A 100,991-nucleotide genomic window follows, 5' to 3' on the forward strand; every position below is an offset into this window, starting at 1 on the left:
TTATTCACACTGAACTGCAGTTGTTCCCCTTATCCGCGGCTTCGCTCTCTGGGGTTTCAGTTACCTGTGGTCCAATGCGGTCCGAAAATATTAAATGGGAAGCCCCAGGAATAAACAGTTCGTGTTTTAAATTGTGTGCTGTTCTAAGTAATATGATGAAATCTGGCTCCTTTCTCACTCACTCCCACCCTGGGTGTGGGTCATCTATTCCTGCCTGTCCATGCTTAGTAGCTATCTTGGTTACCAGATAGACTGTCAGGGCATAGCAGTGCTGGTATTCAAGTCACCCTTATTTTACTTAATAATGACACCAAAGCACAAGAGTAGTGATGCTGGCAACTCGGTTATGCCAAAGAGAAGCTGTAAAATGGGTGTCTGTATAGGATAAAACCATCTATGTGCCCAGTGCTTTCTGTGGCTTCAGGCATCCACTGGGGGCCTCGGAACATATCCCCTGTGGATACGGGGTGTGGAGGAAAAAGGGGTTCTCTGGAAAGTAACCTCACAGGGTGATCTGATCATAAATTCCCTAGGAAAAGGTTTATCTTTGCCTCGGCAAGCCTTGTCCATTGTTCTTACACATCTAGGTTACCACACCTGTGTAATACTCAGAGAAGTAACCACCTTCAAGAGATTAACTCGCCTGTAACCCAGTCCCCGCCTTACTTTCTCCCATGTTCATGTAATCTTTCTTAAATTCTATCCTTGAGTGTCGCCCTGCAGACTGAAGGGTTCCAGGTTCAATTCCAGTCCAGGACACATGCCTGGATTGTGGACCCGATCCCCAGTAGGGGGCGTGCAGGAGGCAGCCAAGCAATTATTCTCTCTCATCATTGATGTTTCTGTCTCTCCCTCTCCCTTCCATCTCTGAAATCAATAAAAATGTATATTTAAAAATTTATTAAATTCTCCTTAACTTCAAATCCCTAAAAGAAACTGCAAAACTGTTATTCTCCAGAGCATTTGAGGTCTTGCTTCCTAGTCATTGTCATCAGTTTTTGCTCAAATAAATTCATAAAAATTCACTACAGGTTTGGAAGTTCTTAGTCAACAGGGGGGACTACTGTATCTGTAGCATTTTGTAATGTATATTTTTTATTCATTTCAGAGGGGAAGGGAGAGAGAGATAGAAACATCAATGATGAGAGAGAATCATTGATTTACTGCCTCCTGCACAGATCGAGCCTGCAACCTGGGCAGGTCCCCTGACCAGAAATCGAACCATGACCTCCTGGTTCATAGGTTGACGCTCAACCAGAGCCATGCCTTTTTAAACCCCAGAGAAGTTCACTTTGCCGCAGAACACGGATCTGAGGCTTCACCCTCTACAAACCCAAGGAATGTACATAATTACATAATTCCTAATAATCAGGAAAAGAATCATGGCGATTTATTTCAATATCTCCAAAGCCCTTAGGCCAATGCAGCATTATCTGCATCACCCACAGGGGAAGCAAAGTCCATTCAGATGCAGTTCCTGCTCTCAAGGCACTGACAGGGTGTGGTGTCAAGAACTTGGAAGGACCTAAGATTTGACCCTACTTGCATGCCAGCAAGGAAGCCTGCCATGGTTTCACAGGCTCACAGATTCTGGCAGGAGGCATGAGACTGGGAGGTCAGAGACAAAGGACTGCATTACTAGTGGCACAGCAGAGAGCATAAGCTTCCTTTCCTGTTCAAATCAGCTCCCCTTGTCCTCTGTGTCCCACAGGGTGATGCAGGCCAGCCTGTGACTCAGAGGGAGGCAGTCGTATATTCGTCATGAAATAAAATCTGCCCTTTCCCCAGAGGAGACCTTGCCCCTAGCTCCTAAGACAGTTTGAGATCAAAACTGTCACAAGACCTGCAGAAACACCATGGAGAACTGTCCAACAGCAAAGGATGAGGAATTCAGGAGTTGCCAGTGCAACGCTAAATGTAAGCACACAGAACTGTGGGCACCATCAGAATGAGGAAACACTTGCGCTACCGTTTGAAAGCAGGACTTGTCAAAATGAAAAAGGCAATAGGTCAAGGATGGAAAGGCAACATTCTAGAAAAAGGCATGTGCAGCGCTTGAAGTGGCAAGAATCATTTGGAAACCACAAGTGATTAAGACGGAAAAACCTATAGAAAAAGTGGAGAGATTCGTCTAAAGATGTTGACTGGAGTCAAATCCTGAAGGTCCTGAAAATAGCAAGTGAGGAGGAGTCTGGGATGGCTGGGAGCAACATTTTCTCTTTTGTTTTTGGTTTGTTTATTTGTTTTTCTTTCTTTTTTTGTTTTTGTGTTTTACAACATTTTTAACTTGAGCAACTGGGAGGACAAAGGTTCCACTCATTGTGGGAAGGGCCACCGGAAGAGGAACAGGTGTGGGGGGCAAGAGGATGATTCAATTTCAGATACGTATGAGGAGCCAGGACCAAATCCAAATGGAGTTGTCCAATAGGCAGTTACAAAGCCCAAGATAAAGGTCTGGGTAGGAGACAGTGCCATAAAAATTTTAGTTTTAATTATGACGAATGGGTCTGATTAAAGTCGATGGAGATGGGGTAGGAAAACAATAGTAGAAGCCTTAGGAGCATTGGTGTCTTAGGGACAAGCAGCAGAGGCGCTAATGAAGAAAACTGCCGGACGGGTCCCAGGCTGAACGAAAGCTCAGGAGGAAGTACTTTCCTGGAAGCCAAAGGGGCAGCGCAGTGGGTGGAGGAGGGTGTCAACAGCGTCACATCCTGAGGAGCGGTCAAGGGAGGTCATGACAGTGTATTAGTCACTATTACTTAATAGCTTAAAACAACAAATATTTTATTATCTGAAAGTTCCTGTGGGTCAAAAAATTAGGGAGTGGCTTAGCTGGGTACCTCTGGCCCAGGGCCTCCCATGAGGCTGCAGTCCAGAGGTTGGCCGAGGTTGTAGTCTTCTGAAGGGTCACCTGTGCTAAAGGGTCCACTTCCAAGGTGGCTCCCCCACGTGGCTCCTGGCAAGAAGCTGCAGTTCCTCACCACGTGGCTCTCCCCAGAGGGCTGGCTGCTTGAGGGTCCTCAGGACATGGCAGCTGGCTTCTCCCAGACCAGGTGACCCAGGAGAGAGACTGAAGCCATAATGTCTCCTCTATGTTCCAGCCTCAGAAAGCATTTTTGCCTCATTCTACAGGTAAGAAGTGAGTTGCTAAAACCAGTCCACATTCAAGAGGAGAGGAATTAGGCTCTGCCTTTTGAAAGGAGTGTCAAAGAATTTGTGGATATATTTTAAATCACCACAGTCGATGCTCTCTAGTCACATTATTTACATTTCTCCATAAATACACTAACTCTCTCCCAAAACCTACGGCCTTTATAGCATTAGCAAGAGGCTTCTCAGGTGTAGTTCCTTAAAAAAAAAATTGATCTCAGAGATGAAGGGAGAGGGGGAGAGAGAGAGAAACATCAATGAGGAGAATCATCAATTGGCTGCCTCCTGCACAACATATATATAAAAGCCTAAGGACAGTAGCTATGACGCTCACTGACAACCAGGGGGCAGACGCTCAACACAAAGGCATGGAAACATGGAACAGACTGATGAATCTCAGAGGGAAGTGGGGAGGGCAGGAAGAGATTAACCAAAGATCTTATATGCGTACTAGAGGCCCGGTGCACGGATTCGTGCACCAGTGGGGTCCCTTGGCCTGGTCTGTGGGGATCAGGCTGAAACCAACTCTCAGACATCCCCCAAGGGGTCCCGGATTATGAGAGGGTGCAGGCCAGGCCGAGGGACCCCACCGGTGTACGAATCCATGCACCGGCCCTCTAGTATATATATAAGAACTGCTTCAGATCTTCTGTATCCAGATATGGAGAGGTGGGCATGGGCCTTGGAGTGTAGGTTCCCTTGGCCCTGCAGACTCCTCACCCTGTAGGAAGAGGCATAGTCTGAGAAGAGTTAGAGTGGGGCCCTCTAATTCTCCTGCCCAGGTCTAAGGGCAATACTGGATTTAGGGCCTGGGAATCTTCATGCAAATGAAACAAACATTCAGATGAGATGAGAGCGAGGGGAATGTAAGCCATGGTTATGGTTAGAATGTGGGATGCTGGGATGTAAGATTTAGCAGTGGAGCATTCTGGGTGGTGAGTAACCATGGGAGGGTGGGGGTGAAGTGAAGTTCACTGGAGTTGAAATGATCAAGGACGACAGGTGAGGCTGGGCGCTGGTGGGCTAGGCCCTGATTGTTTCCAGGGATACTGGAGTCACTAGGGTAACAGGTAGACAGGAAAACTGTGAGTCAGGTGCCAAAGTCCTCAGGGAATGGGAGTGACCAGGAAGCTAGTCATAAAGGAGGACAACAAGGAACGAGGAACCTTTTTTCTGCCAAGGACCATTTGGATATTTATAACATCATTCGGGGGCCACACAAAATAATCAACTTAAAAGTTAGCCTGCTATATGTGGTCAAACATTTAACAAATTCACCCCTAATGCCTGGGCAGGCCCAGACCAAATGATTTAGTGGGCTTTATACAGCCCGTGGGCCAGACATTCCCCACCCCTGAAGTAGAGGATGGTAGAACGGATGGCATGAACCTCAGAGGAAGTGATTTTCTAGGAGCATGGAGGAGTGAAGAAAGTGGCCCCCCTTCCCATCCCCAGGTCCAGCCTTGGTGTTGGGGAGGCCGTGGAGAATGACCAGTCTTCCCTGGGATCCCATATCCACAGGAGAAGGTAGTTTTTGCTAAGGTGAGGAGAGTGGAAGAACGTTCAGTGGTGAAACTCGGGATAGTTTGTTTACAATAGAACGAGGTTCTAGAGGCACCGTAGGACGGGGTGGCAGGAAGGGCGGCAGGGAGGACAATCCAGGGAGAAAGAAGCACAGACTATATAGGGGTGAAAGCTAAGAAGAGCACAGATGAATACAGGGACTTAAAATGTATTTTGGGGAGTTCGGACCCATGGCTGGGGGTGAGAAGCATCCTAGGATTAACTGGCTTCAAAAGTCAAGCCAGTACCAGTGAAAAATCCCTGAAATTATGCATAAAGGACAATGCGCCTGGCTCTGTGCGTGCAGCTTTGAGCTGGCGTTCTTCGGAACAGGAAGCATAAAGACCGCGGCTCTAGCCTGTCAAACCCCAGCGGTGACTAGGGAAAAGGAGGAGCATTTAAAGCTCTCCAGATCACATGCAGGGTGGACTCCGTTCTCATTTAGTATTTAATACAGGGTGTCCCCCAAAATGTATTAACACTTATTAATTCCAATGGGTTAAATCTGAAAAGGAAGAAACACCACTGGAGCGATCAGCTGTTAAAGTGTGTCTGCATTTTTTTGGGGGGACACCCTGTATGTGGTGATTAAAGCCTACAGTGGAGTTAAACTTCAACAGGACACAAATTAAGTGCAAGCTCCATGCAGTTCCTTTCGATTGCTAGTCCAGTGGAGCGATTCTGGGCTGATGCAGATTCTGAGATAAAGCTATTTATCATCTAGTCACCCATGACAACACTGGTGAAACGTGGTTTTGTTCCTTGAAGAAGCTCAGACCTCCCTCTATGGGAAAGCTTAGCCCAAAGTGATGGGGAGAATGCAGAGAAGCTCCTGCTCAAGAAACTTCAGTGGCTCCCATTTGCTCACAGGATAAGGTCTCTGATAAAAGGAAGATGGACCATGACCCTACCCTGCCTGCCATCTCAGCATGTTTCCCCCTTGCCACCTGTGCTATGTCAACTCCCAGACTAGTCCCAAACCACAGGCAGTTAGTGTCACTGCACCCACCTAGAATGCCCCCACTCCATCGTTTTGAGCTAAGCCCTCTGAATCCTTTTAAATCCCATCTGAAAGGTACTCCCACCACAATTAGTTCTGACTCACCAGCTACACAGTCATTCTACTGCCTCTGAACTTCTATGGCATTTGTTACTTTATGGCGTGTTTTTCATGTTTTCCCAATATTTTATTACAAAAATGTTCAAATATACAGAAAAGTTGAAAGACTTGTGTAATGAGCACTCATATACCTACTATCGAGATTCAACAATTACCATTTTGCTATATTTGCTTTATCCCATATTTATCTATGTATCCATTCATCAATCCATCTTACTTTTATGATGCATTTCAAAGCTAGTCACAGATATCAGTACACTTCGCCCATAAATACTTCAGCATGGTTATCATTAACTAAAGTTCAATATTTATCTATTTTAAAGTAAAATTTACATACATGTCATGTTTTTGTTTCTTACTGATTTGAGAGAGGGAGAAAGAGAAACATGTTTTTAAAAAAACCTTTCTACCTTCCCTATCAAACTTTCCTTTCTTCTTTTTTTAAAGATTTTTTTCATTGATTTTGAGAGAGAGAGAGAGGAAGGGAGAGGGAGAAACACCCACGTGAAAACAAAACACTGCATGCTCCCCACCAGGAATCCAGCCTGAAACCCAGGCATGTGCCCTGATGGGGCATTGAACTGGCAACCTCTCAGTGCACGGGACGATGCCCAACCAACTGAGCTACACCACAAATTCTTAATTGTGAGAACCATTTCTACCCCCATCCACCTACCCACACAGTGTCTAACAAGGATGCCACTAGTAATGACAAACACAATAAAAATAACCCTGGCTAACATACACCAGGCACTGCTCTACACGCTTCATCTGCTTTATTGAATCCTTATAACAACCCTATGAAACAGTTACTATAAAGACACCTGTTTTACCTGTTAGATAAGAAATTCGAGCCTACGAAGATTGGGTGACTGGCCCAGGATGCACAGCTAGCTCTTTAAATGGTGGAGAAAAAATTGAAACCCAGCTTTGTCTGAGTCTAGGCCACGTGCTCTTCCCCACATTCACATTGCCGCCCCATTGTCTAAGCCTTACCACTGAGGGTGACTCATCATATTTATGGACCATTCAAAGAGCCTCCTGCTTTGAACCATTCTTGTCATGGCCCATTAACAGAGAACTTCAGAACTTCTCCCGGTGAGCTTGTGGTGAGGGCCGGAGCCTCCACAATGCAGGTGAGTGAGGGGAGGGAAGCTGGCTTCTCCAGACTTGTCACCGGGTCACAGCGGAGAATGTCTCATGACGCACATCCCACGGCTGCCTGCGTCTGCGGTGTGGCCGCCCTGTCTCTGGGCTGGCGTGGGAGTCCGTGGGAGGCGGGTGCGGGAGAGTTCTGAGGCCTGGGAAATCACAAGGGCAGCTTGGCCGGCGGCCGCCTGGACACTCCGTACGGCGGGACGCTGATGAGGAAGCCGGAGGGACAACGGGCCATTGTTTCTGGCCACAGGAGGTTGGTCAGTTTGACACGGGGTGACCCACCGTCACTCCCCGCAATTTGAGTTCTCCTGGGCCTTAGTTGGAAGTAAAGCAGTTGGATTTCAAATGATTCATATGCAATATCTGGAGCTTGGGGGCAATCCGAGGGGTGATTATGGCTGCAAGTGATTAGTGATTAACTTTGAGGCACACACTCTTGCTCCAATCTCCACGCATCACTGCCAGAGAGCACAACTCGGGGTGCATGGCTCCCCTCTTCAGCACCTCCATAAAGCAACCCCCGCCCCGGGTTAAATACAGGTTAAAGCCCCCACAACAGGGCCTGAACCCAACTTTCTAAGCACAGCGTTCTACCGAGTACTGATTGCACAGGGCATTCATAGAATTCACATGTATAGAAGGAGCTCTATAATCAAACGGGTCTGGGAACTGTTGGGTTAAACCCAGGCCAACCCGTTCCTTTAAGGGGAACTTCTCAGAGCTTTGAATTATTGTGAGGATTCATCTCTGAGAGGAGAATGCAATATGTCCAATTTTTTCAAGATGGCTCTTGAGACTAGTGCTCCATAGAAAGTGTGCTGGCTCAGGTGTCAGTCTCAATAGGGCCCCCCTGAAATGTAACCAGTCCTTCTAAGCCCATTGTGGCAGCCAGGAAAATGCAATGCTCACATCCGCTGCCGTGCGGAGCACACCACACTCACCGCTCCGGCGGCTGCCCCTGGACCCAGGAAAGCCACACCGGCTGCTCCCAGCGGATGCTGAGCATGGCGGGGGGCCTCCTGCAGGCCCATCCCTGCAAAACGTGGGCTCCTTCAACAGGTGCCCTTGGCTTGAGGAAGCCCCTTGCACCTGGCTGACACTTTCTTAAACTGCATCTCATCTGAGACTCTCTGTACCCAATCTTTCCTCCTTCCTGTACCAAAATCTGAAGCTTCTCCTGCCTTTTCTCCTTTGCCCACCACAGGCATATCCTCAATCTCTCTTGCCTATTTAAGTCCATCTTGGCTTCCGCTGCTCAGAGGATGTACACACACCAGTGCACCTATCTCAAAGCCTTTCCTGATCCAGTGCCTCTAGGAGCCTCACGTCACGTCGATGGCATCTCCTTTCTGGTCTGCACTGGGAAGCCTCCGGGTACTGCAGGGAGGCTCATGGATTCTGGAAGAATCCCAAAGCTTGAAGCCCAACTCTGTCATAGCGGTATAACCCTAAGGAGGTTTCTCAACAAGCTATAAAATGGGGGATGATGCCACCATCTTGCAAGGCTTGTAAGAATTAAATGAAATATTATGTGTAAAGCACAGAGCATGTAATAGGTGCTCAATAAACATAACGACTATGAACATTTATAGTCATTTGTGTTCTTCTACTCCCCCATCATTACACACTCTTGAGGGTGGACAGTGTCATGGCCATTTGCAGAAGGAAAGGGGCATCTCAGAGAAGAGCGACAGAAGAGCCAGTCAGGAGAGTCAGCCAGTGGAACAGGAAGTGTGAGTATTTAAAATAGATATGTATAAAATAGAAAATGTTTATAAAATGTTATATGTGTGTGTGTGTGTGTGTGTGTGTGTATGTATATACATATACACATGCACACATACTACTTAAATGTATGAAAGAACCATGATTTCGAAAATAACTGCCCAGAGGCGGGCCAGGATTCCCAGAGGCGTGCCTCCGGCCCTTTGCAGAGGTGGCACTGTGTGCCCTGTCAACACAACTTGGAAGGACTATTTTCGTAGCGAAAGCCTAGACTCAAGCTCAGTCCAGGGGGTCAGGCCACCGTGGTTTTAGGGTTTTCCCATGGAGTCTGAGTCGGTGGGAGAAACGCAGCGCAGCAGTGGTCTTTGCAGGTGGAAGCTACAGGAATTCCTAGAGCTTCTGCCTACATGCCTAGCCCATGGCTCTGCCTCTGGGGAGGCTCAAGAAAGGACGACCTCTGTCCCAGGAGCCTGACCTCGCTCTCCGATGGGAGGACAGACTTTCACACGCACCTCGGCTCTTCCCAAAGCCTCATTAGTTCCTCGACACCCCAGCTCCAGGAAATGTTAGCGAACAGTAGAAGAATCGTCGCTGAAACAGATGCCCAAGGCCCTGGTTGGTGGCACAGACCGGCACACCGATAACCTCTTCGCTCGCCCAATAGGCAAGTGTGTTCGTGTTCAGCAGTGTCCTCCCAGGTAACACCCTTTCTTTCTACCAGGATGACCCTCCATGACCAGTCTGCGTTTTCCTTCATTTAAGGCCCTTATGCCACAGGAAAACTCCATGGGATATGATATGTGCGTAGAAGTGGGCTTTTTTTTGGGGGGGGGGGGAGTTTGGGAGGGGTGCCTGTTAAGAGTCAGGGCTGTTGCTACACACACTCCCCACCCCCCACCCCTCACCCAACACCCCAAGTAGAAAGAAAGCTACTAAGCTGATGAGGTTCAAATCTAAAGGCTAACCTGCACCAGGAACACCTCCTTCCTCTCCTCCAAAACAGCATCCGTTTTCTGTGAGTTTCCAGCAGTTTTATGAGACAAGCTACAAAGACACACCATTTAAATGAATCAGTTTGCTCTCTGCACTGCCGATGACTTCAAGTAGAGTTAATGCAGATGAACTAGATCCAACTGGCAAGAATTGGCTTGACCGAATCATAAAGCACATGAAAAGAAATCCAGCTTTATTACCTTCAGGAGTCTTGTGGAACTTACTAATAAATTGCTCCTCGGCAGAGGTCTTAAGGGAAATTTGTTTTAATGAGCAGATGAATTTGAATATTTTCAAATTCAGTCCATCAGTTGGTTATATGGGAAGGGTTGCTGGTCAGGTGCTTAGTTACTTGAAATGCTTACTCTTGTTTATATCACAGTATCTTCGTTGGACAAACCCTGTATTTATAAATGGCATTAAAAACTATCCAACTTGCCATTCCTTCAGAATGAGCAAAGTCCCAACGAATGCTGCAATAGCTCTGTTAGCATGAGATCCAGTCCCTGAACTCATCACCCAGAAGGAGCAATCAGGTTCCGCGTGGACTGTTCTTCCCGCCAGGGGCAATCCCATTCTTTCAGATTTTGTGACACACGTTGCTTCCGCTCTCACTTTCTTCAACAGATGTTTATTAAGCAGCTAGTATGTGTCAGACACTGACCTGGAGGCTAATCACATATCAACAATCTCCCTGTCTAGAAAGGGAGACAAACACAAACAGGTGTCGTAAAGTGCTGTTGGTGCAAGGATTGCTAAACCAGCAAAGGACGATGGAGTTTCGAGGAGTCAGTTCAACCTGAGAGCATCAGAAAGGCCTCAGAGTTCAACAGATTTTTAAAAACGGAGGAGGTGTTTGTGCAGCAGACAAGGAGCGCAAGGACAAGGGCAGCACATAGGAAAGATGCCAGGCGTCCTACAGCATGGCATGTTGAGCAAACTGCAAAGATGGCAAGAATGGAAATTACAACAGATGGATGTTAGGGGAGGAGGTAGCGGGGACAGGGTTACCCAGCAAGGCCAGGCTGGAGAGGTCACCTGAGGCCAGGTCACAACCTATCACAGACTGTACCTGCTCAGGTTCTACCTCCTTGAAATTACAAGCATGAAATGATAAACATATAGAGTCCAGGTCAAGGGGACCATGGACTGCCTGTCCTACATATACAACTGGAGTATATGTAGGATGATGGTGGCAAACTAGGGGGCATCAATGAAGTGGATGGGGGTGAGGTAAATTTGGTCCTTATTACTTCATTTTGGCCACAGGCACAAGGATAACTTTATGATCACTTAAAAAAATTACTCATTTTTTAAAACTGATTTTAGAGAGAGAGGAAGAGAGAGAAACATCAATTTGTTGTTCCACTTATGTATGCATTCACTGACCAGGGATTGAACCTTGGTGTATTGGGATGACACTCTAATCAACTGAGCCACCCGGCCAGGGCAGGTTGTGATTTCTTAACTGAAAAATGTTGAAAGCCTACATGTTGGTCCATTTAATTTTAGGCAAAGCCAAGTGAGAATGCACCAGTGAGACTGCATGTAAAATACAATAACCTCAGAGCCAAGACCAGCCTCATGGAAACAGACTTCAGGACAGTATGGAGCTGGATATTAGCCAAGAAGGCTGGAAAAACACACTCTGACCTCTTAAAGAAGTACAGCCAGGCCTTTCAAGATATATAGACCAATGGGAAGGGGTTTTAGAAATAAAAATGTGAGGTATATCAGTTACCTATTGCCACCTAACAAACCACACCAAAACTTAGTGGCTTAAAACAATTTATGTCTATGATTCTGCACATTGACCGGCCAGTTCTTTTCCTGGTCTTCCTTGGGCTTCTTCACACAGCTCTATCTGCTGGTGGGGCAGCTGGGGACCGGGCTCAGCTGGGATACCTTGATCAATGAGAACAAACTATTTCATCAGGGTAGCTAGGTCTCTCTCATCTTAGGGCCAATGGTCACTTAGGATTCAGAATATTGTCAATTGCTTTGTGAATTGGTGAGTTATCTAGATATTCTGGCCACCACAGAAGCAAGAGTTCAAGACGGAGTGGGGGAAGGGTAAAGCTGTCCCTAGTCACAGGTGATGAGATTATCTACAGCAATGTAAAAAATCCTGGGGTTGTCTACAACTATGTAGAAAATCCCAAGGAATCTACAAAAGAACTTCTAGAACTAATACATGAGTTTGGCAATGTCACAGGATAAAAGCTCGACGTCCAACTGTATTTCTGTATACTAGCTATGTACAATTGGAAACCAAAATTAAAAGATGAAATGGGGGGTATAAAAAAGCTAAGCAGGATACTTGGGTAATTATTTGTGTAAAGCTTCAATTTACAGAGTACTTCCCCAACCCCCTGCAGAAGCCAGGAGGGAACCAGGAAGCTTTCTCACTCCACCCCTTTCTGAAATGCCCTTAAGGGAGGTGCCTCAGACACGTTGAAAGGTTCTTCGGGTGGTTCTGATCACCTCCGGATAGAGAAGCAATCTGACGGGGTATCAGCATCACCCGGGAACCTGTTATAAATGAAAATTCCTCCTATCCGCAGACTCAAACGCAAGAGGTAGGGTCAGAGCTATGTTGGAACAGGCCAGGTGATTCTGATGTGCACACTATACTTTTTTCCTACCGGCAACTTGTGTAGTGTCCAAGTGCCCAAGGCGTGCGGGCTGCTGGAGGCTTATAGCACCCTCTGCTGGTGCCCATCTACAAAGGCCAACTTCGACCAAAAAAACTCGTATATAACTCTGGATTCCCAGCCTGTGGATTTCTTATTCAAGTGAATTAAAGTTAAGAAAAAAAATCCTGTTTCCTATTACATCCACTGCTGCCTCCCTCCACCACAGCATTTCTGAGATCATGGTGTTTTCTCTTTGGCTCTGAGGCAACTGTCATTTCCTTGTGCATCCTCCATTCCTCCAAGCTCCTAAATAAAGAACCCAGAAGAGCTTGATGAAGCGTTCAGGGATAACAGTCTCTAAGGCCAGGCCAGGTGCCCCACACAGGAGGTGAGTGGGTAAGGCCTTCTCTGCCTTAGCCTAACCATAATGTTCCTCTAGCTACAGCGGAGAGTCACAAAACCAAAGTCTCTCACTGGCTTCCTATGACAATTAAAGCAAAATCTCGTCCTTATCAGGACCTTTGAGGCCTGCATGATCGGAGGCTCGGCTACTTCTCTTTCACTTTCCAATCCCACTTTCCCTTGCTCACTTAAGCCAAAGTGGCTTCTTGTCTGTGGAACTTGCCAAACCGGTCCCAAAGGCCCGTGCCCTTGCTATTCCCTCCATCCCTAGATAGCCACATGGTTTCTCCCTCATTTCATTCAGGCCCCTGTTCAAATGTCACTTCTGCAGAAGGCCTTTTAGTACTGTCAGGTAGCAAGTGCTCCCTGTCACTCTCTATCCGTGTGTGTGTGTGTGTGTGTGTGTGTGTGTGTGTGTGAGAGAGAGAGAGAGAGAGAGAGAGAGAGAGAGAGAGAGAGAGAACACTTATGACTACCTAAAGCAGGCGTCCTCAAACTACGGCCCGCGGGCCACATGCGGGTGTTTTTGCCGTTTTGTTTTTTTTTTACTTCAAAATAAGACATGTGCAGTGTGCATAGGAATTTGTTCATAGTTTTTTTTTTTTTAAACTATGGTCCGGCCCTCCAACGGTCTGAGGGACAGTGAACTGACCCCCTGTTTTAAAAGTTTGAGGACCCCTGACCTAAAGAGTCAATTCCCACCAGCCAAAGATCACCAGGAGACATGGTTGTTGTGGCTCAAGTGGTTGGACATCATCCTGTGCACCAAAGGGTTGTGGTGCTATTCCAGTCAGGGCACATGCCCAGGTTGTTGGCTCAATCCCCGGTAGAGGGCATGCAGGAGGCATCAGATGGATGTTCTGCTCTCACGTTGATGTTTCTCTTTCTCTCTCCCTTCCTCTCTAAAAATCAATTTTAAAAAGTATTTTTAAAAGAAACACAAAGGAGCACACAGTAAGTTTTTTAAATTAAACTTTCTGCAGCAAGGAAAACTAAACACCAAGGAGAAGAGTGGGGAATCTCAGTATGAGGGTATTAGCATGGGCTTGTATAGGTCTTGGGCTTGTGTTAGGTGATTTTTATAGAGGGTTCAAGAAAACAAAGAAATGGGTGCTATTTTGATTGGGTATTTTCAGAAAGCTGTGGCAATTCAGTGTCTTAGTTCCATGTATTAATTGGTAGAGAGGGGTGTATGCTTATTTTTGTGTTGCAGTATCTGATTAGGCTGATTACACATGCCGATGGTCCCTCACAGTCATGTAGTCTTCTTCAGCTGATGTTGACATTCTAAAACGCTGATTATGTTCAGTAGGGGAACACCACTGTAATGAGGTCAACTACTCGATGCCTGTCAGGAATGCTTTTCCTTTCTTATGTTTATTGTCTAGAAAGTAAGCTTTCTCAGGGCAGGGACTTTGTTTTGCTTACCACTGATGCACCAATAGTGGCCTGGCATATAGTAGGTGCTCAATCAATGTTGGCTAAACCTTCTTTCAAAACACCTTCCAACTCAAGTCCTACACGTCTACAATGGAGCCCTATATCTGCGACAGGTAAATTAGGTCCTTGCACTGTTTCAGAGGTGATGGCAGAGCCAAGAGTGCTGGTGGGCAGACCTTGCATAGAACTTTAAAAAGTGGGAGCAACTGAGTCCTCCGGACTCTCCCTTAGACTCGACAGGACTTAGCTTCCTTCAAATGCCAGGGAAGACAATTAGAAAAAAACATAAACCACTACTCTCCTATGGCAAGGAATGGCCAAGTTAAAGATTATGCCACAAGTCAAATGGGAGAAACATTCTTGATCTGTTAAATTATCTTCCTTTTCCCATTCGACATCTTAGTCAGATGTGTTTTTAACAAAATGTATGACATACTAGCAGTCCACTATTCAGTTAAACCTCCCGAAACATTTACATACCAATAAAGTTGTAAATATTCCACTCACTTATGTAGAAAGGGAATTAAGACACCATTTAAAAACCTATCAGATTGGTCAAAATAAGAAAATTCATTAATACATTATTTTGACAGTGGTGTGGATTAACAGGAAAACTCATACATTACTAGTGAAAAAATAAATTGGTACAACTTCTATTGAAGTCAATCTGACAAAAAATTATTTTGTTTTAAATGTTATTGATTTGAGAGAGAGAGGGTAAGGGAGAGAACATCAATTTGTTGTTCCACTTATTTATGCATTCTTTGGTTGATTCTTGTATGTGCCTTGACTAGGGATCGAACCCACAATTTTGGTGTATCAGGACAAGGCTCTAATCAACTGAGCTATCCAGCCAGGGCTCTAACATAATTTTAAATGCACAAAGCCTTGGACCTAACAGCTTCACCTTTAACAATTTATTCTACAGATAAGCTTGCACACATGCAAAGTAACATGTTATTTAATTTATTGAAGCATTGTTTGAATAGTAAACGATCTAAATGTCCAAATTTCAGGGAATGATTAACAATGGAATATCATACTGTCATTAACAAGAATGAAGCAGCCCAACATGGCTCAGTGGTTGAGCATCAACCTATGAACCTGGAGGTCACGGTTCAATTCTGGTCAGGGTACATGCCTGGGTTGCGGGCTCAATCCCCAGAGGGGGTGTGCAGGAGGCAGCCGATGAATGATTCTCTCTCTTCATTGATGTTTCTATCTCTCTCTTCCTCTCTGAAATCAATAAAAAAATATTTTAAAAAAATTAACAATTTTTTAAAAAGAGTAATTATCATAGGCACCACTGTGGAATCAATAGAGAAGAAAATCCAGAATCCTGCCTGGACACTTAGGCTTATCAAATTTCTGCGTGTGAGATTTCAACCGTGTTGAAGTCCCTCAAATTTCACCACCACTGCCAGAATGCTCTCCAGCTAAGCCTCCAAAATCAGTCTTTGTGGAAAAATAGAATCAAATTCCATGCACTATGACGTCTTATTGATGAAGGCTGCTGATTAGTCTGTATCAAAAAGCCATTAGGTACAGGTAGTCTCCTTAGAGTGGGATCCAGGGCTCTTCAGGCTGGAAAATGAACAGGTCATGGTGGTTTGTATTCCTGGCTCTCACGGGGAGCTCTGTGAGCTGAGAGCACACAGCATGTAAATAGCACGCTACTCTAGCAGAGGCTTTCGGCTAGCATCTGGTCTTCTTCAAAATTAGAGCTGAGGGTGATAACTGAGCTCCTCTGAGGCATGATATTACCCCAACATCCTCCTCAAGTCTCCACCAGGGCCGGCTCCCATCCCACTGCATGCCTGGCAGCCCAGCACTCCAACAGGTGGGCTCGGTGCACAACCACAGAGACAGTGCTGGACACAATGTATGCTATCTGTCCTAGATTCCTATCACACCACCCAGTAGCAGGTGGCAGCTCATTTATGTTGTCTTGATCTTCCTTGACTCGGGGCAAAGGCCTCCTATAAGCTACTCCAAGTCCTGGTTCCTCGACCTACTAGCTTGGGGTCTCTAGCCTTCCCTTCATCTCCAGTGATCTTTTGTGTATGTTCCACTATCCTATCACTCTCTCTGACTTACGAGTCTGCCCTTTACCAATTCCTGTTTTATAGAACTACTTATACCTGTCTCTACAATTTAGATCCTGGCAACAGGCATTCCCAATGCTTCCATTTATAATATAATCAAACACATACCCCATCAACAGTTCCTTAATACATACACAAACCAAATTTTTGCATGAGAGTTAGAGCTCTCTAAGCTTTTCAGTGTCCTCAGGAATTATCCTTCAGGGAGGGCTCAGCTTAAGTTTCACGAGTTTAGTGAATTCTCCCTGGACCCTCAGTCCTCAGTGAGCCTCCCTTACTCTCTCCAGCTACCATGAAGACAATAAATTTGTCTATTGCCTCAGTTGTTTCCAAACATTTCCTTCCCCTACCCTCAATCTCCCCCCGCCCTGCCCCCACCCCAGCCCCAAAGGGAAAGCCTATTAGGAAAGCCAAATATGTCAAACACCAACTCTGGAAGCTCCACTTCCCTTCCCCTACCCCTGAAGATGTTCAACCAAGGAGTTTAAAAACTACTGGTCTAGCTCTAGCTGGTTTGGCTCAGTGGATAGAGCGGCAGCCTGTGGACTGAGGGTCCCAGGTTTGATTCCTGTTAAGGGCACATGCCCAAGTAGCAGGCTCTATCCCCAGTAGGGGGCGTGCAGGAGGTAGCCAATCAATGATTCTCTGTCATCATTGATATTTCTCTCTCTCCCCCTCTCTGAAATTAATAAAAAACAAACAAACAAAAAAAAACTACTGGTCTATTCCACCAATGAATGGTGTTAGCTATCTTTTTATGTCATCTTCCTGGTTAGATTATTAATTCCCTGGGGGCATAGGCACTATTTTATTGACCTAAATTTAACTACGATTTCAGCAACATGCACCAGGTACTGGGCCAGCAAGGCTACAGCACTTTCATAATTTGGCCCTTAATACAACCTCTGAGGTAGGCATCTCCGCTCCCCACCATTTCACACATAAGGCTAAGTGGGGCTGGAAGAAATGGCCCAATTTACTCAGTGGCAGAGATGTAACTCATACCCAGGTCCTCAAGAGTCAAAATCCAGTGCATTTTTTTGTTGTTGTTAATCCTCACCCAAGCATATTTTTTCCATTGATTTTTAGAGAGGGGAAGAGACAGAGGGGAAGAAACATTGATGTGAGAGAGACACATCGATTGGTTGCCTCCTGCATGCACCCTGACCACAAAGGCATGTGCCCTTGACTGGAATCGAACTCGGGACCCTTCAGTTTGAGGGCCGATGCTCTACCCACTGAGCCAAACCGGCTAAAGACTCCAGTGCATTTTCTATTCCACCAAACAGCCTCTAGGTCTGTTCTGGACTATTCTTTTCTAGGGATCCTGAGAGAAGACCAGCTGGGGCCAGCACCAGAGAGGCTACAGTTAGTAGTAATCATGAAGACAAGTTCAATTGTGGATTAAGCTCAGATGGTCCTGCACCTGAAACAATGCTTAGCGTTCCAACCACTCCATGATTCTGGGCACGGGGCTATCCCTAACAACTTTTCCCCTTGTCTTTCTAACGCTGACCTGAGGGGATGATGGTGTCCTCCTATATAATCTCATTTAAATCAAATACAAAACAAAAACTTTAATGTGTCCAGGAATAAGTAGTATTTGCTTCCCTTCCCTCCCTTCTCAACTTAATCTACAATTTTTCTAATACCCTCAGGATGATCACTTTTCTTTCCTAGTGTACAGAAAAGAAAGGGGAAAGGGAAAACAGCTTATCTAATGAACAACTAAGAATTAGAAAATGCCAGGGACTAGATACATTAGGATTTAAAGTTGCAGGGCCCAATCATTTGCAAAAATAAAAAGTCATTGTATAAAAATATAGGCCAGCTGCGTTAACAGTGCAAAGACAAATAAGAGACTGTAATCCAACTTTCAAATGTTTTATTTTTAGTGTTTTAAAACTTTTTAATAGAACAAAGATATAAAATAATATATATTAGTTATATCTGGATTTAATTTAGAATCAAGATATTTACTTATATACAATACTGTGCTTCAAGGTATGGCTACCACAGGAACTTTCACATCTTCAAGTAATACTAGTTTCTCTGTGGATAGGGTGACATTTAGGTAGAATTCTTGAAACAAAACATGCTAACTTCAATTCAAGCTAATTTTGTTCCCCCCATTATGTACCAGTTTCTACTTCCTTTTTTTCACATTAGAAATACTTTAATTGTCCTAACAATCCATAGATTCTCTGAATAAAAAATTATTAAAATTAAGCATTTTTAAAATGACATTACTGATAACATTGCTTGGTTATGTTCAGACAACTCAGTAGTTCAGCTTGAAACAGACCTGAAATAACAATGACATTAACAGAGTCCTCCTTCTCTCTCCATATGCTTAAACTTGGAGTGCACGGAATAAAAAAGTCCTTTGGTTAATTTAGGGTGGAACATACTCTAACAATCAACTTTTTTGGTAGCTGAATTATGGCTTATAAATTTCACAGATATTTTTATTGAACTTGATGCAAAGTAACGGCCATGTTTTAGTTACTTGAAATTAGTGGCATTTGCTGGGGGTGAGGGGTAGGCAAGAAGGGGACCAAAACCAATTTCCATAGTAATGTCAGCCATTCAAAGTCACTCAAAGACAGAGAGGGGGAAAAGAATCTCAACCTCTTTCCTTTCTCATTGGTCACCTGTAGCAGCCTGACTTTGATGTTACCAACAATTCTCCTCTATAGAAGTACAGGGGAAATCTGGGCTAACCTTTGTACAACTGCAAGCTGTCTTAACTGCCAAGGAAAGATGGCATGAAAACTGGCATGCCTTGTTGGCCTTGCAGCTATCTAAATGAAACAAACACTGTTTCAGAACGCTATTGAAGTGTTCTAAAAGAGAGCTTTCATGTCTCAAATGCCTGAAGACCTTAAAGAACTATTACTACAATTACCTTTGGCAAGGGATAACTTAAGTCTACAAAAAGACTATCAAAGAATTAAATTTATTAGATCAGAGTGTTTAAAACAAGAATATAGTTAATTTTCCCAAGCATGTTGGAATTAGAATCCTTAAAAAAAAGTTTACTATGCAACTAATGATGCAACTGCCTTTTGCTGAATCCAGTCGACGCAGGTTAGTGTTATGAATATGACTTTGAATACATAAACACTTTCCAAACAGATGTTCCTAAAACAGACTGTTTCCTATCAGCTATTAAAGCATTTGGCTCCTCTGCTCTCCATTTACAAATTACAGGATTTTGGAATTCTAACAACAACCAGACAGGTAGAGGGTAGAGAAGAATGCCACTTGCCGTGTTAGTTACACTACCAACAGGGCTCTTAGTCAATGGCTTCTTTCATGTGAGCAGTTCACATTTATCAACTGACTGGTTCTAAGGCTAAACTCAATGCTTTCTGGTTTAAAAGGATACTACTAATAAACCGACCCAGCATATGAAAGTTTTTTTTTACCCTAGCAATTCTGGCCACAGAGAACTATGGAGAGGATAGGCATATTGAGAGTTCTGCAGCATAGCAACAAAGGTTCCTCCCAAATTATTTGGTGATAACAGTAAACTTGCCTTCTTCAAAATATCCTACTCCCTATGAACTTCAATTACCTTTTCAGTAACACTGCCCAGTATAGACTTTAAAAAAAAGAAAGGTAGATCATGCTGTCCCAGGAACATAGAAAATGCATCGAAGACTTTGCATATACCTCCAGTTTGCACCCCAAACCAAAACTTTCTTGGTTCCTTCTACACTGAGGTCTCAAGTGTTTAATGATGTAAGCCTCTCACTAGTCTAAAACTGAAGAACCTAGTACAAGGTCAAAAAATATGTAGATCTAAAGCTTGTAGCTTCTCTACCTAGCCACATTCACAACTAACATGTAAATGTAAATACCACCTCAACTATAGTTTAGATTTTACCAAGAAAAAAAAAAAAAGACAAAAATCTGGAAATTTTTGGACAAACAAAAGTGACAAAAATATAGGTTTCATATTAAGAGGGAAAAAACACGGAAAATAATTTTGTCTCAAAGTTTTCCAAGAAAGAGAACTGGAGATGACTGATTTATGTAAACACTGCCTTGTAATAGTTATAGAAATAAATTATAAGTCTAGCTTACCTTTTCCTCAAAACAGATTTGATAAACACAAGGTCTAAAGTTATTTTACAATCCTTACTGCCGTCTGCTGTTAGGCACTCTCAATGTCTAGAGCTCTGCAAATTAGTTGCAATTTATTCTTTCTATTTTGTTCTAGAATAGAATCCCTATGAAGGAAATAAGACTGATGGTAGAAAATTTACCATTAAGTAGCTGCTTAACATTCTTGACTTAATGTTGCCACAGATTTTTTCCAAAGCCAACATCAGTCCCTCCAAAGCTAAAGAAAATATGACAGTACATCTTTTGACATGAAGGGTCAAATTCCCCTGACTGGAAAAGGACACATCCTTCACCCTTCATAATTATGCAATTTCCTTAGATGAAGTATTGGCATTTTTGTCCCTAGCATGTAATAGAATCAACAGTTTTAAGATATTATAAGACTCTCTTGTATGGGATTTAAAAGCATAATAAAATAAATTGCCTTGTGCCATTTCTCAAGTGAGAATAAAAAATAATGTTCAGAGCAGACTCAAAAGGGGATCATGCAGCACTGGCTAAAACTTGTTCACATAATATTCCTTTCCTGCCCAATCCATTTAGGATCCTCTGTAGCTTATACAATCCATTTAGGATCCTCTGTAGCTTATACAAGGTGGGAATATAACTCAAAGTGCAAAAATAAAACATTTCAACCAATAAGAACCAGGCTCCTGCTAAGTAGCCTAATTTTAGACCTCAATATGCCAGCACCTTTTCTAAATCCTTGTTTTAAAATGGAATGTAAAAACTACACAATTAATATTCTAAGTGGCTAAGCTCATCAGTTGGGGTTCAAATTCCAATCTCACAACCATCCTACTGTCATAACTACTCTATAAAATCATTAAAAGTGAAGTGACAGATGTTATTTGAGGTCAAATTATATAAGGTACTAAATTTCTAGTGTTGTAAATAGCAACTAAGTTATATCTCTTCCTAATTGCCAAATTAAGACTAAATAGAAAGAATGTATATACACAATTGTATTTAAAATATAAAAAAACAATAAAACCTTTCATATCCAAATATGTCTGTGGCCAAGAATGAGAAATTTCAAAGCCCAAAAAGTTATACTATGCTCACAACCTGTTATAAATTTCTTTTCAGAAAGAGAAAAAATATTTTTTGCATGCATATCTCCATACTCAAGGACATAAGAACTTTATCTAATGTCTGGTAAACACTCCACTGTTTTGCTCATTAAATAACATCATTAAAAAGCATAAAACTGGACTGCCATCTTACTAACTGCTATAACACAAAGTTATTCCAGGTACCTGCATCACTAAAATTCAGCCAATTTCATTTTTATGGATGCAGCTATTTTTCCTCATGCGTTTATGGTCATACTGAACCCTCAGAACAAAACAGGAACTGCATCTTTCATAGCATCTTTGGTGAAAAATGCCTGTATTATACTGTATTCTGTCATCTCATGTATGGCCCCTTTCTCTTCTTGTTTCAGGCATCCCGGTATGTTCAATATACTTTCCTTAAAGGCAAAAATTATGTTAGTAAAACCGATTACTTTCCAGAGTTGCATTTTTAAAAAGACACAGAGATTAATTCAGAGAACAAGTACTGTTCATTTGGTAGGGGATTTTCCTTGGAAAATAATAAGAAACTTCAAAAAATATTATTTCTTGACTAGAATCCAACTTGAAATTAAAAAAATAAAATCTTTCAACCAGCAAATTGCTTAAGTTGATTTGTTTAAGTTCAAAATGCAAATACTCAACAGGTAAGGGCAACACTTTGACTTCAATCACATTACTTCTGCCTAAAGAGAAAAGGCAAAAAACATCTACTTAAGCTTTCCATTCAAACAGATATGTAAAGACTCTTAATTGTTCCTTCATGCTTTTTATAATCACAGCCTTGCTCAGAACAGGAAACTTTACTTTGTCAACATAAAAGCAAAAAAAAAGCAAGGCATCCAGGAACAACCTAGGGGGAGAAAGCAAAGTTACTCACTTTCAAGAACTACTGTATATTTAATCACAAACCCATAACATAGATAGTCTTCATCCAATTAGTCTTTTCATTATTGCTGGCTTTGAAAATGGCCAACAATATTCATTAGGTACTGTACCATTAACATTACACTCAAAAAAAGAAAACATGGGAAACCAAATTCTTGCTCTCCTACTCTGCTGATATGCTCTGGTATTAGCTAGAGTATGGTAGTACAAAAAGAGTCTTGTTGTGATATAAAAGGCAATAAATACATCAATGGAATAGTGTTCATGGGCAGCCAAAATGAAGAAGATTCCAAAGAGGTTGAGAACCCAGGACAAAGTGTGCAAGAAATTCCAGCTTCTTGGTGTATCTGGGAAAAGGACAGAAAGATCATTTTAAAACCACATTCCTTCCAATGCTTCTTAGACATGTTTCTTAGGACAGTCTCCCATTCTTCATAGAACTTGACACCCCCCCCCCCCCCACTGCCTCCTCTGCAGTTAGTCATCTAATATGCATAATCAGATACTTACACTCAGTGACAAAGAAGTTCAGCATAGTTAGGACGACTGTGTGGCCACTGAACATGTAATCTCCACAAGTGTGAACACCGGTTAGGGTCATACCAAAGCCACTCCAAATGGCAAAGGCCCGGTGTAGTTTCTCCCATACACTGCCATATATCTATAAAGAAAACTATGAATTAGTGCTTCAAATGCTTAAGGAGGTAAGAGATCTGAACATCCATTCCCATTGAAATTCAAATGCTGCCTGGCTGGGTAACTCAGTTGGTTAGAGCGTGGTCCTGATACACCAAGGTTGCAGGTTTGATCTCCAGTCAGGGCACATACAAGAATCAACCAATGAATGCCTAATATGTGGACAATAAATCAATGTCTCTCTTTATTCCTCCCTCTTTCTAAAATCAATAAATTAAAAAAAAAAAGAAATTCAAATGCTGAATGACTTAGAAATAAGATCTAAGCAAAAGCAACCAGAAGACTCCAAGTCTAATGAACTCCAGATATCAAGAATGGGTGGTCAAAGCTTGGCAGTACTCAGAAATATTTTGGTAATTAAATAAATAAAATCAACATAATTTAAACTTTTCTACTAGGAGTTTCTTTATAAGAAAAAAAGGTGATCACAATACAAAAGTTATTCTTAAGTTTTTAATCCAATAATAAAGTAGTATTTATTTGGCTGTCCTTGCCAATAAGAAATAGGCTGTGACAAAGACAATGGCTATCAATCAATATCCATTCTCCCCTTCTTCACTGGTAACAAAATCTCAAATGTATTTGAAGTGGCAATGAACTCAACCGAACGAAACATTACATTTTCTATCCTCCCTTGCAGCTAGGTTAGGCTATGTGACTAAATTCTGTAAAAAAACATTATGAAAGTGTAAAAGGTTTCTTGGATAGCTATTCCCTCTCTCTTTGGTTGTCACATAGCTTTTAGTCAAAGATTAAGAAAATATGTTATCACTTATAGTCAAAGATTATAAAGTATGTTAGTCATGGCCTGAAGGCCTGCCTGAAAAGCAAGTTCCAGGAAAAAATGTTTCAAAGTACATTTTGCCTGAGATAATAGAAAAATGTTGCTAATTAAGCACAAAATAATGATAGCTTAAACAACAAAGGTCATGAGATGTTTAGTTTCTGCTTTTGCTCTAAAGATGTCACTGACATGCAATTATCAGATATTTTGCAGAATCTTGGTTCCTTAACCAGATAGATCACCCAATCACAGTGACAAAGGCACCAAATAAGATGTCAGGAACTGAATTAATCAGACTAAGGAAAACCACAAAAGCTTGCACAAGAACTAACCGATGTGCTTCATCCTCAGACCCTAACTCCCAACCTTCAATCTTTGCCTTTAAAAACCCTTGCTCAAAAGCCATCGGGGAGTTTCGGGAATAGCTTCCCATTCTCCTGCTTTGGCACCATGGCAATAAATGGCTTCAATTTCTCCACTGCAAAACTTAGTGTTCAGTGTTTGGCTTTGCTGCGTGTAGAGTGAGTGGTCTGATCCCCTGGTTTGGTAACAAAACATCTTCAATAGAAATCACAATTTCATTACAAAGTTCATCTGCTGATTATACACTACCCAGCTTTCCCTGCCTTAGTTGAGGGCAGGAGAGGAAGAAGAATTTATTAATAGAGAAAATAAAAAAGAAGATACTAAAGTACACAATTTGGTTCTTCCATGACTTCTAATGAGAATAGGGTTAGAGACGTTACTCTCATGAAAGTAAAAAATCAGGCAGCTCTAACCAGTTTGGCACAGTGGATAGAGCGTCAGCCTGTGGACTCAAGGGTCCCAGGTTCGATTCTGGTCATGGGCATGTACCTTGGTTGCAGGCACATCCCCAGGAGGGGGTGTGCAGGAGGCAGCTGATTGATGTTTCTCTCTCATTGATGTTTCTAACTCTCTATCCCTCTCTCTTCCTCTCTGTAAAAAAATCAATAAAATATATTTTAAAAATCAGGCAGTGACGGACTCGGAAAAAGTCTCAGCCATGGACAGGAAACAAGTAATGCCTGTCAAAAATTAAAAAAGAAAAGAAAGAAAGAAGGAAAGAAGGGAAGGAAGGAAGGAAGGAAGGAAGGAAGGAAGGAAGGAAGGAAAGAATTATTGCTCAATTACTCAAGTCTCCCTATCCTTTCCAATCTCAAATATCAGAAAAATTAAGTTGTAACCTCACAATAGAATGAGTAAGATGATTTGATGAGACAAGGTGTAAAAATTTGCTTTAAGAATTCCATTGATTAATTTAAAAACATTATGTTTACTATATTGATTTTAATATAGTAAACATAATATTAAAAACAGGCATCTTCTTGGTTCTGTCCCCAAACCTCTTACTTCTGAGAATGAGATTTTAAGCAATTAATTTATTATAATGAAAATGCCCTAAAGAGTTCACTGTAAAGGATTTGATTGCTAGTTAATATCACCTTAACTTTCTATTTTTAATGACTGTTGCAAATAATATAGGTCAATAAGTAGGTTATCTTATAATTCCAAGCAATTAACAGCATTTAGGACACAATTTGAATAGAAAGCTCCATATATAACTAACTGATCATGAAAAACAGTAATTATAGACAGTAAAAGGGCTGTCCAATACTGTAGAGGGATGGGGTCTAATTTATTTTTATAGCATACTAGAGGCCCAGTGCACAAAATTCGTGCACTGGTAGGGTCCCTAGCAGCTGCGGGCTGCTGCTCGGGTACTCCCTCCCTTCCCCTGGCTGCCTGCTGTAGCCGCCCCCTGGTCAAACTCCTGGAAGAACTCCAGTCCAGGGGACAATTTGCATACTACATTTTTATTATATAGGATGTTGCAGTCCAATGCACATATATTTAGTGGCTGATGCATAATTAAATCCTTTTGGCTACAGGAAATTATCTTTTCAGTATAATAAGTTTCCTTTAGATCTCTTTTAATCATTAGCATACTATTTGAGGAAAGTGTTCGACCCCTACTTCATATCATGTACAAAAATAAGTTCAATAGATTAAAGATTTAAATATAAAACAAGACCATAAAAGTTTCAGATATCATCTTTCATTAATCAGAATGGCAGTGACTCAAAAGATTAACAACAAATGGTGCTGGCACACAGAGGTGGGAAAACTGACATGCATACATTGTTGGTAATAGTGAAAACTTGTTTTTTCTAGCAGACATTTGAACAATACATCACAATTTTTAATGTGTGTGTTCTTTGATTTTATAATTCCACTTTCAAAAACTTGTCTTAAGGAGGTGATTAAATAGTGAAACAGCATAAATGTATATGTATGACAGCACTGATTATAAAGCATAGATTTGGAAACCACCTAAATGTGCACCACTTGGGAGACTGGTAAATCATGCAATGGAATACTCTGCAGCTATTGAAAAGATGAAGTATGGCTATTAGTATTTCTTCAGAAAAATAGTAAACATAATATTAAACAAAACATAAGGTAAAAAATTATGCCTGTAATATAATCCTATCTTTTGTTTTAAAAAAAGTATCTATCCAGATAAACTTATTTGAATGTATAAGCATGCTTAAAAATAGCCTATGTGACTACCCATGACGGTTAATAGCATCATTTATGGTGTAGGGTGAGAGGAATTGTGCACTTTTACTTTTTAACTTGTACATTTCTATAAAATTTGAATTTTTAAAATAAAGCATTTTATTATTTTTTAAATTTTATTGATTTTAGAGAGGAAGGGAGAGAGAGAAACACAGGCTTGTTGTTCCACTTATTTATGCATTCATTGGTTGATTCTTGTACATATCCTGACTGCAGATGGAACTCGCAACCTTGGTGTATTGGGATGACGCTCTAACCAACTGAGCTACCTGGCAAGGACTAAAATTTGAATTTTTATAATAAACTTATGTCACTCTGTAATTAGAAAATATTACTCTCCCTTTCTGGGACAACAACAGCTTTTACCTTAAAAATGAAACATTTCCTTTACACTGACTCCTAACTGTCATATAACCCTTCCACCTTTCTTACTGGCCAGTCTCCTAATACCTGGAGAAAGTTTGCCACCCTTCAGCTCAGGGCTTTACTTTTAGCTCTTGATCGCCTTTGGCTGCCTAATCTTCCCTTGTCAGCATTTCAGCTATTTATATTGTAGCAGAAGAAGTGACATTTAATTTGGTTTTACACTTTACAAACATGAAAATAAAAAAGGTGTTAATATATTCATTTGAATATTTTGGAACACAACTAAAGCATGGAGGCTTAGGGTAATAAATTCTTTTGGCCAAATTTAATGAGTCACAACAGCCAATTTTGTATATAAAGTGCAGGTGCTTTTCAGGATATTTTTATTTTTTAAAGCTGTTCATTACCCAGGTTTTTTGTTCCCAGCTGCATAATCTCTTCTCTCTCAATTTAAGCAGAAAAGATGTCTACAGTTTACCAAAAAAGCTACTAAGTATAAAACAAAAACAAAAAATCAGCCATTATTTAGTATATCCCAGAAAGAGTAAAGTTTATAGCAGTGGGTACTATTTTAAATGGAATATAATCAAACTGCAACTTTTAAAAAAGGAGAGATAAGAACAGTGAAGGGACCGTCATGTAATATGAAGAACTAAAGATGCTGAGGATAGTGGGGAAGGGAACATGATTAATCCAAAGAAACTTTCTATAGATAGAAACTTTCGATGGATAGAAGTGACAGAGAGGCAGATTCTGGCTTAAAATTTTTACCAAATCATTTCTAGAGGTTTATTACAGATACTGGAAATACTAAAAAGCACATTTTAATAGTAAAAGCAAAGCCTTAGCCCTACTGTATAAATGGTGCCATCAACCCGCCAACAAGAAGAGGAGAAAGAATGATAAAGAAGGTAGCAGGCTACCTTTCCAGTACACTGCAGGTGCTGTCCTGGCACGGAGAGGGAGGTCACAAACATGGTAAAGCAGCGAAGCAAGAATACAGTGCCCATCAGACTACAGAGCCTTCGCAGAAGTATTGACCTGTGGACAGAGCGACCAAAAAGGGAGAAAGATCAGAAGAAAACAAACCAAAATAACCCAGACATCAAATGTTCATTTAAAGGGAAAGCAAGCAGGAATACCGCTAGCCTCTTGGAAGAGGACAGAAATCTTAGAGACTATCATTGTCCAGTAGAACTTTCTGCAATGATGAAAATGTTATACAACTGCACTGTTCAACATCTGAAATGTAATTAGTACAACTGAGGAACTGAATATTAATTTTATTTCATTTTCACTAATTTTAATTTAAATGGTCACACGTGGCTACCACCTGCCATGTTGGACAGTATAGACCTAAGAGCATCATTTTATTGATAAGAAAATATGACTAAGAGAAAGCAAAAGAGTTATATAAAAGAAAAAACTAGTATCTAGCCTGACTCTTTGCTTGGTGTTAGTCCTATTACTCATATATTGCTCATAAATTATTTACTTAATGAGAGGTAAAGTTGAATATGTGGTTCTAGGGAAATTTTTTGCTCATTAATAGCATTGTAAATTTGTTAATGATAGTAGCTATCTACTAAACGTTATCTTCCCTAACTTAAACTTAGCTATCGGCTGACTCAGTGGTTGAGCATTGACCTATGAACCAGGAGATCACGGCTCAATTCCCAGTAGGGGCACATGCCTGGGTTGCGAGTTTGGTCCCCTGTGTGGGGTGTGTAGGAGGCAGCCAATAAATGATTCTCTCTCATCATTGATGTTTCTATCTCTCTCTCCCTCTCCCATTCTTCTCTGAAATCAATAAAGACATATTTGAAAAAAAATACTGTATTTTTTAAATACTAAGTTTTACATATATCTCTAACAAAAAATTTAAAGTGCATTGTGACACCACTTGTACTGTTATATTACTTTTTTAAATGTCTTAAAACCAAATCAGAGTATAAGATACTTAAATTCAGGGACTATGCTGTACAAATGGTACTCCCATCCTAAAAAGAAAGCACTGAACACAAGGTTGAGTATGTTTTAAACTTCAGTGTGTACACCTGGGATGGAGCCCAGGATTCTGCATTTTACCAAGAGCTCAGGTGATTCTAGTGAAAGTGGCACAAAGTCCACCTTTGAGAAACATTTTCTTTGATTTTGAAACATCAAAATTTGCATTTAACTGTCCATTGCTATGCTTTGTTAAGTCTACAAAGGTTTCTTAGAAAGAAAACTCTCTCTTGTTTTGAAGAGTTGATAAAATTAAAATCTACAGTGTCTTAGAAGACAAAGCTAAACCAGAGAGCAGTAGGGATACACATGTTTTTAAACCACCTCTGGTTTTAAGCAATATTGCTACAAACCAGGAGAAAATGAGGCACAATATGGCCTAAAAGTGTCACATAATTAGCAATCATCAACCTGTCTTTTCACCTTCAAAGCACTGAAATAATTGCTGCTTAGGAGCACTCCCCGGTGAGAAGGAGCAAACATTCAAGAAAGTGTTGCTATTCCTCTTCAGTGTCCAAAGACAATGAATAGGAGATCCACAACTTCCTGGTTCTTTAATTTTTTTCTTCACTATGCCTTATTTTTTACTTAAACCAAGTAATTTCCCCTCCTAAGGTATGATAGGAGTCTCCCTTTATCCTTCTCTTCTTTTTCTAACGAGAAAAAAATTTTTTCCACTTTATATTTCTTGGTGAAAGTGCCAAAGAAGCACTTTCCCTATTCAGCAATTTCCTCTGCCATCTAAAGTAAACCACACTGACTAGGCATGCACGGTATGTGCAAAACAATCTCTTTTTTCATAGGCCTCCTCCAAACAGAACCATTTCTTCACTCAAACGCCTTAGAGGAGTTTCTATCCTTCTACAGAAAGTGACATTGTTTATGTTTCCAAAGAAAGATAACGGCTAGATTGTCAATGGTTGGCCCGTGTCTGAACATCACTATTTCTGTTCTTTCCCTATAAAATACACTCAGAATATTACTAAATATGTAGGTATTGCCTCTGGCGGACTCTTTTGTTGATCAAAACCAAAACATTTTCCTATGCCAATAACTATAATGTCACAATGACTAGAGAAGGAAATTAATAAGGAAACTGCAAAGGGAGAAACAGGTTTGGTGACTTTTACACAAGACAGAACACTTTCGGTGTTTTAATGAAGTGAAGTACCTGTGTTTGTGAAGAAGAAGAACCAGGATCCAAATATAGCACAGAATCATGCCACATACTTCTGTCATAGCAAAGGCCCATGGGATTCTAGGAACGCTAGAACAGAAAAAATTAATTTTGGGCTGAAGTATATGCACATAAATGACACCACTCTTTTCAATAAGATACTCTTCTAATAATGACCTTAAAATTGCTTTCTATTAGTATAACTTTTATCTCTTTCAGGAGACGATATTTGGAGAACCTGGATGGGAAAATTATTTCATAAAGTACCCCACTTACCAGAATCTTTTTTTTGTCTGTGATTCCCAGGCATGTTTCCCTGTTAAGAAGTAACAACCCTGCCCTAGCTGGTTTGGCTCAGTGGATAGAGTGCTGGCCTGCGGACTGGAGGGTCCCAGGTTCGATTACCGGGCAGGGGCACATGCCCGGGTTACAGGCTCAATCCCCAGTAGGGAGCGTGCAGGGGATCTCTCCTAGAGCTCTTAACCTTCTTGTTTCATTCTAGAATGATTGCCATTTTCTAGTTCTCCTGCATAGCTTTGGTTGGAATAAAACTTAACCTTCATCTTGGGAATGCCTCTTTCCTAAGATGGATTCTCTGTTTCGTAGATCCCATGTCCTCTTCCTCCCCAGTTTACTTAGCTTTGATGGTGTGTATCCTCCAGTTGAGAAAGAGGGGCTAGAGGATAAACTTGTTTTAATGTTAGATTTATTTGAGGTTTAACTTACAAACTGAAAAACTTGCCCTTTTCAGCTCTACAGCTCAATGAGTTTTGACAAATATTCAGTCGTATAACCACCACTACAATAAAGGTATAGAACATTTCCATCAGTCTCTTGGGTAAATACCTAGGAGTGAAACTGTTAAGTGTATGTTTAACTTCTTAAGAAACTATCAGACTGTTTTCAAAGCAGTTGCATTATTTTGCATTTCTACCAGCAACGTATGACAGTATCAGTTGCTTTGAATTCTCACTAGGCCTTTTTTTTTAATCAATTTTTTTTTTCATTTTAGCAATTCTAGTAGGTGTGGGGTTGGAGAGTAAATATATTGAGGCTTGCAAATTTAAAAATATCCTTGGGTCTAGACTTATATCTAATTGGTAGTTTGCCTGGACCAAGAATTCTAGGTTAGACATTATTTTCCCTCAGAATGTTAAAGGCATTGCTCCATTGTCTTCTAGTTTCTACTGTTGATAAGAAGTTTGATGCTATTTGGATTTCCAATCTTTGCATGTGACCTGTTTTGTCTCTTAAGAAGCTTTTTAGGATCTCCTGGTATATTCAGTATTTTGAAATTTTTCATTTCTTATATTGGGTGCTCAATGGGCACTTTCAATCTAGAAAGTCATGTCCTTTGGCTCTGGGAAATTTCCTTGTATTATATCTTAGATAATATCTCTCCCTTCACTTTTTTTTTTAATAAGAAATCCTACTTGTTCACTGTGGGGCCACCTGGATTGATCTTACTTTTTTTCCTCTACTAAAAAAATTTTTTTGTGTTAATCATTACCTGAGGACATTTTTTTTCCCCATTGATTTTTTTTTAGAGAGTGGAAGGGAGTGGGGGAGAGAGAAAGAAACATCAATGTGAGATACATCAATTGGTTGCCTCTTGCACGTGCCCTGACCAGGGCTGGGGATTGAACCTGCAACACAGGTATGTGCCCTTCGGGAATCAAACCCAAGACCTTCGGTGCGTGGGTAACACTCTAACCACTAAACAACACTAGCCAGGGCTCTGCTACTTTTCATCTCTGTTCTACATGCTGGGCAATTTCAGCAAATCTATGTTCCAATTATCTTGCTAGGTTTTAAATTTCTACTTTCTTTTCTTCTTTTTTTTTAATTTTTATTTTTTGGTTGATCCTCACCCAAGGATACTTTTTCCATTGATTTTTTTTTTTTTAAGAAAGAGGAGGAGGAGGGAGAGAGACAGAGAAAGAAAAACATCAATGAGCGAGGGACACATCAACTGGTTGCCTCCTGCACATGCCCAGATGGGGCCAGGGATAGAGCTTGCAACGGAGGTATGTGCCCTTGACCAGAATAGAACTCATGACCCTTGGGTGTGTGAGCCAATGCTCTAAGCATGGAGCCAAACCAGCTAGGGCTACTTCCATTTTTTATTTTCCACAAACTTTTTATCTGAATTTTCCTTTTTTTTATAGGCTACTGTTACTATCTCATAGAATGCGACATCTCTTATCTGTGAGAACATGATTGTTTTGAAGTGTTCTTCTGTTCCCTATTTGCGTTCCCAGTTTGCTTTTTCTGTTTGCATTGGTCTGTTTTCCTCAAATAATTGGTGATTCTTTCTTCTTTTTTTTTTTTTAAATATATTTTATTGATTTTTCACAGAGAGGAAGAGAGAGGGATAGAGAGTTAGAAACATTGATGAGAGAGAAACATCAATCAGCTGCCTCCTGCACACCCCCCACTGGGGATGTGCCCACAACCAAGGCACATGCCCCTGACCGGAATCGAACCTGGGACCTTTCAGTCCGCAGGCCGATGCTCTATCCACTGAGCCAAACCAGTTTCGGCTAATTGGTGATTCTTGACTGACCATTTACATTTGATAGTGAAGTACTAAAAAACAACAACAAAAACCTGACGCTCTGTGTGCATGGACAGAGCTTGTCAAGCTGTAGATTTCACTGTAGAGTAATTGAGCAGAGGTCTGGTAAATGAGATAGGGGTATCTTCCTACCACCGTATCTACAGTTCTTTTCTCTCGCGTAGGTTTTCCAAGGAGAGGACTGTTCTCCTGCTTGGAGGACTGGGACTGGGTGGGAGCGGAGATGGGAAATAAGTCTGGCTACTTAAGGAAGTTAGAAGTCTCAGTGATCATTACATAGATTTACAGTTAACTCTCTTGAAAACATACCGAAAAATATGCACCTTTATTCTCATGTGGGCCTGGTGTCTCCAAGTCCAGAGTCCCTCACATTCAACTACTCTGGAGAATACACTACCTGTCTTCTATTGTAGTAGAGCAGGTCTAAAAAATTCTTAAATTTATTTTAACGAAATCTCCCATATTTAGTTCCTATTGATATCTGGTCTTGAGATATGCTTGGTGCCTCCTATTTTGAGTTTTCCTAGAGCTCTATAGTACAAATAAATTCATCTTTTGGGCACTGCTAGTCCCAATCTCACAATAGGCACTTAACTTTCACTTTCCCATTTTTCATTATTATCACGATTTTTTGCCTTCATGGGATTAAAGAGACCTCTTTCCCTTTTACTGTCATTTTAGTGGAGTGCTGTGAGAAAATTGTCAAATATGTATTCAGTAGCTTATACTTATAATACAAAGCTTTCTAAAATGCATTATACCTGTACTAGAGGCCCGGTGCACAAAATTCGTGCATGGGGTTGGGGGGTCCCCTCAGCCAAGCCTGCACCCTCTCCAATCTGGGACCCCTTGAGGGATGTTTGACTGCCCGTTTAGGCCCGATCCCAGTGGGTTCGGGCCTAAACGGGCAGTTGGACATCCCTCTCACAATCCAGGACTGCTTGCTCCCAACTGCTTGCCTTCCTGATTGCCCCTAACCGCTTCTGCCTGCCAGCCTGATCACCCCCTAACCACACCCCTGCCAGCCTGATTGATGCCTAACTGCTCCCCTGCCAGCCTGTTTGCCCCTAACTACCCTCCCTTGCAGGCCTGGTCACCCCTAACTGCCCTCCCCTGCAGGCCTGGTCCCCCCCAACTGCCCTCCCCTGCAGACCTGGTCACCCCTAACTGCCCTCCCCTGCAGGCCTGGTCCCCCCCAACTGCTCTCCCCTGCAGGCCTGGGTCCCCCCCCCCAACTTCCCTTCCCTGCAGGCCTGGTCGCCCCCAACTTCCCTCCTCTGTCAGCCTGGTCACCCCTAACTGCCCTCCCCTGCAGGCTTGATCGCCCACAACTGCCCTCCCTTGCAGGCTTGATCACCCACAACTGCCCTCCCTTGCAGGCCTGGTCCCTTCCAACTGCCCTCAACCTGCTGGCCTGATCGCCCACAACTGCCCTCCCCTGCTGGCCATCTTGTGTCCACATGGGGGCAGCCATCTTTGACCACATGGGGGAAGCAATCTTGTGTGTTGGAGTGATGGTCAATTTGCATATTACTCTTTTATTAGATAGGATAGAGGCCTGGTGCACAGGTGGGGGCCAGCTGGTTTGCCCTGAAGGGTGTCCCGGATCAGGGTGGGGGTTCCCTTGGGGCGTGGGGCGGCCTGGGCGAGGGGCCTGTGGTGGTTTGCAGGCCGGCCATGCCCCCTAGCGACCCAAGTGGAGGCCCTGGTATCTGGGATTTATTTATCTTCTATAATTGAAACTTTGTAGCCTGGAGCAGAGCCAAGCCTCCTGCTTGCTCCGTGGCCACAGCCATTTTTGTTGGGATTTATTTATCTTCTATAATTGAAACTTTGTAGCCTTGAGTGGAGGCCTAGGCCAGCCAGGGTGTGCGGAAAGCTTGGCTTCCTCCATCGCCAGGGGCAACTCAAGCCTCCTGCTCTCTCCAGCTCCGTGGCTGCGCCATTTTTGTTGGGATTTATTTATCTTCTATAATTGAAACTTTGTAGCCTTGAGTGGAGGCCTAGGCCGGCCAGGGTGAGTGGAAAGCTTGGCTTCCTCCATTACCGGGGAAACCCAAGCCTCCTGCTCGCTCCAAGGCCACAGCCATCTTGGTTGGGTTAATTTGCATACTCATTCCTGATTGGATGGTGGGCGTGGCTTGTGGGTATAGCAGGGGTATGGTCAATTTGCATATTACTCTTTTATTAGATAGGATATGCCTTTTTCCTGGATAGAATTTAATTTTCTTTGGTAATACAGAGTCATCACTGTGAACACTGATTATTACCTTGAACACAATAGAACACAATAATGATTTCAAGGACTACTGAGAAATAAAGGGCAGTTAAAACCCAGATTGATTTGTTTTTTCCATTATTTATGTTTTCTTTTTATAGTGCTTCTGTGTCCTCCCTTGCTGTTATGGTTATCAGCTGGTCCTTCTCATTGTTGTAAGTGGGCCTGCCGCTAGAAGCATTCCTATCTCCTTCTAATTTTGTTTATGTTGTGCTGAAGCTCTTGGAATTGTGTCAAATAAGCTTCAGAAGCAGATTCTGAAACAAAGATCTGTGTGAAAGTGATTAGGAGTGTTCCCAAGGGAAAACCATAGCAGTAGGGAAATGAGATCAGGAAGGCAAGGAAGCAAGGCAAATATGAGACATCAAGCACAATCCCAGGCAGAACTCAGGCAAACATAACTTTGGCTCAGTCTTGTAGGGCATTTGGGAGACAGTGTAGGTCCAACCGAAAAGTTGTCCCAATCAGGCCAAAGACAAATGAAATATTTATACCCTACCTCCCCAGTCATTGGTTAAGGGCTGCTGTTGGAGAGATGTACATTTCCAAGCACTTTTGGCTCTCTTTTAAAGCAGGCAAAGTGCACTCCAGCAGTCCAAGAGCGGCTCTCCAACAAAGACACATTTGCTGGATGTTGGGAATACCAGTGAGCAAGAAAATGGAAACCAGATCAGAGGATATAGGAAGAACACGGACAGCACCTGCTACCATTCTCCTATGAATAAAGTTTAGATACTTAAGAGCATGGAGCTTTGTAGTGGATGACACTAGAGAGTTAGGCAAAATTTAGTTTCAAATCCCCAATGCGACTTGAAAATATGTTCATACAAAAGTCTGTACACTAATGTTTATAGCAGCATTAATAGTAGGCAAAGATTAGATACATAACTCAAACATTCATCAACTGATGAATGGATAAACATGTTGTAGTATATCCATACAATGAAATATTATTCTGTAATAAAAAGAAATAAAATACCGACACATACTATTATGTGGATGAATCTTAAAAACACCATTGCCTAGCTCAGTGCTTGAGCATTGACCTATGAACCAGAAGGTCACAGTTCACTTTCCAGTCAAGGCACGTGCCCAGGTTGTGGGCTCGATCCTCATTGTGGGGCATGCAGGAAGCAGCCGATCAATGAGTCTCTCATCATTGATGTTTCTATCTCTCTCTACCTCTCCCTTCCTCTCTGAAATCAATAAAAATATTAAGAAAACATTAAAAAAAACACCATTATGTTAAATGAAAAGCCAAAAACACACAAAAAAGGCCACATACATGATTCTATTTATATGAAATGTTCAGAACGGGCAAATCTATGGAAACAGAAAGTGGTTGCCAGGGTCTGGAGAGAGAAAGAAATGGAGTATGACTGATAATAGATATGAGTTTCTTTTGGGGCCAAAGACAACGTTTTGGAATTAGTGGTGAAAGGTGCACAACTTTGTACATATACTAAAAATTACTGTATTGTACACTTTAAAGTCTTCATTACTCTTCCAGACTATTTTCTCCCATTATGCCTTGTTATAGTCATCTATAGACCACAGCATCCATTATATCATTTCCGTCATTCTCTCCAAAACTACACCTGTTATAATTTGTATTCTTCTCACTCACTTCTTTTTTAACTTCTCCTCCTATGACCTTTTCTTTTACTCTACTTCAGAGACCCACACCCAGGGTTATAACATGGATCTTGTCATTACCAAGATTATTCTTTATAATCTTAACTTCAAGAATCCTATACTAACCAAAACCTCTTATCTTTCCAGCTTATTCTTTCGGACTACAACTTCAATAACTCTGAGATCTAAAGTCCATTGATCTTATAACATTTTCACTGTCCTTTATCTACTTCACATCCTCACATCCCTCCTTACCCACCTGAGTCCATGGACAGTCATTATAATCACTCCCTTGCCTTTTTTCCTTCATTGTACTGCCTAACAAAATTTCAACCCTGCTTAAATCCAGTTCTCCACCTATTCCATGCCTGTATCAGTGGTAAAACACACAATGCCAACACAACTACTAACTAAAGGAGGCCCTTAGTGCTGCTATTATATCACACAAATCTATTCACTCTCCTAGATAACTATTTTACACATCATCCTTTCTCCTCAAACCAACAACCTTCTCTCCATTTTAACTCTCTGTTTGCAGAGAAAATAAAAACAATCAAATAATGGAACATTAGGAGAATAAACAGCAATCTTCTTCCTCTGTTTCATTCTTTTCTACGTTCCCCTCTATTATGGATGAACAGTCCATGTGCTACCACCAGCCTCTCCTATTCACTGGATCCCATCCCTTTTCAAGGACATGACTCCAAAAATAGTACCCTCTCTTTCCTCCAACATCATCCCCCACACCGAAATTGGGTCATTCCTGTAATATAGTCCATCCAAATCAAGCCCTGGTGATTCCATATCCTTTCCTCTTTCCCCCAAACTACAGCTTCATTTCTCTGCTACCCTTAAAAGAAAACTTACAAGACTCGATTGTTTCCAATTTCTTCCTTCCCATTCTCTTCCTCTCTTAACATTTATTTGCCCCAATTTTTTTTACTTTGAAAAATTCTGATCATACCGAAAGAGAAGTTGAAAGAATAGTTTATATTTTTCACTTAAATCTATCAATTGTTTATAATAATTAACATTTTTCTATATTTGCTCTATTCACTCTTTCTATAAATACCTATATAAATACACTCTTTTGGAGGAGACTGAACTCACCCCAAAGTAAGTTGCAGACATTATGACACTTCTCCCCTAAATACTTTAACATGCATCTCCTAAAGTCAAGGATATCCTTTTCATAGACCAATACACTACACCCACGAAACTGTAACACTGATTTAGTACTATACTACATCATTTAATATGAAGTTCATATTCAAGTTTTCCTAATTAACCCAAAATGCCCTTTACAGAAGTATTTTTTTTCTTGACATAGGATCTAATTAAAAAGTTCATGCATTGCTCTTGGTTGTGTCTCTTCAATTTCCCTTACAATTCCCACTGCCTGGCTTTAGTCTGCCACAACACTGACATTTTTGGAGAGTCTAAGTCAACTAGTTGTCTTATAGAATGTTACATGTTCTGGATTTGTCTAATTTTCTCAGGATTAGGTTTAGGATACATATTTTTGGGTGAAATTGTTACATAAGTGATTTGTGAACATCATATCCAATGCATATAATATCAGTTTGTCCCACTGTGAAGATACCTTTGATCACTTGGTTAAAATGACACATGCCAAGATCTTGCCATTGTAAAGGTATCTTATTACTATTGTAATCCTATATAATAAAAGGGTAATATGCAAATTAACCATCACTCCATCATAAAGATGGCAGCACCCATAGCCACAAAATGGCGGCACCCAGTCCTCTCAGCCCTGCTGGAGTCTCCCAGTCCCGGGGGGCGCTGGCCACAGAGAGCAGGAAGCGTGAGCGGTCTGGCGGAATTTTTGCTTCATCGCCATGGTGATGAGGCAAGCATTCTGCCTGGTCATGGATGGGCCTCTGGGCCGCGGGTGTGGAGCGGCCAGGCCCCGTAGAGAGCTACTGGTGCACGGATTCGTGTGCAGGGCTACTAGTTAAATAATATGTGAGATGATGCTTTCAGATCATGTCACTATCCTGCTCCCCAATGGCATTTTACTTAATGGATTTTAGCATCCACTTGCCTGAATAAATGGAAGTTGCAAAATAGGCCATCCACATTTATTTGCTGGTATTATTAAGAACTTTCCCTCGCACCCCACCATTTTTTGCTTGTTTTATTTATCACTATAGATTCATTGATTCTTTTTCTTACTCAATATAGGGGTTGGCAAAAGTAAGTTTACAGTTGTGAGTAGACAAAAGTTTATTCTTATAGTATTTATTAATTGTTGTATTACAACTGTAAACCTACTTTTCCACACTCCTGGATATTATAATTCATTACCATCACTATTCTTTTTGATGTTCCAACTGTCCTAATTTGATCAGTAGGAGCCCCTTCACACCAGCTCTTATGTTCTTTTGATATGTTTCCAGTGGTTTTGTGCAGTTCCTTGCTTTATGGCACAAGATCTGCTTCAGGCTCATTTTTCACTTTCCTTGCCCCAGACATAAAATCGGCCATTTCTCTAAAGAATCTTGGTCTGGGGTTCCATTTAGGAGGGATTGGTAGTTAGAAACCATGATCTGAATGCTCATGGTGCTTACTGCTACTGAGTTTTTCCTGTAAATCTTTTATATTAGTTCACAGAAATCGTCCTCATTTTTAATTAATTAATATATATGCAGATATATTTAAAATATATTGTTATTGATTTCAGAGATGAAGGGGGAGGGAGAGAGAGAGAGAGAGAGAGAGAGAGAGAGAGAGAGAGAGAGAGAGGTGTCAATGATGAGAGAGAATCATTGATCAGCTGCCTTCTGCATGTCCCCGTCAGGGATTGAACCTGAAACTTGGGCATGTGCCCTGACTAGGAATCAAACTGTGACCTCCTGGTTCTTAGGTCGATGCTCAACCACTGAGCTACACTGGCCAGGCACCTCATTCTTTTTTATGATTAAACAGTACTCTATTGTGTAGATGTACCATTCAACTAGTTTTTCATGGATAAGCATTTAGATTATTTCCAATATATATAATTATTACAAATAATGTCACAATGAATAACTTTGTGCATATGTTGTTTCATATTTGTGGAGACATACTTTTACATAAATTCCAGTAAGTCTCACATTCTCTCTTGAATCCATTAAAACCAGGCTTTTGCCCTTTTAACTTTTGTCAAGGTAACTGATGACCAACATGTTGCTAAATCCAACGGTCAATTACCCTCATCTTACTTGGCCCCTCAGCAGCACTTAACATGGCTAATTATTAATTATTCCTGCCTTCTCAAATTGTTTTTTTTTTTTAACTTGGCTTCCAGGATACATAACTCTCTCTCTTCCCTGACATTCTCAATCTTCTTTGCCAGTTACTTCTCTTACCTCCAAATGTTATAGTAATGTTCTTTGGCTCAGTTTTCAATTTTATTTTCCCTCTCACTCCCTAGGAGACCTTATCTAAGCATCATAGCTTTACCTATGCTGGTAACTCTCCCGAATCAGCCTAGATCTCTCTGGATTCTAACTCATCTTTCCATCTCTTACTTGATTTGGTATAAAAGATAGCTCAAACTTGACATGTCTAAAATCAGACCCTAAATCATCTCTCCAAGTCAGCTCCTTCTATAGTCTTCTCATTTCTGTAAAGGGCAATTCCATCCTTCCAGATTCTCAAGTCAAAAATCTTGGGATAATTCTTTTTTTGTTTTTGTTAATCCTCACCTGAGGATATCTTTCCATTGATTTTTAGAGAGAATGGAAGGGAGGGTGGGAGACAGAGAGAGAGAGAGAGAGAGAGAGAGACATCAGTTGTTTGCCTCCCACATAGGCCCCAATCAGGGCCAGGGACTGAGCCTGCAACTGAGGTACATGTCCTTGACCAGAATCAAACCCAGAGCCCTTCAGTCCACAGGCTGATACTCTATCCACTGAGCCAAACCTGCTAGGGCTTCTCTCTTCCACTCATACTTTACATGAAATTCATCAGCAAATTCTGTTGGTTATACCTTCTATATACTGTATATTTAGAGAGAGAGAGAGATTGACTCTTTCACACCATCTCTACCACTACTGTCTTCATCCAATCCACCTCATCTTTATCTAGATGAATTCAGTAATTTACCTAATCCCTGCTTTCTTACTCCCAGTCCCCCAGGTTATTCTTAATACAACAATTAGAAGGACCTTTTAAAATGGAAGTTAGTTCACTCTAAATACTTCTAAATACTTCCCAATGGCTTCCCTTTCACTCAAATGAAAGCTGAAGCTCTTACAACTGGTCCCTGCACAATCTGGATTCCTGTCTCCTCTTGGACCTCATCTGCAACTGTTCTCCCATCTCTCACTTGCTGTTCCTTACACATGCTAAAGCCACACCACCAATTTCAGATTTTTGCATGTTGCTGTTTCCTCTGCTTAGCATACTCATTCCCAGAGAGCCACATGCTTTCTTCCTTACTTCCTTGGGGGTCTTCCTTTTCAGCTGGGAAAACTGTATAGAACAGGGAAAGAGATATAGGGACCTAACAAGCTTCTTGAACAGCTTCCACTCAATTCTTATTTTAGTACCCACCACTCTTTCACCTCCAATATCCAGAGCTTTGAGAAATCTGAAACATAGATTGGGTTGGTTCTTAGTTTTCTTGACTACTTGTTTCACAATTAGGTTATTTTAGGTTTGCTAGATGCCACTGATCTGCTTTCAAACTTCCAAAAATGTATGACTGTTTTCTCCTCTTTTATCTGACCCATTCTTATGGGTGTACAACTTAAAGCAAACAAACATTAAAAACCTCTATACTATGCTTTTAGTAGGGGTTAGAGAGGGGACTAAATATAGATATATATGTCATTCTGCCATCAAAGTGGACATTTTAATACAGTTGATTAAAAAACATGAATTATTAGGCACCTTCAAAAGGGCAAAACATTTTATAAAAATAAACAAGAAAGCACTACAAACTTTTAAAATACTTTTTTAAAAATCACAAATATAGCCCTGGCTGGTGTGACTTGGTTGGGCATTGTCCTGTGCACCAAAAGATTGCCGGTTCAATTCCCAATCGGGGCACATGCCTGGGTTGCGGGCTCAATCCCCAGTAGGGGGCATGCAAGAGGAAGTCTATCGATGTGTTGCTCTCACATTGATGTTTTTCTCTCTCTCTCTCTCTCTCTCTCTCTCTCTCTCTCTCTCTCTCTCTCTCGTCATCCTCTCTCTCTAAAAATTAATTTAAAAATCTTTAAAAACAATAAAAATAAAAATATAGATGTGTGGACCCCCTTAGTTTAAATATAAAAATCACAAATATAAAAACCAACAGTTTTGAGGTTTGTTCTAGTCTTATTTTTCATACACACACATACACATATACATGTGTATGTGTGTGTGTGTGTGTGTGTATATACACACACACATATATATATATACACACACACTACATATTTTTATTTATTTGTAATTTCATAAAAACAACAGAATACTATGAATGAATCAGTTTGTACTATTTGTGATAATCCCAATTTATTTGGTGATACAGGAGAGCTCTCCATATTTTTGGAAAAGCAGAATCCTGATCATCATTTTTTTTAAAAAGTAACCAAATCTCATTTATTACAAACTTCTGGGAAACCCCTTTAAAATCTGAAGTGCCCAGGGATCTATAATATAGTTCCAGAAAAATAAATTAAATAGTGGTCTCTCCCACTCACCTAGGGTTAAGGTCTGGTTTACTCTAAGAGAAAAAGGCTATTTCAAAGCATATTGTTCTATATTATCAGATAAAGCAAATGAAAAGTATATATCAATCAAAAGAACAATAACAGTTATTATAAATATGTTTTTATCATTGCTGTTATAGCAATCTTCTACAAATTTGGCAACTAGAAACAAAACTTACCTGTCTAAGAATATATCTGGGAGTGGTGGGTAGGTCTGCATGTCAGGCACTCGCTCATGGACTATAACCATAATGAAAGATGTAAATCCGAATACTATAAAAACATATATACAACTCAATATGGTCTTCCAGTACTCTGGGTCCAATCTTCGAACAGAATGTTTGTTTTTACCATTCATGTATTGGTACTGATCAGAATTCAAATCAATGATGGGTCCATCACAGTCATGTGAAGGCTCCCCATTACAGAGCCACTCTGCACTCTGAAGAGCACTGATGAAAGGGGTCATGGAACTCATAGGACTGTCACTGTTGTATCCCATCTCTTCTAAAACATCAATATGTATTTTCTGCAATTTCCGGACGGAAAGCATTAATCTTTTAATGTCCCCTAAGACTTTGATTTCCAGAGGAGGAGACCGGAGATCATATTCAGTCAATGTTAGCAATGTGATTCCATCAAGTCGGTGCTTATTGCATAATATGTCCACATATTCAAAGAAGCCTTCATCCTTCAGCCAAACAGCCACATGCTTGGTTGTCCAGCGGCGAATGCAGAGTTGATTAGGACCAGCCATTTCCTCCTCGACTGTCTGTCAAGGGAAAATAGAAAAAACAAAACAAAAACTTCAGTGTGCTTAGCAACTCCTTTGAAGACCAAATACACATAAAAATACCAGAAACGGTAATTTACCTATACTGCCCTATTGGCTTCTAGAATGAAGAAACAAAGCCTATCGAATAAAGAGGGAATATGCTAATTGACCCTCACGCTGTCACAAAGATGCCCACAGCCAGTAAGGAGGGAATATGCTAATTGACTGTCCCGCCCTCAAAGATGGCGGCACCCACAGCCAATAAGAAGACAATATGTTAATTGAATGCCCCACCCTCAAAGATGGTGGTGCCCACAGCCACAAGATGGCAGCGCCCAGTCCCCTCAACCCCAACGGGGCGCCTGCCTCCGGAGTCCCCCAGTCCCCTCAGCCCCCCAGCTGCCCAAGGCCGGCCTGGGGCACAGGCAAGCCTTGGATGGAGGCTGCCTAGCCAATGCCTGAGGCACAGGCAAGCCTAGGATGGCAGCTGCTCAGCCGCCCAGTGCCGCTCAAGGCTCAGGTAACCAGGGCCTGCTAAAGCTTGCGCTGCTGGCAGTGGCAGCAGCAGAGGTGTGATGGGGGTGTCACCTTCCCCTGATCGCTGGGTCGCCTCCCGCCCCTGAGGACTCACGGACTATGAGAGGGGGCCGGCCGGGCTGAGGGACGCCCACTCCAGTGCATGAATTTTCATGCCCTGGGCCTCTAGTATTCAATAATGAGTGGTTTTCAATAGGTCAAAATTCTAATAATTTTATGCATATAACCTCATTAGCATAAAGAAGGCTAATGACCAAACATTTTTACAAAAACTTATTTTATAAATGGCTTTTCCACACCATAGCTGCCATAACTTAATTATATCAAGCCTACTATTTAAAGCAATGGAGAAAAATCCCATTTTAATACTTTTCATAAAATGAGATGTCAAGATTTATTATATGTAAAAAATAAATTTCAGAAATCTTCATGTTCATGGAATAAATATTTCCCCCCCTTCCAAAAACAAACAAACAAACAAACAAAAAAACACCCACACACACCACATTAAAGAAAAATCCCAGCCAGTGTGACTCAGTGGTTGAGCATCACCTATGAACCAAGAGGTCAGGGTTTGATTCCCAGTCAGGGAACATGCCCGTGTTGTAGGCTCAATCCCCAGTAGGGGGCATGCAGGAGGCAGCCAATCAATGATTCTCTCTTATCATTGATGTTTCTATCCCTCTCTCCCTCTCCCTTCCTCTGAAATCAATAAAAATATATTTAAAAACAAAACAAAACAGAACACCACAGGAGAACCGAGATGGCAGTGTAGGTAAACACTTGCACTTGCTGCCTCCTACAACTACATTAAAATTACAACTAAAATACAGAACAACCATCATCCAGAATGGCCTGAAGGCTGGCTGAATGGAAGTCCTACAATCAGAGAAGAAAAGAAGACAGCACATTGAGACTGGTAGGAGGGGCAGAGTCGCAGACAGGGCTGGATGAGCACTCACGTGTGCCACTTTTTAATCAGGAGAAAGATAATCTCTGTGGAGGCCCATGAGGAGCAAGGGGCCCAGCCCCACACCAGACCCCCAGCCCTGGCTCCCAGTGCTAGAAAAATGAGTCCCCATAACTATAGGCTGCAAAAACCAGCAGGGATTGGGGCTCAGTAACATGGAGACTGCTAGAGACCCAGCTGTTCCTCTTAACGGGCCAGTGCACAAACTGAACTTACAAAGCCCCGCTTCCTCTGAGCTCCAGCATCAGGGCAAGGCTCTGGGGGACACAGACACATATGAGGAGGAATTGGACTGCCTGGCATTAGGACAGCCCTCGGTAGGAGGGCTGACTGGCAGCCATTTCTGTTTACTCTGCCTGGTGATTCCCTGAGGCCCTACCCCATCCAATTTGCAACCCCCACCCAACCTGTGTGCAGCCGCTTTTGCATATGAATGACCTGTCCTTGCTCAGGCTTCAGACTTCGCTAAAATCTCTCAAACAAGCTGCAGCTGGGTCAGGAAGCCCCAAATCTATCAATAAGAGGCCCAAGACCCGGCACTAGCACCAGCCTGCCTTGCTTCACAGCTGGGCCTCGCCTGGGCACTTCCAAACTGGATACAAAGAGGAGGAATCTTCAGATCTCTCTGTAGTTCCTACTGGGTGGCCCCAGGCAGTGGCTGACTTTGCATCTCCCTGGAGACCCAAAAGCCAGTGCACCCAGTGGTCAGCATCAGACCATACCAGATTACAACTCTACACATCCATAAGTGACACACTGAGGGGCCGATTCAGTAAGCACCAAAGCCCCACTGAAACAAGTCCTGCTCCATAGGGGTGTCTCCTGCACAGCAGCTCTCCCACTGTAGTTGCAGCTGGTCCCCATAGCCATTGGCATGGAGGTCAATTCCTCCCAGTGATACCAATAGCAATCAAGACTCAACTGTAACAAGACTGTGCATACAGCCCACAAAAGGGTACACCTAGAGTGCTCAGCTCAGGTGAGGGAGGCTAAGCCACTGGGCCCTATAGGACACCTACTACACAACGCCATTCTACCAAATTAAGGAGACATAGCAGCTCTACCTAATACATAGAAACAAACACAGGGAAGCAGCCAAAATGCAGACACAAAGAAACATGTCACAAATGAAAGAAATGGATGGTTTTAGGCTCTACAGCAGCGGCTCTCAACCTGTGGGTCGCGACCCACAGGTTGAGAACCACTAGCAGGGTCGCCTAAGACCATGGGAAAACACAGATATTTACATTACAATTCATAACAGTAGCAAAATTACAGTTATGAAGTAGCAACGAAAATAATTTTATGGTTGGGGGTCACCACAACATGAGGAACTGTATTAAAGGGTCGCGGCATTAGAAAGGTTGAGAACCACTGCCTTAGATTAAGCATATTTCTATGTACTATACAAATAATAATTTCTATAACAGATATAGAGCTTTTAAACTAGATATAAATATTTATAAATATCTTATTAGCTCAGTTTTTTCTATACTTTTAATATTCCATTATAAAACTGAATAAAGAATTTCCTTCTTAAGCTATCGAGATTTTAGTGATAAAAATTTTAAACCAAAACTGTCATTTCAACAAATCCATAAATTTGAGGACCCAAACTTTATTTTATTTTTTAAAAAATATATTTTATTGATTTTTTACAGAGAGGAAGGGAGAGGGATAGAGAGCTAGAAACATCGATGAGAGAGAAACATCGATCAGCTGCCTCCTGCACACTTCCCACTGGGGATGTGCCCACAACTTGACCGGAATCGAACCTGGGACCTTTCAGTCCGCAGGCCGACGCTCTATCTACTGAGCCAAACCAGTCAGGGCAGGACCCAAACTTTATAATGCAAATTATAAATGGTTAAGAATGTATTATTCCACAAAGTACAAATAATTTTTATTACGTTGATCCCACATAGCACTGTTTATGTTCTTTTTCCATTTTAAAACTGCCAGTAACTTGGACCAATATCAGGTTTATAAACTTTATCAGGTACACGGGAGACAAAGGCCTACCTGGGAAAAACCTATTTCCCTAAAATACTTTCTCAACTACTAAGGCCTGTGGTTTTCTGACATTTTCCAGATCTCTCAAAACCGTATTTCCTTCTGAGATGATTTTTATAAAACATATTAGGCAAACTTTAAATTACTTAATAAAGAATAAAGAATGATACAACAAATACCCATGTGCCCACTACCCAGATCCAATACAAATGTTCTGTTTCTTAATATGAGTATTAGTTTACAGATATGTTCACTTTGTGAAAATTCATCAAGCTATATATATTTATGAGCTACATTTTTCTCTACATGTTTTTTGTGTGTTTTTTTTAACATGTTAAATTTTATTTAAAAAGTTTGCTTTCAAACAAAACAAAATATAAATACAAGTAAATGTCCTTTCCTGATGGCATCCCCTTCCTCTACTCCCAGATGTAATAAATAATTCCTGATTTTGGTGTTTACCATTCCCTTAGAACATGCATTTTTGGCTATGAAACAGCTTCTATGCTTCCTTATGCTGAGGAAAGTAAAAAGCTGCTACTGTTCTGAATTCTCTCCCTACCCACACACACTCTTGACATAATCACTTGAAAAAGGCAGATACTTAACTACATGAGCACCACTTACACCATCAAAAATATTCAGCAAACAAGAAATACTCTCATTAAATATTTACTTCTTAATTACTAAAAAGCAATCCTAGTTTTTGGAAGTCTTAAATCATATTTTGTTTCCAAACAGAGATTTTAATATTATCAATACACAATAGCTTTTCAGTCTTAGAAAATTAACAGCATATCCACCCATAAGTTATCTGCACATTTAAAAAGGCTGTCTAATTCTTATGTACTGGAGAGCTACAAAATACTTTCTCAACTCTTTTATCTTAGCATATAATCACCTGTCCCAAAGGCCAAAGAATTATGATTTATTCACTTTAACACATGGAATTTATACACATTGATGCATATCACTGAATACATAAATATACATAATATTCCATTAACGTATGATTTCACTATGTTTTATTTATATACATAGCCAGATGGTTTCATCCTACCCACTAAGGTACGTATATATCTTTTCCCCAATCGCTCTGAATAAATTACTCCATCCTTGAAAATCTAACAAGCACATGCTACAATTTCTGCAGCAGTTACAATGCAGCAAATTTGAGAAGCTCATTCCACAAAACAAGGATTGACTTCTGTTATTTTATTTCTATTTTGCTACCTTTCTCCTCTTTCCAACAGCTTACCATCAATGGGTTCCAAGTCACTCCCATCCTTGTAGCATTATTTTTCAGTATAGTTCTGTATCATAAACTGCTCAAAATGATCTTCTTTTTCATTGTTTTTTTTCTTCCTTACATCACCAGTTCTTCAGACCCTCAGTCAGGCTAACAGACCAAGCTTTGATGGTGGTGGTGTGTTAGCTACTAGAAAATATGAGTTATCATACAAGGAAGCCTCCTGGAAGTCTGTGAGCCTGCTGTGGCAAAGCCCTAAAAACATGACGCATTCCACTGTTGTGCTTCATCAGGTTGGGGCATGTCCTTTAATTGTATGCTACTACATATAGTTAGGGGCCCATATTTAGCTAACACTGTGAAAACCTGCATTGAAGAGGTATATTAAAAGATGATAGAAGGCTGAGGACCAATTTAATATTTATGTTGTGCTAAAAGAACTACAGGAAACAGGAGGCTTTAAAGGAAGAATATGACTGCTATAGATTTCATACAAATCCATAAAATGAAGAAATGAGGTTAGTAAATGTTTAAGAATACTTTCGGCTTTAACCAATAATTAATACAAATCAATTATCAGTTAAAGGGATTTCTGCTTCTGACTAAGAGGGACCAGATTTAACCTCCCACCTGAAAGAACCAAAAAGCAGACAAAATATATGAGGTAGGGGAAACAGTTTCAAGACACTGGGCGTCAGATGACAAAAGAGATCCCCAAGAGACAGGAACTAACTAGGTGAGCCCTACTGCCCCAGCTTACTGCCTTGAGTGTTTTTAGACAGAGTGGCACCGGACAGAAACTGGATGAGGTCTGGCAGACTTACAAAGTTGAGGAGATAGAGCTGAGAGTCTGAAGAGATCAAGGTGGCTAGTGTTCATGGGATAGAATACTGGAGAGCAGAAAGATGCACAGAGAATTTGTTATGGACTAAATAAGTCTGTGTCCCCCCAAAAATTCATAACCCCCAGTGGGATGGTATTAGGAGGTAATTAGGTCATAAGGGCAGAATCCTCATGAATGGAATTAGTGCCCTTGTACTAGTAAGAGATACCCCAGAGAGTTCTCTCATCCCTTCTGCCCTGTAAATACAGTTAGAAGAGGACCATTTATTAGCCAGGAAGTGGGACTTCACTAGACACAAAATCTGCTGGCACTTTGATCTTGGATTCAGCCTCCAGAGCTATGGGAAATAAATGTGTTGTTTAAGCAACCCCTGGTATTTTTGTTATAGCAGCCCAAACGGATTAAGATGGGATTCCAGAGATCTGCAGAGAGTCTCCCTTGAATGTGAAGTTGAATGCTGATCAGTGCATGTATGTGACGAAATAAAACAAGACTGAAAAAAACAACCATCCAAAACATCAGAGGGAACAGTGCCCAGTACTTACCCAAGGCCAATAACAGTGCCTATTACAAACAGCCAGACTGAAAAACAGTATCTCATGATTCATGGAACACTGGGTAGATTATACAGGAAGATCTTGTCAGAGTACTGAGGCAAAATTAATCCTAAAGCAGTAATTTTTAATGGAGGAGGACAGATTTTGTAAAAACATATGGCAATTTCTGGAGACATCTGGTTGTTACAATTGGGGGTCACCTAAAGAGGCTAGTTAGGGATGCTGTTAAACCTTCTGCAATGCACAGAACAGCCCCTCACAACAAAGAATTATCTGGCCCAAAATGTTATAGTGTTGATATTAAGAAACCATGCCCTGGACTCCCCACATCTCTGGTCCAGTTGAACAAATTTTAAAATCAAGACCCAAAAGGATCAAATTGTTTTTAAGTAATTAAACTATATTCCACAGCAAAGCTCAGGAATATTAGTAGAAATAGAAAAGTATTCAGGCCCGGCAGATGTGGCTCAGTGGTTGAGCATTGACCTATGAATCAAGAGGTCAGTTTGATTCCTGGTCAGGGCACGTGCCCGGGTTGCAGGCTCGATGCCCAGTAGGGAGCATGCAGGAGGCAGCCAATCAATGATTCTCTCTCATCATTGATGTTTCTATCTCTCTCTATCCCTCTCCCTACCTCTCTTAAATCAATAAAAGTATACTGAAATTTGCCGAAACCGGTTTGGCTCAGTGGATAGAACGTCGGCCTGCGGACTGAAAGGTCCCAGGTTCGATTCCGGTCAAGGGCATGTACATTGGTTGCGGGCACATCCCCAGTAGGGGCTGTGCAGGAGGCAGCTGGTCGATGTTTCTCTCTCATCGATGTTTCTAGCTCTCTATCCCTCTCCTTTCCTCTCTGTAAAAAATCAATAAAATATATTTTAAAAAAAAGTATACTGAAATTCATAATGTCTGATATTCAATCAAAGATGATCAGGCATGTAATAAAGTAGAAAAATTTATCTATAATGAAGAGAAAATCAATCAGTTGACCCAGATAACAGAGTTAGCAGACAAGGAAATTAACTGTTATGAAAAAGTGTATTATATATATTTAAAAGGTTAAGTAATGACATGGACACATAAAACGATCCAACTCAAAATTCTGCAGATTAAATGACAATATATGTAATGAAAAACACATGTAATAGGATTAATACCTGATTAGACATTGCAAAAGATAAAAATAATAAACCTGAAGACATAACAACAGTTCAAAATGAAACACAAGAAGAAAAGAGACTAAAAAAAAAATAGTTTGATTTTTAGAGAGGGAGAAGGAGATAGAAACATCGATGTAAGAGCCTGAAATCTGGGCATGTGCCCTTAACTAGGAATCGAACCAGCAACCTCCTGGGGCACAGGATGATGCCCACATGAGCCACACTGGCCAGTGCAAAAAGACTTTTGAAAAATGAAGATACTATTATTCTGCCTTTAAAAGGAACTTTGAAGACAGTGAGCTAATTTAAACAAGCCAGAGACTAAAAGACAAATATTGTATGATTCCACTTACATGAGATACCTAGAGTAGTCAAATTCATAGACACAGGAAGTAGAATGGTGGTTTCTAGGGACTGGGCATAGGAAACAATAAGGAGTTATTAAATAATGGGTACAGAGTTTCCATTTGGGACGATGAAAAAGTTCTAGAACAGGATGGTGGTGATAGTTGCACAACCATGTGAATGTATTTAATGCCACTGAACTTAAAAATGGTTAAAAAATGAAAAGAACATCAGTGAGAGGTGGGACAACTTCAAACAGCCTAAAGAGGTATAACTGTAGTCCCCAAAGGATAAGGAGAGGACAGAAAAATATTTGAAGTAACAATGGCCAAACATTTGCCAAATTTAGTGAAAACCATAAATACACATATCTAAAAAGTTTAATAAACTCCAAACATAAATACAAAGTAAACTAATCAAGGCATATCAAAATCAAATTGCCCCAAACCAGTGACAATGAGAAAATCTTAAAGGCAAAAAAGAGAAAATAGACACATTATGTATATAGGAACAAAGACAAAAATGATAGCAGATTTTTCAAAGGGAACAATGCAAGCTAGAAGACTGTGAAACAATGTCTTTAAATTACTAAAAGAAATAAAGCAGTCAATGGTTTCCTATGCCCAGTGAATATCATTCAAAAACAGAGGTAATATAAATATTTTTTTAGACACACTAAAGTCGAATTATTTCATTCTAGAAGGTTTAACAGACCTATCCTATCAGAAATGTTACAAGAAAGTCCTTCAGGCCGAACAAAAATGCTACCATGTGAAAACAGGAATATAGACAAAGCACTAAAGAACTCTAGAAATAGCAGTACTAGTAAATACATAAGTACAATACATGTCAATAATAGTACATAAGTTGAGAGAAATGGACTATTAAAATAACCTTCTTTCAGAAAAGGAGGGAATATATCTAAATTAATTCCATGAGGCCATATTACCTTGATATCAAAACCAGACAAAGATTACAAGAAAATAAAACTATGGCCTGATAGCCCCTCAAGAACATACTCAGCAAATCAAATCCAACAATATTTAAAAAGGATAATACATCATAACCAAGTGGTATTTATCTCATAAATGAAAAATTAGTATAACATTTGAAAATTACAATTCAAAAGCTAAAATTGGGAAAACACATGATCCTCTCAAAAGACACACAAAAAAGTATTTGACAAAATCAAGTATTAATTCTTGATAAAAACTCTCAGTAATCTAGGAATAGAGAAAAACTTCATCAACTTCATAAAAGTATCTTTGAAAGACTTACAGCTAACATCATACTTAGTTATGAAAGACTGAATATTTCCCCTCTAATATCAGAAATATGGTAAGATTTTATGCTCTCACCATTTCTATAAGTGCTGGATGTTCTAGGCAGTAGAATAAAGCAAGAAGAAATAAAAGACATATAGATTAAAAAGGAAGAAGTAAAACTGTATTTGCAGACACTATGATCATTTATGTAGAACTAGAGGCCTGGTGAATGAAATTCGTGCACTCAGGGGGTGAGGGGAGTCCCTCAGCCTAGATTGCAAGAGGGTGCAGGCCAGGCCGAGGGACCCCACCAGTGCACAATCAGGGTCGAGGAGGGATGCAGGAGATTGGCCAGCCAGGGAGGGACTGCGGGAGGGCTCCAGGGCATGTCTGGCTCATCTCATTCAGTCCTGATCGGCCGGACCCCAGCAGCAAGCTAACCTACCAGTCAGAGCGTCTGCCCCCGGTGGTCAGTGAACGTCATAGTGAGCAGTTGAGTGGCCTTAGCATATCATTAGCATATTATGCTTTGATTGGTTGAATGACTGACCGGACGACTGGACACTTAGCATATTAGGCTTTTATTATAAAGGATAGTCAATGAAATCTAAACAAAAACGTTATTTGAATAAGTTAGTTTAGTAAGATTGTTTGATATAAGATCAACATACAAAAATCAACTGTATTTCTATAGTATACTAGCAATAAACAATCAAAAATTGAAATTTATAAAACAACTAGAGGCCCTGTGCAAGAAATTCGTGCACTTGGTTGCGGGGGGGAGGTCCCTCAGCCCGGCCTGCACCCTCTTGCAGTTCAGGAGCCCTCAGGGGATGTCCAACTCCCAGGGGGAGCAGGCCTAAGCCATCAGTCGGACATCCTTAGTGCTGCTGCAGAGGCAGGAGAGGCTCCCACGACCGTTGCTGTGCTTGCCAGCCTTGAGCCCGGCTTCTGGCTGAGCGGCGCTCCCCCTGTGGGAGCACACTGACCACCAGGGGGCAGCTCCTGCATTAAGTGTCTGCCCCTGGTGGTCAGTGCACATCATAGCGACCAGTTATTCTGCCATTTGGTCAATTTGCATATTAGCCTTTTATTATATAGAATACCATTTATAATAGTATCAAAAATATGAAATACCCAAGGATAAATCTGACCAAACGTGGGAAAGACCTGTATACTAAAAACTATAAAACACAGCTAAGAGAAATTAAAGATCTATATCATGAGAGATGGGTGGGTCAAAAGAGTCAATATTGTTAAGATGTCAATTCTTCCCAAATCTGGCCTATAGATTTACTGCAAATCCAATCAAAATCCCAAAGGGCTTTTTTGTAGATATTGATAAATTTACAGTCATGTGCCATTTAATGACAGGATAAATTCTGAGAAATACATCATTAAGCAATTTTGTTGTTGTGTAAACATCAGCGTGCACTTACAAAAACCCAGATGGTACAGCCTACTACACATCTATGTTATATGGTACACCCTACAGTTCCACAGCTACAATCCTGTACTGAATACTTTAGGCAACTGCAATACAATGGTATGTGTTTGTGTATCTAAACATAGAAAAGGTATAATAAAAATATGGTATAACAGATAAAAAAGGGGACATCTGTATAGGGCACTTAATATGAATGGAGGCCAAAGGACTGGAAGTTGCTCTGGGTGAGTCAGTGAGTGAGTGAATATGAAGGCCTAGGATATTACCGTACTATACTGTAGACTTTATAAACATTGTACACTTAGGCCACATCCTACCTAATAAAAGGGTAATATGCTCATTGACTGTACCTTCGCTATGCCCACAGCCAATCAGGGCACTATGCAAATTAACCCAGTAAAGATGGCAGCCCTCACGTGCTTCCCCGCCCCCCATCGCTGAGCCCCTAAGGGACCCAGGCCCACGGGAGGCGCGGGGTGGGACTCGCTGAGCCGATCCAACTGCTGAGCCGCTGAGCCGCTGACGGACCCGGGCCGGCGGGAGGCGCAGGGTCTCCTGCCGCTCTGATTGCTGAGCGGCTTAAGGGAGGCACGGGGCCTCCTGCCGCTCCGACCGCTGAGCCGCTGACGGATCCAGGCCAGCGGGAGGCACAGGGCAGGTCTCGCTGAGTCCCGCCCCTCGCCTCCCGCCGCTCGGATCGATGGCTGCTGATGGACCCGGGCCAGCGGGAGGCGCCCAGGTCGCGGCTGGCGGCACTGCCGCCACCTGGGTCCAAGCTCCAACCCTGAAAGAAGGCGGAAGGCGGTGGCCAGAGCCAAGGCCTGGGTCCCCGGTGCTGGCGGAAAACTGGTGCAGGCAGCCAGGTAAATGAAGGTCTATTGCACGAATCTTCGTGCAACGGGCTTCTAGTTACATTTATAAAACAACATGAGATTAGCCCTGAATGGCTGGCTCAGTTGATTGGAGCATTGTCCCATACAACAGAAGGTTGTGGGTTCAATTCCCAGTCAAAGCACAAACCTAGGTTGCAGGTTCGACCCCTGGTTAGGGAGCATACTGGAGGCAACTGATCAATGTTTCTCTTTCATATTGATGTTTCTCTCTCTCTCAAATCAATGCAAAACATATCCTTGGGCGAGGTTAAAAACAAAAGAACAAGATTAAATAAAACATAAAAGAAAATGATGCAATCAGATGTAAACATGAGATATATAAGGCTGCTGCTGATGTAGCATGGCATACTGTTTTGCAGCAAACTTTTTTTTTTAAGTATAAAGAATACACTCTAAAATAACAATTATTGTATAGCCAAGCATAGTCAATACATAAACCCAGTAATACAGCTGTTTATTATCAAGTATTAGGTACTGCACATAATCGTGTTATACTTTTTTTTTTTGTTAATCCTCACTGAAGGATATTTTTTTCCATTATTATGATTTTTTGTTTTTTAGAGAGTAGAAGTAGAAGGGAGGGGGGAGAGAGGGAGGGGGGAGAGAGAGAGAGAGAGAGAGAGAGAGAGAGAGAGAGAGAGAGACATCAATGTGAGAGATACACATCAATTGGTTGCCTCCCACATGTTCCTGACTGGGGCCAGGTATTGAACCTGCAACCCATGTACATGCCCTTGACCTGGAAGGAACCCAACCCTTCAGTTCATGCCTGCACTCTAACTGGCCTAGACGCATGTGCTATTCTTTTGTATGACTGGCAGCAAAGTGGGCTTGCTTACATCAGCATCACAACAAACATGTGAGTAATGTGTTGCGCTACAGCGTTTTGACAGCTATAATGTCACTAGGCAATAGGAATTTTTCAGCTCCATTATAATCTTATGGGGGGTGTCCCTCAGCCTGGCCTGCACCCTCTCCAATCTGGGACCCCTTGGGGGATGCCCGACTGCCAGTTTAGGCCCGATCCCAACCGGCAGTTAGACATCCCTCTCACAATCCGGGACTGCTGTCTCCTAACCGCTCGCCTGCAACTGCCCTCCCCTGCTGGCCTGATCACCCACAACTGCCCTCCCCTGCCAGCCTGATTGCCCACAACTGCCCTCCCCTGCCAGGGCATGATTGCCCCCAACTGCCCTCCCCTGCCGGCCTAATTGCCCACAACTGCCCTCCCCTGTCAGGGCCTGATCGCCCCCAACTGTCCTCCCCCTTCTGCGACCCGCCTCCTCTTCCCGGACCCGCCTCCACCGGGACCGGCCTCCTCCGTGCCCCACAGAGCCTCGAGACCCCCAGGCCTCACCACCCAGAGCGGCCACTAGGCCCTGCCTCCACCATGCACACAGCCATTTTGTGACGGCGTGCAGGCGTGATGCCACCTAGGCTATTATTAGCATAGATAGCACCACAGTTGCATATGTGATCTATTGTTGACCAAAACTGTCTTTTTGTGACACATGTGTGTTGAATTCCCCTTGTGCTTGGAATCTCTCCAGGAAAAGCCCAGTCCTTTCTTAGGGCTGCTTGATTAGGTCAGGCCCAGTGAGGTCAACCTCCCTTTCTTAGTCAACTATGGTAGATAACATAATCTAATCACAGGAGTGACAGCTCATCACATTTATAGGCTCCTCCCATTATACAAAGGTCATTGGAAGTACTTTAGAATTCTATCACACTACCCTAATCAAGATAAAGTAGTATTGGCACAAAGATGAACAAATCAATAGAACACAATAGAGAATCTAGAAATGGACCTACATGGATATCTCATTTTCTACAAATGTGCAAAGGCAATTCAGTGGAGAAATAATATTCTTTTCATCAAATGGTACTGGAACAAATGGATATCCATATGTTAAAAGCATCAATATATACCTCTCACCACATATAAAAACTAACTTAAAATAGATCACAGACCTAATGTAAAAACCTAAAAATAGAAAGCTTCTAGAAGAAAACATAGGGGGAAATCTTTCTGACCTTAGGTTAGGTAAAGATTTCTTACATGATACCAAAAGCAAAATCTATCAAAGAGAAAGCTGATAAATTGAATTTCATTTGTCTGCATAGGGGACTAAAGGACTTTTATGGTTTTAGTCTGCAAATTCCTGCACTGTTTAAATCTTTTAGTGTATTTCCATAATAAAAAGAAAAAATACATTGAAGCAATACATATTCATTGAAGAACATTTAAAATATTTTTAAAATCACCTCCCAGAGAACTATTGCTTATAATTTGTTATATATACATTCTTATAGAATGTTTTAGAATTAGAAATCATACCATAAATAATCTGTGTCATTTAGCTTAACATTACTGTCTGAGTCCTGTCTAATGGTATTAAATTATCCTCTGAAAAGGGCATTCCATTGTATGGCTATACAATAATAAAATTTGTCTCTCATTGTTGGCAATTATTTACAATTTTATTACTATTACAAATAGTACTGTAGTACCTTAGATTAACTTTCTGCAAGTGGAAAACTGTATCAAAGAATCTGAGGTGTTATTTAGACAACTAAACTCCCAAGTACGTCATTAAAACTTGACACACATTTTAAAATAATGCATGCAAAGCTACCTGTCCAAAATGTTAATTGGTATGTATAAAGGAAATATTTCAATGTGAGATAAAAAATTTTAAAGTTTATTATGAAATATAAGCAATTAAGAAATTACTTAATTATAAAAGGCCAGTACTGTATTATCAAAGCACTAAGAGAAATGTGCATTCAGGCAGAATCATTAATCAAACTTAGTTCCAAGTCATAGATAACAGATAAAGAAAAGCAGCTAATTGTTCTGTACAAAATGAAACAAAAGATATATTATCTTTTGGGTGGACCATGGTTAGAAAATTTTTAAAACGATTTTAAAAATTCAATTTTTAGCACATCAACATTTTATTTACTAATGAATTTATTTATTTTATTTCCAAATTTAGTTAATACTAATTAGAGATGTTAGCAGCCTGAGAGTAAAAGAACTCAATATAGTTCTTATGATGTTCTTATCTCCATACTTAATAAAATGAAAAGAGCTTACCATAAATATAAGAATTTTAAATCTGGTATTCCTTAAAATTAGTATAACTACTCTTTCATCAATGAGCCTTTAGTGCATCCCATTAGAGTGACCCAAATCTCTTCACAATAATATAAATAACTCAAATTGTGGTCTACCATATTAAAAGTATTAAGTACTGTATGTCAGGTTTAATAAACTAAGCACCATCAGTCCAGAATTGCAAAAGGAGATAATGACTATCAACAAACCCTTTTCCTACCCTGCCTGTTGAAGTTATTTGTTTGCTCCACCCTACCTCTGTGACTGAGCACTGGCCAGGACAGTCTGGCCACTCCTGGAATTGACAGCTTGGCTTAAGGAGCATTACCTGTGACTGCTATGAATCACCACTGACTCAGAGTGTGACAAATATGCATTGGCACGTAGCATTCTTTCCAATCTCTCTCTAGTTTTCTTCTGCAACTGCAGAGATTGAAAGCTAAAAATGATTCCCCAGGATCCCTTGCAAGGAGCATTCTAAATGTGAATTGGGTTCAGCCAACTAGATTTGCTGACATGAGATGCGGAAAGTAGTAAGTGAGGTGAAGTTGTGGCCATTTTACAAAAGTTTTGGTTATCCACAAGACAGAATGTGAAAGTGCTGTGTGTGTGTGTGTGTGGTGGTGGTGGTGTGTGTGTGTGCGTGCGCACACATGTAATTTTCCATTATAAGTCACTAATTTTTTAAATGTCAGGAATCAGTTATAGTTGTGGAGCGGTACTGGCTTCCTTATATGATGGTACGTTATTTGTGTGCATGTGTACTAAACTGTATATAAGAAAGCTTACTATTTTAACTATTTTTAAGTGTACAGTTCAGTGGCATTAAGTACATTCACATTGTTTGCAACCATAACTACCCACCATCCATTACTAGGAACTTTTTATCAGCTCAAATGGAAATTCTATATTCATTAAACAGTAATTTCCCATTGTTCCCTCTCCAGCCCCTGGCAACCATTACTCTACTCTCTGTCTTTATGAATTTGACTATTCTAGATACCTCAAATAACCAGAATCATATAATATTTGTCCTTTTGTGTCTGGCTTACTTCCCTTAGCATAATATCTTCAAGGTTCATCCATGTTGTAGCACGTGTCAGAATTTCTTCCCTTTTTAAGGCTGAATAATAGTACATTTATGTATATGTCACATTTTGTTTACCCATTCATGCATCAATGGGCATTTGGGTTACTTCAAATCCTGCTTTCACTTCTTTTGGATATATTACCATAAATGATATTGCTGGGTCATTTAGGAAATCTGTTTAATTTTTTCAGGAATCACTATACCATTTTTCAAAGCAGCTGTACAATTTTATAGTCCCATCAGCAGTACACAAGTGGTCTAATTTTTCTATATCCTTGCCAAACATCCTCACCTTGTTATTTTTTCTTTAGTTTTGTTTTAATAATAGTAATAGTAATTGGTGTGAAGTGGTATCTCATGGTTTTGATTTGATTTCCATAATGATAGAGATATTAATCATCTTTTCATGTGTTTATTGGACATTTGTATAGCTTCTTTAGGTAAATGTCTATTCAAGTCCTTTGCCCATTTTTTAATTGGGTTACTTTTTGCCATTGAGATGATGTGTTCTTAGACTAATAGTTTCATGCTGGCCTTCTAACACTCTAATAATACCTTTGCAGACTATGGCAAAGTAGCACTCCTAGAATAGCTTGTCTCTTGCAAGTGAACCCTGATTGAATATACCAGTATAGGCCCTTTAAGTTGCCGTCTTTCAAAGTCAGTAAAGTACCCAAAGTAAAGGCTTCAAGCTCTCTCATAAAGTCCACATTCTGGTTCCATTCTAAGTAAGGCAAAGTAACTTGATGATGTTTCCTTGAATTTCCTGGGAAATTGATTAAGCATACTATGTTTTTTATCCTCTGTTCTAATTAAATATATATGTTCTTGGATTACCTTTAGAATGAGTGACATGTTCTATTTCAATAAGTCATACAACTATTTTTTCTCAACCAAGCACACTGTGTCAGTGGAAAAAGGTTTTGTAAAATGTCCCATCAATAATGTAAACAAAACAAAGGATATTATCTGGCCATTGCATCTATTAAGTAGGTTCAACAATAACAAGTATTACGAAAGTAGACTAATACCACACTACAAATGAAAAAAAAGCAGGTGTGGGTGGAGGGGAGGAAAATAAGAATAGAAAAGTATCGCCCTAACTGGTTTGGCTCAGTGGATAGAGTGTCAGCCTGCGGACTGAAGGGTCCCAGGTTCAATTCCAGTCAGGGGCACATGCCCAGGTTGCGGGCTCAATCCCCAGTAGGGGGCGTGCAGGAGGCAGCTGATCAATGATTCTCATCACTGATGTTTCTATTTCTCTCTCCCTCTCCCTTCCTCTCTGAAAACAATAAAAATATATTTTAAAAAAGAAAAAGAAAAAACAATGTATCTAGCACATAAGGCAGCATGAGAGCTTAGTGGGTTTTTGTTAGGTTATTTTGTTTTATTTTTAGAGAAGATAGTAGGGATTACTAAGAAGATCACTAAGGCCTATAGGATTAGCACATAATAAGTTTTCAACAACCATTATTAAATGAATGTGCAAAAAAGAAGTAGCAACCAAAATAATTTAATATCTCAGTTTCCCAATCCCCTCCCAAACAGAATCATTAAACAAAACAGGAGGCTATAAAAAAGAACAGAATCTTACCATCTGTGACAGAGGGTAATGTGTTAAGTGAAAAAGTCAGAGGGAGACAAATACCATATGACTTCACTTATATGTAGAATCTGAAGAACAAAATAAATGAACAAACAAAATAGAAATAGACTCATAGATACAGAGAATAGATTGATGGTTGCCAGAAAGGGGGGGAAAGGGTTAGGAGGCTGGGCGAAAAAGGTGAAAGGATTAAGAAGTACAAGTTAGTAGTCACAAATAGTCATGGGGATGTAAAGTACAGAATAGGAAATATAGTGGGTACTTGAAATATGGAGCCACTTTGCAAAGCACATGATTGTCTAACTACTATGCTGTATACTTGAAACTAATACAAAATAATATTAAATGTAAACTGTAATTAAAAAGTAAGATTAAAAAAAAAAAAGAACAGGAGATGCAAGATGGCAGCAGAGGTAAAAGTTTCACTCACCTCCTCCCAGGATGAAATTGAAATGATAACTAAATTATAGAATAATGAACCTGAATAACCAACTAAAGAATAGCTGAACTGAAGTCTTACAACTAAGTATATACACTAAGTGGCCAGATTATTATGCCACTCAGTGTGTGTGTGTGTGTGTGTGTGTGTGTGTGTGTGTGTGTGTGTAATAGGCCCAGTGCATGAATTGGTGCATGGGTGGGTTCCGGCCAGCCTGGCCAGGGGGAGGTGACATGGGCAGTTGGCTGGCCTGCCTCCTGGTCAAACTCCTGGTCGAGGGGGCAATTTGCATATTAGCTTTTTATTATATAGGATATACATTGAGTGGCCAGATTATTATGCATTCAGAGATCATAATAATCTGGCCACTCAGTGTATACAGAAGAAGCCATAGTGAGACTGGTAGGAAGGGCAGAGATGCAAAAAGGGCTGATCCTACACCCATGCACAGTAGTTGAGAATCAGGAGGGATATCTCAGTTGCAAAGGTCCTTGAAGCAAGGGGTCTCAATCCCACACTGGATGCCCCAGCCTAGAATACCAGTGCCAGAAAGAGGAGCCTATATAACATCTGGTTGTGAAAATCAGGGGGGATACTATCTGTCAGAGTGAGATGGGAGACTACTAAAAATCCAGGCACCCTTTTAAAGAGCCAGTGTACAAACTCTTTTTTTTTTTTTTAAGATTTTTTTTTTGGAATATATTTCTTTATTGATTTCAGAGAGAAAGGGAGAAGGAGAGAGCGATAGAAACATCAATGATGAGAGTGAATCATTGATGGTCTGCCTGCTGCACACCCCCCACTGGGGATCAAGCCCGCAATCCAGGCATGTGCCCTCGACTGGAATCGAACCTGGGTCCCTTCGGTCCGCAGGCTGACGCTCTATCCACTGAGCCAAGCCGGCTAGGGCTACAAACTCTTATTCACAGACACTCACCCTGGCTTCCAGCAGAGGGATGGTGGCTCAGAGCGGACAGGAGTCATACAGAGAGAAAGTGAGTAAGGTGGCTTTGGGAAGAGGCATAGGGGGACATGCGCCACTATCCCTGTGCTGAGTCCCTCTCCCACCTTACCCACAAATGCCAGATGCCACCTTTTCTGGGGTCGAGCACTCCACTCCAATAGGCATCAGTCCATGGGCATACACTAGACCCACCCTCCAGACTCCCAGTGGCCCCACCTCTCAAAGTTCACAACCTGGGGAGGAATAAGCTGGCTGGGTCCAATCTCGGCTTGCTGCAGTCTTTCTTGGAAGGCTTTTGAGAAGGTCTGGGCTGACTCAGGAGATGTTAGAGACACGCAGGTAGAGACTGAATTGTGTGACTTTTGGGCGAGGGCCATTTTTGTTCCACGTGCTCCAACCACTGCCACTGGTTCTGTGGAAAGCCCTTCTTCCACATGTCAAATCTTAATCTGTTTTAACCTGATGGACTCTACTGGCCCCACCCTAACAGCTCCCTAGAACCCCACCCCACCCCAAAGGTCCACAGGCCCCAGGTGGGTGGTAGCTGGCCATGGTATAACCTGAGACTTTTGCTGAGTGGCCTCAAACTCAGCACTGATGTAGAGTTTGAACCTATATCAATCTGGTGACCACCACTCGCCCCTATCTGGTGACTCACTCAGAACACCTCATATATCTCACATTCACTAGAGACTCATTCAGAGGCTGAGCCTAACAGGCAGCTGGCAGGTAGAGGTGGATCTTGGGGAGCCTTGGGCCCTTTGCTGTCCTGACCCAGGTTCAGTACAGGGGAAGCTGAAATTTGGTACATAGGTTGGCCCCTCCCATGTACACCTAGACCCAGCAGAGGCAGCCACCAATAGTGGATCACTTTGTAGATCATAACACATAGCCCAGGGTCAGTCACAGGCAACATCTGACATTGATCTGCACCAGAGTCCTTCCCAAGAGGCCACAGAACCAATATACCCCATGGCTGGCTTCAGATTGCATCAGAGCATGACCCAATTAACTCCACAAGCCAAACATCCAAGGGAGATCTTGGCAGGCACAAGAACCTCCTGGGGTGAATTCCACTTCATGGGGTCAGCAACACGAACACTGGTTGGGGTCAATCCTCACAGTCAGCTAGCCTAAGGGTCAACCCACCCATGGACAGTCCAACAACAATTAAGACTAAACTACAGTAGGAGGACTCACATAACTCACAAAAGGAACGTTCCTGGTACACCAAGTTCAGGTGACTGGGGAGACTGCATCACTAAGCCCCACAGGCTACCTACTACATAAGGCCACCCCATCAAGACAGGGATAGCAGATCTACCTAATATACAGAAACAAATACAGAGAGACAGCCAAAATGAGGAGACAAAGAAACATGCCCCAAATGAAACAGGAGAAATCCCCAGAAAAAGAATTAAATAAAATGGAGGAAAGCAAAGTAACAGATACAGAATTCAAAACAATGGTGATAAGGATATTCAAGGAACTTAAGGGAAGAATAAATGAACCCCTTGTAAATATAAACAAAGAGATAGCAAACATCAAAAAGGACATAGAAAAACATAAAAAAGAACCAGTCAGAAATGAAGAATACAATATCTGAAATGAAGAATACCCTAGAAAGAATCAATAGCAGATTAGATGAAGTGGAGAACCAAATCAGCAATTTGGAAGACAAAGTAGCAAAAAACACCCAATTGAAACAGCAAAAAGAAATTAAAAATGAACCCAGCTGGTGTGGTTCAGCAGTTGAGTGTTGACCCATGAACCAAGAGGTCACTGGTTTGATTCCCGGTCAGGGCACATGCCCAGGTTGTGGGCTCAGTCCTCAGTGTGGGGCATGCATGCAGGAGGCGGCCAATCAATGATGTTTCTCTCTCATTGATATTTCTAGCTCTTTATCCCTCTTCCTTTCTCTCTCTCTAAAAATAAATAAAGGGAAAAAAATTTTAAATGAGTATAGTTTAAGGAACCTCTGGGACAACATGAAAGCTAACAACATTCATACCATAGGGGTACCAGAAAAAGAAGAGAAAGGGATTGAGAACCTATTTAAAGAAATAATGACTAAAAATTTTCTACCGTGGCAAAGGAAATAGACATACAAGTCCAGAAAGTGCAGAATCCCAAACAAGATGAACCCAAAGAAGCCCACAACAAGACACATCATCATTAAAATGGCAAAGATTAAAGACAGAGAAAGAATCTTAAAAGCAGCAAGATAAAGATAGTTAGTTACCTACAAGGGAGCTCCAATCAAACTGTCAGCTGATTTCTCAACAGAAACATTCAGGCCAGAAGGTATTGGCACAAAATATTCAAAGTGATGAAAAGCAAGGACCTGTAACCAAAATTAACCTACTCAGACAGGCTATCATTTAGAATTGAAGGAGAGATAAAAAGCTTCCCAGATAAGAAAAAGCTAAAGGTGTTCATTACCACCCAACCAGTATTACAAGAAATGTTAAAGGAGCTTGTTTAAGAAAAAGAAGGAAAAAAAAAGATAAAAAATATAAATATTAAAATGGCAATAACTACTTAACATATCAATCATTACTTTAGATGTAAAGGGATAAAATGCTCCAATCAAAAGACATAGGGTGGCTAAATGGATAAGAAAACAAGACCTGTATATATGCTGCCTATAAAAGACCCATTTTAGAACTCTTAGCACTCGAAACAGCATGGATGGGCCTGGAGAGCATTATGCTAAGCGAAATAAGCCAGTCAGAGAAAGATAAACATCACATGATCTCACTCATTTGTGGACTATAATGAACATTATAAAATGATAAACAAAAATAGATACAGAGACAAAGAAGCATCGAACAAACTGTCAAACTTCAGTGGGAAGGCAGGGGAGGGGTTAGGGGTGGGGGTAAGAGATCAACCAAAGGACTTGTATGCATGCATATAAGCATAACCAATGGACACAGACACTAGGGGGGGTGAGGGTGGCTGGGGAGAGCTCAGTGGGGGGGGGGGGGAAAGGAGACATATGTAATACTATATGTAATACTTTAAACAATAAAATAAAACCAAAACAAAAAAGACCCATTTCAGATCGAAAGACACACAGACTGAAAGTAAAGGGATGGAAAAGATATTTCATGCAAATGGAAAAAAAAAAAAAGCTGGGGTAGTAATATTTTTATCAAACAAAATAGACTTTAAAACAAAGTTAACAAGAGAAAAGGAAGGACCCAGCAATTCCATTTCTAGGCATTTATTCAAAGAAACCCAAAACACTAATTTGAAAAGACATGTGAATCCTTATGTTCACTGCAGCATTATTTACAACTAGAGGCCTAATGCACAAAATTCGTGCAAGGGGCTTGGCCCTCATCAGCACCGGCTTCGTCCGGAAGGATTTCTGGCTGTCCAGTCAAATTAGCATATTACGCTTTTATTATTATAGATAGCCAAGATATGGAAGCAACCTACGTGTCCATGGATAGATGAATAGATAAAGATGTGGTACATATATACAATAGAGTATTACTTAGCCAGAAAAACAAGAGCAAAACCTTGCAACTTGTGACAACATGGATGGACCTAGAGCGTATTAGGCTAAGTGAAATAAGTCAGACAGAGAAAGACAAATTACCATATGATTTCACTTATATGTAGCATCTAAAAAATAAAATAAATGAACAAACAAAACAGAAATAAACTCATAGATAGAGAACAAACTGATGGCTACCAGGTAGGATGAGGATTAGGGGACTGGGTGAAAAGATGAAGGGATTAAGAAGTACAAATTGGAAGTTATAAAATAGATACAAGGATGTAAAGTATAGCATAGGGCAGTGATGGTGAACCTATGACACGTGTGTCAGCACTGACACGCGTAGCCATTTCTGATGACACGGAAATGGCTATATGATGACATTAGCGGCCGCATGCCAAGGATGAAACATTTGCTGCTCCTGAGAATGAAACATTTGCGAAATAATGTTTTTTCCTCAAAGTGACACACTACCCGAGTTATGCTCAGTTTTTTGGCGAAGTTTGACACACCAAGCTCAAAAGGTTGCCCATCACTGGCATAGGGAATATATGCAATAATATTGTAACTACTATGTATGCTGTTGGAGGTACTAGACTTATTGGGGGGATCATTTCTTCTTTTTTTGTTAATCCTCACACAAGAATATTTTTTCCAATGAGATAAACACAGATGTGTGAGAGATACATTGATTGGTTGCCTCCTATATGCACCCCAATCAGGGCTGGGATCAAACCTGCAACCCAGGTATGTGTCCTTGACAGGGAATCAAACCCGCAACCCTTTGGTCCATGGGCTGAGGCTCTAGCCACTAAGCAAAATCAGCCAGGGAAGGATCACTTCTTAAGTTATATAAATGTCTAACCACTATGCTGTACACCTGAAGTTAATATAATATTGAATGTTAACTGTAATTAAAATTTTAAATATATTTTTATTATAATACTAGTGGCCTGGTGCATGAAATTCGTGCACGGGGGGAGGGGAGGGGGGAGAGGTTGTCCCTCAGCCCGGCCTGCACCCTCTGCAATCTGGGACCCCTCGGGGGATGTCCGACTGCCGGTTTAGGCCCGATCCGCAATCCAGAACTACTGGCTCCTAACTGCTCACCTGCCTGCCTACTTGATCACCCCTAACCACTCTGCCTGCCAGCCTACTCGCCCCCAACTACCCCCCCCACTGGTCTTCTTGCCCCCAACTGCCCCCCCTTGCCAGCCTGATCACTCCCAACTGCCCCCCACTGCTGGCCTGCTTGCCCCTAACTGCTCCCCCTGCCGGCCTGATCACCCTCAACTGCCCTCCCCTCCTGGCCTGATCACCCCTAACCACCTCTGCCTCAGCCCCGCCACCATGGCTTTGTTCAGAAGGACATCCGGAAGGTCTCCTGGAAGGTCTCCCAGTCTAATTAGCATATTACCCTTTTATTAGTATAGATTGAATATCAACTGTAACTAAAATTTAAAAAGTTTTAAAAATATTTTTTATTGATTTTAGAGAGAGAGGAAGGGAGAGGGAGAGAAAAAAATATTGATAAGAAAAACATCAATTGGCTGCCTCCTGTATGTCCCCTACTGGGGATCGAGCGAGCCTGCAACCCAGGCATATGCTCTGACTGGTAATCAAACCATAGACCACTTGGTGCATGGGATGACACTCAACCAACAGAGCCACACTGGCTGGGGCAAAAAAAAAAAAAAATAATAATAAAAAAAAAATTTAAATATATTTTATTGATTTTTTAGAGGAAGGGAGAGGGATAGAGAGGTAGAAACATCAACGAGAGAGAAACATCAATTAGCTGCCTCTTGCAAACCTCCTACTGGGGATGTGCCCGCAACCAAGGTACATGCCCTTGACCAGAATTGAACCTGGGACCTTTCAGTCCGCAGGCCAATGCTCTAGCCACTGAGCCAAACCGGTTAGGGTGCAAAACAAAATTTTAAAGTTCCATAAACAAATCTATTAAGAGGACTGATATAGGATTGCCAACAAGGGTCAAATAGAAACATTAAAACAAGAATAAATTTGCAACTAATTTAAAAAAAATAAATATAGACTTAAGAAATGTTAAATTGTCATTTTAATTTGTTCATGAAGACAAAATAAAGGGTATATCAGGTAGGAAGAGATAACTGCACTAAATAGGAAAGTATATTCAACCAGTACTAATAAGTTTGTTATCATATTCTTCAAAGGAAAAAGACAAGAGTACATACTCTTCCTTGGTGTGAACTAGTTAATCCTTTCCAAACTAAAACATTCCAGGAGGACTTGTTTAACTTTTGTATGATAAGCACAATGAGGTGACAAGGATAATCAGCTATCTAATCAATACCTCCAGGTGTAGGAATACAGGGAACAGGATGTGCAGGTATAAGATATTTGATGTCTGCAGAGTGCTGTTCCTTTAAAATAACAGATATCCTAACTCACACACTCCTTAAATTCTGAACTATGCATTTTCAGGAAATAATAACAGGTAATAATTAGATTAGCTAACACTTAAGTGCCAGGAACTATTCTATGTATTTTACTTGTATGCTCAAATAATCTTACAACAACCATATAAAGTAGGTACTATTATCTTCCTCATTTTACAGATGAGATAACTGAAATAGATGGGTTAAGTAACCTGCCCAAGATGAACTTGTCCTAGTAACTAGTACAGACAAGTTTTCAACCCAGGCAATCTCATTTCAAAGTCCATGTTATCCACTACACCACACCACCTCACATGAGCTAAGTACTCTTGTACTTCGTAGGGGATGACTCTCACAAATATTACATATTTTCTAGTTATCAGCAAAGGAATTTATCAGCAAACAGTCTTCAATTATATTAAAGATTACATCAGTGAAGCTGCCTATTAATGAAGGCTTTCTGAATCATAGGTTTGCACTGTTCAGCCTCAAACATTTACTGTCTGCTATATGCAGATGTCAGACACTAAGGCATTCCCCAGTGACAGTCTTAAGATGCCCTCAGGTTACATTTATTTACTCATTAAATATTCATTGTGCACATAATATGAGTGATATTGCACTAGACAATGTGACATTTACTTAGTGAATCTGAAATATCCTACTCATAATGATTTTACAGTCTAGAAAGAGATATTAAAGAGATTCCCAAAAAAGTAAAAGAAATTATAGCTGTTAGTTCTTAGTATACATTAGCCTACTCAATCCTCAAAACAACACTAACAAAACTTTTGCTTTTGTAACTTGTTAAAAAACAAACAAACTGGAAAGTTAAGGGAGTTGGAGAAAAGAGTTATTTCCAGTTGGTAAGATTAGAGAAGAGTGCTTGGAAATGACATTTGAGCTAAGTCTTAAAGGAGGGGTGAGACTGTGGACAAAGATAGAGATGTAAGAATAATTGTCAGGAGCAGTGTGAGGAGGCGAGAACAATCCCCGGACTGAGCTAAGCCCGCCCTGCCTTCCCGCCACCATCACCAGCATGCCCAAGAGAAAGGCTGAAGGGGACGCTAAAGGAGATAAAGCCAAAGTGAAGGACAAACCACAGAGAAGATCTGCCAGGTTATCAGCTAAACCTGTTCCTCCAAAGCCTAAAAAGGCCCCTGGCAAAGAAGGGAGAGAAGGTACAGAAAGGGAAAAAGGAGAAAGCTGATGCTGGCAAGGATAGGAATAACCCTGCATAAAATGGAGATGCCAAAACAGACCAGGCACAGAAAGCTGAAGGTGCTGGAGATGCCAAGTGAAGTGTGTGCATTTTTTATAACTGTGTATTTCTGGTGACTGTACAGTTTGAAATACTATGTTTTATCAAGTTTTATAAAAAGGCAGAATTTTGTTTTACTTTTTTTTTTTTAAAACACTTCATTGTTTATTGGGAAGGACATATAGCACTAATAGAATGTCTCCAAAGTTGGACTGACATGGGGGGAAATACCTTTCCCTTCTAATTTTGAGAAACTTCCTCTTGGTTCCTGGGAGGAGGGATCTCTTGATGTTGACACCCATTAGCCACCTTGGCACAAACACCTTGTCATGTGGGAAAACTAAAATTCGTTTTTATGTCCTTTCCTCCCTCTCCACTTTAAGCATAGACTTTGACTCTCTTAAGCCCAGAGACCTTTTAAGACCTGACCCCCCAAAATTGGTTTCCAGTATGTTGGACAATCTGGATTTCCCAGTGTCACCACTGAGATGGCATCCTTCAAAAGAGCAGCAATTCCTTTGTAGATTGTAGATCTACAGATGGATTTTCTCTGCCATTTTCATTTCATTTCCTGAAAGTCAGGGTTGGCTTGTGAAAAGTTGTTAAACAACATGCTTAATGTGAAATGTCAACCCTCACTCTAAACTTTCTCTGTTCAGAGTATCAGAGGAAGATTTCATTGGGTTTTATAGTGGCTTTCTGATTTTGGTAGTTCATTGAAGAAAGGAGTTTGAAAGTTGTTATATACTGTTAACAACTGTCTGCCCATGTCCTGCCTGAAATACCATGATTGTTTATGAAAAGTATCTCTAATAAAGCTGGATACAGCTTTTGGCTTGGGAAAAAAAACCAAAACAAACAAGCAAAAAAAAAAAGAATAATTATCAGAAGAGTGTACAACAGGTAGTGAAGCTTGGTGCTAGAATGAAAAGTAATGACAGAATGAATGAAACAGCTTCCAAAAAGGAGAGACACAGGTTGAAGGAAATACTACAGCAGATGAAAAGATGCTACTGTTTACACTCATAAACTTTCTGACAGGTACATTTAAAAAAAAAAAAAGCATTATGTGGACATCTGCTTGTTGGGAAAAGGAGTAAAACTATTTTCCCTGTTACTCCCTGGCCATTATGTATAAAACAAACATAAGATGACTGAAAGGTGAAAACAGAAAGGCAGTGTAGAGAGGCACTTTGAAACAGGAATTAAAAAACACAATGGTGAATTATCTGGGTGTTTTGTTTGTTTATTTTGCCACAAATATCACAGAGTGGATACTGGAAAAGTCAGAAATCTGGAAATGCCAATGGGTGCAGACAAAGATTCCCAAGAAAAGCCTTGTTTTCTCCAGCCAAAGGACCAGGCTGAGGTGATATCAGAGAAGGCCGAGTAGAGAGTCAGAACTAACACCACTACCCCCTGGTGTCCAGGGGTAAGGAGGCCAAGCACAAACCCCCATCATCCCACTCCTCCCATCAAGGGGATAATAATGAGGTTCCTCCACCGCCTCATTCAGCCACCAGACTGGAAAACCTGAACCTCTTACCTGGCGCTAAGGAAGTAGCACTTGTAGAAAACTACAATATGAGCGACTAATATCCTCCATGAATACAGATGAAAAAATTCTTAACAAAATATTAGCAAATAGAATTCAGCAATATATAAATATGTATTTATGTATATATACACCATGAGTAAGTGGACTTTATTCCAGGGTTTCTAGGCTGGTTCAATATTAAAAAATCAAACAATGTAATCCACCATGTTAACCAGCTATAAAAGAAAAAGCACAAGATTATATCAGTTCATTCAGGAAAGGAACCTGGCAAAAATATGTATCAAGAACACCCATTCATGATTAAAAAAAACTTTCAGAAAAATAGAAATAGAGGGGAAATTCTCAATTTGGTAAAGAACATGTATTAAAACCTACAGCTAACATCATATTTAACGGTGAAAGCTGAATACTTTCCCCTAAGGATGAGGAAAGGCAAAGATGTCTACTCTTTATATTGCTATTAAACACAGTACTCAAGTTCTAGCCAGCACAATAAGGTAAGGAAGGAAATAAAAAAGGGTACATATTGGAAATGAAGAAATAAAAATATTCCTATTTGCAGGTGATATGACAGTCTATTTAGAAAAATCCAAGGAACCTACAAAAAGGAAACCCAAAACATCCTAGAACGAATAAGTGAATTAGTAAGGTTGTAGGATACAAGAACAACATACAAAATTCAATTGTATTTCTGTATGTTAGAAATGAACACATGGATAAAGAAGTTTAATTATAATAAATACCACTTATAATCACTAAAAAGGAGAAATACTTAAATCTAAAAACATGTATAGGATCTATATATTGAACATTCTGATGAAATAAATCAAAGAAGCCCTAAATAAATGGAGATATTCCACATTCGTGAGTTAGCCGACTCAACATAATAAAGATGTTAATTCTCCTCGAATTGATATATAATTTAACACAATTCCTATGAAAATACTAGCGATCTAGACAAGATTATCCTAAATTTATGTGGAAAGGTAAAGAAACTTGAATAGCTAAATAAATTCTGAACAAGCATATAGTGGAGGAAATAACTCTACACAATTTCAAAACTTATTATGTGGCTAAGCAATCAAGACTATATGATACTGGTAGAAGAACAGACACACTGATTAACTGAACAGACAGGACTAGCCTTGCACAAGTATGGCCAACTGATTTTTGACAAAGTTACAAAAACAATTCAATGGTGGGTAGTTGAAAAACAGTACTAGAGCAAATGGATATCCACGGGCCAAAAAAGAACCTTCACCAAATCTCACACCTTATGTAAAATTTCATTCAAAATGTATAATAAATTTAAATGTAAGGTAAAGTGTAGAACCACAAAACTTTTAGACAATAACATAGAAGAAAATCTTCCAGGACCTAGGGTGAAGAACTCCTAAACATGATACTCAAAAGCACAATCCAAAACAAAACAAAAAATGATAAATTAGACTTCAACAAAATTAAAACTTTAGCTATACAGAAGATCCTGTGAAGAGAAAGCAAAGACAAGTTACAGACTAGGAGAAAGTATCTGCAAACTACATACCTGAGAAACAACATATATCTAGAATATATTTTTAAAAACTCCCAAAACTCAACAGTGAAAAGCCAAAAATCCAATTAAGAAAATGGGCAAAAGACATGAAGAGGCATGCCACCAAAGATATATGAATGGCAGATACACACATGAAAAAAATGTTTCAACACCACATACTAGGGAAATGCGAATTAACACTATGCTGAAGTATCACTACTCACCTATTAGAACAGCTAAAATAAACTGTGACAATTTGAAATGGCAGCCAGGATGCAGAGAAACTGGATCTCTCACATGTTGCTGGTGGGAAAGTAAGATTGTACAGCCATGCTGGAAATAGTTTGAGTTTCTTAAAAAGAAAGAAAGAAAGAAACATGCACTTACCATACAACCTAGCAATTGTACTCCTGGGCATTTTATCCCGGAGAAATAAAAATTTATGTCCACACAAAAACCTCTACACAAATGTTCACAGCAGCATTACCTGTAATAGCGAAAAGGTGTAAAAAACCAAAATATCCCACAATATGTGAAGAGTTAAAAAAACTGTGGTACATCCACATCATGGAATACTACTCAGCAATAAAAATGAATAAACTATAGATACACACAATAATGTAGATTGGTCTCAAGGGCTTTCATGCTAAGTGAAAAAAGCCAATCTCAAAGGTCATATACAGTATGATTCCATTTATATAACATCCTCACAATAACAAATTATACAGATGGAAACAGGTTAGAGGTTGTTGTGGTAAGAGGTAGTATACGTTGGGAGGTGAGAGGGCCACAATAAAGGGGTAGACCAAGGAAGATGTTTATATTGATAGATTAATTCTATATCTTGATTGAGGCAATGGTTACACAAATCGTCTCAAGATAAAAGGACACACAACTAGACACACATTAAACAAATGTTAATTTCCTGGTCCTGATACTGTACTATAATTATGTAAGATGTAACCATTGTGGGAAACTGGGTAAAAGGTACATGGGATCTTTCTGTTCCATCTTTGTATCTATAATTATCTATCTATATATAAAAGCCTAATACACAAATTGTCCCCTCAGGAGTTCGACTAGGAGACTGGGAGTTCGATCGCTCACTATGATGTGTGCTAACCACCAGGTGGTGGTGCAGAATGAAGGAAGGCCCCGGCCGGCAGCCAGAAGGCCCTGATCAGCCCTGATCACCAGCCAGGCCTAGCGATGCTACCCATGCAGGAATTTTGTGCACCGGGCCTCTAGTTTCAAAATAATTGTGAAGAAAATCTTCAGGAGCTAGGGTGAAGAGCTCCTAAAAATAATACTCAAAAGCACAATCCAAAATAAACAAACCAAAAAAAAAAGATAAATTAGACTTCAACAAAATTAAAAACTTTTACTCTACAAAATTGTGAATCTATTTCATTTATCCCTTTTTTAAAATACACTGAGTGGCCAGAATATTATGATCTCTGAATGCATAATAATCTGGCCAATCAGAGTGTTTGTGTGTGTGTGTGTGTGTGTGTGTGTGTGTGTGTGTGTGTATTAGAGGCCCAGTGCATGAATTCGTGCATGGGTGGGGGGTCCACCTGGCTAGGGGTAGGGGACATGGGCAGTTGGCCAGCCTGCCTGCTGGTCGAACTCCTGGTTGAGGGGACAATTTGCATATTAGCCTTTTATTATTTAGGATATACACTGAGTGGCCAGATTATTATGTGTTCAGAAATCATAATAATCGGGCCACTCAGTGTATATTTTTATTGATTTCTAAGAGAGGAAGGGAGAGGGAGAGAGAATCACTGATTGGCTGACTCCTGCATACCCCCTACTGGGGATTAAGCCCCCAACCCGGCCATGTGCCCCAACAGGAAATTGAACCATGACCTCCTGGTTCATGGGTTGACACTGAACCATTGAGCAACACTGGCCAGGCCTCTAATTATTTCAAAATAAAAATTTTTTTAAGTTTTTTTTTTAAGGAGAAAAATGTCATAAAAATAGTATATGTACATATTTACAATAATAAAAGTATAATATGCTAATTAGACCGGGTGTCCTTCCAGATGACCTTCCAGCCGAAGCTGGGACTGCGAGGGAAGCCCGGGTCCCGGGTGCCAGAGGGAAGCCGGTGCCAGTAGCCAGGGGAAGGAAGGCCTACTCTTGCATGAATTTCGTGCATCAGGCCTCTAGTTTTTAAATAAAAAAATATAAAACTATTAAGTTACTCCTCTGGTGGACTCTTTCATTCTCTAAATTAAATATTTCTACAATGAGCATAAAATGCTTAATAATCAGAAGGAAATGGCCCTTTTGAGAAAATGAAAACAGTATTTTTCACTGCTTAAAGCACATCACGCTTAAATAGAGATGGGTAGAAAATTAAGAAATCAATTAAATTCAATTATTAACCTATGTATGAATATACATACTAAATAAAAGATAAGAAACAGTGAGGCAACTAACAAGACCAATAAATCCAAGAAAAGATCTGATTATAGATCCACTTCCCTCTCCCATAAACAGTGTGACTTTGGAAAATGACTTAACCTTTATACTTTGAGATGACAAACAAAAACTAATCAGAAACCTTATACGCGTCTCATTTTGTAATTTAGAATGACAGAATTCTGACAATGTTAGAATTGGAAGCAAACTGGAAGGATCAGGTACAATTCCTTAATTTAAACCTGAAGAAACTAAGGCTAAAGAGTTAAATAAATTTAATTTTAGTTAAATAGCTAGACAGCTATTCCACTACAGAATCTGATATAAAATCCAGAAAGCACAGTAGTTAAGAGTGCTGGCTCTGGAATCAAACTGCCGAGGTTCAAACTGTGGATTTATCAGTTACAGTTATGTGACCTTGCAGCAGTTACTTAACCTCACTGGGCCTCATTATTCTTGCCTGCAAAGAATACTACTTCCTATACCAGAGGCTTGTTGTAAATGTTATGTGGAATAATACATGTAATGCATTTATAATAATGCTTGGTAAATAGACTGCTCAGTAAATGTAAGCTAGTATTGCCATCATTATCAACTCCTCTTTCTGATAGTTGCCCTAAGCCTAAAATTAAATCATTAGGAGTGTCATCTGTCAACTAGTAGTTAAACCCACTCTTAATTCCGGAAATCTTTTGGTTAATAAAAAATAAATAGGAGCATTTGAAAACAAATTTTAAATCTTATAAACGTTTTGCTTAGGGTGGAATTAATTTTCAGCAAAACAACAATGTAATCAAGTAACATTAACTGAGAAACAGAATAGCAACACAATAGTGATTCCAGTTAACTAATGCAGAATTCTGCACATGAACACAAGTCTCTCATATAAAGACTTATTTAATATCAAATATAACTAAATAAAAGAATTTCAACAGGAGCATTTTTTAAAAGTATTCCATACACAATTGATTATTGTTAATACCTAAAAGTACTTTAAGAATTTGGGAAGAAATTGGGGTAATTTCCTAAAGCGACAGGATCCAGTAAGTGGAAAAACACAAACTATTCTAAGGGCTTGATTATATAAACACACAAGAGACCAATGGCTTCTAATTTATCATTAGGCAACCTTTAGAATACAGAGGATATATCAACAAAATGAAACCTTTACTCTCTTTGTATAAAGGTTTACAGAACCAATGTCCATGTTTAGATTGTGACTGTAGTGATTTAAATATGCTGGATTTTTCTTGTAGTTTCACCTGATGGTGTGTGTACATACACAAAACACTCTAAAGTTCTAGAGTATAGCTGTCTGAAACAATTTAAAAACCATATACTAACTTTAAAAACCATGCATTCAAATGCCCCTAAAGGAATTTAGAACTGATATAACTTGATTCACATATGAAAAATGTGCTGTTTTTGGAAGTTATTACTGATCTGGTATACAGTAAAGATTTTAAGTTTTTGTTTCTAAGTGACATATGAAACCTAAAGAATAATATTCATAATCCAAAGCCAGAAAAAGAGAGATTATTAATAATTATGCAAAGTCAGTGTCAATATATTCTCCTTGGGGCAATTACACATTATAGTTGCATTCACTCTAAAATAAGCTTAAAATTCACTTTTACCTAATAAAGCTTATTTAATATGTACACAATAGAGACAAATTGACTGTAACTTGTAGATCCACAAACTAGAGCATAAAAGTAATTTTTATGAAAGCAAAAAGCCTAAACTACAATGTAGGAGGATAAGATTTACTTTGGGCATTTAGCTCTACAGTTTGTAATATTTGGGTCTATCTAGCTTTTAAATCCCATTTTTAATATTTAATCCTAAATTAAAATATTTTCAGTGATCAAACAAAAACTATTCTTTTCTCTTGATCTTTATCAAAAATTGTTTACTTTTTCTTAGTAAGCACAGGGCATCTTTTCTAAAACACCTATGAAATCTGCTATAATTACAAAACAATTTCTAAGATTTTGAACCAATTCCTATCATCCATTTTTGACACTCCAGCAGTGATCTTTCTTGTTTTGTTGTGTCCCACTTCTGAACAGAATTTGGGACAGTACATTTGAATAAATCAAATAGCCTCCTCAGTTATATCATCATACTGCACCTTCGTTCTGGGACATTTTTTGCTGCCAGGACCATGCACTCAATATATTATAATTTTTTAAAAAGTTATCATGCATACCAATGAGCACAAACTTTTTCTGGCTCCAATCTGTCTTTAAGACTCCTGCTATCAGGTTGCCCTTAAGTCTATACCAGTCTAGAACTGTCTCAACTCAATGAATAAGAATCTAATAAACAACATTGTCCAGTTTACATCCTCAGTTATGCAAACACAACAATCAAAATTTAGTGGTAAATCTGATGAAGAGCTTGACCTGACTGCATGCCAGAGCATACCAGTAAAAAAGCCAAACATGTAAAATTATAATTCTTATTCTAATCACTAAAATAATATTTGGGCAGGCTAACAGTTTGACATATTGATTGGTAAAAATCATTCTTTTTAAATATGCTACACCCTCAAATCAAATCAACATAATGGAAAATGAGAAACTGGCTCAAGACTTCAAATTCCATTACAATATTGTGAAAATATATTGGATTTGGACCCGAAATTTAATATATGGTTTTGGCAGTCTTTGACTTTCATCCCAACAATTTATTGATGAAACTGACATCGATTTAATTTAGTCTTAAAGTTTCCAAACTAAAACCAATTATACAGCATTTCCAATAACTCTGTAATACAGTTTAACTTATAGGAAGACCCTAAGTTAGCATAGTTCTCACCTCCTACTAGAATTTCCTACCTAGAATTTTAAGAGAACAGAAAAAGGATCAAGATAATAGATAATAGACATATTACCACCTCTCTTGTCCTTTGCTATAATTCAAAAGCTTAACAAAAACCCAAATAAAAATTTAAGACAAATGCAAACATAGGTCATTGACTCCACAACACCTTTTTGAGATACATATCATAAAATACTATTCTATAATTAAACTAGAGGCCTGGTGCATGGATTCATGCACTGGTGGGATCCCTCTGCTTGACCTGAGCCTTCTTGCAATCTGGGAGCCCTCAGGGAATGCTGGACTGCTGGTTTTGGCCTGATCCCTGCAGGCCAGGCCAAGGGACCCCACCAGTGCATGAATCCCTGCACCAGGCCTCTAGTATATGCATATAAGATCTTTGATTAATCTCTTCCTGCCCTCCCTCCCCCGCTCCCCCCTTCCTTCTGAGATTCATCTGTCTGTTCCATGTTTCCATGCCTGTGGATTGAGTGTCTGCCCCCTGGTGGTCAGTGTGTGTCATAGCTACCGGCTGAATGGTCAGACGGTCGCTTAGGCTTTCATTCATATATATATATATATATATATATATATATATATATATACACAAACACACACACACTATGATGAAACTATATATTACAAACTGTAGAGCTAAATGCCCAAAGTAAATCATATATATATATATATACACACACACACACACACACACACACACACACACACACACACACTATGATGAAACTGTTATAACCAAGTTTTCCTAGTTTCTGCCATCCTATGCAAAAGCCAGGATAGACTCACTTCATGTTACATTCTGTACTGAAGTGATTACTGGGAGGGCTCAATGTGTGGTGAAGTAACACTATTTCAATATGGAAACATGAAGTCCAGGCTCAGCTTAAGATCCAGTGATGGTGCTGTGTGTAGGGAAGGAGGGAGTGCAGGAATATTCACACCACAGGTCTGTCACAAATCCATAGCCACATATTCAGATGGCAAATTAACCAGAGGCAGCATGTAAACACTGAATTGTTCCCTAAGTGTGCCTGGCCCATGCTCTCCTACTTTTAATTAACTTCTTGATTTCTCAAAGCCAAGAGAACCACAAGACCTAAAGTAAGAATGACTGTCATGATTACCTTTAGTCAAGTGGTTCTTTCTGTTTTTGCCCTAATATTATCCCTCAATGTGTTACATCATACCCTTAGAGAAAAAAACAAACAAAACTAGATTTCAAAAGTTTTCAAAACCACATGCAAGCAAAAATTACACAGATACTGCCGGCATTATTGGAAAAAATGCTCATATATGATTTTTAAAAACACAAAGATACAGCATTCTATAAATAAGAATACCTTATTTGTAAGCAAATACAAACACATGAGAGAAAAGTGAAAAAAAAATTAAGTTCCCCCAATCTGCAAAAATTAAAACATTTAATCTGGGCAGGATAGTGTAGTCCTTCCCTGTAACCTAAGTCCATGAAAAGAATTACACTCAGATCATATTGTATTTCCCCACTAATAACACAATCTTTAAAAAGAGCTTCATCAGTAATTTAGCAGTATACAGATTTGTATTCATATCTCATATAAGTCAGTTTGATGGACAAAAAGAATCAAAACTACAGAAGCTTTAAATTTAAAAAATGATTTCAACCTTCACTAACAATATACCATCATATAACAAATGAAGACAGGAACTTTCCATCCATAAGTCAATGTGAATGAGAATCTTTGCAGAATAAAATGAGTGCTACTGAAATCAAAACTGATTTTTCTAAATATGTCTGCATGTTCTGCCATCGCAGTCATGATGGCTTCTTCTGGAGTAATATACATTTTCTTGCCTTCGAGAAACTGCTAAGTGATTGTGAGAACTATCAAAGGGAAAAAATATCTATTAGGTATGCTGATATATTAATTGTACAACTCCAATTTATTTCTTTAATTTTGCAGTAACATTAAGATGTTACTTAATAGATGCTACCTAAATTTTTATATGCCAAGACCTATTCAGAACTAAGTTTGACAACAAGGTCTCTACAGGACCTCAGTGTGGTGAGGACAAGCTGAAACATAAACAAGAGAAATACTATGTAAACTTCTTCAACTCTATAGACCAGTTAAAGAAAAGAGAGTTAATCTTGTGACAACAGCTAAAAGCAAAGCTAACTGGCTTGGCTCAGTGGATAGTGTTGGCCTTCAGACTAAAGGGTCCTGGGTTCAATTCCGGTCAAGGGCATGTGCCTGGGTTGCCAGTTTGACACCCAGTAGGGGGCGTGCAGGAGGCAGCCGATCAATGATTCTCTCTCATCATTGATGTTTCTCTCTCTCTTCCTCTCCCTTCCTTTCTGAAATCAATAAAAATATATTAAAAATAAAAAATAAAAGCAAAGCTAAGAATTCATCTCTCCTTTGAGGAAATAATTACTAGTCTACTGAGCATTTGAAGATATGACATATATACATAAACTAACTTGAAAGCTTGTTGCAACTAGTAAATTTGAAGAATAAGCAGTTGATAAGCATTTAGAGTAGAAATAACTGATGAAAAGTTTGCTTTGAAATAGGCAACAACTTTGCAAAACTTATAATCAGATAAGAAGTTGTAAAAGTAAAACGTGAGACTTTGCTAAAGTCAAAGATTTCATAAAGTCATGTTATAATTTAACAATTACAAAAGGAAATTAACTTATTTATACTATAGTAAATATAAATATTATTATCATTATTTTTCTGTCACAATTATTATTTTGGTACTATTTCTTCTATAAAAAAACACCTATATGTACCCACCCACCTATACCCGTTCTGTTAACTGCAAATTACAAGCATCCTCTAATATTTTCCTAGATCACTATACTAAAAATATTATTCGTACAATAGCTCAAAATTGCATTAATATTGGTCCTGCAAATCTATCAAAAGTACCCCTCCAATTTTCAAAAGCAAACTCAAATCCTGGAGTTATGGGTAAAGGGAAGATCTGGTAGGCTCCTGGGCTGCAGTGATTTCACATATAGTTGTATGTACCCTTTTAACCCAGACACCTGCATTGACCATATTTTTACCCTGGGGTAAATACATGTGTCAACTCCAGCTGTCAAAGTGGCTCCGCTCAATACTGAGTACCTGTAAAACCTAAGTGTCCACATTTTTGTTTCAAGTTTAGTTTTTTTAATTTAAAGGCAATGCATTAAATCTTCTTAAGATCTAAACGTCTCTAGTATGTAATATAAACTTAAATTTTAAAAAGTACAAAGAAGAAAAGAAGCATACTGTTAGAAGAAATCCAAATGGTATCTATTTCCAGAATCACTCCTTTCACTATACTAGCAGTTTCCTAACATCACTTCCTTTTCACTATTTCCCCCAGTCCTTTCGGCAAATCAGTGTTTAACACCGGCCCTCCCGCCCCAGGTTTCAAAAGGATCCACTGTCCACAAAGCCCCATCACCCAAGCACACGACCCTAGTCATCGTCGAGGCTTTGAGAGACACTCGTGCAAGCGCCAAAGCCCTAAATTAGAACCCCAAGGGCTCCTTTTCTTTTTTAACTCCATTTCTCCTTTTCGGGCCCTTTGGGCCAGATGACTTCCCACCCAGAGACGTCCCCTTCCAGTCGAACCTACATGCTTCCCCTGATTGCCAGCACCCCACTTCGGCCAGCTGTCTCGCCAGTCCCCGCCGGTTCCGCCTGTCCGGCCACGCGGTCCTCGGCCCAGGTCCCGCTCCTCCGATCCCTCGCCCTCGCGGCCAAATCCCAGAGCATCTCTCCTCGGTCCCAAAGCCCGCGGGGCCCTCCCCTCTCCTCTCACCACCCCGCTCTCACACCCTCAAGCCCTGGCCTCTCAAGGCCACCTCTCCCTCCGCGCCCCACTCCCTCCGGCCCCTCAGCCTCTACTTGCCCCTCAGCGCCCGGCCATCGCCATCCCCCTCGGGCCCTCGGCTCACAACCTCCATTTCCCTCAGGTTCCATTCTAGAGCTCCTCTCCCGGCTCCTCAACCGCCTCCCGGGGCCCCTCCGGACCCCAGTCCTCGGCAGCCCCCGGCTTCACCGCTCGGACACCCCGATCGGCCTCGGCTGCAGGTGCCCCCAAACTCCCCCAACCTTCACCCTCAGCCGCCGCTCACCTCTGTGGTCCGAGTCGGGCTGCCCGGACCCACCTCCGAGTCGGCGTCCGAGCCGCCGTCGGAGTCCGGGGCCCTCCGAGCCTCGCCGGAGCGGAGCGCCCCGAGCGGCGGGGGCGGAGCCCGGGGAGGGGACCCGGAGTGGAGGCGAGAGCGGTGGCGGCTGCGCGCAGGCATTGCTCCTGCCCTGGTCTCCGGATCGGGCAACTGCTCTTAAACCAAACCGGAACTGCTTCAGGAGGCGGGGCCCCGCTGACGGGAGGCGGAGCCCCACGGGTGGGGGCGGGGCCAAAACCGGAAGAGGCGCGGGGCTCAAGATGCAAGCGAGGACCTCGGCCAGAAAACCCAGGAGCGCATGCGTCAGGCCCAAAGCGAGAAGATAAGGCCAAAGGAGATAAGGCTGGTTAAGATGGGGAGGGGCCCAGAGGATTGGTAAATGGGGTTTGAGGACAAGGGGAAATTACCCTAATTCGGGAGCCAGATCCTCTCCAAGAGCCAACTCCCGTTGATCCTTGTTACCATTTATTGCCCCTTTACTCTCCGACAGTCCCTATGCCAAATGCCATAGAAATATCTCACTTAATCCTTGTGCCAACTCTACACGGCCAAGAAACTTGTCTGAATTATTGCAGTTAATATGTGCCAAAGCCAGTATTCCTACTCATGCTCTTCTCACTCCACTATACTACCCTGCCCCGTGGGAACTCCCCAACCTATGCTTAGCACTGGCATCAACCAAGTCCAAAACCATCTGTGACCTGGGCCCCAGCCCCTCCTTGGCCTTGCTTTCCCAACCAGTGCAAGACAGACTTCAGTGGCTCTGATGGGGATGGGGACAGGTTCTGGAGTGGACATGCTTACATGGGATGTCCTGGTGTGGACTTTACCCTCAAGCTGGCCTCAAGGCCAGGACAGCAGGGAGGCTTCCTACTGCCGCTGGTTCTTCCCCTGCCCCATCAGGACCTTCCTGAAGTCATCTGGGAGCCAGCAAGTCATCTCATCTCATGCCAATACCTAGCTCTGGGAGAAGGACCCATATAGACCTTTCTCAGTTTCTGTTGTGGAGACAAAAGCCCTTATAATTAGAGGACTCTCCCTCCCAACTCAAAAAATGTTTCTGATGACAGGCCCTTAGGCTCTTCAGAAAGTCTAGGGCAACATTCACTTCCCTTCTTTCTTCCCTTTGACATACATGGCCCATTTCAGACTTCTCTTTTGAGAAATCAGCCATCTGCATGACAAAATCACTGTTCAAACCTTCACTCATGAACCCTGTGGGTACCCTTCAGATGAGGTCTTCCATGCCTACTCTCCACAGTTCTCTGACTCTGCAAGTCAGGAAACTTCTTCTGAGCCCTAGAATCTGGAGAATCCAACAGCCATGCAGTTCTGACCCAGACTGCAGAGCTTTTTCTATCATTGATCCTTAGAGTCAACCATCTCCTTTCCACCCTGCATCTCTACTTTAACTCAGTCTTCAGAACAGAATAGCCTTTTCGGGCTTCTTAACCTGTCCAGAAATGTTTCTTAAGCATATATTATGTGTTAGAAACAGAACATCCTTTGTTTCATTAAATCTTCACAATTCTTCTTCTTCTTTTTTTTTTTTTATCCTCACCTGAGGATATTTTCCCATTGATCTTTAGAGAGAGAGTGGAAGAGAGAAGGAAATACAGAGAGAAACATCGATGTGAGAGAGAGAGATTGGTTGCCTCCTGCAGGAGCCCTGACCAGGGCCCAGGCTGGGGAGGAGACTGCAACCAAGGTACATGCCCTTGTGCTCTTGACCAGAATTGAACCCGGGACCCTTCAGTTCACAGGCCAACACTCTATCCTCTGAGCCAAACCAGCCAGGGCAGATCTTCCCAATTCTCTGAGGTAGGTGCAATTTTATCCTTACTTTGCAGATGAAGAAACTGAGATAAAGTGGTTTGCAGAGGTATGTCTGATTCCATGTGGTCAATGGAGTTTGGGGTTGGCGGGGGTGACTTGGGGAAGAAAATGTCCTGTTCCCTCTGGAGGCCCCGGTGACTTGCTGAGTCACTTCTTTTTGTCCCACCTGTCCCTGCCAATCTCCGGAAGGAGAAATGACACTGGAGAGGCCGAGAGGAGTGACTGCAGAGACAGGGGAGTGGGTGGGCTGGCCCATGGCTGAGGCCTCGCTCCTGGAGCTGTGGGGAGATACGGAAGCCACACCTTGCCCCAGTGTTGTGGAACTGGAGGAGCTCCTGAGGGCAGGGAAAATCTCTTCTTGCAACCGGGCGGACGAAGTTTGGCCCAACCTTTACATCGGAGATGCGTGAGTAGTAGCTGGCTTGAGGGGTGCGGGGGTGGGAACAGGAACAGACAGTTCCTGGGCTCTTTACCAGAGATAGGAGCGGGATGGGAACACGGGGAAACAGTTCTGCACTGAGCTTTCTAGACCAGGGACTTTCTCCAGAAGTCCTGTGTGCAGTGATCATATGCGGCCACCAGGGGGAGTGGGGACTTTGCCTGCCTGAAAGAGGGGAGCTCCCAGAAATTCCTGGAGTCTGCTGACATATCCAGGAAAATTGGGGCGTTTCAGGGGCAGAGGCCTGGGGAATGGTGACGTGGGGTATGAAGTGGATTGGACAGAGAGATTCCCTTCCTGGTCCCAGCCTCTCTCCTCGGGTCACAGTGGGCGAGGAGGCCTGACTAAAGGTGAATCAGGAAAGTTGTCACCCCTAAACATTTGCAGAGTAGAAGCAGGTATGAGGCAGTGGCCAGTAGAGGCCGGAAGCGTGTGGGAAGGCCTGGGGCAGGAAGGGCGGGGTGCTCCGTCCCAGGGGTGAGGCAATCCTTTCCTTTCTGTCCCAGCCAGCAGGGGCACATGACCTCAGGAAGCAAAGAGGGGCTAGAGATAACTTCCTATCCCACCAGCTCTCCCACCAAAAGCTCTGAGGGTTGGCCTGTGCGCTGTGGATCCAGCTCTAGCTTGCTGGGTTCCTTCCGCCTTCCTTTGGACCCTAATGGCTCCATCCCTCTGAAGTAGGGGGCCTGACAAAACCTCCCTCCTGGACCCCATGGCCCAGCCAGCAGCCAGCCCCCTTCCTCCGCTCCCCAGGGCCACAGCCAATAACCGCTTTGAGCTCTGGAAGCTGGGCATCACCCACGTGCTGAACGCCGCCCACGGAGGCCTCTACTGTCAGGGCGGCCCCGACTTCTACGGCAGCAGCGTGAGCTACCTGGGGGTGCCAGCCCACGACCTCCCCGATTTCGACATCAGTGCCTACTTCTCCTCCGCAGCTGACTTCATTCACCGCGGCCTCAGCACACCTGGGGGTAGGACTTGGGGTCTGATCTCAGGTCCATCCTGTCCAGTCGTGGGGGGATGTCCAGTTTCCCCTCAAACATCAGTGCCCTCCCATCCCTAGTTTTTATTTTTATTTTTTCCAAACTGTGAGAGGAAGTTTATCTAGAAAGTCACAGAGGGGGGAGTGAGCCGTAGAAGAAATGGGCTCAGGGAACAAGCCGCAGAGGCCAAGGAAGGGCCGGGGAGAAGGAGGGAGCAAGGAGAAGGCAGCCGGAGGAAAGCGGGGAGGAGGCGCTGCGCTCTCCACAGAGAGAGCCGCCCTGGGGCCTCCCCGAGGCCTAAGAGGAGGACCCCAACCATCCCTAGTTTTTAAAAAGCCATCAGGTTTTTTTTTTTTTTAAATTGTCTGCTCAGTGCTCCAGCGACTTATCCAACTGCACAGCTTCTCGTATGGAGAAACTGAGGCCTAGGATACAAGGCCATGCCGCGGGGCAGGAGCAGCCCTGGAAGCCAGGCCTCCCAAACTGCAAAACAACTCTTCCTCTGCAGCACTCAGCCTTCAGAAACCGCCGCCTGGTGCCCGGATGTCTGGTGTAGGCCATAAGTACTTTCAAATGGAAAAAACCTCCTAGCACCCAGCAGGCAACACGGGCCCTGGGGGAGCTGGGCCCCTGTTCTGTGTTGATCCTGGGGGAGCGCCGTGGCCCTGGCCGCTGGAACCTGGGCGAGCCAGCGTCCCTCTCTGGACTTCAGTTTCTCATCTGTGCGATGGGAGAGATAAGACTGTGCCTCACAGCACTTCTTAATACGCGAAACACTCGGACATTCATTTGTTCTCCATCCATTCCCTCGCCAGCTATTTACTATCTTCTCTGTGCCAGGCACTGAGCTAGGTGCTGGGAATTCACACGTAGGCCAGGCAGGGTGTCTGCCCTCACAGAACTTGTCGTTACGTTTGGTGGGAAGACAGTCAAAGCGTGAAGTAGTACGAGTGCTGCGCGAAGGAGTGGGGAAATGTGAAGAGCTAAGGGAACACAGGGCAGGGGTGCTCAGGGCAGAGGATCAGGGGGGGCAGGGCGACTTCCCGCTGCAGCAGTATTCACCGGGCCACGTGCAGAAAGGATGAGCTGCTCCATGATTCAGGCGACACCATGAGTGGTCAGGAAAAGCCTCTGCAAAGAAGCTGAACCCTGACAGATGAGTAGTAGATGTGAGTCAGCCCAAGAGCAGGGGGGAAGATTTACAAGGCGTTGGAATAGCATGTGCTAAGGCTGGAGGCCAGAGACCAGGACGGCTTCAAGGAGCTGGAAGTGACGCTGCGCTGCTAGAGCTGAAGGCTGGGGTGGGGCAGCCTGAGATGGGGCTGCAGGATCAGCTGGGGCCACTTCATGGAGGGTCTTATACGCCATGCTAAGGACTTTGGGCCCCAGCCCAAGGGGTCCACGTTGACCGTCTTCCCACCAAACATAATGACAGGTTCCATGAGGCTCAATAGGAGTGGGTCTACGCATTTGACAGGTCAAGGCACTGAGGTCCCTAAATGTTGAATGCCTTGGCCAGGGCTGGGCACAGAGTACACCCCAGGCAGAGCGGGGAGAGGAACGTGGGCCCCCACCCCGGCCCCTGGGTGGGCCTGCTGGCGGGAAAGGGTCTTCTTTCACCAGGATGTCTCCCTCAGCCAAGGTCCTGGTGCACTGTGTGGTGGGCGTGAGCCGCTCCGCCACCCTGGTCCTGGCCTACCTCATGCTGCACCAGCAGATGTCCCTGCGCCAGGCAGTGGTCACCGTGAGGCAGCACCGATGGGTCTTCCCCAACCGAGGCTTCCTTCACCAGCTCTGCCAGCTGGACCAGAAGCTGCGGGGTGCAGGCCGGAGCTGAGGGGCCAGGTGAGGGCTGGGCAGGGTGAGGGAACAAGGGAGAAACAAGGCTGGGTGCAGTTAGAAGTGAGAGGCCAGTTGAGAGCTGGGCAGGGAACAGGAAGGGGGAGGCCAGTGAGGGCTGGGAGTGAAAGGTCAGGTGCGGGTGGCTGGGGGACATGGGGTGGGACAGTTGAGAGGTAGTTGTTAGGGCTGACTGGCTGGAACTGAGGGTTGAAAGGGGCTTGGCCCACTCTCCAACCTGCTGGGCCCCTCACTAACCCAAGGCCTTATCAGGGCCCAGCCAAGATCAGCCTCCAGTATGGCCCTCTGTCTCCCAGCCTACCCAGGTTCTTCAGACCCCAGAGAGGATGGAAAGACTAGGAAAGAAAGGGCTGGAAAGCTTAAAATGGAAGAGGTGAGGCCTTCCTACCTGGTCTTGATGCTGACCTGCCCTGCCTCCTTGGCCAAAAGCCTGTGGGGGCTCCCCTCCCCCACATAGGCAGCAGCCCAGCCAGTCCTGGAACCATGGACTGTCTGGATCTTCCCACAGCTTCAGCTCTGGGGGAAAGTGCGGCTGCAGCTATTGCTTAAGTTCCGTTAATTCTCACCTCAGCCCGGCCTCACCATCCCCACGTGGGGAAGGAGAACAGGTGCTGCCACCAGCCATGCCCTCCGCACACAGCCCTGCTGATGTGAAGTTCTCCTGTCATCATGCCAATCCATCCTCTCCTTCCACCCAGCACCCCGTGCCCTACCTGCCCCCACCCCTGCCGCCCAATCTGATCTCAGATCAATAGAAGGACTCTCCCTAACCTCCCTCCTCTCTGGTTCCGGGACCCCTTTAGGACATAAAGGTCTTACAGAAGTCTATTCAGACTCCTTCCTGCTTCCATTTCCCTGCCTCTTGTTCTGTGTTCAGCGCATGTGGGGCAATAGCACAAGGGGAACAGATCCCTAACACCCCCTCTCTGCAAGCCCCTCCCCTCCTGCTGGAGGCCCGGGTCCCCCGCTGCCTAGCAGACAGAGTCGGGATACCCCAGCAACACACTGCTTCCATTTCTCCGGCATCCGCCATGGCTTTTCCTCCAGCTCACTGGGAGGAGGCAAGGGTGTCTCTTCCTGGCGTGGCTCCAGGATTGTGAGGGCGCTGCAGAGTACCCACTGCCCTTCTCCCACCACACCCAGGCTGCGTCTGTCCCCAGCTGGTCCCAACAGCCCACCTCCCCCACATCACATCCCCCTTGAGTGCCATCAGCTGGGGGGTTAGGCCTCCAGAGCCGCTGTCCACACCCTGGGCCTGCCTCTAGCTCCTGCTAGCCAGCTCCTTCCCTCGGCTCTCCTCACCTTGACTTTGGCTGTGCCGCCCCACCCAGTGGCTCACAGGGGCTGCCGGTGGGGATGGGTGGCTGGCAGAGGCTCTCCTGAGAGTTGGAAGAGCAACAGCTTTCTCCTCCTGCTAAGAGCACGGCCTGAATCCTCCCCCGGCCCCCACTCAGAAGCGCTGCCTTGGTCTTTGAATGCATAGCTAGCTCAACCTAGTGGGGGTCGGGGGGGGGGCTCACATTAGCGATTTGACCCCTTCACACATGCTGCCAGGAGGGTGAGCATTTTGGGGATGGGGATTAGGGCCGGACGGAGGGCTAGGTTTGGAATTTGGGGGTGAGTGTAATGGGGGGAAATGAGGGTTATAGCTGGAGCTGGGCCTAGGCCTGGGGCTGGGCTGAGTGGGAAGCTGTTGTGGTGAGCTCTGAGCTCGGGGAGCCAGGAGGAGGGCCGGAATGCGTGCTCCCGCCCTGCTCTTTCCTCTAAACCGGCTTCAGGAGCCTGGCAGAGCAACAGCTCTCTGATCAGGCCCAGTCACCCCACTTCCTAGGCCTGAGGCTCTCAAATACCCTGACCCTAAACCTCAGCATTTTCCCATCAGGCAGCTGGCTTTGGGGGAGTCATCTGAGCTACAGCACTGCACAGTTCCTGGGGGTGCATCCCCCAAATAGTCTGTGCAACTGGAGGCCCCGGGTGTTGTGCAGTGTGCAGCCCGTGCAGCCATACACCGCAGCCCTGGGGCGGGGCACTCTGCAAAATGAGGGGCTGGGAGCCCCGGGCCCCAAACCCGCCTCCTCATCTCTCCCAGCACCGGTGCCCTCTTGACCTTACCCAGAGGGTTCGAAGCAGAAGCAGGTTTCGGTGGCAGCTCCTATCCTGAGCTAATGATGTGACCCCAGCCAACCTGGCCTTGGCTTACCTGCCTGTGACATGGAGCTCATTCTCCCCCAGAGCTGGTCCTTGCTCCCTGCCACGGGGCTCTGCCACCTTGCCACCCTGGCACTGGCCCTGCTGGCGCTGCTGGGGGCTCTGGCCCCGGTGGACACCCAGAAGACGGTAAGAGCCCAGCGTGGGGTCCGGCCTACAGCCTGCTACTCCTTCCGCCTCCTCGGGCTGCCTGCACTTTCTCTCAGCCACTGTCTTCAGTCCCCGCAGGTGGGAATGGGCCCTGAGGGCTGGAGGGAGTGGGGTGGGGGGAGTACAGGAGGAGAGCCGAGGAGATTGCAATTGTCCAGGGTAGCCCTTGTCCACAGCTGCCTCCACCAGCTCTCCCTGGGCGCAGGGAGCCCCAGCAGGGGCTGGGCCTTATTCCCTGGAGCCCAGACTTCAGAGACCCTGTAGGCGTGGCTGAGGGGGTGCACAGGTGTGTGCGCATGGTACCTGAGAGTGAGTGGGGAGAGCACTGAGGTTTGGGTATATGAGGAGGGTCTCTGGAGAGCAGGGGTGGGGGAGGGGGGTTCTTAATAAGCCCAAATCCAAGGTCTCAAGCTGATCCCAGTTAACCTTAGGAGGGCCCTAAGGACCGTCTCCCTGGCCACAGGGAAGTGGGACCTGGGGCGGAATGCCTCTGGGGGAAGGAGGAACTCGGCAGAGGGCAGAGGGGCTTCCGGACACAGCTTCTGACAGCCGGGCCAGGGCGTCGGAAGACCTGCTCTGAACCCCACTGACCCCTGTGTCTGTCTGTCTTCCCACTTCCCTCAGCCCGAGTCTTCTGACCTTAATGTAATCCTTAGCCCTCAACTAAAGGCGCTGGGCCTGGGTGCTGATGTTGGTGATCCCGCTGGTTTGTGTGTGATTTGGGCTGCTCTCTTCCCCATCCTCCTCCAGAGAGGATCCTTCCAGCTTCAACTTTCTGCCCATGTTCCACACCCCCCTTGGAGGCCAAGGGAGCTTTTACAATGGCTTATTGGATCTTCCTTCTCCCTGCCCACAACCAGCATACACATCCACGCATGCCGCAGGAGATTGCAAGTGCCCTGGCTGGGTGTGGCCCTGACCATGCCATGGGACCAGTGGGGGAGCGGGGAGTGGCAGGAGAGGCCAGAGAGGGGGAGCAGCACATCATGCTTTATAATTAAACTCAAATCAAAAATAGAAACAGCAGCAAGTGCGCAGAGACAAGCGGCTGGAAGTCAGCAGCACAACGTGCCTGTCAGAAAAGACCGGAGCCTGGGCCAGATCCCCCCGCAGGTGGGTGAGTGCCCCTATTTCAGGGGGTGCACAGAGCCTGCTGGGTAGTGAGGGCCAGGGCACTTGGGCCTGCGTGTATTGTGGTGGGGGCAGGGGGGACTGGGTTAGATTGGGGGGATGGACTGGTCAGATAAAGGCACAGACAAAGCATAGCAGAGCCAGAAAGACCTGAGCTTGAATCCTGTCTCCCGTGCTATTGGCTGTGTGACCTTGGGTATATTGCTGAATCTCTCTGAGTCTGTTTCCTCCCCTGTAAAATGGGGATAATGATTATTACCTGCTTCATCAGGGTCCTGTGCGGATTCAAGGAGAAGATGTAAACACTTAGTTCTGGCTGTCCAGAGCTAAGTACATAGTACATCCTCAGTGAGAGGTGAATATAACAATAATCGTGGCCAGACAGAGAAAGAGACATCAGGAAACACAGAGATAAAGACCATGCCTCACTGTCCCATGGGAAGTTACCCTCTGCCCGGGATATGGCTCAGGCTTGAATAGGTAACAGTAATAATAGTGGTGATAACAGTCAGATGTCCCATTTATTGGGCATCTACCGTGAGGCAGAGCCTGTGGGAAGTGCCTTCCATTTATTACCCCGTGGGATCCTCACAGCGGCCCCACCGAGGACACTGGCTCAGAGACGTGCGCACAGATGCAAGCACCAGGCCTACGAACTCGGCCCAGGTCTGCCCTCCTCCAAGGTCTGCACGCTGGGTACCAACCCACCGGCCGCTCACCACTGGCAGCCCACGAACACCTCTTTTAGGCTTCCTTCGCCAGACTCCTCAGAGAGAGATCTCCCACCCCACCTGTCCTGCCCCCCCCTGTCCCATGGCCACATCCCACCTGGTCTGTCTGCGGGGGAGGAGGGGCAGCGAGAGTGAGCAGCAGGGAAGAGCAGGGGGAGAGCTCCTGGGGCCGTGCGAGGAGTGGGTGGCAAACAGCTGCTGCCCTGAGACAGCCTGGCCTGGTCCGAGGCCACCAGCAGGCAGGGCTGCTGGGAGGCTGTGGAGCAGCCCAGCTCCCGGGGAGGGTGGGAGACGGAGGCCGCGGGAAAGCAAGGAGGAGAGATGCAAAGGCAGGAGTGTGTGAACTTGCAATCAGCAGCGACACAAGAGCAGGCAGAGCAGGTGCCTACAGAGGCATCGGTTAGCTTAGGGGGAGATGCAGGAGGGAGGCCCCGGGTGCATGGGGAGAGCAGCCACGCCGGCCCTGTCCCTGACGGAGCTGGGCCCTGCGTCACCCCCAGGGGGCCGAGGAGATGTGGGAGGAAGTGTTGGGCGGGTCCTTGGCAGTCCAGGTCTGTGGGTGGCAGAAACCAGGGGAGCTGCTGCAGCCACCAACTCCCTGCCCATGGTTGTGCCTGGAGCGTGAAGAATGTGTCACTGGGCACGGGGCTGCCCACAGTGAGCTGCCGGTGGGTTGGTACCCAGCGTGCAGACCTTGGAGGAGGGCAGACCTGGGCCGAGTTCCTAGGCCTGGTGCTTGCATCTGTGCGCACGTCTCTGAGCCAGTGTCCTCAGTGGGGCCGCTGTGAGCTAATACATGGAAGGCACTTCCCACAGGGGCTGGCCTGCCTCCGCTGGCAAAGCGGGATGGGGTAGACAGGTGGGGGATCCCTCCAGGAGCATCAGGAGGGAGGCCCTAGATGGGGTCTGACAAGGAGTACCCCTTAGTCCAAGGGAAAGGTGCCATTCTCGAGACCTGGGCCTAGGTCCCCTAGGAGGCTGAGGGGGGGCTGTGGCTGAGGAACCCCAGATCCTTGATTCCTCTGCTGTCTCCTCTCTGCCCAGGAGCCTCTGGAGGAGCAGGGTCCAGCTCCCTCATCCAAAGCCTGGCTGCCTGCTCCCAGGCACAGCTGGGCTGCGAGGCACCCACTGGCCACTGGGGGGCAACCTTACCCCATGCCAAGCTCAGAGGCCTGAGCCCGCGCCTGCCCGACTTCCCCAAGCCCCATCTGCCTTGCCTGGGGCTCAAGCACCAGCTGGCAGCTTCAGACCAGTGTGGCTTTTGGATGATTCTGGAGCCCGGGGGCGTACCCCATCCTAACACACTACCCCACTCTCTACGCTGTAGTTGCTGCACACCCAGCCCCTCCTCTCTTTCTCAGGTCAGACCCCTACAGACTCCTGGGTCGGGCAACCCCAGGGCATTTAACATGGGAAGAGAAATGTGGCCAAGACTGAAGCAAAGACTTGCTTGAGGCCAGGCTCTCCTCCCTCCCTCTCGCAGGTTCTCTTCCCACCACTTCAGGCAGCAGCTTCCCCTCTCCGTGGGGAGTTCCAGGCCTAAGAGCCTTTAATCCCAAAGAGATGCCCAGCCTGGAGAAGGCCTGGGGTTTGGAGGGACTGCGCTCCCCCCTACAGGGGCCGAGGTCTGCTCTCAGCGCCCCCGTCCCCCCACCCTCCAACCCCACCCCCGTGGGCTCCAAGAGGAGGCCTGGAATTCTAACCGCTTCACAGCATTTGTGTTCTGGGCGGAACCTGCCCCAGCCCCATTCCGCTCATGTGCTTAGCCCTGTCCTTGCCCTCACTCCCCCACTCCCGGCCCTAGACCATGCCCTAGGTAGGTGGCAGGCCACTCAGCCTGCCCTGAGAGGTCACAGTGGGGGATGAGGGGGAAAACCGGGTCTTCACTTCCGCCCTGCCCGCCGGCTGCCCGCTGGGTGAGCTTGGCCAAGCCAGTGGCCTCCTGGGTGCCTGTTTCTCTCTCTGGTCCTGGCACCGCCTGCCAAAGAGAAAAGATGTTTTTTCCAGTGTGTACCTTCCCTAGTTACTGGTTGAGAGGGCCAGGGGCAGTTAGCCAAGATAGGCACTCCTTCCCAGGACGACACCAGACTCACGTTCTGGTGCCACTGACCACTCAGCTCAGCAGGGGCCCGGACCCCCTCAGCCAGCTGATTCCTGAGACAACTCACCCCAACTGGGTGAGGCCTGACCCGCAGCGCTGGCCCGAGTCATCGGGGTAAGGAGGAAAGTCCCAGGACTTACAGGCACATGCGTACCAGCAGCACCAGGCTCCCTGTAGAGTTGAGTGGGCTAGTGACCACGCTCTGGAGTCCCCAAAGGTTGTAACTAGAAGACGTGGGGACTGAGCTGCGGGGTCAGAGAACGGGATCGAAACCACAGCCTCGCCACACATCAGCCACATGGTTGTGGGCGGCCCTTAACATTTTCCTCTCTGACCTTCAGCTTTCCCCCATGTAAAACAGGGACCTCCCACAGTGAGAGGCATTAGCTCATTCAGTATGGAAATGCAACAGATGTCCTTCATAGCCCAGGCCCCTCACTCAGAGATGGGCTCTGCTCTCCAAGCACCTGAACATGGAGGTCAGCCCAGGAGGTAGCAGAGGAGGGGGCTGAGATGAGCTGCCCAGGCCGAGGGGGGCCACAGCCATCCGAGGCCTCCATCCCTACAAAGTCCCAAGTGGCCAGCGACTTAAGAGGTCGGATCTGCACTGACTCATCACCACAAACAGGGAGCCCCAAGGACCCCTGGGCCAAAGTTTCTGACCTCAAGGGCCTCTGGAGAGGGTGGGAGAGAGGGTAACAAGAGGTTGATGCCCTTGTTCCTGGGGAAAGGGTCTAGGCCTCAGCCCAGCTGAGTCGGTTAATAGCCTCACACCAACTAGCTGAAGCCCTTCCCGCACCAGCCCAGTCCCACCTGGGCCTCTGGGTGAGCCGGACACACCTTCTGGGAGCATGCCTCTAGCCACCGCGGTGTCCACCCTGTTCCAGGATGGATTCCCTGCAAAAGCAGGACCTCCGGAGACCCAAGATCCACGGAACAGTCTCTGTGTCCCCCTACCAGCCGCCCACGCTGTCCTCACTGCAGCGCTTGCTGTGGGTCCGTCGGGCCGCCATGCTGAGCCACATCGATGAGGTCTGGCCCAACCTCTTCCTGGGAGATGCGTAAGTCCGACCCACGTGGGAGAGTGGGGAGCAGAAGGGGAGCCTCTCCCAGAGCCCTCCAGGGGCACAGGTGGTACCCCGTTGCCTCCCATCATCTCTTTCCACATGTTTCTTCCCTGTTATAGACATTGCTTTTTGAATTGTGGAAGTAGAACACTCATAAGAAAAGTGCATAGAGTGTACGTATATGAACAGTTTCACCGCCCAGGGCAAGAAATAGGACATTACTTGTGCCTCAGAAATACCTTCTGAACGCTTCTCGCTCTAACTCTTTCCCTGTGGACAGCCACTAAGTGTTGAAGTAATTATTTCCTTGCTTTTCTTTATACTTTTACCATCCATATACCTAACCCTACACTTAGTTTAGTCTGTCTTTTAAAGTTAGGTGAATGGAATCACATTGTGTGTGTTTTGTGCGTGACACAATTTGTGCGAAATTGTAAGACTCACCCGTGTTATTTTTATTGCTGTAAAAATATCTGACTGTACAAATACCACATAGTTTATCCATTTTATTGTACACAAACACTTGAGTTGTTCCCACTTGCTGGCTATTATGAATAGTGATGCCAGGAACATTCTGGCGACACACACGAGTTACATAGGGTACATAGAGAGAGTAGAACTCTGTCTCTTTTTTTTTTTTCTTAAAATTTAAACATATGGATCAATATATGTGGATTTTAGAAATTTTCCTTAATACTTAGAGAATAGGGATGTTGTTCACAATATGGCAACTATGCTATCCTCCCTACAGATAACCAGTAATAAAATCCTTGTTGACTTTTAAAAAGTGCATACATATACACACATACATACATGCTTTTCCACATTTCTTTTTTATTTTTACAGAAAATGGTATCACTTTATAATCCTGTTGTGTAATCTGCTTTATACAGAAAGCTTTTTAAATGGAATCATACTACATATTTTTAAAACCTTCTTAAACAACGTTCTGTTTTGTATTGTGCATTTTCCATAGGTTCTCAATATAGCATGAACACTTTTCTTTTTTTAATTACATTTATTGGGGTGGCATTGGTTAATGAACACCCTTCCTTGTTCACCTGTATCTACCCTATTTCAGTGGTTGCATAGTATGTCATTTACCTTACACACTCAGTCACCTATTAGAGGATATTTAGTGATTTCCCCCCAGATTCTTTCTTTAATTAAGTCCCTAGAAAGAGACTTGCTGGACAAAGTATGTGAACATTTAAAATATATATATATAGGTATATATATATATTTTTTGTTGATTTCAGAGAAGAAGGGAGAGGGAGAGAGAGATAGAAATATCAATGATGAGATAGGGGGGTAATGGGAGAATAAGGACACATATGTAACACCGTAATCAATAAAGAAATTTAAAAAAAAAGAAATATCAATGATGAGAGAGAATTATTGACTGGCTGCCTCCTGCACACCCCACACTGGGGATCGAGCCTACAACCCAGACATGTGTCCTAATCAGGAATCGAACTGTGACCTCCTGGATCATAGGTCAACGCTCAACCTCTGAGCCACATCGGCCGGGCAAACTCTTTTGATGCCTGTGGCCAAAATGCTCTCCAGAGAAGTTGGCCCGAGTGAAGGGAGTCTTGAACTCTCTAACTAGAGGAGACCCTTCACCGGGGACCAGTTCGCTGTCCCCGCCTCTCCCCTTGATGGCAGTGGCAGAGGAGGGAAGGAGACAGTTCCAGCCCAGCCAGAACTGACCCCCCAAGGGAGACCTGCCCCCACCTCCCAATTCCCAGCCTCCCCTGTGCCCTCCCTCCAGGTATGCAGCCCGGGACAAGAGCAAGCTGGCCCAGCTGGGCATCACCCATGTTGTGAATGTTGCCGCGGGCAAGTTTCAAGTGGACACAGGTGCCAAGTTCTATCACGGAATGCCCTTGGAGTACTATGGCATCGAGGCTGATGACAACCCCTTCTTTGACCTCAGTGTCTACTTCCTGCCTGTTGCCCGATACATCCGAACTGCCCTCAGTGTTCCCCAAGGTGGGCTCCGGGGAAGGAGGAGGCGGGGAGGAGGTGGGGTGGGTGAGAGCCGGGGCTGTCCATTTTCCAGCAGCACTGACAGGGAGTGTGTCCTGAGCCACAAACCTCTCCAGCACCCACCACCCATGGTGCAAATAGCTACTACCATTTAGTGAGCATGCCCTTCAGAGACTCCCTGGCAACCACCAATCACAGACAGAACGAAGGACCGGTGTGGTCATCAGTATAACCCTATCCCTCCGTGAGAGAGCAGGTGTGGGTAGCAGGCATGGGACCTAGCAAAGGCTTTGAGCAGACTCTTCTAAAGTGAAGCCTTGGCATAGGGCTGCAGGGACAGGGGAGAGGGCAGAACTGGGGGGAAAGAGAGACACAGACCCAGAGGACTCCAACAGTACCCCCTTCTCCCCCTCCCCACCAACTCCCCAGGGTTTCAAGGATGCCAGAGGGAGCACCTTGAACCAGGAGAAGGGAATCCCAGCTGCTAACCTTACTCTTCCGCTAACTTACTGTGTGACCTTGAGCCAGTTCCTTTCCCTCTCTGGGCCTCCTTTGCCCCAGCTGACACCGGACACAGTGTCAGCATTCTCGGATACTGTGATAGGTGGGCTGGAGGCTGGCCAGGTAATTGACGCGAGGTCGGGTCTCCCTGCAGGCCGCGTGCTGGTACACTGCGCCATGGGGGTGAGCCGCTCCGCCACGGTCGTCCTGGCCTTCCTCATGATCTACGAGAACATGACACTGGTGGAGGCCATCCAGACGGTGCAGACCCACCGTGATATCTGCCCCAACTCGGGCTTCCTCCGGCAGCTCCAGGTTCTGGACAACCGACTGGGGCGGGAGACGGGGCGACTCTGACCTGGTGGACAGCCAGGAGCCCTGGCCCTCTGGTTAGCGTGGCCCCACCCACCAGCCTGGCCCTGGGGACAGCAGCCTCTGCTGTTTCCTGTGACCTTGAGATGAACTTAGCAAGTGGGGCTTAGCTGAGGCAGAGGCAGGGAGAGCTGGTTGGTTCCCTTTTAGCAGGTGGATTTCCCTGACCCAATCCAGAGATTCTTTATGCAAAAGAGTTCAGTCTGTCTCTATAATAAAAGGTTCATCATAATAAAGAGACCTTCTGGTGGTTTGTGGGGTGGTGGCCACGATATTCCAGAAGGCTTGCCGGCTCGGATGCGGTGTGATGGCAGCCTGGAGACGGGGTCTGAGTCCCTGTCAAGGCTTCATGAAGAAGGAGGGCAGGTGAGGATCCATTAGTGATACCGACCTTGGGTGCAAGAGGAAGGCGTGGAGTACAAGTGCGGAGAATTAGCTGACCTTTCTTCATCTTGTCCTCCTCCTACCATCACCAAGAGCCAGGTTGCCTGAGTAAAGACCAAAGTTCGATGCATCACTGTCTTCACTATGAGGCCCTGGCCAGTGTGGCTCAGTTGGTTGGTGCATCATCCTGTGCACTGGAAGGTCATGGGTTCGATCCCCAGTCAGGTGCATGGGTGGGGGCAGCTGAACAATATGTCTCTCTTACTTTGATATCTCTCTCTCTCTCTCTCTCTCTCTCTCTCTCCCTCTCTCTCTCTCTCTCTCTCTCTCTCTAAATATAAAAAATAAAACCAAACAAAATACCCCCTCCACAACTCACTTTGTGCAAATAGCACCTCTTGAATCCTGTCCATCTTTTCATTTACACTCTACTTTCAAAATTACACCACCTAGAAAACTGAGGATTAAACAGGAGGACAGGGGTTGAGGAGGAGATACCCCAGGACTCCTAGGTGAAAGGTGGTTATATGATGGAGCAAGACATTTAGCTCTGAGTTTCTCTGTACTTGTGCCCTAAGAAAACCATATTAAAGCCTGCAGTGTCCTCACCTGTACGTGGTACAAGGTGTTATGAGGATTATAATTGGGCTGCGTTTCCTTCTCCCTCTCTGGTTGCCCCTATTTAGCCCTTGCCTTCTCCAGCTGACTCCTAAAGGCCACCGTTCCTTAGGGTTCTGTCCTCTGCCTCTTCTCCCCCTCAGTGTCCTTGCCCTCCTGGGCAGGGGGGGCGGTCCTCTTGCTCCCACAGCCTCAGTTCACATCTCTGGGCTGATGACTCCCAGATCCCCGTGGCCGGCCCAGTTCTCTCTTCTGAGCTCAGAGCCTCTGTATCCCACTGGCCACCTCCATGTGAATACTGCCCTTGAACTTCAAACGCAGCTGAACTTTCCATCACCCCTCCACCCGGACTACTTCTCCTCTGAGTCTGACAGCCACTGTTACTCATGTCAGTGATGGGTGTCACCTGGACTCCTGCCTCTCATCCAATCAGCCTATCGATTCCTCCTCCCAGATACAACTTGGATCTGCTCACTTCATGTTTGTTGTGACTACTCTAGTTCAAGCCAAGCTCACCTCTCACCTGGATTCTTACAACAACCTCTGCCTCCAGCCTGGGCCCCCTAGTCTCCATGTGGCATGCCAACATCTGACCAACATAAAACTCTGACCACGTCACTCCTCTGCTTACAGCCCCGAAGTACAAAGACCTTGATGAAGTATAAAGATGCTTCGTTAACTGAGAAGTTCTCAGACCTCCAGCCATATCTCTTGCAATTCGTTCTCATGCATACCACATCATTAAGAAACAGTACACCTACTTGCAGTTCCCAGAATGCACCACACTCTCGGACCTCTGCTAACGGGCACCCGCTCCCAGTTGCATCACTGAAGGCACCACTCTCCCCACTCTCCACTGCGGTCTCCTCGGGGCTTCAGCTTAGACATCTCTCCTGGGAAGCTCTCCTAGACCCCCGGCCTGAGAGAAGTGCTGCTCGCGGGCTACCACGGTGTCCTGCCACCTCTTAGGACACCTCCTATCGCTCTGGATTACAATCGCCTGGGCCTTATCCTCCTCTTCCAACTTCGGTCTCGGGCCAGGCTTTCCCTGGGCTGCGTGCCCCTCCCCAGGGAACCCCTCTCTGGCTATAGCCCTGCCTTAGGTGCAGCTGTGTTTCCGTGGACCAGCAGCCACAGGATGGCGCCACTGCCACTCAGCATTCTCGAAGAGCCTCCAGGAGGAGCAGATCCCAGCTGCCCTTCCTCCAGAGGGGACCTGCTCTCCTCCAAGCTCCACCTGCTGCATCTCACCGCTTGGTTACCCTGACACTGTCTTCCCAGTTCACCTTGTCCCCTTGGGCCACCTCTGACTCCCCTCCCTCCTCCTCACCAAGGCTCTCTGGAGGCTTACGGGGCTTTCCCCCTTCTCTGCCATCTGGTCTCTTTCCAGAAGGCAAGTGCTTTTTCTTTGTACAAATCTAGTGGCCCCTCAGCGCAAACCAGGCTGAGGAATCCTGGGCTTGGTCAAGGAAAAGGTGTCTCTTCCAAGCAGACAGAGCTGCAAGTCCGGGTGCTCAACTGAGGCACTGGGCGCAGGCTGTGTTTCAGCCCCCGTTCATTCCTTCTGCAATTTATAAACTGTACAAACACAGGCTGGCTGACCTGGGATGTAGGGATTGATATCCTCATTTTACAGATGAACAAATGGAGGCTCAGAGAAGAAGGTGAAATGGGACTGAAATACTGCGTCCTGGATCTGGGCTCTCTGGGCTCTGGCCTCAAAGGGCAGGTACTGCCCAGCCAGCTCCTCTGCTCTCCTCCCTGCAGCATTTGGTTGGCCCTAGTCCCAGCTGGCTGTCGGTGCTCTCTGGGCCTTTGCCAAAGCTGGAAGATGGCAGAAGGGCTGTTGCCGCTGTGCCCGAACAGGCAGAGTCCCGCTCCAACCTAGGGGTTGAAAATAATTCTCAGTCCGTCCTCAGGTTGTTGAGGCCCATAATTATCCAGAGCAGACAAAGCTAGTCCCCGCTTGGCAGCCCAATCTGCCCACCCCAGTTCTCTTGGATCCCCCCGGTGCCTGACAACTCAGCCCTTGTAGCTATTTCTTGCTCATGCACTGTCAGCGGGAACCAAAATAGTGGCTCTAAATTAACATCCGGGGCTATGAGTGTGGGCCACCTGCCTCCGCCGGCTGGGGTGGGATGCCCGGAGGCTGAGGCAGAGCCACACCCTGGGGCTTGAGTGTCTGCAGGTCACCTTCTTGGGGCTCTGAGGGTTAGGCTTAGTCTAAGGCTCCAGGGGAAAGAGGGAGGGAAGCCCTGAGAAAGCAGGTGGTGAGAGAGCCAAAGGGAAACAGAGGTTGAACTCCAGACGGGTGCCTCCACCAGGAAGCCTTCCTGCCTGCTACACCTGCCCCAGAAAGTCTGTGCTGATGCATCGACTTCCCCTCTTTTCTAGAGCAGCCTCATGAAAGGCATGGGGTATTGTCAGGAGCATGACTTCGGGCAAATTACCTGGATTCAAATCCTACCTCTGCCCTCTGCCAGGTGTGTGACCTCAGTTAATCTCTCCACACCTCTGTTTCCCCATTTGCAAAATGGGAGTAATAATAATCAACATATAGGATTGTTGTACTAATTAACTGGGGAAGATAGAAAGTTCTTTGTACAACATGTGGCAAGCTTTCAAAAATGAGATCTGTGATTATTGTCATAGTACATAGTACAGGGGCTCCTGGCATTGTCTGCTACGCAGAACACCAGTCTTGGACTAATCGTTGGCAGTTGAATGAATGAATGATTAAAAATTAGCTGACCTAAATGCAACATGGTATTCTGGATTGGATTCTGGAACAGAAAAAGGACATAAGTAGAAAAACTGGTGAAATCTGAAATAAATCTGTGGTTTAGCTAATAGCATTACACCAATTCTAATTTCTTTGATAACTATACCATGATTAAGCAAGAAGTTAACATTAGAGAAAGCTGGGTGATGGGTATACAAGAAATGTCCCCACTGACTTTAAAACTCTCTGTAACTGTAAACATATTTCAAAATAAAACTTTAAAAGGAATTACTGACCATTTCTGACTGCTTTGCATATGCCAGGCACTATGCTAAGTGCTTTAGATGCAACATTTTCTTTTTTTCTTTTCAGTTTCATCCATAATGCTTTATTTCTTTAGGAAAAAAACATAAATCAAATACAGCAAAATGTTAAGATTTGATCACATTGAGTTATGGGAATATGTGTTTTATCTTTTTTGTGTGTATTTTAAAATTATTTTCTAATTTAAAAAATAAAAACTAATTGACTAATTTTTAAAAGTAGAAACATCTTGCCTGGCCAGTGTGGCTCAGTGGTGCAGAGAGGTTGGACCAGAGAGTAGCTAACTTCAACTGAGAGTTTGGCATGCACCAGTGCATATCAGGGTAGCTAATGGCTCTGACAAAC

General features: G+C 43.3%; 2 protein-coding genes and 1 pseudogene across 8 annotated transcripts; 2 read left to right on the forward strand and 1 right to left on the reverse strand.

Annotated features, from left to right (window-relative positions):
* Positions 1–18,168: 18,168 nt before the first annotated feature.
* Positions 18,169–81,374, reverse strand: SAMD8 (sterile alpha motif domain containing 8). 3 transcript variants are annotated; one of them, XM_079793050.1, is made up of 6 exons: positions 81,174–81,374; positions 42,397–42,989; positions 30,016–30,111; positions 27,761–27,878; positions 22,901–23,051; positions 18,169–22,737 (listed from the first exon to the last, which is right to left on the reverse strand). In XM_079793050.1, exons 1-6 carry the CDS (start codon positions 81,345–81,347, stop codon positions 22,433–22,435), a joined length of 1,437 nt encoding a protein of 478 aa, XP_079649176.1. In that variant the 5' UTR covers positions 81,348–81,374; the 3' UTR covers positions 18,169–22,432. The 3 variants fall into 3 exon arrangements, with proteins under 3 accessions (XP_079649176.1, XP_079649178.1, XP_079649177.1); XM_079793052.1 differs by lacking the exon at positions 81,174–81,374 and adding an exon at positions 72,001–72,117; XM_079793051.1 differs by lacking the exon at positions 81,174–81,374 and adding an exon at positions 47,771–49,210.
* Positions 67,775–69,765, forward strand: LOC307112403 (non-histone chromosomal protein HMG-17-like; annotated as a pseudogene). The gene has a single exon. The product of its transcript is annotated as a non-histone chromosomal protein HMG-17-like (transcript).
* A 1,687-nt stretch (positions 81,375–83,061) lies between the features above and the next one.
* Positions 83,062–96,583, forward strand: LOC307112918 (dual specificity protein phosphatase 13B; the record flags this gene model as incomplete). Of its 4 annotated transcripts, XM_079794052.1 has the most annotated exons (6): positions 86,500–86,718; positions 88,578–88,781; positions 89,722–89,816; positions 93,554–93,727; positions 95,508–95,728; positions 96,381–96,583. In XM_079794052.1, the coding sequence occupies 6 exons, from the start codon at positions 86,623–86,625 to the stop codon at positions 96,581–96,583; spliced, it is 993 nt and encodes a 330-aa protein (XP_079650178.1). The 4 variants fall into 4 exon arrangements, with proteins under 4 accessions (XP_079650180.1, XP_079650181.1, XP_079650178.1 ...); XM_079794054.1 differs by lacking the exons at positions 86,500–86,718; positions 88,578–88,781; positions 89,722–89,816 and adding an exon at positions 83,062–83,469; XM_079794053.1 differs by lacking the exons at positions 86,500–86,718; positions 88,578–88,781; positions 89,722–89,816 and adding an exon at positions 92,428–92,780.
* Between the last annotated feature and the right edge of the window lie 4,408 nt (positions 96,584–100,991).

This window comes from Cnephaeus nilssonii (assembly GCF_951640355.1).
Source record: "Cnephaeus nilssonii genome assembly, chromosome: 16".
In the NCBI taxonomy this organism is placed as follows: Eukaryota; Metazoa; Chordata; class Mammalia; order Chiroptera; family Vespertilionidae; genus Cnephaeus; species Cnephaeus nilssonii.

Bases quoted from the DNA above. Each gene is read 5' to 3' on its own strand.
- SAMD8 (XM_079793050.1), bottom strand. From the start codon at position 81,347: ATGCCTGCGCGCAGCCGCCACCGCTCTCGCCTCCACTCCGGGTCCCCT. The intron at 30,112-42,396 runs GTAAGTTTTGTT...TTTCTGTTCTAG, and splicing joins CCAGATATATTCTTAGACAG to CGTTCCTAGAATCCCATGGG. The intron at 23,052-27,760 runs GTAGCCTGCTAC...TTTTCTTTATAG, and splicing joins ACCTGCAGTGTACTGGAAAG to ATATATGGCAGTGTATGGGA.